Source organism: Gossypium hirsutum, chromosome D09, assembly GCF_007990345.1.
Source record: "Gossypium hirsutum isolate 1008001.06 chromosome D09, Gossypium_hirsutum_v2.1, whole genome shotgun sequence".
Lineage (NCBI taxonomy): Eukaryota > Viridiplantae > Streptophyta > Magnoliopsida > Malvales > Malvaceae > Gossypium > Gossypium hirsutum.
In genome coordinates, this window is record NC_053445.1 from 40,297,711 (window position 1) to 40,441,889 (window position 144,179).

A 144,179-nucleotide genomic window follows, 5' to 3' on the forward strand; every position below is an offset into this window, starting at 1 on the left:
TTTGCTCGAAACCTGTATTTAACCCATATTTGGACATGAGCATGGGTTCATACGTAGAAAAACTTGGAAAAAAGAAAGACATTTTTGTGTCAAATGCATGCTCGTATCCTATACTTACAGCCAAGTCTAAGTAATGTAGCTTTCCGAAACAAATTTTGCTAGGTTGCATGACTGGGTAGTTGTTATTGCTATAATTTACGACCAATTTCTATGTTTGGGCATCGTTCAAAAAAGTTTTTTTTTTGTTGCTACTAGCACTTTAGTGCATCACAATGTATATATATACACACTTTTTTTTGACAAAAACGACCGAAGGTCAACCTCATTTTATTGCATCTCGAAAAATAACATTGTGGATTTACAAAAGGATAATCCATATTAAACATCAAATCACATCTATTCTTAATAGCAATTTTACAAAGCATATCCACAACTTCATTACTATTTCTATCAATCCAGTTAAAATGGATCGTATCGAACTTTCTAATAGCCTCGCACTCCTGTTTCACACAGCAGCCCAAGATAGTGACATCCTTATCGCGGTTTTTGATTGTATTGATGAGAGTAGCATTGTCAGACTCCATAATAATTTTGGTCATATTTAATCTTGAGGCCAACTTCAACCCCAAAGTCAATGCTTTCAGTTCCGCCCACACAACATCGATGGCCTTATTTTCAAAAACATAGCATCCAACAATCAGAAACCCATCAGCGTCTCTCACAATAGCCCCGTAGCCGACATTCCTATTTAATACTGCTGCATCCACATTAACTTTAATAAAATATTTGGGAGGTTTTCTCCAACCTTTGCACACCGGGGTAGGTGAATTACAGGGGGTTCATTCAAGTTGAAAATTCTAAAATCATTACTAAGAGTGTGTCCTTTCCCATACCATCATAGCAGGATTATCCTTGCCCTGGAAAACCATCTTGTTCCTACTGTTCCAGCAGTTCCAAAGGAGCGTGAATAAGTCAGCAGCAGCCTTGGAATCGAGCTCGCGCAGGATATCTTCCAACCAGTCGATACAGCGAACATAGTTACCGTCCAAAAGCCTATTGTTTAAACCTCCGATAATAAGGGTTTCACGAACCTTCGGGCATTCTTTCAGGGCATGAATAAGAGACTCCTCATTGTTCTTACATCTCGGACAAGTTGTAGAGAAATTATGGCGGATGCGAGCAATATTGACGTACGTGGGTAAGATATCATGACCGATTCTCCAGCTGAACACTTTAATCTTGGAAAGCATTTTGTGCTTCCAAATACCTCTCCAAAAAAGTCGGTGATGGCCATAGCCAATCCTCTTCAGAGAAAGCCAGTAATATGCGGATTTCGACGTGTAGACACCATGGGGGTTGTGTAACCACGTTCTGCTATCATTAACATCAATAGGAGGAATGGGTAAATTGCAAATGCACTCCCCCATCTCAATACCATAAAGCTCAATGATCCTATCCCTTTTCCACCGCTTTTGGCCTTGATCCCACAAATTATTAATTCTTCTTTCATTATTAGTCAAAAGAGACTGACAAACGGAGTCCCCATTTAGCCCCTCCATACCCCAATGGTCCCACCGACCGAATATCTATCAGGTTGCCGTTCCCAACTTGCCAAATAAACACTTCCTTCAACGCAATCGCGGCTTTTGCAATACTAGACCAGGTAAATGACGGTTTATCGCAACGTTTTGGCCGGAACACGTCCCCATCAGGAAAATATTTAGCGCTCAGCACCTTGAAACATAAGGTATCCTTGAAGTTTATAAGCCTCCACACTTGTCTTCCTAATAGAGCCAAGTTGAATAAGTGCGAATCCCGAAAGCCCATGCCGCCCATTTCTTTTGGATGACATAGACGATCAAATGACATCATGTTCCAACTTCCAACCACGGTTTTTCCCATTATTTGCCCACCACGTCCAGCACATTTTTGACTGAAGATCCTTAATAGTTCCTTTTGAGGCAAGAAAAACAGAGAAGGCATAAGTAGGAATGGACTGGAGAATGGCTTTAAGAAACACCTCTTTCCCACCTTAGGATAACAAACGCTTTGACCAGCTATTAACCCTACAAGAGCATCGATTAATAATATTAGTGAAAGCTGTTGACTGTTTTTTTTTGTAACAGGTAATGGTAATCCTAGGTAGCTATCAAGAGTGTCAACCATGCGCATACCAAGCATAGATCAAAAAATTTGTCTTTGGGCCAAAGGGGTTTTCGGGTTAAACATAATCATAGACTTATCGTAATTAATCTTTTGACCCGAGACCCTTGAAAACATATTTAAAAATATTGACAATTTCCTCAGCATCCCTTTTTTTTATTATGAATGAAGAGGAGAGCGTTGTCAGCGAAAAAAAAGTGATTAATACGAGGCCCATTTATGCTTGCTCTAATGCCTTTTGGAATATTTTCATTTTGTGCACGAAATAACAATTTAGAGAATGCTTCCATGCAAAATAGAAAAAGATAGGGAGAGAGAGGTCCCCTTGTCTTAGACCCCTTTCCGGCAACAATAGTTTCTGAAAGGGTTGAATTGCATTTGACGACGTAGCGACCCAAACGAACGCAGCTCATGATCTTTTTCACCCACTCATTGGCATAGCCCATTTTGCACATAGTCTCTTCAATGAAATTCCACTCAACCCTATCATAAGCTTTGTATATATCAAGCTTGATCATAAATCTTTTGTTAGGGCCGTTCTTAGTACTTTAGAGGTAGTGGACAAGCTCATGAGCGATCAAGATGTTGTCGTGAATCATTCTCCCGGGAACAAATGCACTTTGGTTTTGACTAATGCATTTCGGGAGAGTATCTTTTAAACTGTTTGCAAGCACCTTGGCCACGATTTTATATATCACCCTGTAAAGACTAATCAAACGAAAATTAATCATATCCATAGGCTCTTTAACTTTAGGAATTAAGACAATAATCGTCTCGTTAAGGCTGTCCACATTTCTCTGACCCCTAAGAATCTCATGACACAAATTAATAATATCCTTTTCCACAACGTCCCAATTTTCTTTGTAAAAATTCCCCGATAGGTCGTCAATTCCCTGTGCTTTTCTGAGATCCATTTGATTGAAAGCTTCCACTATCTCATTATTTGTGAATTCCTTCAGCAATCTTCCATTTATCTCCCCTGAACTGCAATTTTCAATGTAGTCAAGGTTTAACACTTCATTATTATGTAAATTTGACTCAAATAAATTTTGGAAATACTCCCTGGCCGCCTTGCTAATATCTTTAGTTGTATCCTTCCAATTGCCCTGCATGTCTTTCAGTCTTTCAATTTCAATGCTATTTTTTTTCCTATTCGTGGCTCTAACATGGAAAAACCGGGTATTTCTATCACCCTCCTCTAACCAATTGATTCTCGAACGTTGGGCCCAGTACTTCTCTTCGTTGTCAAGCAACTTCCCAAGCTTTAATCTCATAGCTTTCAGCCTGTTCCCATTGTACATTCTACACTGTTCGCCAATGATGCTATTTATTTTCATCTGAAGAGTTCCAATTTGCTTGCGCATTCTTTTGTATTTTTGATACTGCCAATCGCCAAGGTCGTGGCCCACCTTCATAATTTTTCCGATGATATCAACAACACCATTTTGCCATGCATTCTTTAATATTCTTAGCTTCATTATCTTTGGCCCAGCAAACATCATATCTAAATTTGAGCCTAGGATCTTTTATCAGCTCTCTCGGCTTGCGGCCCTCTGTATCCAAAAAGATAGCATCATGGTCAGAAGCAGACTGGCGAATTACCTTGGTCACAATAAACGGAAAATACGCCACATCGCTAGAAGAGATAAGAAAGCGGTCGAGTCTCTTCTTCACAAAAGCATCGCCCTCCCTGTTGTTAAACCATCCTTTGTCAGTTTTCAGGTCAACCAAAGACAACTCGTCCACAACTGCTCGGAAGTCATCAATTAAAGCTTTAGGTTTCCTCCTTCCCCCCTCTTTTTCCGCATTGTCCAGAATTGCATTGAAGTCTCCCCCAATGATCCATTTTTCTCTAACCGTATCTCCCACCTTCCTTAACATATCCCAAGAGCTTCGTCTTTTATTAGGGTCAGCATTCCCATAGAAGCCCGTGAAGCGAAAGGAGTTATCGTTATCCAACTGAACCCGAGAATCTATATGGTTGCTTGAATAGTTTTTTTATTTCAACCTTAATGCCTTCTTTCCACATCATAGCAAGGCCACCACTTTTACCAATAGCATTAACAGCCAAGCACCCCTCCATCCTGCATTTGCTGCGTATAAAAGCCAACTTGTTAGTATAAGTTTTTGTTTCACAGAGAAAGATAATGTCAGGATCATTGGCAACAAGAAGTTGCTTAAGCTCACGAACTGTCGCAGGGTTCCCAATCCCACGACAGTTCCAGCATAATATTTTCATTGCTCTTGGCGAGGCTGTTCGCCAGCCACCGCCTTGCCTGGTGAAACATTTTCCAGTAATCTCTTTCTCGCAATCTTTAAAGGGCTCTAGTCAGTGGTATCTCCATTTGATCCCCTAAGTCTCTCTTTTTTTTTTTTTCTGAACCTTATCAGCCCATCATGCATTGGTTTGTTGCATCAATTTTCCAATGGGGAGCTAGAGACCGACTCTTCTTCGCATCCCTTTTCGTTTCTTTTCTGTTCCATTTGTCCACTGTCTTCCCGAGTGTCAGTTTTACTCCCTTCTTTGTCCTCATTTGGGGGTGTCTTTTTGACCATTATCTCAATTCCGTTTCGCCCTATACCTCTTTCCTGGTTCGAAGCCACAAAATTAACTCTGAGCCAGCTTCCATATTGGAGGTTTAAAACATTAAAGCCAGAGTCTCTGTCCTTGCTTTTACACTTTTTTACTGTATGTCCAATCAGACCACAGTAGTAGCAAAAGGTTGGTAGTCTCTCGTACTTTAGGGCGCATATGATTTCGATTCCGTCTCTTCCCACGAATTTCACAACCCTTCGCACTGGGTTTGAGATATTTATTTTAATTTTCAACCTTAAGAATTCAGTCCAACCCCCATTTCTATCCTTCCAATCAATCGCCACTAGCTCCCCTATAGCATTTCCAACATCTAACGCGGTTTGACGATCCATGTATTCCAGAGGGATATTGTAAACACGTAGCCAGAATGGGGACAGACTGAAGTCGTAGGTATCTATGTCTTTGCCCTTAACAAAAGGTACCATAGCAAATAAGCAATTATCGAACAGCCATGGCATGAGGTTAAGGATTCTGCTTCTGTCTTCCATACTTCCAAATTTTACAATAATAGCATCTTCTTTCAGGGCTACAAAGTTTACCTCCTCTTTTGTAAACCATAATGTCCTGAAAACCCTATACATCGCCTCCCTATTCGGTTTCTCCTCCGCCATTATTTTACCTACCGCCCATGTCTCAAAACCTTGAAAATTGTTTTCAGCATTGGTACTAATGACCTGGACAGACTCTTCTTCCGAAAACTTCAGATTTTCAAGCATCGCGTTGATATCTTCAGCCATGGTAAAACTAGGCCACTACCCAGGACAACTACTCCTCCGGACACTACCAGGATTGTAACCAGGACTCAAGTCCAAGACCAACCTATCAACGTGATAGAGAACAGAATACAACGACAAAGAATATAGAAAAGCAAACCAAGACGCAAGAATGCTACAAGTTACTAAGCAACGACAAATAACGAAAATGAAAAAGAAACTTAAACAGAAAAAGTAAAAGCTAGTAAAATAAAAACAAGAAAGCGTCAGAAAAATTAAACCAAACGCATCAAAACAAGTAAAAGGAAAAAAAAAGAGAGCATTTCACTCAGGAAGAAAGAAAAGTCATTATCATTAGAGGAAGACAGATTAAACTAACAAATATTTACCCTAAAGAGAGAATTTAAAAAGTATTATGCAAAAAGCCACTGTGCATGCACAACTACGAACAAAAAGCTAATTAAAGAAACTCATTTTCATGCAAAGGACGTGGAAAAATCAAACAGAGGATTACAAAAACTACCATGGGCCCCATAGAAGGTAAAAAGTCAGACAAACTGAAACCAAGCACGATGGAATTCAATCAAGAAACATCCACAATTTTCAATGGAACACCATAAAAGAAGAAAGAGAAAACAGAAAAACGTCACCGTCATTCAAGATGTCAACCCTCTCTTAGACCAACCGTTTTCCAACAATCGGAAAGAAACTTCGAAATCCACCAAAGGAACACACAAAATCCAAGGGAAAGAACCGCAAATCACGGATACATTCAAACCCCCACCGCTGCGATAATATTCAAACGAATAAAGGCAGACACACAACTTCTAGGAATGAACATAGCACTTCTTGAAGCTTTTCTTGAAAAAAATAAAATTTTCCCAATTCTTCTTTTTCTTATATGTTCACATGTAAGGTCTTTTTTGTTGTTGTTGGTGGTATGTGTTCGTATATATATACACACATACATATAGGGGATTTTAAATAACTGAAATTTCCTCATTTTTAATTAATTAAGGTTTTTTTCTTCTTTGCTATATATATTCAGCTTTGGCATGTAATCTCAAAAACAATGGCTGAGGATGCTGCTTGGAAATTTTCAAAAGAAAAGGGCGTTGACATGGTTGCCATAAACCCTGGAATGGTGATCGGTCCTCTTTTACAACCAACACTTAATACCGGTGCTGCAGCCGTTTTAAGCTTGATTAAAGGTACTTTTTTTTTGCCAGCCTACTACTTGCTTTACATGAAAGCGTTCTTCTGAAAAAAAAAATGCACTATTGTTTTATGTAGGAGTGCAGACATTTCCGAATGCAACATTTGGTTGGGTGAATGTTAAAGATGTAGCAAATGCACATATCCAGGCATTTGAGATCCCATCAGCTAGTGGAAGATATTGTTTAGTTGAAAGAGTTGCGCATTACTCGGAAGTTGTCAAGTTCTTACACCAACTATATCCTTCATTCCAACTCCCAAAGAAGAAAGTTTTTTACTTGCAAATTTTAAAGCATTACTGTATCTAAATGGGGGCAATTGTTGGCACATAATTAAATTAACCTTGCACAAATAAATTATGAAAAGTTAGAAGAGTGAAGAGACTTGAATATGAAAAGTGAAAAAATTTGAATATGAATAGTGAAGAGACTTGAAGATGAAAAGTTAAGAGGCTTGAATATGAAAAGATACACACATGCATGAATAGTCACAACTCCTAGCATATAGTGATATAGATGAATAGTCACTTACAACTCCTATATAAAGAGTTGTATGTGACGAAGAATCATTAACTTTGTGTGCTTGAAATAAAAGATTATTTGAAAGAATTTTTCCATACAAAATTTATTTCTCTTCTCCATTATATTCTTTATCATTTTTTTTGTTTTATTTCTCCAAATATTAATCATTCAACTACAAATTGGTATCAGAGCCTTGTTCGATCGAAATGAACAATTCTATTCCTCTTTCTTCCGTTCCCTAATTAACCAAAGAAAATTATGGCAAATGGAGTATCCAAATGAAGGCTCTTCTTGGATCTCTAGAAGTTTGGGAGATTGTTGAAAAAGGTTATAATGAAGTTGAGGCTAAAGAGGAGGAAAGATTAACACAAGTTCAAAAAGAGAGTCTAAGAAAATCAAGGAAGAAAAATCAGCAAGCCTTATTTTGGATATATCAAGGAGTTCAATCATATGAAGCGGCTTAGGAAAAAATAGCTTGTGCCACCACGGCAAAACAAGCATGGGAATTTTTACAAAATTCATTCAAAGGAGATGAAAAGGTGAAAAGAGTTCGGTTGCAAACTCTTCGAGGAGAGTTTGAAAGATTGCAAAAAACAGAGTTAGAATCAGTTTCTGATTACTGTTCACGGGTTTTGTCCATAGTCAATCAATTTAAAAGAAATGGTGAAACTATGGATGATATTCGTGGTGTTGAGAAAATCCTCCGTTCTTTAGATTCTAGATTTGACTACATTGTGGTTGCCATTGAAGAATCAAAGGACTCGAGTACCATGACTATTGATGAACTCACAGGTTCGTTGCAAGTCCATGAAGAAAGATTAAACAAGAAGAAAAAGGAAGTTGATCTAGATCAAGCACTCCAGTCAAAGTTGTCTCTAAATGAGAAGAAGGGAGATTTTAAAAATCAAAGAGGGAGAGATCGTGGTCGTGGAAGAGGAAGAAATTTTAGAGAAAGAGGCTCAAATGCTCGTGAAAGAGGTGAAGATGCAAGCACGGAGAATGGATGGAAAGAAGCCAACCAAAGTCAAAATTTTAGAGGATCACAAAGAGGACGTGGACGTGGAAATCAAAGAGGAAGAGATCGTGGCTATTTTGAATGTTATAATTGTCGCAAACCTGGTCATTTGGCAAATGAATGCTGGTACAAAAAAGAAGAGAAAAATGAAGCTAATATAGTACAAAATAATCAAGAGCAAAAGCAAGAAACTTTGTTGCTCGTATCTCATGGTGGAGAGATTGATGATGTCTGGTACATAGACAGTAGTGCTAGCAAGCATATGACAGGTAACAAAAATTTATTTTCGAAGTTCTTTGAATCTGATTGTGGAGAAGTAAAAGTAGGAGATGGCAAAGCTTACAAAGTTAGCGGTGTTGGTGAGTTGGAGTTCAAAACAAAGCAAGGAAGGGTAGAGAAAATGTCTGAAGTTTATTTTGTTCCTGGTCTTAAAAATAATCTGCTTAGCGTTGGGCATCTTTTGAAGAAGGGGTATGATATTCATTTCCGTGACATGGCTTGCTATTTATCAAAGAAAAATCAGGTTGTTGCTAGAGTTGGAGTGGCATCAAATAATCTTTTCTCTCTTACCCTTCAAAGTCAGAATATGTCTTGTTTTATTGGTGCTCATAAAGGAATTTCAAAGTTATGGCATGATAGATATGGACATTTAAACTATGGAAATTTGAAGATGCTTTCAAGGAAGATGATGGTTAGAGGTTTACCAAAAATCGATCGGCTTGATGATGTTTGTGAAGCATGTCAACTTGGAAAGCAACACAAAATTGCTTTTCCTTCTCAATCCTCGTGGAAAGCAAGAAGACCATTGCAACTTATTCACTCAGATCTTTGTGGTCCAATGACAGTTTCATCTTTGGGAGGTAATCGTTACTTTATCTCTTTCATTGATGATTACTCAAGAAAGATATGGGTGTATTGTGTCCAAGAAAAATCAGAGGCTTTTCAGAGATTCCAAGATTTCAAGGCAGAAGTGGAGAACTTTACTGGGCTAAAAATTAACACCTTGCGTACAGATCGTGGAGGTGAATATTTTTCAAAAGAATTTGAGAAATATTGTCGAGATAGTGGCATCCGGCATGAAATGACAGTTCGCCATACACCTCAGCAAAATGGTGTGTGTGAAAGAAAGAACAGAACAATTATGGAAATGGCTAGATGTCTTCTTAAGAAGAAGAGGTTATCAAGAAGATTTTGGGCTGAAATTGTTTCTTGTGCAGTTTATCTTATAAATAGATCACCAACAAGAAGCTTGGAGAATTGCACACCACATGAGGCGTTGTATGGTATAAAGCCTAGTGTTAGTCATCTTAGAGTATTTGGGAGTGTTGCCTACTCTCATATTCCAGATGCAATGAGAAGCAAGTTGGATGACAAGTCAGAGAAATGCATTTTCATTGGCTATAGTGAAAGAAGTAAGGCATACAAGTTGTACAATCCGGTGAAAAAGAAGATTGTGATAAGCCGAGATGTTCGGTTTGATGAAAATTCCATGTTTGAAGATATGGAAGTTAAAAAGGAAAATTTGCCAATTTTTCCTTTTGAACTTGAAGAAGAAGAAGAGGCAGTAATTGAGAATGCTGAAGATGGTGCTCAAGTAGGAAATCCTCCTGCTTCCCCAAGTTATTCATCAAATTCTTCTTCATCCAGCCCGATCCGAAAAACGAGAAGCATTCAAGAGTTATATGATGTAACGGATGAAGTTGTGCAAAATGATGTTGTATTCTTTGCCTTCTTTGCAGGAAAAGATCCAATTTCTTTTGATGATGCATATCAAGAAGAAATATGGAGGAAAGCCATGAAAGAAGAGATTTGCTCTATTGAAAACAATGATACATGGGAACTCACAGATTTACCACCGCACAAGAATTCAATTGGAGTCAAATGGGTGTACAAGACAAAGATGAATCCGAATGGCTCTATCAACAAGTACAAGGCAAGAGTGGTTGCAAAAGGATACAAGCAAAAGGAAGGAGAAGATTTTACAGAGGTATTTGCTCCAGTTTCAAGACTTGAGACAGTTTGGTTACTTATTTCTCTTGCTGCCCAAAACAATTGGAAAATGTTCCAAATGGACGTAACATCTGCGTTTTTGAATGGTGTTCTCAAAGAAGAAGTCTATGTTGATCAACCACCAGGGTTTGTCAAAAAAGGAGAAGAAGAAAAAGTTTACAAGTTGAAGAAAGCTTTGTACGGGTTGAAGCAATCACCTAGAGCATGGTACAGCCGCATCGATTCTTATTTTCAGAAGTGTGGATTCCAGAAATCTCCATATGAGCATACTCTCTACATCAAAGGCAATTATCAAGGAAGATTCATGGTTGTAAGTCTCTACGTTGATGATCTTATTTTCACAGGAAATGATGTGAAGATGTTGAAAGAATTTCAGCACTCAATGATGGCAGAATTTAAGATGACAGATTTGGGAGAACTTCATCATTTTCTTGGCATTGAAGTTCATCAATCCGAGAAAGGTATTTTTATTTCACAAGAGAGCTACGCAAAGGAAGTTCTAAAAAATTCATGATGGAAAATGCAAATCCAGTCTCTACTCCATGCATTACAGGTCTGAAGTTATCTAAAGAGGGTGAAGGAAAGCTTGTCAATTCCACCATATTCAGAAGTTTGGTTGGGAAGTTGATGTATCTGACTTCGACAAGGCCTGATATCGTGTATGCTGTTAGCTTGGTAAGTAGATTCATGGAGAAACCTTACTCCAATCACTGGGAGGCTGCCAAGAGAATATTGAGATATGTGAAGGGAACCATTGATTATGGAATTTTCTATAAAGCTAATACATTAGTTGATCTCATTGGTTATACGGATAGTGATTTAGCAGGAAGCATTGATGATAGCAGAAGCACTTCTGGTTATGTTTTTCACCTTGGTAGTGGTGCAGTTTCATGGAGTTCAAAGAAACAATCAATTGTGGTGCTTTCGACGACAGAAGCTGAATATATTGCTGCATCTTATGCAGGATGTCAATTGATTTGGTTACGTGGAATTTTGGAAAGTCTTAAGCAGAAGCAAAGCAAGTCAACAATTTTGTTTTGTGACAATAGTTCTACTATTTCGGTCACAAAAGATCCAGTTCTTCATAGAAGGACAAAACACATTCGCATTCGATATCACTTCTTGAAGGAACTAGTGAATAATGGTGATGTTCAAGTTGAATATTGCAAGACGGAAGATCAGATGACTGATATCTTCACAAAGCCTCTAAGTGGACAAGTCTTCAAGAAAATGTTGAAAGGTTGGGAGTTCAAAGCAAGTTTAATTTAAGGGAGGCATTGTTGGCACATAATTAAATTAACCTTGCACAAATAAATTATGAAAAGTTAGAAGAGTGAAGAGACTTGAATATGAAAAGCGAAAAAACTTGAATATGAATAGTGAAGAGACTTGAAGATGAAAAGTTAAGAGGCATGAATATGAAAAGATACACACATGCATGAATAGTCACAACTCCTAGCATATAGTGATATAGATGAATAGTCACTTACAACTCCTATATAAAGAGTTGTATGTGATGAAGAATCATTAACTTTGTGTGCTTGAAATAAAAGATTATTTGAAAGAATTTTTCCATACAAAATTTATTTCTCTTCTCCATTATATTCTTTATCATTTTTTTTGTTTTATTTCTCCAAATATTAATCATTCAACTACAGCAAACTTGCCTTTGTCTTAACCCAAAAGCTTATCATGTTATCATTGTATGGTTTTTCCCCCCCTTTTTTGCAATTCTTTAAATAATCAAATCCAACCCTATAAAGAAACCATCTAAATATGTTTGAAACGGAGTTTTGTTTTGGTAAATATTGGCAGATGTGCAGATGACAGGCCTTATGTGCCAACATATCAGGTCTCCAAGGAAAAAGCAAGAAGTTTAGGTATAGAATTAATTCCTTTTGGATGTAAGTCTCAAGGAAACGGTTGAAAGCTTGAAGGAAAAGGGATTTGTTGATTTTTGAGGACTCTCTCTTCAGCTCTTAATTTTGCAGTCTCTGTAAGAAATAAATGGTTGGTATTTGCTACATTCTTTTATTTATTTATTTATTTTGGTGTTCATTTTTACTTGAGAATGGAGATTTTGGCCCTTTTGGCAGGTGGCTTGTAAGCATTAATCCTTTCAGATATTAAGTTCTCAGTTTATAGCCCTAGCAAGACTCAAACATAGATAGTCGCATTTATTTTCATATCATGGATATATATATATTAGACTTGTTAGAAAATATAGAGTTAATCTTATAAAGATTATGCAATTGTAATTAAATTTAGTCTTTACTGCATCCTTTTTATATATAATTGTGATTATGGAGGAATTTTGTAAAACACTAGGTTATTTTATTTTATCTTTTTGTTAGGTGTGACTGTTACAGCTTGTAGATAAGGATTTGTTTAAGTTGTTCGTAATCAACTAGAATTGATTCAATTCTTGAAATATTTTAGAAGTCCATGTTGGGAAGAAACCGAACAACCGAAACAAAGCGAAAGCGCAACCGGTGTTCTTTCTCTCCTTATAACTCCTGTAAAAATTATGGCAAGCACAATAGCACAAGATATGTTCTCTAGCAACCTTAATCAACCACAAATCAACTAATGCAACCACAACAAAAATAAATAGAGACACCGATATTTTTACGTGGAAAACCCCTCTAAATTAAGGGTAAAAACCACGGGACTTTAGAGTCCGATAAAGAGCTCCACTATCATCAAATGTTCAACTACAAGATCACAATATCAAGCCTACAACAAGCATTCAACTCCGACAAGGCTAACAACATGTAATCTTTAGCAAAAGAGAGAAAAATGAGAGAACATCACCAAAAAACGTAGCTGCTGAAAAATGGGTATTTCCGACGCTACAAGACTCGGATGAAAAATCCGACCGTACAAAGTCAAGAACACCTTATCACCTAGCTGCTGTCCAAAAATCAGCTCAATCGAACCACGGATGGACCTTCGATCGAAGAGTTGATCACTGCTGCACCAAGCTTGAAAATCTGATTTTTTTCTATTCTCTTTCTCTCTATTTTTTCTTTAGCTCTCTGCAGAAAAATTTCTGCCCACTCCCGTTAATAAGCCAAAAAATTGGCTTTTGACAAAACCAAAAGAAAAAGGAAGGCAAAACATTTGTGCCAGAAAATATGGGTTTCCCACATAGTGGGACCCATACCCAACAAATCTCCCCCTCCAACTATGTGGGGAATGCCTCCATGCCGGAGGTCAAACAACATGCTTCAAACTTTCCTCTTGGTAAGGCCTTCGTCAACATATCAGCACCATTATCATTAGTGTGTATCTTCTCAAGCTCTAACAGCTTAGCTTCAAGAACATCTCGTATCCAATGGTACCTCACATCAATATGCTTAGATCTAGCATGAAAAGTTGAGTTCTTACCAAGATGAATAGCACTCTGGCTATCACAGTACAGGACATACTTCTCCTGAGTAAAACCAAGCTCATGCACAAACTTCTTCATCCAAAGCATCTCCTTACACGCTTCGGTTGCTGCAATGAACTTTGATTCGGTGGTGGACAATGCAACACACTTTTGCAGTCTCGATTGCCATGCCACAGCTCCCCTGCATAAGTGATTAAGTAACCTGAAGTAGATCTCCTCGAGTCAATGTCTCCGGCCATGTCTGAATCTGTATACCCAACAAGAACAGGTTTCTCATTGCCGAAACAAAGTTTCATGTTGGAAGTGCCACGAAGATACCTCATAATCCACTTCACTGCATTCCAATGCTCTCTGCCTGGATTAGAAAGAAACCGACTAACTGTACCAACGGCATAAGCCAAGTCTGGTATCGTGCAAACCATTGCGTACATCAAACTACCCACGGCTGAAGAGTAAGGAATTTTCTGCATCTCTTCCTTCTCCTTTTCTGTGGAAGGACTATGCTTAACACTCAATCTAAAGTGCATAGCAAAGGGAGTATTCACCGCTTTAGCTTTGTCCATACTAAACCTTTGAAGTACTTTCTCAATGTACCTCTCTTGTGATAACCATAATTTCTTGGCCTTTCTATCACGTGTCAGTCTTATGCCAAGAATTTGCTTTGCTGGCCCCAAATCCTTCATTGCAAAGGATTTACTCAACTCTTGTTTCAACTTCTCAATTCTAGAAGCATTCTGACCAACAATAAGCATATCATCAACATAGAGCAAAAGAATAATAAAATCATCACCAGAGAATCTTTTAACAAACACACAATGATCAGAAGTAGTCTTCTTGTAGCCTTGCTCCCCCATAACAGACTCAAACTTCTTGTACCATTGCTTTGGAGCTTGCTTCAAACCATACAAGCTCTTCTTCAATCTGCACACATAGTCCTCTTTCCCTTGTGCAACAAAACCCTCTGGCTGCTCCATGTAAAGCTCTTCTTCCAAGTCACCATGAAGAAAAGCAGTTTTCACATCCATTTGTTCAACCTCTAGGTCATAACAAGCTGCCAAACTCAGTATAGTTCTGATAGAGGACATCTTCACAACCGGAGAAAATATTTCTTCAAAATCAACCCCCTTTTTCTGAGTATAACCCTTGACGACCAATCTAGCTTTGTATCGTGGAGATGAAGACTTCTCTTCTTGCTTCAACCTGTAAACCCACCGATTCTTCAAAGCTCTTTTGCCCTTAGGCAGTTTCACCAATTCAAAAGTATGGTTCTCATGCAATGATTGAAGTTCGCCTTTCATCGCTTCAACCCACTGATCTTTGCATTCACTCTCCATAGCCTCTTCATAACATTCAGGTTCTCCCCCGTCAGTCAAAAGAACATATTCATCAGGAGAATACCTGACAGAAGATCGTCGATCTCTAGAAGACCTTCGAAGTGGAACTGCTGGTGGAGCTATAGGTGCTTGTTGTTGATCATTCACAACATCATCCATGGGAGTATCAAAGTCACCTATAGTCTGATGGTCACCACTAACATCACCATGCACATCATCCTGGATAGGATCTGGTGAAGAGTCTAGGGGAACCGGATTCACATCGATCAAGTCACCACTACCTTGTGAATCCACTTTCTCCGTCTTATCAATGTCATCAATGGTCTGATCCTCAATGAAGACAACATCTCTGCTTCTCACGAGTTTCTTCTGAACTGGATCATAGAGTCTATAACCAAACTCACCATCTAGACCATAACCAATAAAAATGCATTGTCGAGCCTTGGCATCCAACTTGGATCTTTCATCCTTTGGAACATGAACAAATGCTTTACAACCGAACACACGTAGGTGATCATATGACACGTCTTTACCAAACCAAACTCTATCTGACACATCACCTTTCAAAGGAACACTAGGAGACAGATTTATCACATGTGTCACTGTATTCAAAGCTTCAGCCCAAAACGATCTTGGTAACTTTGCATCTGACAACAAACATCTGACTCTCTCAATCAATGTTCGGTTCATTCTTTCAGCTAACCCATTTAACTGTGGAGTCTTTGGTGGTGTTCTCTGATGTCTGATTCCCTGTCGCAGACAATACTCATGAAACGACCCTGTGTACTCGCCACCATTATCAGTACGAATGCACTTCAACTTCTTCCCAGTTTCCCTTTCAACTGATGCTTGAAACTGTTTAAACACCTCAAAGACTTGATTTTTAGACTTCAAAGTGTAAACCCATAGCTTTCTTGAACAATCATCAATGAAAGTCACAAAGTAAAGTGCACCACCATGTGATCTTACTTTTATCGGACCACAAACATCTGAATGGACCAACTCTAGCAACTCTGATTTCCTATGAGGAGGATGGCTTCTAAATGAAACTCTTTTCTGCTTTCCTGCTAGACAATGAGTACAATTCTTCAGTATAGCATTCTTTAAACCTGAAAGTTGATTCTTCTTCGCTAAACAGTTAAGCCCCTTCTCACTCATGTGACTGAGTCGTTTATGCCACAACTCAGTTGAGTTGTCATTCAGTGTCACATTCACCGTCTCTCGAGAAGTCAAAGCTTGCATCAAGTACAAATTTGAGCTCTTCTTTCCTCGAGCCACAACCAAGGAGCCTTTAGTCAGCTTCCACTGCCCTTCACTGAAGGTGTTACAGAATCCCTCATCATCAAGCTTTCCTGCAGAAATCAAATTCAAACGGACATCCGGTGCATGTCTGACATCCTTGAGAGTTAACTTTGTTCCATTGTTACTTACCAAGCTAACATCTCCCATACTAATAACCGAAACCAAACCATCATTACCCATCTTCAATACCCCAAAATCACCAGGAGTATAAGATGTGAAGAATTCCTTCCTCGACGTGACATGAAGTGATGCACCAGTATCAATCACCCAACTAGTCTCGTCGCATGCTAGGTTGACCAAATTCTGATCACAAATAACTAACAAATCTTCACGAGTAACAGTAGCAACACGCTCGGATTTTTCATCGTCATTCCGGTCGTGTTTATCACCACCACTTTTGTTCTCTTTCTTCCACTTGAAGCAATATTTCTTGATATGGCCTTTCTTACCACAATGATGACACTCAAGATTCTTGTATCTCGATCTTGACTTGCTTCGGCTTTTATCTCTACCCTTTCCATCTTTGTCTCTGTTTCTCCCCCTGTTCTCGATAACCAACACCTCGGACTGTGATGTAGAACCCTGAGATCTTCTTCTAACCTCTTCATTCAACACACCACTCTTAGCCAAATCCAAAGTAATAATACCCTGTGGGGCAGAATTAATGAGTGAGACTCGAAAGGTCTCCCAAGAGTCTGGTAGAGTAGCAAGCAACCAAAGTCCTAAAATCTCGTCATCAAATTTGACACCCATACCAAGCAACTGATTCATCATACTCTGAAATTCACTAACATGGTCAGCTATAGACATTCCTTCTTTATATTTCAGCGCCATCATTTTCTTCAGCAAAAATAACTTGTTATTGCCCGACCTCGAAGCATACAAGCTTTCAAGCTTCTCCCACAATGTTCGAGCATGTGTCTCCTGATCAATGTGATTGTAAACATTTTCTTCAACAAATTGCCGAATAAAGCCACACACTTGTTGATGCTCAAATTCCCATTCTTCATCACTTTTCGAATCGGGTTTTTGAGTAGTAAAGACCGGAAGATGCAAAGCCTTCACAAACAACAAGTCCTTCATTTTATTCCGCCAAAGTTGATAATTTGTGCCATTCAACATAATCATCTTGCTCGTATTAATTTCCATAATTATCTGACACAATAACCAAGCTCTGATACCAGTTTGTTGGGAAGAAACCGAACAACCGAAACAAAGCGAAAGCACAACCGGTGTTCTTTCTCTCCTTATAACTCCTGTAAAAATTATGGCAAGCACAATAGCACAAGATATGTTCTCTAGCAACCTTAATCAACCACAAATCAACTAATGCAACCACAACAAAAATAAATAGAGACACCGATATTTTTACGTGGAAAACCCCTCTAAATTAAGGGTAAAAACCACGGGACTTTAGAGTCCGATAAAGAGCTCCACTATCATCAAATGTTCAACTACAAGATCACAATATCAAGCCTACAACAAGCATTCAACTCCGACAAGGCTAACAACATGTAATCTTTAGCAAAAGAGAGAAAAATGAGAGAACATCACCAAAAAACGTAGCTGCTGAAAAATGGGTATTTCCGACGCTACAAGACTCGGATGAAAAATCCGACCGTACAAAGTCAAGAACACCTTATCACCTAGCTGCTGTCCAACAATCAGCTCAATCGAACCACGGATGGACCTTCGATCGAAGAGTTGATCACTGCTGCACCAAGCTTGAAAATCTAATTTTTTTCTATTCTCTTTCTCTCTATTTTTTCTTTAGCTCTCTGCAGAAAAATTTCTGCCCACTCCCGTTAATAAGCCAAAAAATTGGCTTTTGACAAAACCAAAAGAAAAAGGAAGGCAAAACATTTGTGCCAGAAAATATGGGTTTCCCACATAGTGGGACCCATACCCAACAGTCCAATCTACTTAAAGTTTGGTGACCTATAAACCATTCAATAATTTTTTAGTTTATCTTAGAAATCTAAGAGATCAAGGTTTTTCTTTCTCAATCATTAAAATATATTAAGACTAGAGAAATAAACATACAGTTCAATACAGGAGTTACACCAGAAGCACAGATTATCGGTCAATACCAGATTTTGCTAGTGAATCTTCCCAGCTATTGACCTCTCTATATGCAAAAACTAGTCTAACATTTCCGATCAGTGACTTAAATCTATCAGTATCTTTAAAAAGTCTCACTATACCTAGCTCTTTGCTCCCAACCCATTCAGAATTAGCAAAAATCTCCACGGCTTGTTTTATGGCCAAAAGCTCAGCCTCAACGTTTCCTAAATGACACGAAAAAATATCCAGTAGCTTACCAAGGTCGGACTCCTTCGCAACCAGCTTGCCTTGGACTTACCTTGAGGCTTCGTCGATATTAAATTTCAGAGACCCTTGTGCCGAAGGACACCAACAAGCATAGTAGCGAACACCTTTATGGCCAACTGGTGAAGAAATATTTAAAGGGTCATCCCACCATCGAGCATCAATAATATCCTCCGAATAGCTTGCCTTAACCTAGAATAAGGATCGAAGCTTTGTTAAAAAACAAAATTTCATTGATCCGAGTCGCTTTTCCCTTCAACTTGCTCATATCCATTTCCGAAGCGAATTTAGAGGGGTTGGGAGCCGTCCAACCCTAAATGTTGTAATATTTCTTTAAAAGTCTCTTAAAATTTTGATATTATAATTAGTGTTTTAAAAAAAGGACAAATTTCTGCTTGGCCCCCAAAGTTTTTCAAAGATTTTTTAAATTGGATTCTTTTATAGACTTTGTAATTTTTTATTATAAATTTAGTAACATTTTTAATTTAATTTGGTAAACTAATACAAAGTAGTATCTATATATTAATTTGGTAAACATAAAGTTTAGTGATTGAAATATCTAAGTATAAATGGTATCTAAATATTAGTTAGGTAAAAAATAAAGTTAAATAATTATAATATCTAATACAAATCGAGTATTTAATTTATTTGTTTTTCAAAATACTTTTCATGGGTCGATGGGTTGAGCCAAGCCTGTTTTGGGGTCAAGTTAGGCTGTTCAGAAAAACCTGTTTTAAAATAATTTTTGTTATTTAAATTGAACCCTTGCCCATATCTAACCTCACGCATAAAAAATACACAGTAGCAATAAAGGAAGAAGCCAGAATCAACAAGGTAAACAATTGGAAATGCCCCACTAAACCTTTAGAATTTTATATTGCAGAGCCATTAATGTAATTTAATGTGTAGCGTTGACTTAAAGGGATTCAATTACAAATGGTATAAATCATAATTGAGTAATCAAAGCACTAAGTTTAGTTGATCGTGTGTTTGTTTTGTTTTTAATCTGAAACTAATTTTATTTGAGGAGAGGTAAAAATGTTGATCATAATAAGCCTTTTTTAGGTTGGATTTACTTTGTTTCTTGTTGTCATAGCATTTTAGATATTTTGCATTTCATGTGCTTAAATATTGTTAGTTTTTATTTTTGCGCAAGTGATTACATGGTTTTTATGTAGATTAAGATGAATTTGAATGAAAATGAGTGGAAGGATAAGGCATCAGCAAAAACTCGTGGAGTTGATGTCAACTTTCTATATTCCCTCTAAACCATGTGTTAACCCTAAAAGCCCAGCCCTTGTCAAACATAGAATAATCATAGAGTTAAAGGGGAGAGAGATGTAAAGTTTAGTTTTTAGTTTTTCTTTTTTTTTTTTTTTTGATTTGAGAGTGATTACTTCAATTCTTTTTTTTAATTTTTAGGTAACACTCAATTTAGGATTATTGAAAAGATTTGCTCTTTTCTTTAGTTTTAAAATGTTATTATTAGTTTAGTAATGTTGATTTGAATTTTCAATGATTCAAATCGAATTTATCATTGATTTGAGATGTTAATAGGGTGAATATTTCGTCTATTCAATGCTAAGCATAATGAATATAAGGATATAAAAAATGCTCCTTTCCTCCTATAAAATTTAAGGTGTATGAAAATTCATGTTTAATTACAAGTGATTAGGAAATCTAAAGTTAATGGCGAGTAGTTTAACTAAACTAATAATTGGTTTAGATATTAACTAGTTTGTATTGTGTGATGCACAGACTAGTTGTGTATGTTAACTTTATAAAATTTTTGTTTACCATGAATTTCTTCAAAAATAATTAAAGAATTACAAAATATTTACCCACATTTTTTTAGTCTTTATAAAAATAAATTTTTGTTTACACTAAGATAGTTACAACTTAATAAATAAATGCATCTAAAATAGTACTAAAATTAACAATAAAATAAGAGTTATACAATATTTAAATAATAACAACAAAATAGTAGCAATATAATAACAAATAGCAGCAAAACACTAACAAACAACAACAAAAAAGAAAGTTTAAGCTAATTCGGGTTGGATCGAGCTCGAGCTAAAAAATCTTACTAGAGACCCAACCCGTTAAAAAATGAGCCTTATTTTTTTGTCAAAACACATTTTTTTGGCATATGTTTTTGCCCAGGCCCTCTTATTTTTCAAGCTAACCTTTAAATTTAGACGAGTGATCCGACCCATGATCAGGTCTAATTTATTCTTTAACGAGTTAAAATTTTTTATCATAACCCAACATTTTCCCCTTTTTTTCGGTGTAGATATATATGGGAAGCCAGAAAATGATATTTTTACCTGGCTTTGTATTAATATGTTGTACAAATAGTCTATTAAGGTGAATAGTGTTTTTGCAGTATGATTTGGTTGTAAATAAAACCATTTCTACCGAATCTTTCATATATGTTGTGTTTTTTAAAGCAAACATTTTTAGTGTGCAATTAATTATTGATGGGATAAATTATGAAATTATGTAAATTGTAATACAAAATTATTGAATAATACCTTTATACATAGAATGTATTAGGAATGAATTTAATAACATAAATTATAGGTATAATAAAATATTTATGTAAGGGAAGATGCACATAATAGATAAACACAATATAATGATCATAGTACATAATATCAATTTAATTAGCTTGGATTTTCATTTATTATGGTAACCATTTATTTAATATTATAATTTAATAATGAATTTTTGTTAGTATATGTCTTAAATTGGTAAGAAATAAATATAGAAAGTAATTAAAATTTTAAAAATAAAATATTGCATATTAACTTTGACTATGCAAGGCAATATCAATGCCTTTTATAACAGGAAATATTGGAAAATTTTGTATCAATTTTCTTTTTTATTTTAGGAAAATATCAAAACCTTAATTATGTAAGTAATGTAATTTTGTGTAATAAAGGTAATTAATTAAATGTAATAATACTTGTATATATATTTTTAATTCAAGATACACAGTTCCTTAAAAATTTTAACATACACAGTCAAGGTTTTTTTTTTTCGTTAGAGAATTAACTATTATTTAAGTGTATTTTTAGTTAATAGTGTTGATAATGTAAAAGAAAAGGCAATCCCACATTGGTAGGCATAGAGGCCTAACACGCATGTGTCGCCGTCGCCGCTCAGCCTGTGTTTACGACATGTACCACGCGTGTTTATTTTTAGATAAAATTTCTGTATTATTTCTCTAGAAAATAAATTTGTTTTAGAAAAATTTGGTCAACAAATAATATTTTTATTTGACTGTTGCAGATGTTTAGGAAATTATTTCTGTCAATTTTACATTTTTGCCCCTATGTATTTTACCACTTTGCCCTTCAGGAAACTATATAAATAGGAGGTTATTCTCTTCATTTTAGACAAAACACAACAAGAGAAAAATAAAGAGAAAAACAACTTTTCTCATCCTTCTGTTCTTTAAATTCTAGTGTTCTGCGAAATTAAACGAGAGAAAAATTATGTCTAGGAGATTGAGTTTTAAGCGGGACCATCTGTGACCCCTCTAATCTTTCCTGAGAATTGAACCTAGTGTGGTTTCGCTAATTTCTTCCAGTTTATTTTTTATCAACTACTTTTGTTTTTTGGTTTCCATTTCTTTCAAGAAGAGTAATGCCAATTGTGTTCCATCTTCTTTATTCGGGTGTACGAATGTTGAATTACTATGTTAACATTGAAGGGCAACTTCCACTACACGATTACACTGATTAGGGTGAATTTGCTTTTAAGGCAATGGTTCTTCCACAGCACAAGAATTGCTATTTTATTTACACTCAATTTGGTTTCCTATCAATACTAACAGTTTTGTTTTGTAGTAGTATATTTTAAAGAATTTAGAAGCAAATTATACTACTATTTAAACAAGAGAATTGTTTCTGTTTCCCATTACTGGAGCCAATGAAGGCTCTTACAGACAACTAGCTAAAGTACACTTAAGGATCATTGGAGCAAGTGAGTGTCTTATTGAGGCAATCGATTTGAGGGTACCTAAGTAGTGAAGAGTGTGCCTAAATAGCTTTGGAGTGGTTGTAAGCTCCATCTGTGTTGACCAGTGGGCCATTGCGATCAAACTGGGCTTGGAAAGCCTAGCGAAATTGGGTTGATTGAGTCTTAGCTCCGTTGGCATGGGTATTATTGCCAATGTAGGAGGATGCAAGTTCGAGTGCGCTGATGCGCATTCTCCTCCTATTTGAGTTGGTCAGAGGTCTATTAAGTTTAAGTGGGTCTAAGGACCCTTGAGTTTGAGTTGGTTGAAGGACCTTTGAGTTTGAGTTGGCCGGAGAACCATAAGCAGTTCGTTGGATCTTTGTGTCTGGGATAGGGCTTACGATGCCCTAATGCATGATAAGCTACTAATACATGAGATTTGTAGAGCTAGTCGAAGCATCACCGAATTTCTAACTATAGTAAACTGGAGGATTATCAAGTCCGGGAGCTTAAACAAGAGAACTAACAGGGGATGTCTTGTTCAAGTAACCTATGAGACTGTACGGAGGAAGGAGCGGGGTGTCAGACTTTGTTTAAATGAGCATTAAAGCCAGAAATTAAGATTGAGATCGACTTAGTTCGGTGGTGCCGTATGTGTTGTGGCTGGCCAAGATGACCATACCCAATGGGGTGACCATCGAGGGGTCGAGAGCCATACCCATGGGGTGACCATTGAGGGGTCGAGAAGGACTAAGTTGAGGATGATCAATGTGTTTGAATTTCCCATGTTGAGAACTTTTGGTGTCGCAAGGGGCAGTTGGCATAAAACACGTCCAGAGACACGCATCCAATGGGATGCCACAAGAGTGTGGTTGGTGCCACATCCAGAGGGATGCCTTTTGAGTATCAAAGACATGGTAATATTCGGTCGACAAAGGGTTATACCATTAAGGGTTCCTCAAGATTGTAACTTGATGATTATGTGTTATGGCATTGAGTTCGAGTGTTTGGTGGAGGAATAGGTATAGAGAAGACTACACCAAAAATTGAATGTCTGATGTGCGTTGAATGGATCATAACTTTAGGTCTTGAAGACCCAAGATGGACTTGAGATAAAAATGCCAACTCGGTGCAATAAAGTTACTAAAAGTGTGGCTTCATGTCGTTGAGGGCATTGGCATAGTAAGTGGAGGAGTGTCATGGTTTGTAATTTAGTTATCAAGGTTGAGCTTTCCCAAATGGTCTTGAATGAAATTAAAGTACAATAACTTGGAAGCTGGAATTTGTCGAATGCCCTACAGTTCTAGAGGGATGTTGTGATGCAAACTAGGTAACTGGTAAAGTTAGCTTTACAAGTGGGTATGCCTTTATTTTGGTGGAGCAGTTATTTCTTGGAAGTTTGTTAAATAGACGTGTATTGCTCGCTCCATGATGGAATCTAAGTTTATAACTCTTGACTGAGCTGGGCAAGAGGCTAAGTTGCTTAGGAATCTACTCATAGAGATTTCTTCATTGAAGAATGGAGTACTCGCTTTGAAGTGCTTGAGGTTTGAAAGGAACCTAACTGATCCACTAACCAAAGGGTTAAGTAGAAAAATGGTTCTTGATTCGTCGAGGGGGATGAGTTTTAAGCCCAATGATTGAGGAATTCATGGTGGATACCCAACTTAATTCTCTAAATTTAATGTAGTCAAACGATGAAACCATGAAAAAACTCATAATATACATTTTACCTATCTATTAGGAATTATCCATATTTATGGAAAATCAAATATATGGGTATCAAATATTGGAAAGTCAAAGATATGGGTATCGAGATATTAGCATAATAAAATCTGAGATATTTGCAATATATGGTCCCTAATTGTAAAGTGACTTTGCAAGTTGATCCCTGAACCTCAACTATAAATAAGCATGACCATCTCTCATTCTGTATCTCAAACTTGCCATTCTCTACTTAAGGCATTATTTTCTCTCTCTCTCTTTGTAAATTCTCACTTGTATTTTGGAGTGAAATATATTTGGTAGTGCCCGAGGACGTAGGCAAAATTTGTTAAACTTCGTTAAATTCTTGTGTTCTTTATTGTATTATTCTGCATGAATTGTGAGTGTGATTGTAGTGATTTATTGTTCTATTAAATTACGATTGAGGGATATTCTGGCTAGGAAAGACTTGGTACTTAAGCGATCCTTGTGATCCACCTCTCTTTCCTGGGAATTGAACTTAGTGTGATTTTTTAGTACAATAATTTTACTCTTTTACACGCTTCCGCACAACAATTGGTATCAGAGCTTGATTCGTACTTAGGGAATACGATCGTTCACGGCACTGTTCACTTACTGTAGTTGGGATTGAGGAGAAAAAATGGAAAAGTCATCGTCATCAACAAAGACTACTGTGACCAATGCGAAATTTGAAGTAGAAAAATTTGATGGTACCAATAATTTTGGTATGTGGCAATGTGAGATCCTGGATGTCTTATGTCAGCAAGAGCTGGATATAGCCCTTGAAGAAAAACCTGACAAGATGGATGACAAGAAGTGGGCCAAGATCAATAGACAGGCATGTGGAACAATTCGCCTATGTTTGGCCAAAGAGCAGAAGTACTCTGTCATGAGGGAGACATCAGCGAAGAAGTTGTGGGATACACTGGAAGAAAAGTTTCTAACAAAAAGTCTTGAAAATAGGCTTTATATGAAAAAGAAACTTTATCGATTCACGTATGCACCCGGTATGTCGATGAATGATCATGTGAACTCATTCAATAAAATTTTAGCAGACTTGCTAAATTTGGATGAGAAATTTGAAGATGAAGACAAGGCATTACTGTTGTTGAATTCTCTGCCTGATGAATATGATCATCTTACCACCACATTGCTTCATGGGAATGATACAATCACATTTGATGCAGTCTGTAGTGCGTTGTATAGATCTGAGACTCGAAAGAAAGATAAAAAAGATCACAGAGATACATCTACAGAAGTCTTAACAGTAAGAGGTCGTTCGCGCAGCAACAAATCTGGTAGAAGGAGTAAGTCCAAAGGGAGACCTGCCAAAGATGAATGTGCTTTTTGTCGTGAGAATGGGCATTGGAAAAAGAATTGTCCTAAGTTACAAAAGGGTAAAGCTATTTTTGATGCATGTGTAGCGGAGCATGATGAGGAGTCAGACTTTAGCTTGGTTGGCATGGCAATGGCATGTCATACAGATGAGTGGATTTTGGATTCGGGATGTACTTACCATATGTGTCCTAATAAGGACTGGTTTTCTAGTCTTAAAGAACTAGAAGGTGGAGTTGTTTTTATGGGCAATGATAGCGCTTGTAAGACAATGGGAGTAAGTACAATCCAATTGAAGAATCACGACGGCTCAATTCAAGTTTTGACAGATGTTCGCTACATACCTAGCTTGAAGAAAAATCTTATCTCATTAAGGGTCCTAGAATCTAAAGGGCTCACAATCACTTTGAGAGATGGATTACTAAAGGTAGTAGCTGGGGTATTGACGGTGATGAAAGGCACAAGAAGGAATAATCTGTACTATTTAAATAGAAGTACAGTTATTGGATCAACATCAACAGCTTCTACGAAAGATGCAGATTCAGAGGCTACCAGGTTATGGCATATGCGATTGGGACATGCTGGTGAAAAAGCTTTGCAGAGTTTGGCAAAGCATGGCTTGTTGAAAGGTGCAAATTCTTGCAAATTGGAATTCTGTGAACATTGTGTTCTGGGCAAGCAGACGAGGATAAAATTTGGTTCAGCAATTCACAATACAAAAGGAATTCTGGACTACGTTCACAGTGATGTGTGGGGACCTACTAAAGTGGCTTCTTTGGGAGGTATGCACTATTTTGTTACTTTTGTTGATGATATTCAAGAAAAGTATGGGTGTATCTAATGAAAAGGAAAAATGAAATTTTGGATGTATTTTTGAAATGGAAGAAGATGGTGGAGACCCAGACTGGTCGAAAAGTCAAACGATTTCGATCAGACAATGGTACTGAGTACAATAATGATCCATTTCTACAAGTATGTCACGATGAAGGTATTGTACGACACTTCACTGTTCGAGATACACCACAACAGAATGGGGTGGTAGAACGTATGAATCGGACTATACTGGAGAAAGTTCGATGTATGTGGTCCAATGCTGGACTGGGTAAAGAATTTTGGGCTGAGGCAGTTACATATGCGTGCCATCTAATTAATCGGTTGCCATCAGCTGCAATAAATGGAAAAACTCCTATGAAGAGGTGGACTGGTAAACCTGCTACTGATTATGATTCTTTACATGTTTTTGGTTCCACTGCATATTATCATGTAAAAGAATCTAAGTTAGACCCAAGAGCAAAGAAAGCATTATTCATGGGTATAACTGGTGGAGTAAAAGGATACCGTCTCTAGTGTCCTGATACAAGGAAAATAATTTTCAGTAGAGATGTGACTTTTGATGAATCAACCATGATGAAGAATAATGTTTCACAAAAGGATAACACAACCAGTGGCACTTTGCAGCAGGTGGAGCTTGAAAAGGTTAATGATGATCCAGCTAATATTGAAGGAACAAATGATGAAGAAGTTTTGACCCAAGAACTTCTACAGCAACATGATTCAATTGCATATAGAAGGCCAAGAAGAGAGATTCGTATGCCTGCTCGCTTTGATGATATGGTGGCCTATGCACTTCCAATTGCAGATGATGATGTTCCTTCTACTTACACAGAAGCAAGAAGTAACTCTGATGGTGTAAAGTGGAAGCAAGCTATGAATGAAGAAATTCAGTCTCTTCATAAAAATAGGACTTGGGAGTTGGTGACACTACTTAAAGGAAAGAAGGCAATTGGATGCAAATGGGTATATGCAAAGAAGGAATGATTTCCTGATAAAAATGAAGTTCGATACAAGGCTAGATTGGTAGCAAAGGGTTACGCTCAGAAAGAAGGAATTGACTACAATAAAGTATTTTCTCCAGTTGTGAAGCATTCGTCTATTCGAATTTTGCTAGCCTTGGTTGCGCAATATGATCTTGAACTAGTTCAGCTCGATGTGAAGACCGTATTTTTACACGGTGATTTGGAAGAGGAAATCTATATGACTCAGTCAGATGGATTCAAGGTTGCTGATAAAGAAAATTGAGTTTGCAAACTGACAGAGTCGCTTTATGGATTGAAACAATCTCCGAGGCAGTGGTACAAGCGATTTGATCAATTCATGAAAGGGCAAAGGTATACAAGAAGTAAATTTGATCATTGCGTGTATTTTCAGAAGCTACAAGAAGGATTTTTCGTATACTTGCTCTTATATGTTGATGATATGTTGATAGCATCTAAGAGTAAAGTTGAAATTGAGAGATTGAAGACTCAACTCAACCTTGAGTTTGAGATGAAAGATCTAGGTGAAGTTAAGAAGATCCTTGGCATGGAAATATGTAGGGATAGAGCTCATGGCAGAGTTAGTTTGTCTCAGAAGCAATATTTAAAGAAGATACTACAGAAGTTTGGCATGAACGAGCAGACTAAAGCTGTAAGTACCCCGTTGGCTTCTCATTTCAAGCTTTCTGCACAACTATCTCCTTTGACAAATACGAAAAAAGAATACATGTTACAAGTTCCGTATTCTAATGCAGTAGGTAGCTTGATGTATGCAATGGTGTGTACAAGACCCGACATTTCACAGGCAGTTAGCATAGTGAGCAGGTATATGCATAATCCTGGAAAAGGACATTGGCAAGCTGTGAAATGGATTCTACGGTATATTCATAAGACCATAGATATTGGATTACTGTTCAAGCAGGATACTACACTTGGTAAAGGTGTTGTTGGGTACGTTGATTCTGATTATGCCGGTGATTTGGACAAACGAAGATCAACCACTGGTTATGTGTTTACTCTTGCTGGAGGACCAATAAGTTGGAAGTCTACACTGCAGCCTACAGTTGCGTTGTCAACCACAGAAGCTGAATACATGGCTGTAACAGAGGCTGTAAAGGAAGCTATTTGGTTACAAGGTATGGTTAAAACCTTGGGATTGGTTCAGGAGAATATTAATGTGTATTGTGATAGTCAAAGTGCTATTCATTTAGCAAAGAATCAAGTCTATCATGCACGTACAAAGCATATCGACGTACGTTTCCATTTTGTGCGGGAAATTATTGATAAGGGGAAAATTCACCTTCAGAAGATTAAGACTGTAGATAATCCCGCAGATATGATAACCAAGGTGGTAACAACAATTAAGTTCGAACATTGTTTGAACTTGATCAATATTCTACATGTTTAACAGTTGAAGAAGGCACTATCAAGTGTTGTTGACAAAGGCAGAGAGAATTGTGTGAAGATAAGATTACTCGAATCAAATCTTCAAGGTGGAGATTATTGGGAATTATCCATATTTATGGAAAATCAAAGATATGGGTATCAAATAATAGAAAGTCAAATATATGGGTATCAAATATTGGAAAGTCAAAGATATGGGTATCGAGATATTGGCATAATAAAATCTGAGATATTTACAATATATGGTCCCTAATTGTAAAGTGACTTTGCAAGTTGATCCCTGAACCTCAACTATAAATAAGCATGACCATCTCTCATTCTGTATCTCAAACTTGCCATTCTCTACTTAAGGCATTGTTTTCTCTCTCTCTTTGTAAATTCTCACTTGTATTTTGGAGTGAAATATATTTGGTAGTGCCCGAGGACGTAGGCAAAATTTGCTGAACCTCATTAAATTCTTGTGTTCTTTATTGTATTATTCTGCATGAATTGTGAGTGTGATTGTAGTGATTTATTGTGCTATTAAATTACGATTGAGGGATATTCTGGCTAGGAAGGACCTGGTACTTAAGCGATCCTTGTGATCCACCTCTCTTTCCTGGGAATTGAACTTAGTGTGATTTTTTAGTACAATAATTTTACTCTTTTACACGCTTCCGCACAACACTATCCCTAGGGCGAACGATGTACATGCATAAGGTTAAGTTCTCACTCTTAATGAATTCATATTCCAAAATTTGGGTGGTCGTATTGAGATGGACTTAAATAATAGTCTACCCCATCACCTAAGACCAAACTAGACAAAACTACACCATAGTTCCAAAAATACTGCCTCAAACCCATGAATAACAAATACAACTTTGCTCTAGCCAGAACTAGCATAAAAACAAGATCAGTTAGGAGCATCAAATAAACACCCAAAAGTGTTGGACGTGACATTCAACTTATCAACATCCGACTGGGAAACCTAAGACATACCCTGATATACCCACTAAGTAGCCACAGTAAATCTGATTCGACTATAACTTCGGATGCTGCTTCCGTCAAGGAGCCTGCCAAACATCTCAAGACCAACTTTTATAGCTTCCAATTTTACGAAGTCAGCTTCAAATATTACTCCTAAATGTCCAAAAATACAGCAAGTAATTTGCCTGAAGTAGACTCTCGAGCATTTTTCAACATTTCTTTTCAACAAAAAATAATTTCGCTAATAAACCCATACAATCATGCTTTCTTAGATGATGCACGTTCCAACTCCACAAGTTTTATTATTTTTATTATTATTATAATATCATTATTGTAAAAAGCTTTTATACCTAATAACTTGCCAACAACCTATGTATCCTCTGCTTCTTTGCATAAGGCCTTGTATCGATTTTGGAACTCGCCACCTCACAAGGATTCTGATACAATTTCAGGAGCAGCTTCGGATTGCTTAACAAGTTGCAAATATGGGAGACGTCATGTTAGTAAACTTCTGGGAAGATACAAGAGTTGACTCCAACCATCTAACTAAATCATTATTAACCTAGCAGTTTGCTTGTATTTTCAATGGTTTTTTATATAACAAAATAATCTAAAAATTCTCATAATAAATTGTCCTATAACGTGTTATATAAACTCAAAAACATGTTTCTAAACCTTTTTAAGAACTTTCCAGGCCAAGTCTTGCAAGTATTGATACCTTCAAGCAATATTTAAAACAACTTTTTAAAGGGGGTAGGGTATTGAGACTTACCCAGCATGTATAAGTTCTATATATATATATATATATATATATATTTAAGTTTACATGTTAAAATACAATATAAGTATAATTTTAGTTTAATTATGATGTAAACTGAAATTATACAAAATACAATTGAATTAAGAAGCAAAATACTCTAAACTAAAATCCACAAACCGAAAACTTATATTAAGAGCTCAAATCATTATTATTTTTAATTTATTAATCAATAAAGAAATCAATTTCTTTTTAAGTTCAAAAATTGCAGTTATTATATATATTCATATGTTTTGGTACATATCAAATTAATAATAAATCAATAGGTTATTTTTTATATAATATTTACCCATAATTCTTTGAATCTCACCTCCTCCTCATTGTAATAACAATTGTACAATCAACCAAATGAACATACGAAACACTTTAAACTATATATTGAAATTGATTCAACACATATGATCTTAGGCATTGGAAAATTGTAAATGAAACATTACCTAACCAATTCAAATAAGGGTGGACTGAAAATAGAAAATTTTCAATTTATGTCGGTCTACATTTCTGTTTAATTAAAAATAAAAATGCATTCATATGAAGTCAGCAGGTATGGCTTATTCCCTCTAGAAGGTAAGACTACAAAAATATCTCAAACTTATATAATATTGTGATTGAGGATTTAAAAAAGATTTAAAATCTTGTTGATACGATAATGATATGGCTTTGATATACATTCAAAATCTTTCAAAACAAACAGAGATTTTTTAAAAGATAAAGTGAAACAAACCAATCAGATTATATTTATTAATGGTTTAAATGTTGGATTACATTTAGAATTCTTCTTCGTCCCATTGATTTTCCTATCTTGGCTACCTGAGCATGGAAGTTGAACCTAAACGTGAGCTTTGTGATACCAACCAAACACCTGAAAAGATCCCACCACTGTCTCTTCACCATGCATCCTCCAGCGACGCCCTCGGCATTGTTGAGGCACCCGAGAACGAGGAACCCATTGTAAACGGTACCAACAACAAAGACAAGGTTGATGATGATGGCTATCTTGATTCATTCCCTCCGGGATATCGGTTTTGTCCGCTCGATGAAGAGCTTGTGCTTTATTATTTGAAGAAAAAGGTCTTGAATTTACCTTTGCCTCAGAATAGGATCGTGGAAGTTAATTTGTATCAATATAATCCTGAAAGACTTGCAGGTATTATCATCAAATGAACATCTTCGTCTATTTGAATCAAGATTGAATGCATTGTTTTTTTTATGATTATTTTTTATTGTTTTATTGTTTCTTAATTAGAACTATATAAACAATATGGAGAAAAAGAGTGGTATTTCTTTACCCCTAGAGATAAGAAGTACCGAAATGGAACCCGACCTAATCGGGCAGCCGTGGGTGGGTACTGGAAGGCTACCGGTGCTGATCGAGAAGTTCGATTTAAAGATCGTATTGTGGGATATAGGAAGGCATTGGTTTTTTACAAAGGAAGACCTCCTAAAGGTGATAAAACTAGTTGGATTATGCATGAATATAGAGTGAACGATCCTCCTCCCTTGTGCAGCAAGAAAGAGGGTTACACTGACATGAGGGTATAAATTCTTAAATTTAAATAGCTTTTTGGACATGTTTGACCATTATTGGTGTTGATTGATTATTATTGGTTGCAGCTAGATGATTATGTTCTATGTAGGATTTACAAAAAAGTTGATAAATCTGGGAGAACGCAAACCAAAACTGAAGATGGATTGGCATTGACTCAAAAACAAGAAAGAGATGAGATGATGGGTTCGGAGGACACGATGAATTATTTAAGCACAATGGGAATGGGAATGGGGATGGGTGGTAATTTTATGAATCAAGCATTTCCTGAATTTCAATACATTTTTAATGATCAATTTCCATCGTCTTTTCCTACCAAATATCTAAACGATAGATTGGAACAAGAAGACGTTTGGAGTTTCGATTTTCCCCCACAACTAGACGTTAGTGTTGAAGCTTTGATCAATGTGGATAATGTTTTCTCACCCGATACTGCAACCAAAAATTCTACCAACTCAGAAATGAATACAAGAGATTGATTTTTGGTCTTATTTTTGTATTTTCTTGGAATTAGTAAACAAAAAGTGAAGAGGTTGACTTTGGTATTATTTTTGTATTTTCTCGGAATTACTTCATGTTTCTGTATTTCTCCACTTTTTGTCACTTCCTTTATGTTTATATATTTTGGTTATTTGATTTGCTAACATTCAAGTTAATCATCTAATTTTATCTGTATTTTTGAAACTGATATCAGCACATAGAAATAATCAAATGAGAAAGAAGTTGACATAATAATTACATAAAAGCTTGCAAAGTAAAGAAAATAGAAGAGATTTTCCATTTACCTTTATTTAAGAATGTAAGCTCAATGTTAACTGTTACATCATTTAGCAAGTGAATTTAATTAGTATGGAAATGAAATCTAATTCAAATAGAATGAGACTAAAGTAATTGGTGGGTCTTGTCCCAATATTTCATTGCACAAACAAATAGACAGTTGTGCTAATGAGTGTGATTGTACAATGAAAGACAATTGTGTGCCATGAGATGGACTACCCTGTTTTTTTAAGGGCTAACTTTCATATTTATGAAATTATGTGATAAATATGATAGTAAGTCTATGTACAAATGATTACAAGAAATATGATTAATGAAAGTAAGATGTGAATTACAAATATGCAAGTTGAACAATATGTGTAAATGAAAGTTACACATCAACAATATGTTTATCATGTGAGTAAATATGATTATAGGATATATACCTATGAAAACATGTAAGAAATGTAAGAATGAATGAATGTGCAAGTTATTTCAAGTTTCAAGAATTTCATCAACTGTGTCACATTCCGAATTTTTATTCATGACGTGGCTAAATGGTTAAGAGATGATTAAGAGTTAGTGAAATTTTCTTTGAGACTTGAGTTTGATTCTCCTTTTTTGTATAATTTAAGCTTATCCCTTTTGCTTACTCCTTACAGATAACCCTTAAGGTTAGGATCGGACTCTCCATTCGGATGTCTTGTCTCAAATCTATAGTTAATAAAGTATTTTAATTAATTTATTTATTTTGGTTTTTATTTCGAGACTATAAGTTTTGTTAATATGGACAGTGGAATGGGTTTCTTTTATTTGGTTTTTGCATGCATGGAATTTTGGATAAAAATCGAACAAATTTAATAATCGGCTTAATATAGCTTAAAACACAGTTTTTCAAGTAAAAATTAAAGGTGTCACATTTTTCACTGCATAATAATGAAACGAAGTTTTTAAAGGCATAATGATGGAATCAATAGAGTTTTTCAAATGACAGTACTTTTTAATAAACTAGACTTAAATCATAGACAACCTAATAATTTGATATTTTTAGGCAACCAAGCTAAGTTTCTAAAAATTGATCAAAATAGGGGTTTTCAAATTAAACGGATTTATTTGACCATTTCGATGGTTAATGTAGCATTCAAAATTCTGTCTAATGTCTAGGCACTACTTGACTTTCCAAAACCTTTCCAAAACTACTTGACTTTCAATACACACCACTTGTATCTTGACTAATTGACCAATTAATAAAAATTATTAAATCACGATTCAATATTATACTGTATTTAACTCATAATTATTAATTAAATATATTTATGGACTCTTTTGTCGGAATTGTTGTAATACACCTAAAATTACTATAGTAAGATAATATCTCTGATATAGAAAAATAAGGAAATAAAGTGATAAAAAGGGTAATTTTGAGTTATGTCAACATTGGAAAGTATATTATGACATATTAATTCAAGAAAGGATTAAATCGCAAAAGTGAGAAAAATTTTGTTGCCCAAGATTAAATACCCAAATTTTGAGGGGTTAAAGTGTAAATATAAAAAAGTTGAAAGACCAATAGTGTAAATACTTTAAGGGTGGAATAATCTAGAAACTAAGGAAAATTGATGAATTAGGACCAAATTGAAAAGGCAAAGAATTTTGAGGGACTAAATTACAATTTTACCAAATTAAGTGATGACTCAAGGATGAAATTTCAAAAGATTATAAAGGGCAAAATGGTCAATTAGAGAGAGACTTTTAGAAGGTAATAATGATGTTGGTGATATTTTTAATTAATTAATTAGATAAATGTTATTTAATTAATATTTTATTAAGATTTTTAATATTATTTTATTATTAAATGATTAATATAAAAGGGAAGAAAGATGAAGAGAAACCATCATCTTCTCCCATGCATTCCAACGTATGAAGAGAAAAGAAAGAAAGAAACTTTCTTTTCTTTACAATTTGGTCCTCTCACCAAAAATTCACCATTTTCACTTAGAATTCAAAGAAATTTCCATAGTCACCAAGAGAGAAAATTGATAAGGAGACTATGGGAAACTAGAATATCAAGTTAGATTCAAGAAATAGAGGCTGGAGGAGAGAGAAAATCAAGTTAAATATTGAAATCAATAGAGCAAGGTAAGAACATCAAGATTTCAATATATTTTTGAGTCTGATATTATTGAAAAAGTATGAAATTTATGTTAATGTAGGGTTTTATTCTATAAGGTTCTATGTTCTTGATATGTTAGAGAAGGGAAACAAGAGGAATTGATAGAAAATATTGTAGAGAAAGGAAAGGAGGATGTTATAAATTTGATTATCAACATCTTGCACTAAATAGTTTTGGACAACAGCAATAGGTTAACTTTGAAAAATCACCATAAATCGTGAAAATTGAATTAGAGGATTAAAAAAATATGGAATTAAGGATTATTGAGTCTAGTTTCTCATAGAAGAAACTTTGTAAGCAATGGCATTGTAAATTATGAGATATAATAAATTTTGCGAGACAAGGTCAGAATGATTTTGGGTTCCCTGTTTTGACTTTGAAAAATCATAAAAAATTGAATAAAAATAATTAGGGGATTAAAATTATATATTTAAAATTATTAATTAATCTATTTTCAATATAAAAAAACGGTAACATCATTTGAATCCCGCACGAGAAGATATTTAAGTTTTAGTGAAGAAGGGTTGGAACTGTTAGACAGCAGAACAGATGTGACTTTAAAGAATAAACTGTACTTATTGGCTTAACCAAAAATTCTAAAAATTTTATGGTAAGAAGATATGTGAGTATAGTTTCAGGGAAAATTATTGTATCTTAATTTGGAGTTCTGTAGCTCAAGATAAAAATAATTTAGTAACTATGACTCAAAAGGATAGCTTTGAATAAATTTACAAGTAAATAGTGAAATCATAGATAGTGTTACATTTAGCATGTTATATAAATTAAGGATGTGGAATGGATAGGAGGAGGAGGAATATATATATATATATGAATATTCACCTAGCATGGATAATTTGCAAGTTTTAGGCTCAAGGACTAAATTGAATAAAAGTAAAACTTTATGGATAATTTTGTAAAAATGTCAAAAATGACCAAATTGCATGAAATTGATTTTTTATTTATTTAAATTACAAAATTTAATGAAATTAGAACAAGATCGGGTGAAAACATGTTTTAGGGATTAAATTGAAAAGTGTTGAAATTATGGAAAATTTTGATATTTTATAGAATTCATGGGCTGTTATCAATATGTATGGGAATAATTAGGCTTAAAACAAGGATTAAAAAAATTACAAGAATTTATTTTTCTAAGCCAAGGATTAAAATCGTCATTAATTAAAAGCTTAGAGGCAAAATGGTAATCTTGCCTAGAGCATTAATTGAATGTATTAGAATATGAAATGAATGAAAATGATGATCAAATTTATTTATAAAGATCCGAATTACTCAAATACGAGCCTTGAACGTGGAAAAGAAAAAAATCGGATTAGTGAAATTGTAAACACGAACAAGCAACGAGGTAAGTTAGTGTAACTTGAATTATATCTTAAATGCTTGAAATGTATGTTATTGATGTGAATATGATTGAAAGTTTATTGTATGAAAATTGATGAAACTTTGATATACTTGATAAAAATGGAAAGAAATCCCAGTTGAATGGAAGGAAAATTCGATGGATCTCTGAAAATGAATTGACGGTAAAAAAGATCTAGCCCAGACGGGTGATCCTATCCTGATATAGCCCTCCTAAAGAATATGTGTGAAAAAGATCTAGCCCGGACGGGTGATCTTGATATAGCCCTCCCGAAGAATATGTGGAAAATGGATTTAGCCCAGACGGGTAATCCGAATTAAGGTCTAAATTTAGCCTGGATTGGTAATTCAGATCCAAGCTCATTAGAGTAATTGTCGTTGCAGGGGATCTAGCCTGGACTGGTAATCCCGACAATACTCTATAAGTTTATATTACAAGGGATTTAGCCTGGACTGGTAATCCCGTTGTAAGAAATGAGGTTCGCGGGAGTGTGCTCTCTTACAGGGGATTTAGCCTGGACTGGTAATCCCACTGTAAGAAATAAGGTTCGCGGAAGCGTGCTCTCTGAAATGGAAATGTGCGCACATGAATATGAATTGATGGACCCGAATTTGTACACTAAAGTGTACCCCTAAAAATCCATCTAAATTTCGAGAAATTCAACGGGATAAAAATAGAAATGATAAATATTTGATATACTGAAATATGACATGGAAAATACATGTATGTGAAACTAGCCTGATAATTATGCATATTCAAGATTATGAACTGCTACTAGAATAAATATACATTGAACTTATAAAGATTATGGTACATGAAATATTGTCATAATGAATTGAATGATTTATATTTAAGAAGAAACAATAAGAAAATGATATGTATTATGACATGTAAATATGATACTATCTTTGATATGTTGATACAAGGAAAATTATGTGTATTAAAATGAGTAATAAATTTAAGTGAGACATGGCGAGAAAATAAGTTTGTCAATATTTAAGTATGCTAACCAATGTTGTTGCTTGAAGTTTAGGCAAGTGCCAAATTACTGTTGAATGATAATATGTTTAATTATAAGATGCATTGGAATGGTAAATGTTTAGATGAAAATATAATTGAGCTTATGAAAGAGTAGAAAGGTTTCAGTTATGCAATTTCTTATAAAAAGATTTGTTATGTGATACACCCGTATGAATCCTGCACCTAATTCGAAAATATATATATTTAGGATCCTGTGAAAAATTCCCTATGATCCCGATTTAATTCCAGTAGGTTCCTAATGAATGTTTTGGGCTTCAAGGGCCCAATAGAGGGACGTTGTGATTATTTTCAGAATATGAATAATAAATGACTCAGAATTATTGAAAATGTTCAGTAAACTCTGATAATGCCTCATGCCCTATTTCGAAAACGAATACTGGTAGGGGGTGTTACAATTGTGGTCCCAAAATCATTATTTCTGATGTTGGGAAATGTGTCTATATTATAGTAAACATATAATTATTTTTTATGTATCTAAACGATGAATAAATAAATTTTACATTTTACTGTTATGTCTTTTGTATTTTTATCTTTCATATTTTGCATATATAGCGAAATTGTGACAAATAAATATTAGTTTATTGATTGTCTAAGTTTAAATTGATGATAAGTGACATTGAAAAAACATTTATATTGCGTGAAAGACAACTTACTTCAGTAGATAATCTAAACGATTTCGTAATCCTGTAAAAAAATTAAAGTGAACATTTGATTCAGATATTGAGAATGATTATTATGTCGTCTACAATTCCAATTGAGGAGATGATTAATCTTGGCTATCGGAGCAGTTAACTCCACAGGTAGAGATATAGATGTATTCATTGGCAGAATGATACATTGAATTAGACCCAATATGAATTAATTCTGAATCTGTTTGTAAATTAATTCATTTGCGACATTCATGGTGTGATTTACCTAAATCCTGAGTTAGTCACTGAACATGCGTATGTAATTCATGTGCTTTGATATAAGTGAAGGCTTGTGCTCTAAAGATGATCGAGCCGATAGCCGATATGTTGGGTACATGACTTGTCTATGGCATGACTTTACTAGTACCAGTGAAATTCATAGCTCAATTAAAGAGTTAACAATATTCTCTCATTGGCATTGTGTGAATTGATAAATATGGAACGTGGCCACAGGTTGTTTGTTCTCGAACGAGCAATTTATCACTGTCATTTGTTGACAATGATCATAGTAATCATTAAGAAGACACAAGGGTGACAATGAGATAAAATAGGATTGTATTAAGTGAATAGATTTAACTCAAAGGAATCAAAGATATCATATGAGGGTAACACACACATGACGATGTCATTTGACAAAGCAGCCAGATGAATTATTTTTGTAAAGAGTATACAATAAGGAGTTTTCAGTCATGGTACTTCTTGTAGACTGACTCCATGATTAAGTAATTGCAAATTATCGGAATGATGCTTCTGGACATAATTGCAATTACTAGAGCCTAATTGTATATGTCTGAGTGGTCCCTCCACTAGCTCAATAAAAGCTTGATCGGACTACATTTGAATTAGAAGTAAATTCTACGGACTTTAGAAACAATTTAATTGATTTGATTTATTCGATGTGAAATTAAATTGGGTGGTCATAAGAATTGTTCAACTAAAAAATTTGATTAAAGAATTTTTTTGAAAAATTAATTTTGATAAAGTAAAATTAAATTAATTAAAATTAATATGATATTTTCGGAAATCAATTTTCAAGTAAGACAATTGGCGCAATGGGTAATTAAATTTGAAAATTACACCTAATATCATAAATTGGGCTCGAGAGCCCAAAACAGAGATTAATACCCAAAAATTAGTTGAACCGGGCCGGGTATGTGAAACTAGACTGACAATCCAACCAGTGGCTGGACTGGACCGATCAAGTCGTCAATGGTCCGGACTGAACCAATAGAAACTGAACCAGCTTGGGGTGTCAACAGCTGCGACGGTGGCATTCTGATGGTCAAAAAATGGTCGGCGGAGGTGGGTATTCAGTGATTGAGCAGTGGAAGAATTACACTATTACTAGGGCTCTACCAGAGAATTTTATTTCTGATTAACTATTTCAAAATAATATTATTTTAATAGATTTAATATTAAATTTAATTTAATACTTATCTTAATAGTATTTTATTAAATTTAATATTAAAGGGATTAAGTTTAATAATAGTTGAACTCTCTAAACTCTTCTTATATAAATAGAGTCTTGGGTCATTATTTTTCATACTTGGGTTCAAGAGAAAGTTGTAGAGAGAAATTTTTCTAAAGAAATTATTTTTTTATTTATAACTTGACCCAAAAGTTTAGAGAAATTAAAAAATTATCTCACTGGTAATTTTTGTGAAAAAATTTCTAATTCAAAACGAGCTCACTCTGTAGATGTGAGCTTGAGGATTGTGGAGAAGACTACTCGGTCGAAGCGTTCGTTCTAAATAAATCGAAAAGGTACAATTTTGATTAAATTTTTATTATTTTAGATATCACAACCAAGTTCTTGTTTTGGAAAAAAAATTAAAACTCTAGTTTTTTCCTAAATTTGCTTTCCGCTACGTTTTTCAAACTTGATTTTCCAACATCCGACGCAACTGAAAAAGGGCTGTTACACCATTACGACTCACAAAACATAATGAAACATTATAGAGATTTAGTTGAGTTGAATTGTGAGATATGGGTCCTATTGACACACCTCGTTCAATTCGAAACCTAATTGTCACTAGACTTGTTGCTTGTTATCCGCCTTCACCTTTCTTTCAACCCTTGACATTCTAGTCTCATATTAGCCCTCGTTCAATTAACCGAGTATAAAAGCACTATTAATTTCTCATCTCCAAATATATAAAGTATTCAAATTAAACATATTAAACACATTTTTCAATTAGGTATTTTATAATTCTAATGTCCGAAATTCTTGTATTTTACAATTTACTCGATCGAATCTAAATTCAACTTCAGATGCACAATCTAAAAACCTCAAACTATTAACATACAAAGTTTTCATTCTCTCTCCTCACAAACCTAAAGCATTCAGTAATGGTTTTTAACCAGAATTTTAACCATACAAATATTCAATGGTTAAGCTATGCTTATCTAATATCTTAGACTAATAATTTAACAAAAAAAAAACAAAATAAAAAGTCTCAAATACATAAACCATGCCATGCAATACCATACCAAAATCAACAAACTTAATTACTCCGTATCACTCTATGCTACCCTTATTTGTTTACCTCAAGTTTATTCAAGGGGATGGGATGTTACCTTTTCAATAACAAGGATTGTAGCTCATTAAACAAGAAGCATCTTTTCCATGAAATGGACTATGTTCGATCTTCGAAATATCTTTAATATCATTAAAATGTGTTGCAATCTCATGTTACATTCCTACTTCATTTGACTCAACTAGCTTTTTGGTCTAACTTACTTCCTCCTCCAATCAGCTCCTTAACTCCTTTGTTCACTTTACCTCTTAAGTCGTTACTCGTGATCATGACACCCTTTCATTCCCCTCTTTCTTTCTTCCTTCCATCCATCTCATCAATTTTGCACTTTTTACTTTTATCTCAATTCTTTTTTATTTTAAAATTTTAATTGATAGAGTCTTGACTCGATTGGCATGGACATTGTTGTCAATACATGAGAATGTGAGCTCAAATTATGGATTACGGAGGGGCTATTGGTAGTTCTAGGTATTATGTCAGAAAAAGCAATATAATCAAAACCTAATGAGATTGTTAAAAAAAAATTAAAAAACTTTTAAAGTAAAATAAAATTTTTATACATGTAATATTTTTATTTGAGTTATTAAACATATAGTTTTTTCTAAATATTTAATTGGCTCTTGAAAAATTTATTGGATAAAATCACAAATAAATTAAGCATTGAAATTTATTTATTTATTATGAGAAAGAGTTGTTTAAATTTGAATCCGAAACCTGGTGTCAACAAAGATTTAAGTAATACAAGCCATCTACCATTAGATCTAAGGATGGAAGTCGGAAATTTCTTGAATAGGGCCATAATTAAATTAAAAAATTTTGAAGGGGGATAAACTTCAATTTTATTATTGTATTACATTATAATTTTGAAATTTTGAAAGGATTTAAGTACAATTTTACTATTCTAGGCGCCAAGTTCTTGGCTTTCACGAGTTTTCTTTCATATCTAATGCCTTTAGATTAGCATTATAAGAAATTAATGCATTATATACGTTTGATTTTTCATTAAATGTGTTGTATGAAACTCCTTATTAATCTTTAATGTATTTCTTGTAAATTATAAATAAATACCGATCAACTTTTTATTTAATTTGTCATTTAAAACCATAACTCATCTTTTAGAAGCGAAGAAGAGAAAGCAGGGACTTTTCGCCTCCTTACGCATTAATATATTATTTAATACTTGAATTTAATTTTAATAATAATTAAATATTTGAGGTTTTTTTGTCTTTAAGTTTGATTTTAATAATCAATTTGGTACTCTGATCAAATGACATAATGTGACTTAATGAATATTTGAAGCGTATACTCTAATAAAAATATATATGTACTTAATTTGGACAAAAAAATCTAGTACCGAATTGGACATTGAAATCAAACTCAAATACTTAAATGTAACAAAAAATTTACTCAGGTACCAACTAAAACATTGAAGCCAAATTCTAGTACCAAAAGATATTTTTAATATTTTTTTTGCTAGAAATGGTAAAAATCTATCTTACTCCCACCAAAGATTTTTAATAGAAATTTTTTATAACCACACTTTGAACATAAAATATTTTACTCTGGTTGCCACAAACTCAAAAATCAAAATACAGGTCCGGACCAAATTTATGCATTTGAGTAAAACTAGAAGAAGCATTCGTTTCATTTCCTTGAGTGCCAAAATTACTAATTCCTACACCATTTGGCTTCAAAAATGGCCAGCCATTGCTGCACTCAACCGCAGCCTGCATCAGGTTGGCTTGTTTCCCCACATTCCTCTTCAGCTCCTCCAGCGCATTTCTCAACTGTTGAAGCTCACTCAACCCGAGTTCATGGATGGGGGCTTGCCACCAGCATTGCCTTCGACCAGCTTCCCTTACTTCATCAAGTGCTTGGCCCTTCCTTTTCTCACCTTCCAACATCTCAAGAAGATTAGTTATTTGTGCATTAAGCTCACGGATGTTAGCATTTGGATGAGCTTCGACAATGTCATAGTGCACGCTGGAAGTGTTTCGAGTGAGAAACCGATGGACGGCGGAGTCGACATTAGGGTGGCCAAAAGAGAAGACCTTGCCTGCAGGGGAGAACACTATGATTGCGATATCAACTCCACAAAGGGTGCAGAGTTCACTAGCCTTTTTAAAAAGCCCCGCACGGCGTTTAGAGAAGGTTACTTGAAGATTATTTTTCTTTGCTATCTTTTTCATGGTGATCTTTTGGCGACCCTGGATTGCATTCTTCTGCACCATTTCGGAAAAGAGTATTAAACAAAAATCAAAGAAAAATATATGTAAAAAATGAAAACACTGAATTGAAGTTGTTTAGGTTTGCGAGAAATGTATGGGATATTTATAGAGTTGTTCCATTTATTTCTTGAATTAAATCCAAGATTTGCAAGTTATCTGAAATTCGATTTTAGCTAGTCTTGAAGTAGAATTACAATGAAAAGCAATTATGTATTTGGTTGGCAAATGCTTTTGCAGCAAAATCTTAAGCATTTTTCATTATCATTTACTTGTTAACTGTTCCCCCAACAATGACATGATCACAATCAAGACTTTAATTATCCGAAACCCCCTTTTTAAATGAATCCATTAATTGAGAAAAGGATGATATTTATAGATTTATTACCATCAAAGTAAACTCTTGATTTGCTTTTAATCCCAGATCTTGGGAGTTAATCAAAATCCTGGCTTTCATTTGGACCTAATAACCTGTATATTGGTTGGCAGTGTGAGAGAGCTGAGGAAGTTAACAGTTGAGAGGCAGAGCTCCTTTTTTATTTATTGATCATAATTAGCCTTTAACAATATCATTAAGAAACCCTTTAATATAATAGATGGGAGATCTATTACATCAGTTTTCATCCAAATAGTAATAATACAAATCTTAGTAATCTAATACACTTTTTTCATTAAAACCTTTTTTTTTGGCAATTCAACATTGGTTTATCTTTCACATTTTCAACTACCAAGAGGCGCCACCCTAATCCAAATCCCTTCCTAGCAATTATTTGGAGTAGTGTTGTGTTTAGGAACCAAGGTGCATATGGTTTTGTAGATCATTTACTTTTGTTAAAATGAAATTATTAAAATATCCGTGAAAAGTATAACTTACTCTAATTACAAAAGAGCATTTATGTAATTTTCTAATCGAATTAGTGACCAATTAAGGGCGACACTAACTAAACAAAACTCTTAAATAATAGCATAGATATTCCTCTTTTCTTATAAAATTATTATTATCATTATTATACCAAATGTTTGAATTTGCTTTCAATAATAAGGCTGAAACCAGCATCTTTTGAAGAAGTGAGCATATATTACATAAAACTACTGCATTTGGGTAGGGGTACAGTACATTTCTCTTACCAATTACATATCCTAATGGCTAATACTTTGTAAGTCGGGCAAAGCCAAAAAAAAGGTAGGCTGGACTTTCACCCTTTTAATTAATAATTTAATTTAACGCAAAAGATTTAATTTCAGTTCTTCAAAATATTATAGTTTCTTTTTCCAGATAAAATGTTATCCTTTTACAATAGGTATAAAGTAATATCTCGTCTTTAATTTTGACAACATTTTTTAAATTAGTTCTCTAAAGTTCGTGTAGCACAATCTCAAAGTGTCGAGATTAAAATTGAGAAAACTTCCAAATTTCAAAATTAATATGGATAAAAAAAATTCATGAGCCAAAATTAAAAAAAATCTGAGAACTAAAATCTTGCGTTATCAATAATCAATTTAACCTTTAAAATTTTGTTCTAGATTAATTAAACAAATAACTAAAATTTCTTGACCAACAATATTTAATCAAACATTTTAAGAAACATAATTGGATAGAGTAATACTATAAACATTCGGGAAATAAAATTTTAACCTCTTGACTTAGTGACAAGAATATTTGTGTTGTGGCATGGAAGTTTGGGTTCAATTCTTAGCATTTCCACTTTTATCCTTAATTATAAAACAAATATTGAAGTAAAAGATAAAAGTATCGTGGAGCCCTTGTACTAGAAGTTTTTTTTTAATGTTCATTTTACTCTTTAATCTAATGTATAATGACTAATTTATTCAAAATAAAGGAGTCAAAATGCAATCTGACTCTTAATATAAAACTTCATCATACTTTTATCAAGTAGGAATAAAATTATTGAATTTTGAAAAGAAAAAGTAGAAGGGCTTTTTAATATATATATATATTGGCTCATATTTATTTGATCAAAGATTGGGCTCACAGTAACAAGCAGAGGCAAAATTTTAACATTAACAAGATAGATGAGATATAATAATTTTGGGGAACCTCTTTACCATCTGCATACATCAAACTCAGTAGCCAGCTCAAGATTGTGCTGTTGCTAAAGTTTGTTAAGTTAGATCAGATTTACACCTTTTTGCATGCCCCCTTTTATCTCCGTCCCCATCATCAATGTCCTGCCCTTGATTCGTGTTTTGTCACAAGATCATGTAGCATTGAAACAGTGAACCTGGTGTTTTATATTCATGCTTCAGTTGGTCTATAATGAACGTTTCATTTCCTCTTTATGAAGGCTAAACAATGGCAAGGTTGCTTCACCAGACTGCTGCTGCTTCTTCAGGGTTGATATATTACCAATATCTGTCAGGGGCGAGCGTCTGCATGTCTGGGGCTTTCGTCTTCCATCCTTGGGATTAGGATCGTCTTCCTTCAACCGACACACAAGTACTCTCTTCTCTGTTTCATTTTGTGCTTCTAATTGATTGATTGGTGATGCAATTTGGGGCCTCACTGATTTTCTATCTCTGCCTTGCCTCAATCTCTCCATTTCCTGACGAAGCACATATATTTGTGCCTCTAACTCCTTAGCTTTGGCTTCCGATGACACAGCTCTCTGTCTCCATTCTTTCACCTAATCAAACCAACCATTAAATTATTAAGTACATATATATATATATAGTTCCAGGGATTAAGTAGCTAATTATGAAATAAGTCTTACAGCAGATTGCAGGGATTGAATCTGATAGTCAGAATCAAGTGCCCGATCTTCCCAAAAATCACGAGATGCATGAAGTTCTTCCATCTCATCCCTTACCAGCCCCAACATGTCTTGCATCTGGGACCATTGTTCTGTCTCACCACGAATTTGCTCTACCACCCTCCCCACTATAGCCTTGCAATGTCCTGAACACACTCTTGTCTCATGCCCCATTTTCTCCTCCTGTATAACCCATTACAACTCTTTTCTTTCATTAAAATACAAAAACAAAAACTATTTTGCTTGTGTTGTTAAACACAGTGATGATCCAAGGAATTTACTTTGTTTGATTGCTGTAAAGATGATGAAGATGACAAATCAGAAGTGGAGAGCAGGGAACCATATTCCTCCTCCATGCTCTGTAGTAATCCATCCATCTTTCTTCTCAAACTCTCCACCTGCAAATTTGGTTTTTTAAGTGAAAAATTCCCCATCCAATAAATTAACAGATAAGAGTTTGATTATTGTCTTACATTGCGGTTATGATGATTTGAAGTAGAAGCAAAGCTGCCACTCCCTTCATTGCTGATTTTGATTGACAAGCTTGCTTCAGCCATCTGTCGGATCTCTTTCACACATATTTCTTCATCAGATAATCCTCCAAACCCAAATTTCTGTAGCTGCCTTTGGAGTAAACATACATGCTTATCAAAGTTACTGCATTTTTTAACCTCTAACTCTTTCACACCTGTTCTCTTTTGCAGTTTCTCTATTTTCTCCACCAAATCATTGATCTGCTCCTCCAACAACACCAAGTTCACATCCTTCCCTTCACAAATGTTCTTTCTTCCCTGTAAACCAATTCCCAAACGCAATGTCATTGAATTGCTTGCTGAACAGTAAAAACAAAGGAAACATTATTATTCAATGCCTCATCTTACTTTAAACAAGTCAAAAAGCCAAATTTAACACTGTACATTTAGTCACCAAGCAAATGAAGACAAGCAACAACAAAAAGAGCACACAGTATCAAACAAAAACAATAAATAAATATGTGATCTGGATAAGAAATCAACAGTGACACGCCTACATCTGACATTCTGAGGTTCAGGTTAATTAAACGCAAATGTCTGTTTTCAATAAGCATCTTTCGTCTTCCCCCACATTCTATCAACAGCACCAACCTAACAAAAAATCCCCCCTGAAATCCCAGAACTTGTACTAGACAAGTTTTTTGTCTCTTGAACTTAATTACAGTCAACTTTCCCTAGTTCGTTCCACGTGATTAGAAATCTAAAGATCTAGCTTTATTTCTTCTCCTAAACTGATAAATATTTTCTCGAGAGCCAAACAGACAATGATGATGATGATGATGATGATGATAATAACGAAACACAGAGAAAAAAGAAGAGAGAAAAGAAACCAACAGAAAGTAAAATTTCAAGGGCAGATTTCAGGGTCCGCTCCATATGAACTCTCCTTCTCTCCATTTTCTTAATGGCAATCTTTCTTTCCATCCTCAACAAGTTACATTCCGCTCTCAACATCTCAGCTTGGAACCTCCATTTCTCTTCTTCAACAAAGACGACACTGTTATGAGTATTTGCTCTCTTCTCTTCCTCCTCCACTCTCCCTCTTCTCCTCTCCTCCTCACTCTCCCTTGGAGTCAGAAGCATCACTGGAACAGCCCCACTCGCAAAAGACCTCTCTTGATCAAACAATCTCTCCAGCACCCCTTTTCTGTCTTTCTGCCAAGTGGGTTGCTTCGAAGGACTGGGCTTTGGTGCTTTCTTTCTAGGGCGGCGTGGCAAATGAAGGATTCTTGGTGTTGGCTGCGCTGGAGGGTATTGCCATTTTGCTCTCCTTGTTATACTTGTTCCCATTGATGTCCTCTCCATGCAACAAAAACTCTTACTGCTTCTTCTTGCTTGGTTTTGAAACAGCTGAGCTCTCCTTTTACTATAAGTGGTGGCTTCAATGCCTTTACTGCCTACTCATATAATAACTCTTAAATTTTTTTTTTCTCGAGAGGTGATTTTGAAAATTTAAGAGCTTTTCTGTAATTGGGTACTCGGTTTTAGTTAGAGCCAGAGTTCTGTTAATGTGACTGTCTTCTTTATTTTGTCTGAAAACACAAATAAAAAAAAAAAACAGAAGCTGTTTTGTCCTTTTAAGAGGGTATTGGTTTTACATTAGGGAAAATGACAGTGTGGTATAGTAGACATAAATTTTTGGACTTTTTTAACAGAAATTTGTGTACCTTTTTTACTAAATTTTTTCAAAGTTGCATATTTAGCTAAAGTCATTTTAAGTAAATAATATCGAAAATATGTAAAACTAAATTCAAGTAATAATAGAAAGTAGATGGAAGAAATAAAATATAGGTGGGGTAGGAGAAAGAATTGATTATAACTTAGGTGGGGGGGGTTAGCAAAACAACCAAAAATAAAATATAATTAATGAGATTTAAAAATTGAAATTGCAACGGTAAGTTTAGATTAGAGGAGAGATCAGAGATAGGAAAACAAAACTGGTGTATGTTATAAGTTTGATTAGGTCTAGGTAATAATGACATGGAATATAAGATACAGACAAAAAAATGAAAAACCCAAACCCGAGACAAAGTAAAATGAAAACAAAACCATTTAAAAATCCCTTCTTCTTCTTCTTTTTAATTTTTATTAAATTCAAAAACGTATGCATGGTAGTGATATTGATGAAGGTGATCAACCTTAGGTTCAATAATTATGATCAAATTATTGGAGACATGTTAAATGGTGTATAGAATAGATGATATTAAGTTTTAATAAAAGAAAAAAAAAGAGAGAGAGAGACAGAGAGCAGGCGTGCAACCTCGTTAAGAGGAAGGAACAGGAATTTTTCAAATGAAAGCTGTATGTTGTTTGTGTTTGTTGCTTCCTCTTTTGGTCCGGTGTTTGTGTTGATGTTTTTTTTTTTTTGGGTATTTATTTCCTTGGACCTTGTTCTTTTCTTTTTATGGGAATCTGAGTCTCTCACTCCCTCACCCATTGGTACTTTCTTAATTTCTTTTCATTTTCTTAAACCAAACAAATCTAACCCTAATTATTATGTGGTGCGTAAAACCAATCCAGCCATTTTATTGCCAAGGCTACATGTGCTTTCAATTTTCAAATTCTTGCTTTCCAATATGATACTTTTTTTTTTTTTTTGCTTATTTAACTAAACTCCAACTATCTTTTATCATTCAAATTCGAATTTTATTATGTGTATTTATACATGTGACGATTCAAATTTTATTTTAGTTTTAAATCTCATCCCATATATGCTCTATTCGAATATATTTTAATTATTACTCAATTTATTTATACGCTATATTTAAGTTTAGTTGTAGTTATACAAATGCATTAATTGTGTTATTATAATAGTTATATATAATGAGGAATTTTTTTATTTTCTTTTTGCTTATTTAAATTTCAAAAATAAATGTTTAACTTGCACGCTAATTAAGCAAATTAATAGTAGCGTACCATGAATTCATGCATCAAAGTGAGTTTTCTATTTTAATATTTTGAACCAAATTGCATTTATTTTTTAGATGATTTTAAAAATTGAGTACCATTTTTGTTTTAGTGACAATGGGGTAGATCTAACATTAATCTTCTTTTGATAGCTTATTTATTTTATTGGTTTCTGTTTCTTTTAATATCACAACTACCTTCATTTTCTAAAACTTGTTTAACTTTAGAGATGTCTATAAAATATATATATGTATAAACTCTATTTTCAATTTTATGTCGGTTGTTAGGGAAGAATCGTAATCATTATGTTTTCTCTGAAGGTAACATTAGTATGCAAGATGTGTTGGATGCAGGTTTGGCATGGGCAAGGGATTATGATACATCCAGGTCATTGGTGTTACAGTTGAGTCCTATGGTGACAATGTCTCGTTGGTCCCCACTAGAGAGTAGATGGTTTAAACTTAACACTGATGGGGCAATATCATTAACTAATCAACAGGCAGCAATTGGGGTTGTTTTTAGAGATGCAGATGCGAACTGGATATGTGACTTTTCTATGAGAATGGGTAAGGATAATATTTTCAAAGTGGAAGGGAGAGCTGTGCTAGAGGGTTCGCATGTTGCATGGGGGAGAGGATTGCGGCAAGTTGAGGTCGAATGTGATAATGCACTTCTAGTTGAATCATTGTTGGTTGGTGGATATGTCAATAGCAAAATGGTGAAGCTACGTTTGATTCGTGGTATCCTTAATCGTGAATGGAAGGTGCGCATTCGCCATGTTCCTAGATCCCATGGTTGCTGATCATATGACAAGACTTGTGGTTTCTAGTCTTCCAAGTCTAGTCGTTTTTTAAGAACCTCCAATTTCGGTTTTAGGACTTCTATTAGCTGATAAAAGGAGCTTTCATAGGTCCTAAGATGTCTTCTTCTTTTTTTGTAATTGCTTTATGTTGTTATTTTGTACCCAAAAAAAATACATATTTTCATAAAAGTATAATGTCAAATTTAACCCTTAATGTTTATATATTTTGTCAATTTGACCTACATTATTTTTTTAGCAAAATTTGATCATCAACTTTTTAAAAAAAAATCAAATTTGATCATCAACCTCTCAAAAAGAGTTGAATTATTTTTTTTAACAAAATATGAACTAAAACATCAAATTTTTAAACATGATAGCTCGCATGGCCATCCAAATGTACATCATGCTAATTTTTTTCTAATTTTTAAATTTTTTATTGGCATAACATATAAAATAAACAATATTATGTTAGTATGAAGTACGTATGGGCTACCACACAGATTACCACGTCAATATCGTTAAAAGTTAATGTTTTAGTCAACATCTTCGTTAAAAAAAATTATTTGACTCTTTTTGAATGATTAATGGTCAAATTTAACTAAAAAATAATATTTAAATTCACAAAAAATATAAACGTTAAGAACTAAATTTGACATTATACCTTCCAAAAATATATTTAAAATGTCAAAAGAAATAAAAAAAATTCCATAAAAGTGATGACAATAAAATTTTAAAATGAAAACTTGTAATTAAATACAAGTTGAAAAATTCAAAATATATTAAGGTGAGAATAGTACAGTATGAAGTCTCAAAATTTTGAATAGAAAAAAGATTTTTGTTTTTCCAAGTCACAAACTTGATCAAGAGAGGTCCAAGTGGATACAGTGGGACTTGTTCTAGTATTTAATAAAAAAGAATGGAAAAATCCAAGACGGAACCCGTCGTCTACTGCAAACAGAATCACAAATGAATTCAAAAAGATACTAGAGTTAGAGTAGAATAGTAAATGGTACAATAATGTAAAACGGAAGTCAGCTCACACAAAACAAGGCAGTGAGTGAGAACTGAACTCAGCTGACTCATACTGTCCTTTCCCACACTCAATATTATACATGATTTAACCCCCCCCCCCCTAATAAGGTGGTCCGTCCCGTTCATTCCATACTCTTTTTTATATAATACAATCACGTACAAACTACACTATCATTGATAGATGAACTTTGAGTTCAACTACAATTATTCCAAACGTACTACAATATCATGGAGATGAATTTTGAATTCTTATGGTATAATCTATAACTTATATTTGCTTTAAAATTAAATTGCTTTTTTTTGTATTATATATAAAATTAGATTTTGAAACCACCAATTCTTGATTCAATGTGACATGGTTATGCTTTATGAAGTCAATGGTAGAGCCTCGGGGACCTATAGAATGTGACATGAGAAGATTTTGACTAGATCCTAATGTAATCTAGTGGCGACCCACATGAAATCACATGAGAATCTTCAATTGGGCTAGCCCTTCTTTAGTTAGAGTGGCTAAATTGGCAAGGTCCTTATCCAAGGTGTTAGCAGGTGCAACACATTGTTGTTGGCAAGCCTGAAAAGACAAACTAAAAGCCTGAAAAAGTGAGCTTGTAAAGATGAAGCTTAAACATGCAAATGGCTTAAAAAGGAAAAAAACATGATTTTGGAAAAAGAGAAATAATGTTTGCATAGTTTCTTACACTTAAAAAATTTTCAATATTACTTATTCTAAGACTGCTTACTAAAGAGTCGCTTGAGACACATGTGCAATATGTGCAATGTACCTAGTTCATTGCATCTCGCATTCATACAACTTTGCACTAATGAAGGTGCAACATGTCATAATCTTATAAGGGATTGGAACAATGAGTTAATGATGGTTTTTTTCATTTTTCATGTATTGATTGGCTTTGGTTCTCGTGTTCATTCAAACTTTTTAAGAACAATTCATAAACGAGGGTTTCAACTTCCATCTACTTGGTAAAATATTTAATCACCACCACAATAAACTCATTCTACACTTTCACCATTAAAAAAGGATATAGAATACCTAGTCTCTAAATTACAAAAGGCCAAGGATTCATAATCAATTAAAGAGGCTCAACTAACATGTGATGCATATTGGCTTTTTTTTTTCAGAGATTACACGTGTAAACAAGTTCTACTATATCATTGGTTATGGTTGGCTATCAATACCCTACCTTAAGACCTTCTGGTCCATAGCTCTTGCTCTCATAAGATGACCGCAAATGCCCTCATAGACTTTACGAAAGAAGTAATTATTGCCATCTAACCCAAGGAGACTCAGTAGAAATATCTTTCAGACAATTGAAGTCTACTCTATTAAGATCAAGAGGACCTGTAGCCACTTGGGCGTGTAGAATCAGATTAGACCTCCACTCTGGCAAAGCATCATTGAGATTCTTCTTGGTATCCTCCTGAAATTTTCTGAAAGTTTCGTAATGGGATTGGCGAAGACTTTTTAACTCTGCTTTGTGACTTTCCTCTTGAGTCTTGAGCTTCTCCTCTAAGATAGACTTTTCATCATTCAAATGATTAACCTCCTCATTATACTGCTCACACTCAACTTGTGCATCCTTATATTTACCCTTCAAAGTTATGACTCGAGTATTAAGCCTCCCAATAAAATCAATAGACTCTTGATATTTTTGGCGTAATTGGGCTAAAAAGTCCTCGCCAATTTTTATAGTTTTTTCCAACTCTGCAATGCTATCATTTTGACGCTTACTAGCATCTTCGAGAGCACCACCCCAAAGACTGTGTTCCACTGATAAAGCCTTGTGAACTCTTGTTATGAGTGAAAGAGGAGACCCTGCAGAATTTGTGGAAAGGTAAGAGGAAAAAGCCTCTATTATTTGTTGAGGCATTGAACTCTGTTGTTGTTGAAAAATGGTATCGAAGGAGATAAATGTTGGTACCGACTCCAAAAGGTCATGCCAACAAAAGTTCCTTCTTGTTCCAATGGAGGGAGCATCTCGTGGTTGAGTGAGAAGGATAGTTGATTGAATTAAAGGAATTGCCTCAGTAGGATTCTCTGACAGTAAGGGATCAGAAATATGTATGGGAGAACTTATTTGTTGGACGGTCTTTTTAGGAAATAATAAACCTCAAGCAGAGCAAGAATTGGAGATGAGTAGGTAACTGTAGTGACAGGCTCTTTACCTGTTTTACGCCTTTTTAATAAAGGGCACTCACAGCTTTCGGACTCTTTAGTACTTTCTTCTAATCTGACCCTTTTCTTCGTTTTCTTTCCTGCTGTCATACTTGATAGAGTAATATTAGTCATTCAACCATATAGTCAAGCTAAATTACTATTTGAACTATATGGTCAAGCTTCAAAAGTAGAAGGCGCGGTGAAGTCATTCAACCACTTCATAGAATCATTAGACCGATAACCATTAGGCTTAAGTCTTGTAAGCAATATTGGAAAACATTTCTAACTGTAACAAGTTCCACCAAATCAAGCATGTGCCCTTTTCTTAACCATTTATATTGACTCTCAGCCAACTAAGAATCTATTGATTGAACTTGTGCACAAATATTTTCCTTGTGAATGGACCATCTTGTGGGAAAGTCAAACCTAGATTTGAATTTACAAATAACTCTTATAAACTTATCTTTCCTCTAATGAAGATTAGAGATGCTATTCTAAATTATGGGTTCATGGCCTGTATGAACACTGAAGTGAGCACTACCAGCAAAAGTCTCGTCTTTTCATCTTCAATTGATAAAATTTTTGGAAAACCCCCCAACAGGGGTGGCTCATTTTGTTTACAACAGTCAATGAAGAAAGCTACCAATGTTCACCAAGAAAGGGCTGATAGTTGCCCTGGTGCAATGTCGTATTCTGTCAGCACGACACAAAAGAATGATTTGAATGGCCAATGGAAATCGGCTTCCAACTGAATAAGAGGTATGATGAAAAGTAGGGGTCATTGAAAAGTGTAAGCAAAGTTCAGGTTTTGGGTGCCCCAAAACTCCCAAATATCGGTTCATTTCAGCTTTGGTAGTGCCATAATTGAGCATTTCTGACTCTACCCGCAGTGGTGTATCTCTGAGTTCTTGGGGTCCAAATGGAATGGGATTTCTAGGTGTAGTGTGTCTAACTTGGCCTCGACCCCTTCCTTTAGTTGTATTTTGAATCATTTTATGCAATGATAATGCAATAAAAAAAGGAAATGAAAGAAAGAAGAAAAAATTACCTTTCGGAAAATCTAAAACTGAGGTGGAGAATGCAAAAAGGTTAAGTAGAAAAAAGGTTAGGGTTTTAATTAATTTTGCAAAAGTGACTGAAGAAGTGTTTGTGCATCTGTTTTATAGAAACAAACTTGTGCAAGAAGTTTATTTCGTGGAAACGGTTCAGGTTCTCCAATATATCGTTGACATATCGTTGACTTGTGTAAGAATTTTCGCGGGTAACTACCAAATCCTAAATTCGCCCAGCTCATGGTATGCGCCTGGCATGATCAGTTAGTTATTAGATATACTTGGAAATTTTCTCAAAGTTAGAAATTTCGAGGATAAAATTTTGTTAAGGGGAGAAGAGTTGTAACACCCCAGATCTGGTGGATCCAAAGTTTCGACGTATAACCGCAAATAATTTGTCTGGCGTAGTGTTATCCGTCCAAAAGATTATTTTGGCGTATATGTGTGGGCGTATAGTAACCGCCACAAGAGTGAGTAAGAATTTGATTTTTTGATATTCTGTCATGTATTAAAGAGAAGTTCGTGTTAAGAAATTAAGGATAAGTATAGGAGGAGTATTCGTCAAAAGTATAGTGCGCATGTTTTGTATTGAATATATATGAAATTTGCATTGAAATTAATAAGCATAATAAACCTAATACGAACTTACCTAAACAAAGCAGCTACCAACAGCATAATGAGAACTACTCGACAACTTTTTCTTTCCTGCTGTTATCGACCGGTTGATCTGTTTCTTGATCTATATATAATAATTTAGCTTAATTAATCAATTCAATACCTTAAAATATCTAAATTCGTGTATTTGACCCTTTAATGACATTTTACATTATTACCCTGATCTTTTACCTCTTATTCAAATTAGTCTTTTAAACCGAACCTTACACATTTATCATAATTAAACCAAAACTTAGCTAGTTGAATTCTCTCCTATACATTTACAGCCCATAATTATTGAAATTTCACAAAAATTTCATGCTAAATTTATTATTTATTATTTTATCATTTTAGTCCCTAAACTTAAAACTAACCAAAATTCCTTTACAAAATAATCCTAACTAACAACCAAACTTATAAATCTTTCATTTAACTTCAAGAATATCAAAAATCATCAATTGCTAACATTAAAAGCTTTAACAGATTTACAAAATAGTCTTCGGATTAGTTAGATTAAGTTATATCGATCTAAAAAATATCAAAGTTACTAAAAATAGGCTTGAATTACATACCATGCAATTGAACTGAATCTTGGCCTAACTTGAGCTTTAGCTATGGTGTTTCTTTCTTTAATTTTCGGTGGGAATGAACTAAGGAAGATGATAATATGTTTATCTTTCTTTTGTTTATGTTTTATTTATTAATTTACTATTTTCCTTTAAAACTTAACTAAAATTTCATGAATAATTACACCTTAACCGTCCACTACAATGTTATAAGGTTTAATTTCCTTTTTAAAACCCTCACTTCATGTTTTTATAACTATTAGGCACATATCAACTAATAGTGATTAACTTTTGCAGCTTTTATGATTTAGTCATTTTTACTTAATTATCTAAACGTTAAAATTACCTAATTGAATTTTAATACGACACTATAATAAATTTGTAAATATTAAATAAATAATATTTACTAACTCACTGGTCAGAATTGTGGTCCCAAAACTACTGTTTCTGACACCACTGAAAATGAGTTATTACAATTTTAATACGACACTCTAATAACGTTGTAAATATTAAATAAATAATATTTACTAACTCATTGGTCTAAATTGTGGTCTCAAAATTACGGTTTCCGACTCTACTGAAATGGTTTGTTACAAATTTTTATACGACACTCTAATAACCTTGTAAATATTAAATAAATAATATTTACTAACTCACTGATCGAAATTGTAGTCCCAAAATAATTGTTTCTGACACCATTGAAAATGAACTGTTACAAATTAACAACACTTGAATCATCATTCCTATATAACTATCAACATTAGACTTCAAACATGGGTTTGCCATAACCAAAGGGCTTGATTTTGTATTCGATGCTAAAGCTGGGACATCCACAATCACGAGCTTGATAGTTTCCTTCCTAGAAGAGCTTGATATATCAAAATTTTAATATTATACAAATGCTTTAATTTTAATAATGATTAGGGATGTATTTTTGTTAATATAATATGTAAATTATCATAATAATTAATGTAATTTAAGGGCAAATAACCAATAAAAGCTCTTTTATTTTTAAAATTACCGAAATGGGCCAAGTTTTGAATTAATACCGAAATGGACCATTTCCCCTTAAAACGCATCCACGTCAGCGCGTTGTCAAGGGATAAAACAGGAAAACGCTTCATTGAGGAAGCGATTTGTCCACGTGGACAAAAAACGCTTCTCAAGGAAGCGCTTTGTCCACGTGGACAGAAAACGCTTCCTTGAGGGAGCACTTTGTGTCCACGTGGACAAAGTGCTCCTCGTTTTTTAGGATTTAGGGTTTTTTGCAATTAGAGTTAGGGTTTTAAGGTTTTTGAGTTGTTAGATTTTGGGGTTTTAAGGAAAAAAATTAAATAAATAAATGGTTTAAGGTTTAGGGTTTAGGGTTTCTTAATTAAATTAATTATAAATTTTAAAAAATTAGAAATTAATTAGAAATTAATTATTAAGTCTAACTTTATTTAAATATAGTTAAATATTAATTACAATTATTATATTTTTTCTCGAATTTTGAATTTAAACTTCTACAATTTAAAATATATATTAAATATTAAAATATTAAAATTTATGTTAAATTCCATTAAATAAAGTTATTAATACTTATTTATAAATCATTTACTAACAATCAATAAAATATTTACTCATGATCTTAAGACCTTAATTAAGGAATTATTATCCCTAAAATATTCTATTATTAATATGATTGTATTATATTAAATTTCATGTTTTTTTTGAATATTATATTATATTAATATTTTTAATTTATTATAAATTTAAAATTACAACAAAGATAAATTTAATATATAAAAACTTTTAACTCTTTTTCTGTTTTTCATAAAAAAAAACTCTTTTTCTATTTTAAAATTTGAAAATACAAAAATTCATTATATATTTTATTTTTAATTTATTATTAAAAATTCTTTTAATAAATTTAATTTTTACTAAAAACATTTAGTTTTATTAGTTTATTTTTTGGGCAAATAACCAATAAAAGCCCCTTTATTTTTAAAATTACCGAAATGGGCCAGGTTCCGAAATGGGTCAGAGTTTAAAATATATAACGAATAACAACTAGTTTTATTTGATTTTTCCTTAAAAACCCTAAATATTAAACCCCAGTCTAATTTTTTTTAAAATTTATAAAGTAACCCTATACCCTAATTTATTTAATTTTTCCCTTAAAACCCTAAACACTAAACCCTAATCTATTTTTTTAAAATTTTATAATAATTTACTCAAGTAACCCTAAACCCTAATTTATTTAATTTTTTTCTTAAAAGCATAAACACTAAACTCTAATCTAATTTTTTAAAATTTATAATTAAGTTAATTAAGAAACCCTAAACTCTTATTGATTTAATTTTTTCCTTAAAACCCTAAAATCTAAAAACTCAAAAACCCCAAAACTCTAACTCTAATTACAAAAAACCCTAAATCCTAAAAAACGGAAAAAGAAAGCACTTTGTCCAAGTGGACAAAGCACTTCCTTCAGGAAGCGTTTTCCTGCTTTATCCCTTAACAACGCGCTAACGTGGACGCGTTTTAGGGGGAAATGGTCCATTTCGGTAATTAATTCAGAACCTGGCCCATTTCAGTAATTTTAAAAATAAAAAGGCTTTTATTGGTTATATACCCGTAATTTAATTATGTTTATTATTTATTATTTTAAATAATATTACTTTACATTACTTATATTAAATAAAAGTATATTGTTTAATAAATTACAAATTTTAAATACATAAAATCACACTCGTTATGTGATGTTAGGAACTAATCTATTTTATATAAAAGGCATTGATCTCAGATGTATAATTGAATTAAAATATATTGTAAAAAAATTGAATAAAATATAAGTTTAAGATATTTAAGTTTTATTCAAACTAAAATATAATTTACTTTTATAGCCTCGAAGAATTAAATTTTTTATTGATAAAAATTCAAAAATTTCAAACAGAATATAAAAAGGTAAATTAGAGGTTAATGAAATTTACCTTTCGATTTAATTGAATATGATAAAGTTGATTACTTACCCTTTTCCTATCTTAATTTAATACTTTAGCCTTTCTCTTTATGGGAATAAAAAACGTGAGAGAAAGATTTGAAAATAATATTATTATTAATAATTTCATTATAGATTCTAGTCACATATGTTCTTTTTTATACAATGTTTAGAATTACCTATAGCCCCTCCTCAGCTCATAACTAGGAGGATAATATGCTTCAGCGACTCGAACCCATGTCCTCCTATACCGGTACCAATACTTATGTCAATCAAGCTAAAATTCAATTAGTATTACTCAAGTTTTTAATGTTTTTCAACATCCAAAACTGGAGTAACTCGTGGCTAAATTGGGTTAGGTTAGGTTGGGATGTATTTTGAAAAAAAAAGTTTTGACCTAAATTTTGCTTGAGTGGACCTATAAAATTTTAAAATAATAAAATAATATTTTATACTAATTTAATTTGGAATTGAATTTATAAAAAGAAATTTCCAACCATCAACCTACATGAGCCAAACAAATGGTTTCACTTTAACCTATGTTTTTTTTCCCGTGGTTTTATGTATTTATTTTTCAATTTATTAAATAATATGATTTTATTTAATATAATTAATATCAAATAATATTATTCAATATTAGAATACATCATGTATTTTGAAATTACAATAATAATAAAAAGTGCAAACAATAATTTAACTCTTAACTAAAAAAACTATCGGCTGTTTAAAAAATTATTAAATTTAATTATTTTCTTGTTCGTATAAAAAAATTTTAACGAGAAAAGTGATAACTAAATCATAGTTTAGATACTATTTCCAACCACAAAAAATTTAGATACCAAAATGAGAAAAACATTATATTTTAGGAATCAAATTTCCATTAAACCCCAAAATAAGATTTATATTTTTCAATAAAATTAAATATAATTCTAATACCAATGAAATAGTATAATGAATAATAACTTTATTTTGGTTTAATACATAATTTTGTACACGAGTTTGATAATTTTTTAAATATGATATTTGTGTACACAAAAATTTAATTCGAGTTTTTGAGTTAATTTGATGAAAATTAATCATGATTAGCTAATAATAGTAGCAATTGACTTTTATCAAATCAACCCTAAAGCTTGAATTAAATCGCATCCGTCACACAGTATTTGACAAATTAAATAAATTCAGAAGTAACAATAAATTTATTCTATTAACAAGATCATAAAATTTTCAAACATAATAATATTAACAATTAACTTTCATTAAATCAACCTTAAAACTTAGATTAAACACTAAAAAAGTTAACACCATTATCTTTTAGTACCAAAAAATAAATATAGGAATGAAAGGAAGAGTGGAAGTTGAAATGAAGTGTTTAAAAAAAGGATAGACAGAGTAGAAGGACAAATTTGGCGTTTAATGTAGAAGGACCCTTCTCCCTCCATTTCAAATTTTTTTCTTTTTAATTAGAAAATTGTTGTTGGTTAGTACAATAATGGTGAAAAGGGAGGGGCCAGCCAGGTCAGATCACACAAAACAAGGCAATTTGTGAATTTCATTTGTTTCCCAACTGACTCACTGACCATTTCTCACTTTTGACAGTGACAAAGTCCTTTACTTCAGTCGGAACACAGATATGGTATGAATATGATTAACAATTAAAGAAAGTATGTTCATTATTCTACCATTATTTTTAAATTTTATGTTACTCATTTTCTAATTACACCTATATCAATTAAATCCCTTAATTTAATCCTTACCTCACACCTCAATTCTTATATTCTTTAACTTTAAAATGAAAATCTTAAATAATTAGAATATTGCCATATAAATTTTAAAAGTAAAAACTAAAAATAAAATTAATCTGAAAAGAAATAAAAGACTGTACAATAAAATTTTTATAACCTCAAAAATAAAGTTTTTAAAACATCTATTTTTACAATATTTATTTAAAATTACGTGACATAAACTATGATATATTATTTAACAATTTTAATAATGTAAGGACCTAATTGATATAACTGATGTAATTAGAACGATTTAAAGTTTAGGAACCAATCTAGAATAAATGTCATAGTTTAGGATGTTTTAAAACATGTTAATCAATTGTAAGCACGTATGTAACTTAACTTGCAATTGTTAGTTCCACTTACATGGGTCATATGCAACTCCAATTGCAACTTAACTTGAAATTGGCAAACCAATGAAACTTATCATATTTGGTTGACATCTTTTGATTTAAACTACTGGAGCTTTTATTATCACATCTTTGAGGATTTTTAATAGCAATTTGTTGAAGGTAAAACATGGAAAATCAAGTTAAATAAAGACATTATGAAAATTTCAATGTGACCTAAGTTTTCATATTGGATGGATGAGACTTGATCTCCAAGGAAGTTTATATCGAAAAGATCTATGTCACTTTGTACAAGCCCAAATTTACCCGGGGCCCAAAACCCACACAAAAAAGCCCAATAACCCAAGGCCCAACTAACTAAACACTAGCCCAGTGCACCTAAACAAACACGTATAGCCCAATAACCTAACCCAAGCCCAACTACCCTAAACCCTAACATTTTTTGAAACTAAAAACAATAACCCTAACCCTAGGTGCGCCGCACCTAGGGTCGGCCACTTACCCTAACTGCCGCCTCACATGCCTCTGTCAGACACCAACTCTGTCACCGGTCACCAACCACCTGCAAAATAGAAGAGAGGCCTTTTTACCTTTTCGCTGTCGCCAGAGTGTTCGGGGTTAGAGGGCTGCATCGAAGAAAAAAAAGGGAACTTTTCGACTCCCCGTCGCCGTGAACGGTGGCGCCGACGTCGGTGACCGGTGGCTGGTACAGTGGCTCTCAACCAGACCCTTAGCCGGATTTTCAGGGAGGGAGAGAGGATTTGAGAGAGTTTTTGAGACTTTTTTTTAAGGAAGGAAGAAAATGAAGATTCTATAAAAAAGTTGGTTTAAACAGGGAAGCAAAATGGCGCCGTTTTGCTCAGCCCTTCAAAACGCCAAAACGGCGTCGTTTTGGTGAGGCCGACCCGACTTCGACCCAACCCGCCTGACAGATCCGCGTGTTTTTACGGAAGGGCTAATTGCATCTTCAGCCCTTCCGCTTTTAAATAGTGTTGCAATCAAGTTTCTTTGTTTTTTTAAATTTTACCCCGTTATTTTCCTTGCAATTTCGGTTTAGTCCTTATTTGAACAACGCCGTTTTGGAGGGAAAGGGAAAATTACCCTTTCAGTCCCTCCATGTTATTCGCACGTTTATAATAGTCCTCCCCTTTTTATTTATTTATAGATTTGGCCTCGAATTTTGTTTTAAAATCCAATTTAGCCTTTTTTTTATTTTAGTTATATTATTATTTATTATTATTAGTTTTCATTTTCCTTTTATTTATTCATTATTATTATATTATTATATAAATTAGTTTTGTATTCCTTTTTATATTTTATTATTTATTATTTACTTCTAGCTTTTTATACTTTCAAATTATTATTATTATTATTGCTATTATTATTTACTCATTTATATCTTTTTATTTCAAACATTGTTATATATATATACATACTTACCTATATTTTTTATACTTCTATATATACGCATATATTCTTCTTATTTTTATAATTGTATGTATACATATATATATTTATTTCCTTTATGGTTTCGTTATTTTGCGCGGTGTTTACTTTTTATTTATTTATGCCTATTATTATTCAAATAGTTTATCTGCTTATTCTCTTGCATGATTAATTCGTCTTTTATCTTTTATTTACTGATTTTCGCACTATTTACGCTTGTATCATCGTATTTATTATTGTTTGTTATGCATATTAACACCATACATCAAAAGGAAAATTTTTCTAAATAAGGCAATATTTTGCGTTTGGAAATTCGAGAAAACGTGCCCTAATTTGCTGGGTTTCGATTTTTTTCGTTCAACCAAATAGCCAAATATCATTTTAAAATTTCAAAGTAAGGCAATGTTTTGCGTTTGGAAATTCGAGAAAACGTGCCCTAATGTGCTGGGTTTCGATTTTTTCGTTCAACTAAATAGCCAAATATCCTTTTAAAATTTCAAAGTAAGGCAATGTTTTGCGTTTGGAAAATTCGAGAAAACGTGCCCTAATGTGTTAGGTTTCGATTTCTCATTTGACCAAATAGCCAAATATCCTCTTAAATCTCAAACCATGTCATTCGAGTTTTTTTAAGGATCGTACTTTAAATCTCTTTAAAGTTTTCAATCTTCTGCATTAAGACATTAATTAATCAACTAGGTACCAATTTTGGGTGTTACGAGGGTGCTAATCCTTCCTCGTACGTAACCGACTCCCGAACCTGTTTTTCTGAATTTCGTGGACCAAAATCGTTGTTTTAATAAAATCAAATCGTTTATTAAAAACAACCACTTTTCGAGGTGATCCAATCACACCTTATTAAAAAGGATTGGTGGCGACTCCCTTTTTTTGTTTTCGTTTTTAAAATCCAAGTCTACCCCGTTTTAACAAAAAAATAGTGTCAACACACTTTATTTCATATTAAAGACTTAGTTGAAGGCTACTTTTTGGGGAATTAGAGATTCACACCGATTGTATTTGTGTAAGCCATTAAACTCCTATTTAATAGAAGGCTAGTTTGAACTTTTGTATGAGATTAAGTGAACACTTATCTTATTCGTATGAGGAACCTATTTTACTGAAAAACTATTGTAAATAAAATGTTCTTGCTGTTCTATTTACAACTAAGCTGTTAAGAGGAAAGTCTTTGTAGGAACATTATCTAGACTGAGCACAAGAGTAAGGTTGCAACTAGGTGAATGAATTGGACTTAAATCACGTCTTATACTTGTTGATTTATAGTGGTTTAGTCTTTAGGCAATTGTATAACCAAAATTTGGTGCTCATATCTTATTTTATAATTCTTAATAAGTTAGTTCAGTTGTAATTGAATGAAAATTGGAAGGCAAAATCAGTAAACTCTCAATTGGTCTCAATGCTAGACACTTGACACACTAAGTGAATACCCTATCATTTATTTGTTGTTGAGATGGAGGGGGAATCAATCTTAAAGACCCCTTATGTTGGATGGCATGAATTATGCTTATCGAAAAACAAGGATGAGGATTTTCATCAAATCCGTAAATGAAAAGCTTGGCACTCAATTTCGACTGGTTGGAACCACCACCAACTAATGTATTTGGTGTGATAACTCTTGAACATGAAGTGACATGAACCAATGGTGAAGAAAATTTGGCAAATATAAATTCCGAGGCTCTTGATGTAATTTTCTATGGAGTAGGCCCCCATGAATTTAGGCGCTTCTTTAAGTGCTCAATTGTTAAAGAGGCTTAGACTATTATAGAAATTGCTCATGAAAGAACCAATATTATGAAGTAGTCCAAACTTCAAATGTTGATTACAAGGTTTGAGACCCAACAAATAGAGGCAAAGTTAGAAATTTTTTTAAGGAGGGGCTAGAATGAAATTGTATTTTGCATGAGAGCTAAAATGTAAATTTACTATTTTAATAGCTTATATCTTTCTAATTTTTAAAGGATTAAATTAAAATTATATCATTCTTGAGGGCCAAAATACAATTTTACCATTTACTAACTTAAAATTAAATAAAATTGAAAGGGATAAAAATTAAATTTTACATTTTAAAGGGGGTCGGGGCTTATGCCAGCCCTTTCCCTCCACCCCTACCTAAAGATGCAAGACATTTGCACCTGGTGAAGAATACCTAAATTTGAAGCTGGTCAGAAAAGTTTTTTGATCTTTGCTTGAAAATTTGCAATTAATGTGATAGTTACTAAGGATAAAAAGGATAATAACTATGGGGATTGACGAGCTATTTGGTTCATTGCAAACTTTTAAAACAAACCTTGATGTAACAAGGAAAAAGAAAGGCAAGGTTGAGAAGATTATTGCATTGCAAGTTGCAGCTCTAGTTTCAATCGATGGTGAAACTACCATGAATGACCTATAGTAGCAATTGGCACTACTCACTTAAAATATTAGTAGGGTGCTTAAAAAGTTTACTAGAAAGAACAAAGATTTGATGCAAATAAAAATTTTGGCAAGATAAAGTGGAAACGAGTTATGATCAATTACGATACACCCAAGGTGAAAAAGAAGAGGATAAAGTGTCATAACTGCCAAGGCTTTGGTGATATTCAAGATGGATGCCTCAATACATCAAAGAAAAAAAAAGAAGTTATTGTGTGTTACCTGGAGTGATGAAAACTCTTCAAGTGATTTAGAAGAGGATGACAAGCATTTTAGCAACTATGTTGCCTTTACCTCCCAAGTTGTTCTTGTGTTGTAACTGACTCAGATAACTAAAAAATGATATTGATACCAAGTCTACTGGCTCAAAGACTTACAATATTATGATAGATAAATAAGATTGGGTGTGCAAGGTAAATTGAATACTTGATGATGAAAGCTCCTTACTAAAAGTGAAGCAGATCAAGGAAAAAGAATATCTATTGAATGACAAGTCAACTAAATTGGAAAAAACATCGAAGGAAGTGCAATTTGTGTTGAAAAAGCTATAATCTAGTAGTGATTAGCTAGATGAGATACTTGCAGTTGGTAGAAGAAACCCTAGTGTGTTACCTGGAGTGATGAAAACTCTTCAAGTGATTTAGAAGAGGATGGCGAGCATCTTAGCAACTATGTTGCCTTTACCTCCCAAGTTGTTCTTGTGTTGTAACTGACTCAGATAACTCAAAAATGATATTGATACCAAGTCTACTGACATCAAAGACTTACAATATTATGATAGATAAATAAGATTGGGTGTGCAAGGTAAATTGAATACTTGATGATGAAAGCTCCTTACTAAAAGTGAAGCAGATCAAGGAAAAAGAATATCTATTGAATGACAAGTCAACTAAATTGGAAACAGCATCGAAAGAATTATCTACTGCGCAATTTGTGTTGAAAAAGCTATAATCTAGTAATGATTAGCTAGATGAGATACTTGCAGTTGGTAGAAGAAACCCTAGTAAAGGTGAACTTGATTATGAGGATAAAGAAGACAGAACAACAAATTGTCTTTGTCAAAGTTTAAAGAACAGTTGATCTACCTAAGTGTTTCTAGAAGGTTGATATTATTAGTATAAATGATCATAGCAAGCACATTCAAATAATTGCATGTCATTATTATGGTTTCCTATGTTATATTAAAGCAAGGTAATTCAAAATTTTAAAGGATCTAATAAGAAACCATCCAATTATTGCTATGAGCTAATGAGCTCAGGTTTAGTTAAATAAAAACATTTTTGTACCATAATCTTGATACATGTACATTCATGTTCTTTGGTTCTTCTTTAATTTTAAAACAAAAATGTTAGGGTATTTTAATAAAACAAAAAAAACATTTTTTTAGATATTAAAAATCTATTTTTGTCATTTATTGTTGTAAGTTAACAAAGTATAAAAAGAAATATTTTTTTGATTGGAAGCTCATAGGTTTTTTGGCGAAATTTAGATTTTGTGGAATTCTTTTACCACAATTGAGGTTTTAGAAGTAGATTCAGAGTTTATTCATCTACAATGCTTTTCTCAAGATTTTAATAGAAGTTTTCTATGCACAATTATTTATGCTTACCTTCACATTATGATGAGGAAAATGGTCTTTATATAGTCTTTCCAACCAATACAGGCTCTCTTGGTTTCTTAGAGGGAACTTTAATTGCATTAAATAGAGGAGAGAAAAGGAGAACCCCTGGGTAAAAGTGGGTTTAGTAAAGTTTTCTAGGACTTTATGTTTGATGGTGGATTAATTTATTTGGGTTTTCAAGAACCTAAGTTTACTTGGTCTTAGGGAACACTCTTTTAATGGCTTGATCAATTTTTTTTTGTAATTTAGAATGGATGGTGTAGTTTTCGTCTTCAACGGTTCTCCATCTACAAAAAAAAAAAGGTTTGGATCATTGACTTATTATTTTGAACACTATGGTAAATTCGAAAAAACAAATGACAAATTGTTTCACTTTTTCGCTACTTGGCAGGATCATCCCCAATTCCTAGATTTTTTAAAAGAAACTTGGAAGCTAAATGCAAATATTCAAGAAAATATTGGTTCGTTTGTGAATGTTAAAGAATGGAATAAGCATGTATTTGGGAATATTAGGAGACAATCAAACATTTCAGACCGATAAATCTTTGTATGGTTTTGTACAAAATACTTACAAAGACTATTGTTAATAAACTTAAGCATTTTTTACCTAGATGGGCCCACCCTAACCAAGTAAGTTTCGTGCTTAGAAGTTGCATAAGAAATAACATTTTTATTGCTTAGGAAATTATACATTCGATGAAAAAGAAATCCAGAAAAAGAGGTTGGATAGCTATCAAAATAGATCTAGAAAAAGCTTACGATAGATTAGACTGAGCATTTGTCAAGGACTCTCTTTCTGACACAAGTACATTATTATTGATAAGGGATTTTATTATGCAATATATCTATATAGTGAATATGCAGGTAAACTGGAATGAGAGCCTTTCTGATGATTTTAAGCCTACAAGAAGGATACACTAGGGGGATCCTTTATCCTCATATATATTTGTTGTATGTATGGAATGATTTGTACATGCAATTAATAAAGAAGTTAGCAATGAAAGATGATGTTCGATTGAATTTAGCAGGGGGCCCATTTATCTCACATTTATTTTTTGCTTACGACTTAATTTTAGTAGAAGCATCGATTGAAAAAATGCATACTTCTTAACATAAAATGAATAAGAAAAAAAATAAAAATCTATTTTTCTAATAATGTTCCCGATGTGCTTAAAGTTGACATTAGTTGCGATTTTGGGTATGCTCAGGTTGATGATTTGGGTAGATATCTCGAGGTGCCTTTGTTACATCATAGGGCCACTAAATAGACTTATGGATATTTAGTCTCTTAGATTAAAAGGGAACTAGTTATATAGAAGGCTTGCTCTTTATTAATGACTGGAAAGGTCACACTCACTAAGTTAGTTAGCTATACCTATTTATATGCAAACCCAAGTTATTCTTAAAAGCATCTACTTAGAGATCTACAGTATTATTTGAAACTTTTTTGGGGTAGATCAGAGGTGGCTCGAGGTGTTAATTTAGTCAAATTGCGTGAAGTGTGTAAACCATTGCCGGAGGGTGGACTTGACTTTCGAACGATAGATAACAATAATAAATTATTTCTCATGAAGGTTGGCTTTCACTTAACTCAAAAGAACGTTCAATTATGGTTTAGAGTACTAAAGTCGAAGTATAGATGGGAGGGTGAGATATTGAGTTGTCTGAGGTCAAATGGAGCTTCTAGACTGTGGCGAGGAGTGTATAGTATTTGGGATCTTATTAGAGATTGGATTGTGTGGAATTTGGGAAATGAAAATAATGTTAAATTTTGGCGAGATAAATAGGCTCCTAGAGAGTTTCTGTTACGAGGTAAAAAGCTAAGTAGGAAAATAGAGACTAAAAAGGTCTTAAAACGATGAGTTTTACTTAAGTAAAATGGTGCATTTAATACTAAGAATAATTTTACAAAATGCTGCGTAAGGACTTTAATTAAACGGTGAGTATTGTTACAATTGAATTTGCCACGTTTATCCTTTCTTTATTTTCCTTTTTAAGCATTAGTTGTAAGGGAAAAATGGTTATGAAATCACACAAGGAAATTACAGAAATCTCTCTTTTCTCTTTGTTCTTTTTCTTTTCTCTACTTTCTTCTTATCTAAGATTTGAGGTTACATCAAAGGTATCAGAGCTATTACGATCTCTGTGCTGGTCGGTGATGGTGTCTCAACGCGATTGCAAAAGGAGGTTGGGGGCATGCAGTAGGAAATCTCTAAAATACAAGAGAAGATGGTTCAATTAGAGGCTTGGATGGATACCAAGTTTCAGGAGTTCAAGGATGAGCTTCTTGGGGACTTACAAGCTTTGTTAGGGCAGTATTTTGGACCTCCAGCAAATGGGACCACGAAAAAAAAGAAGAGAGTCTTAAGGGCTCTACATTGATTCCCTCTAAAAGATTCGGGGGCACCCAAAGCCCTAATTGGACCAAGCATGATACCTTCAGTTGATGTGAGGAGTGTGCATCTGCAGAATCACTCATTTGTAGTAAAAGCATCTAAGAAGCCAAGTAAGCTTGAGTGTCCCAAGTTTGATGATAGTAATTTTCGGGGATGGTGGACCAAGCTTGAACAATACTTTGAGGCTAAGGGAACTCTAGAATCAAGCAAAATTCGTATAGTAATGTTGAATCTGGAGGGTTGAGCTTTGGAATTGCACCATTTCTACTTTCAACGAAATGATGGTTTTCAGATGTTATCCTAGCTAGCTTACATGAAGAGTTTACAAGATCATTTTGGATTTGGACAGTTTGGAAATCCTATGAAAGAGTTGGTTAATCTGAAGCAACAAGGTACAGTGGAACAATATCAAGATATGTTTCTTGGTTTATTAAATCAATTTCACCTTCCTAAAACATATGCACTTAGCATTTTTCTAAGTAATTTGAAGGCATAAACCGATTATTATCTTGACTTGTTTGAACCATCTACGCCGATGGAAGCTTTTCAGTTGGCTAGAAAGATTGAGGTGCTGTTGTCTTGCTTAGCAAAGAACACTTCAGTTTCTTTGAATAGTTCCCCTAGATAATTACTCAATCCATCTGTGATATCAGATTATTATTTAACTCCACGAGGCCTGTTTCTGCTTTATAGTCTGTGATTAGTGCTTTAGTAACCAATCTACTTCTCGGTCTATTTCACCAGCAGTAATGGTTGAACGAGAGTAGAAGGGCCTATGCTTCTGGTGTGAAGCCAAGTACCATGCTGGACACAAGTGTGTCAAGTCCCAGCTATATCAGTTTCTGCTGGAACCTTTATCTAACAGTGAAGCAGAGGAATTCCAGGAATGCTCTGATAGGCTTGAGGAGAGTAGTCCTGAAGAGAAACCATCCAAATCCCCTGTGATTTTGTTACATGCCCTCATTGGTTTACAGGGTCACAATACCATATGAGTGGCTGCTCGATTGAGGTCTATTTGGGAACTGATTTTGGTCGACTCAGGTAGCACACATAACTTCATCGATGCTAGGCTAGTGGGTAGGTTATTGCTGCCAATAGTGCACCAAGAGCAGTTGAAGGTTAATGTCGCAAATGAGAGCTATTTTTTTACCAGGGGAATGTGCAAAGGAGTTCGATGAGAAGTTCAAAAATGCCAGTTTGAAACAGATTTCATGGTATTACCACTGAAGGGTTGTGTTCAGTGGTTGTTGGCCTTGGAGGATATTATTTGGAACTTTGGTTCCTTAACCATGCAATTTATGGTTAAGGTGAACCATGTATTATTCATGGTATTGTTTCGAGCTCATTAGCAGTAGAAACCAGTAGCTCAAAGTAACAGCCCGGTTTAGACCTTAGTTGGAACAGTAGTTTTGGGACCACAAATTCGAGTCAAAAAAATAATTTAATATTATTTTCGGTGTTTAAAGTATGTGAATTAAGATGTGTGAATGTTTCGTGTGAAAATTTTTTCCGTTTGTGTGTTTAATTTGATAAAAATGACTAAATTGCATAAAGCGTAAAAGTTGAGTTTTAATAGCTAAAGGTATTAAATAGCTATAGGGCTTTAAAGTGGAAGTTCTTATATGGTAATTAGCCCATTAGATTTGATTGTGGATTTTAATGGCTTGACATTTCAGTAATTTTTTAAAGTTTTTAAAGGTTAATTAAGTAAATTGGTAATTAATGATTATTATAATAAAATAAAGAAAAAGAAGGCTAACGGGGGAGAGGGGTGTTTTTCTTATTTCTTGTTGCTGCCGAAAACCATGGCAAGCTTTGGAGAATGCTTTGCTGTCTGTTACTAACTTTGAATGCATGTAACTGTTTTGAGCTTTCATTTTTGGTAAATTTTGTATTTTTGGAACCATTGATGTTAGGCCCAACTAATAAAGAGATTATATTGCTAAGTTTATAATAAATTTTGGGACTGGTTTTTTTTTTGAAGTATTACGTTGGGTTGGAAAAATGTAGATGAATGGCTAAATATTTTTTTGAGCAATTTAGCTACTTTAGGTAGTAATTATTGTTTGTATTAATCCCTAGTGACTTAGATATTTTAAATCTATAATAACATGGTGTTAATCAATAAATTGACAAGGTTTGGGGGGACTAATTGAGAGTTGTATATGTACGATTAGCTGGGAATTTGGTTAAGGAGGTGGATAAAAATAGTTTTTGTGTAATGATTTTTGCTAGCATTTATCTTTAAGGAGTTGGGTGTTATAAAAATTAAAATAGCATGGTAAAAACTGTAAATTCAGTTAGCTGATATTTAATTCAAAAAATAAAATAAAATACCAAGAAGGGTTAGTTGCTGGTGTTTAAATATTTTCGGTGGTTGGATTAATTAATTAAACTAAATTATTACTAAATTAGCATTGATGTTTTGGTTTCGATTTAATGGTTGAAAATGTTTACTGTCTAACATTAGTTAGATTCTTTTATTGTAAGTTTAAATGCTGCTCGGAAATAGTGTAAAAATTAATGCTGCCCAATTTTGTGCTCTTTTTATGCTGTCTAAAATTTGAACAAATTAATGGTTCTATTTTCATGCCGATTGGGGGCTGTAAAAACAGTCCCATTTGTTGCATTATGCTGCCCAGTTTTAGGATGAATTAATTGAGTTATTACAGGATTAAAAAGCATGGATTTTTGCTGTGATAAGCTAGTAAATTTTAATACTATTATGTGTGTTCTTGCGGATACAAATGCCCTACATGTTTGCTATCTTGTTCTGTCCAAAATAGGACAATTTGAATATGTTTGTGAATGAGTTTTTCAAAGTAAACTTTGTAAATTCTCATGTTTAAATTCTGATGTTTGCATGCAGGTAAGTTATGGTTATAGGGATAGATAAATCGAGTTTAGTAGCTAAAATATTATGTTATTCTTACTAAGTCTTGGTTGTTAGTAGTGAAGAAAAAATAAATAATTAAATAAATAAATTTACAATTAAATGTCAAATAGGTGATTAAATGAGTTAAATTTGAATTCATATAGATTAAGAAAGAAAGAAATCGGATTTAGATCGGGGGAAATTGAAAGTTGATGAGTAGTTGATCCAATCCGTTCGTTTCTGTATGAGGTAAGTTTATAAGCAAATAGATGTTATAATCTTTAAATAAATATAAAATATATATATGCTGAAGTGAAACTATGCAAATATATATTTATATGTGTGTAGCCGAATGTGTTTAAGCTCGGGAAGTGGAAATAGACGTGGATGTGATTTATCAATATTTAGTACTGAGTGTGCGAGTATAGAATAGCTACGGCTATATGATTGACACTAAGTGTGCGAAATTAAATAATGATGTTGAATAACGAGCACTAATTGTGCGAAACTAAGTAATGATGTTGAATAACGAGCACTAAGCGTGCGAAACCAAATAATTATGTTAATAACTGGCACTAAGTGTGCAAAACCGAGATCAATTTGGTTAAATGAGAGAGAGCACTAATTGTGCAACTTTATTACGGCCTCGATAAATTATTTAGCACAAATTGTACTGATTCAATGAATGATAAATGTGACATATATGTATATGTTAGTATAAGTACGTAATAGTTAATTAATATATGCTATAAAAGTTAGTTGGTTATGTCAATTTTGATACAAATTATTTGATGCAAATGGAAGTATGTGTGTGTGAAAAGCTTATATTCGGCCAAAGGGGTAAGTATATGTGAAGTCATAATTATGTTTTATATGCATTTGTATATGAATGAGTACATTCGGTAAAGAGTGGGTATATGATTTGAAGATGAAAAATAACTATGTTATTATTTAAAGGTATATTCGGCCAAGCTGAAATTGGTTCATAGTTACATATTTGATATTTAAGTTTTGCAAGCTCAAATGTGTATATATATGAATATGATTGCATTATTCGATTTTGCTATTGAATTATTAACGTCATTGAATTGTTTAATTGCTTATGACTTACTAAGCTGTGATAGCTTATTGTGTATGTGTGTTTCCTTCGGTTTTATAGATTTTAGAAGCTAGTTACGGGCTCGGGGATCGTCAGCGTAGTCAATCACACTATCGTCCGTCCATCGGTACCTATAAAAGTTAAATTTAAAATATATGGCATGTATAGGCTATACTCCCCTTTTGAATATATTTTGAATAAAGTGTATATATATAATAGGCCATGTGAAAATGGCTTGTTTATTTTGACATGAATGGTTTCATGCTTTGATTAAATATTATCGTTGATGATTTGGCTATGTTTTGTAAATGGTTGAGACTAATATAAGTGATGTTATGCTTTGGAAGATTTTGAATTTTGATAATTATACAAATGCTTATAGCATATTCGACCCAATGTTTATAATTGCTTGTATTTATAAGGGTTGATATAGGTACATATGTTAAAATATAATGATTACATGTAAAATAGGTAAAATATGTGAGTTTTACATACACATTAGTGTCATTGTTGTTTGTAATTGAGTTGTTAGTCGAGTAGGCGAAATGAGGTATGACCAAAAGTGGTGTTTGAAATATTCTACATAATTTTTCATTATGAGTTATGTGTTTATGAATATGTTCGATGCATGATATGAAATGACTCGTAATAAGTTGATATTACCTTTTTGATTTAAAACAGGGTTGGTTTAGTAGGTTGAACATGTGTACATCTATGATTATTCGAATTTGAATTTGGTTCAGTAATACCTTGTAACCCTATTCTGGCGACGGTTACGGGTTAGGGGTGTTACACTCAAATTCTAAATGCTTTATGGCTATGTGGCAAGCTTTAGGCCCTTATACCTTATAATGAGCTCACTTAATCAAGTGACACTTTCCACTAAGGTAGTCAATAATAGTGAGAAACAACTCCAAGGGTTATTGGAAGACTTTGGTGATGGTTTTCAAGTGCCAAAAGGTTTACCACTACCTTGGTTACAAGACCATAGAATTCATTTGAAAGATGAAGGAGTTGTAGTTAAAATTTGACCCTACAAATATCCTACCATTCAAAAGGGAGAGATGGAGAAATTGATTCAAGAGATGTTTCAAGCTAGGATAATTAGGGATAACAATAGCTTTTATGCTTCCTTTAGAGTGATGATAAAAAAGAAGAAGATGGAAGCTGGAGGTTGTATGTTGATTACATACAACTAAATCAATATACAATCAAGGATAAGTTTCCCATTCCCATAGTTGAGGAGTTGCTGGATGAATTGAGGGAAACTCGAGTGTTTTCCAAACTGGATTTGAGGTCTGGATATCCTGAAATCTGAATATGAAAACCTGATGTACATAAAATAACATTCAGGACACATGAGAGACATTATGAGTTCCTAGTGATGCCCTTTGTCCTCACTAATGCTCCTTCCAGTTTTCAAGCTCTTATGAATTCAGTGTTCAAACCATTGTTGAGGAAGTTTGTGCTTGTATTCTTTGATGACATAATGGTCTATTCAAAGTCATGGTTCAAACATTTACAACATTTGAGAACATTTCTTCTCATCTTAAGGGATCAACAACTATTTGCAAAAAAGAATAAATATTGTTTTAGTACTTCTCAAATTGAGTACCTTGAACATGTGCTACATGAGGGGACAGTATTCATGGATAGATCAAAGATTGAATGTATTTCTTCATGGCCCATTCCTCAATCAGTAAAAGAATTAATAAGCTTTTTTGGACTATCTGGCTACTATAGGAGATCCATTAGAAACTATGGGTTGTTAGCCAAGCCCCTTAAAGATGGGTAGCTATCACACCATTTCAGCAACAATGGGTAGTTAAAATGTTAGGTTATGACTTTGAGGTCTCTTATAGGAAATGAATCAACAAGAGGGTGGTTGATGCTCTCTCTAGACAACCTCAGTTAGAGCAAGGTCAATTCTTTCAATTATCAGCTAGTTTTGTTATTTCCAGTCTCTTGGAGCAGGTGCAACAATCATATGAATTAGATGATAAGTTGAAAGGGATCATACAAGGTGTCAAAAAGCATAGTCATCAAAACCAAAAGTATTCTTGAGATGGAAGATTTTTGCAAAATGAAGGAAAAATTGTGGTGGGAAAGAACATGAATTTGCGAAGGGAACTGTTTCACCATTTTCATACTAGTGTAGTGGGGGGTCACTCAGGTATTCATGCCACTAGGAAACATTTAGTTAGTTTGTTATATTAGAAGGGTCTAACAACTGATGTCAAACACTAGATTAGAGAGTGCTTGGTCTGTCAGAGATGTAAGAGTGAGACATTAGCATCTCCAGGACTTTTGCAGCCTTTACCTCTGCCTGATCGAGGCTGGTCTATTATTAGTTTAGATTTCATTGAAGGATTGCCGAACTCAAGAAGGAAGAATTCCATTCTGGTTGTGGTGGACCATTTAACTAAATATGGTATTTTTTTGGCACTATCCCACCCAATACAGCTAAAGATGTAGCACAGAAGTACTTGAATCATATTTATAAACTGGCATGCCTAATTCAATTATATTAGACAGAGACAAAATTTTTGTCAGTGGATTTTGGCAAGAACTATTTCGAAGAGTTGGTACCAGACTCCTATTGTCCACAGCATACCATCCTCAAACAGATGGTCAAATGGAGGTACTAAATCAGTGTCTTGAGAATTATATGAGATGCATGACCGGAGAGACACCTGCAAATTGGTTCAATTGGATACCCCTTGCAGAGTGGTGGTATAACTCCTTTTTTCATTCCTCCATTCAGCTCACCCCATATAAAGCTTTGTATGGGCAACCACCACCTCAACACATGCCTTACTTAGCATCCACAGATGATAGGAGCCTACAGGCTCGAGAGGCAGCTAGGAAGCTGTTTCAATTTCATCTCAAAAGAGCTAAGTCTCGTATGAAGCAGTTAGCTAACAAACATCGATCTGAGAGGAGTTTCCATGTTGGTGATTTGGTATACTTGCAACTACAACCTTATAGGGAACAGACAATTAAGAAGGTTCTTCATAAAAACTTATCTCTTAAGTACTATGGACCCTTCTCTATGATTAAGAAAGTGCGGGAAGTGGCGTATACTCTTCAATTACCCCCAAGCTCCCATATTCATCCAACATTTCACGTCTCTCAGTCAACTCCTACTCAAGCTCAACTACCCTTGGTTGATGCTCATGGAGCATTGCAGAAAGAACTAGTTAGAATTGTGGATAGAAAAATAGTTAAGAAGGGAAACTAAGTTGTTACTGAAGTTTTGGTGGAATCGATTGACTCTTTTCCTAAAGACGCAACATGGAAATCTTTACTTCTGCTTCAAGCAAAATTTCCACACTTTCATCCTTGAGGTCAAGGATCCTTTTCTTGGGAGGTAGTACTTGTTATGGGGTAAAAAGCTAAGTAGGAAAATAAAGAGTAAAAGGGTCTTAAAACGGTGAGTTTCACTTAAGTAAAATGGTGCGTTTAATACTGAGAATAATTTAGCAAAATGGTGCGTAGGGACTTTAATTAAACGGTGAGTATTGTTACAACTGAATTTGCCACATTTATCCTTTCTTTATTTTCCCTTTTAAGCACTGGTTGTAAGGGAGAAACTGTTATGAAATCACACAAGGAAATCTCTTTGCTCTTTGTTCTTCTTCTTTTATCTACTTTCTTCTTATCTCAGATTTGAGGTTACATCAGTTTCTTTTGAATTATTATTACAGTCGATCACTCCCTGATAATTTCACTACCGTCTCCTCAATGGTCGCAACAAATGAAGAGTGGAATTGGACTACATTTCAAGCTTTGTTTCCACAAGAAATTTTGTTAAAGATAACAACGATTTTACCTCCCAATGCTAGTGATGGGGCTGATTCTCCAGGTTGGATATGGGATGGAAAAAAGGAAATTTACAGTCAAATCCGCCTACAAAGCTCTAGCTTCATCAAGAGTGGGGGACCTAAGTAAACGGATTTGGAAGCTCATTGAGAAATATCTAGGACCTCAAAGGGTACGTAACTTCTTATGGCTTGTGTGTAAAGGGGAAATACTTACGAATTTGGAAAGAATGCGAAGGAAATTAACCAATGACGCGAACTGTGTTTTTTGTGGTGACGTGATAGAAGACATTGATAGTGTGTTACATTTCTGTCCATATATGTTGGGGCTATGGTCGAGCCATCTGAAGTCAGAAAAGGTTGATGATTTTTTGTGCTAAATACTATGAGATAGGTCATGATCAATGTACGTAATCCAGGTTATTTCACAAACATAAATAACTGGGAAACTCTGTTTGGTTTCATTTGCTGGGGGTTATGGAAGAGGAGGTGTACACGTATTTTTTAACCAACCTTCATTGAGACACAGGGAGTGTTTGAATTGAGTAAATGAGCATGCAAGTATTTTAAATGAGCCTCGATGGACTGTTGTTAAACAAGGTTCGGAACAGGTGTGATGGGTGAAGTGGACTTTCCCACCATCCGGATGGTATAAGATCAATGTTGATGGTGCTTTTCGACAGTCGATGGATGTGCTGTTGCTGGACGCATAATTCGAGATGACAAAGGAATGTGGTGTTTGGGTTTTGCTCGACATATTGGGTCTGTTCAGCATTTGAAGCCGAGCTTTGAGGTATAGCTTGGAAGGTCTACGTTATGCATGGGACCTTGGTATAAGGAAGGCCATTTTGGAAACAAATAATGTGGAGGTGATAAGACTGTTTGATAGCAGCAGGTGTAGGATGACACATACTATTGTGAGAAGAATACGATCCTGGTTAAAGAGAGATTAGGATGTGCATGTTAAGCATTCTTACAGGGAGTGTAATGCTGTTTTGGACGCCGCCAAACAAGCTCTGTCTACACCTATAAAGGCATTGTTATGCTCAAGCTTTTATACAATGATATTAATCAAGTAGCTAAACAAAGGCTTTGTTATGATTAATCTTTTTGACGTTTTATCCTTACATAATAAAAAAAAAAAACAAAGCAGAAAATTACTTTGATTTTATTATTTAATTGAAAACAATAAATGCTTAAGTTTTGTTTAATGAATACTAAAGCTTTAAGTCCTTACTATAAATAAGATGGAATTCACTTCTAAATTTACCATTTCACTTTAAAAAGATTTTAATAAGATTTTGAAGAATTCTAGTTATTCGTATAAGACTATGATATTGTTGAGAGAAAATTGAATCAAAATTCATAAGTTTGTGAATCTTTAAATGGTGTATAACTTTTGAGATGGTGGTGTTGAAGTCTGAAGCGGTAATTGCATCCAAATCATGTACTAAACAATGATGATATATATTTACAAGTTTATCACTGTTAATTTATTCTGATTTTTTAAAAAATAAAAATATACCAATTTTAATATATTCAATTACTATTTACACTCTTAAAATGGTTATTTAATTTGATAATTAAAGAAGAAAGAATTTTGAATTTGAAAATAAATAAAAAATTAAAAATCTCGCTGAGACCTAACCGACTTTAATACGATATTTTGAGTATTTAATGAGGGCCCAACCTTTTAGAGATTGCTCATATAAATGTCAAACCTTTTAAAATGGTCATATAAAGGCCAACCTTTACAAAAGGCTTTCCGGGCACATCAGCTCAATTTCTAGTAAATATTAAGTGGATGTTGATAGGTTTAGAATATATTACTTGAAATGAAAATAAAGAAATAAAAAACATAATTTGAAAAGCTATTATTTGAGCAATTTTGAAAAATAAATTGACCTTTGACTATTTTAAAATGTTTGACTTTCTTTTGTAAAAATATTTGGTTCTAAAAAGTTGGGCTTCTATGTTCTATAGTATAGCTTAATCCAAGAGTAATTGGGCCGTAAACTGTTGTTTTGGGTTGGATCATAACAGCAATCCATTTTTGCTTAGCCCAAAACCAACAAAATCAAAATAAAGCCATATCTTAAAACCCTAGATTCAGAATCTTGTTAAATATAAGTCTTCCTATCATCGCCGCTCTTAATTGGACAGCATACCCTCCCTCTTGGTAACACATACAAACCAATAACAAAATGGCAGAAAGAGGCGGAGGAGAGCGTGGAGCTTTCAGGCGTGGCTTTGGTGGAAGATCCGACCGTGGCCCAAGAGGAAGGCGTCGTGGCCGCAGAGAGGAAGAAGAGAAATGGGTGCCCGTAACTAAGCTTGGGCGTTTGGTCAAAACCGGAAAAATCACGTCCCTTGAGCAAATCTACCTCCACTCCCTCCCCATCAAAGAGTACCAAATCATCGACCAACTCGTTGGCCCTTCATTGAAAGATGAGGTCATGAAGATCACTCCAGTCCAGAAACAAACCCGTGCCGGGCAGCGTACCCGTTTCAAGGCCTTCGTCGTCGTTGGCGACGGAAATGGGCACGTCGGCTTGGGAGTTAAGTGTAGCAAAGAAGTTGCAACGGCTATAAGAGGGGCCATAATATTGGCGAAATTATCGGTTATACCGGTGAGGAGAGGGTATTGGGGGAATAAGATCGGAAAACCTCACACAGTGCCCTGCAAAGTTACTGGGAAATGTGGGTCTGTCACTGTTAGGATGGTGCCCGCACCGAGAGGTGCCGGTATTGTGGCTGCTAGGGTGCCCAAGAAGGTGCTCCAGTTCGCTGGAATTGACGATGTTTTTACTTCTTCTAGGGGTTCTACTAAGACGCTTGGTAACTTCGTTAAGGTATTGCCTTTCTTAATAGTATTTTTTTTTAAAAAAATTGTTGGTTTCTTTTGTTATTTACTATTGATTTTGGATTTGTTTGTATCTATTTGGAAATGGGTTTTTATTGTTTGAGCAATTTTTTTATTTTTCTAATTCTTCCATGCTTATCAGTGATTTGTTGACTTTTTATTTAAGTACCGAGATTCTTTACTTGTTATTTGATCAAATGTGTCTGATTTGGGATGTAGGTTATTAATTCGATAGAAGTTGTTGACTATTCCACTGATAGTGGTTACTGTTACATTGTCTGTCTCTAAATTTGGGATATTGATTATTTACGAGTGATCAAATATTTTTGGTTTTTACTTGTTCCCATGGTTCTTAAATGCTGATTTAATAGAAACATATTTCATCTTTTTATGCTATAATTTTTTATGCTATAAAAATGATGTTATCTTGAATTTACGTCCTTGTATGGCATAATATAATAAATTGGTAATTGATGCATGGTTTAGAATTTTGCAGATATCTTAAGAGTTGAGTAATTTAATTCTCTAATGCTATAACTTACACTGGCTGTATTGTATCATAGTCAACGGTTTGATAATATCTGTATTTGGGTGTGGACATGCGTACATGACTATTTGTAAGACTGACCAATCTTATTGAATGTTCCTATCAGTGAATTGAGTCCTTTTCTCATGATTTGCAATTGTTTAGTATTGCACAGTAGTTAGGTTGGAGGTTGTATGGTTTTCTTACAATACATTCTTTGATGTCTTGAAATCCCCTACATTGTTGTGGTTGTAAATTCTATACCAATTGTCGATGCTTTATAATTGATGTTGAATGTATGGTTTTCCATACTATTTGAAATGAAATATTTTGTTGGTGGAAGTGTGTGTGGGAGGGGTGTTTTGGCTATATGCTTGGTTATATGTTTGTAAATTGTTAACTATTCTTGAAGTTATTTGTATTTGATTATTGTGAAATCAGCCTGTTTTCGGTTCTAGATAGCTGTTTAAGATATGTTTTAAAGATGGATGGTTGAGTTATTGGTGATATCTGATTATGCGTTGATTTTGGAATGTAAAATGCAGGCCACCTTTGAGTGTCTATTGAAAACGTACGGCTTCTTGACTCCTGATTTCTGGAAGGAGACTCGTTTCACAAGGTCTCCTTTCCAGGAGTATACTGATCTGTTGGGAAAGCCAGCGAAGACTCTTGTTCTTGAAGATGCAGAGAGGGTGGATGTGTGATGGTGATTAAGAGGGCTTTAGTGCCTAGGGTAGTAATATCAACTTCTTTTTTGCCTATCAAGACAATGCCTATGTTCACTTCTTTGCTTCTTTGCTTCTTTGGTTGTCATAAGAAATTTAATCTCAAGTTTTGTTTTAATCAATCCGGATTTGATTCAAAGCTTATGGTTCATATATGAGTTATGTCTTGCCTTCTTAGTGTATTATGCATATTATGAGATGAATTAAACCCATAAATAACATTTGCTTATAATAAAAGAAAAAGAAGCCCAGTTGATTATGGTGCTTGTAATTCATTGATAGCATCTCCTTCGGGAGGATCAACATGCTCAGTTAACAAGTTTTGAGATCTAGTGATATAGCTAGTTTGAGCTCGGGTCAAAGGTTTTTGAAATGCCGAATTTATAGCTTATGTTGTTGAGATATGTCAAGGCACCTTTTAATTTTTCTATCTAAAATTGCCATGAAACTTCCAGAGACAATTGGGCCAAACTCATGAGCTTCACAAATTAGGCATCCATAAAGCACGACTACGCAAAAGAGATTGCATATAAAGCAACACGTGGCTATGACCCATTTGTCGCAGCATTTCTTTGGATAAGGAAATGGATGAAGGGGTTACCGACAATGCCTATTCCACGACTAACTAATAATATAATCAACAACTACTCCAGCTTTCTCATCGATCACGAGCAAACCTAAAAAGAGTCTGCGCCCCTTGCTTAGAGTTACCACAGACGGACATGGCTTCAATGAGCATGACAGCCTCTCTCCTTCCGAGCTCAAGCTCCAGTTTGACTAGACTTCCTTCGAGAGCTGCTCGCAGAGGTGCGATTGTGGCCAAGGCGACCAGCGCCGACCAAGGAGACAAGGCCAGCTTGGAAATAATGAAGCAAGAGGGCAGCAATGGGAGGAGGGAATTGATCTTTGCCGCTGCTGCCGCTGCCGCTTGCTCTGTTGCAAATGTTGCGATGGGCGAAGAAGAGCCTAAACGTGGGACGGCTGAAGCTAAGAAAAAATATGCTCCTGTTTGTGTCACAATGCCTACTGCTAGAATCTGTCGGAACTGAACCTTAGTTTCTCTGTATCTAATGTGGATTTGTATGTGAGATTCATGTACTGAGTTGTATGAAAACTTGCATCTCTTTTTTATTGGAGAATCCTTATTTTATATATATAAATATTTTCCTTTTCCTTTTCAACTTCTACTACCTCAGGTTCTAATTATTTTGTGACAATTACTAAAATCTTGGCATTTTGGAGCAGCCATTTGTTTGTGTTGGGACATGTTTGTTAACTTAATTTGGATAACCTCTTAAACTTGTATTAATTGTTGTGGAGGCTGGCTGAGAGTATTAAAAGTATGGTTTGATTGTTATGGTGGAATTTTTTTTGTTTGACAACTTCGGAGGCAATTAGATGACAATTTGGATCTTCAAAGTAATTGATAGAGCAAAAATGTTCTCAAATTGAAGTCTAGGAAAGACCATTAAAGTAAGATTTTAGGTTTAGTTTGGGTTCAATAAACTTTTTTTATCAAACATTGTTCAATTGGCATAGTTATTATTATAGTAATTAAAAAACGTGAATTTAAATATACTTAACACGCTTCTCATCTAATTTAAAAGTTAAGAAGCAATTATAAATAGAAATATATATTGTATAAAAAAATACTTTTATTATCATATTGTTGATTAAACTTTTAAATTAGTTACTTTGAGTCCCCTTTCCTTATGTCCCTCCTATTATGTCTCTATGTTCACCTTTCTTGGTTAGATGTCGCAATGTGCTTGAAACATTAAAGGTTGTACTACGCATCTTACAATGTAATACATAAAATATAAAAGAAATTTATATCAATTTGACATAAAAGTTTAAACCGTCAAACATGTTACTTCAATAGCAAGCATGAGTTGTTATTTTCATCCAATGAAATGCTAACACATGGCAACAAAACATTCATGCGATCTACATGTCAACCTAACTATGTGTCTGAGGTCAGGTGCTCAACAAGCACTACCGTTGCAAGTTCATTATTGTTATTATATGCATTGCATAGTCCTACTTGTGTCATAGGCTGTCTTGTTTAACACTGCTATCCTTAAAGTGTCAGGTGTCAGACGATCCCACTTGTCCTTGGACAAGGGGTTCTCTCAAAGGGTGCCTAGTAAGGGGTTGTCTTGGTGGGTTGTGAAGGGTGGCATAACAATTGGACGAGGGGTACTCTCGAAAAGTGCCCAGTAAGGGATTATTTTGGTGGGTAGCAAAAGGTTGCATAACAATTGCCTCCTTTAGAATCGAAGGGAAAGTTATAAAGTAACTAGCTCTGAGACCCTTCAAAAACTTAGAACCTAAATAGGCTTAGGCGAGGAGTTTTTTGTATTTTCGTTTTTGCTTGTATTTTGTAATTTTTAGATTTCATTGAATGAGGACATATTATTCTTAATATATATATATATATATTTTGTTTCATTGATGTTTATGCACACAAGTAACACATTTTAACCTTATTCATTGATTTTGCTAGGGCTTGAATTTGCTAAACTTTTTAATGAATGGCAACTTTAATTGCTCACTTTGACAACTTCATTGAATAAGAAACGTTTACAATTACGCTTGCTTTTAAAGGATAATAATTACTAGTAAATGTGTAGCTATGCCTTATATAGGTTTTGTGATAGTAGGGGCAACCATTCAAGATTATGCAAATGTGATACTAGGTGCAACCATTTGATATAGTTGTTCGAGATTACACAAGGTGTAACTGTTTAGGATTATGCAAATATGATAGTAGGTGCAATGGTTTGGTATTGTTCGAGATTACATAAATTTTAAGGAGAGGTGCTACCATTCGTGGCAAAGATGTTCAAAATCACGGAAAGTGATAAAGGTGTCATTATTCACAGTGAAACTGTTAAGATTACACAAAATCGAAGAAAGATGCCACCATTCACGATGAACCATTCGAAATTACATGAAGTGATGAAAGGGGCCACCGTTCACAATGGAGCAGTTTGAGATTACATAAATTACAAGAGATGTAACAGCCCGTTTTCAGTAAAATCAGAATAGTGGTTTCGGGACCACAAATTCGAGTCCGAAAGAAAATTTATTTTAATGTTATTTTATGGCCTGAATTATGATAGGAATATCGTATACAAATTTCGTTAAGAAAATTTACCGATTACATGATTAATTGATAAAATGACCAAATTGCGTAAAATGCAAAAGTTGAATTCTAGTAGCTAAAAGGATCAAATAGCTATGGAATTCAAAATTAGAGGTCCAAATATAGAATTAGACCATTAAGTGGAGCTAGTAGATAAGTATGATGATTCATCCATGAAAATTTAATTAAAGAAACTAACTAAATTGGAAAGTAAAATTAATAAAAGATGATAAGTAATTAAATAAAGAAAATATCATATTTTTCATCATCTTTCCCAAATTTTTTTATGGAAACCCTAGCTAAGAGAAGATAACTCAAGCAAGCTTATTTGGCTTAATTGGGTAAGCATTCTTGTTTCGTTTTTAATGATATTTATTTTCCAAGATCGTAATAGCTTAATCTAGCTATCTCGGGGATTAATTTGTAAAGTTATCAAAGTACTAGGGTTTTTCCATGGATGAATATGTATTAATTATGAAATTTATGGTAGAAAATGAAAGGTTGTTGATAGATAAACAACTTTTGTAAAGTGAATTTTCATGAAATTGTGATTTAGGGACTAAATTGTAAAGATGTAAAATTCATGGAAAAATTCTAAATTTTATGAATTAATTGGGCTGTAAATGTTAAATGTAAAAATTAGCTAGGCTTGGAATAAGGATTAAATTGCATGAATTTCATTTTCCGAGCCTAGGGACAAAATAGTCATTAATTAAAAGTATAAGGGTAAAATGGTAATTTTGCGTAGGACATGAATTGAATTGAATTGAATAGGAATCGTATTAAGTTGAGTTAAATTTACTCGTATATATCCGGATAGACCTAGTACGGAATTGGATCGAGGAAAATAAAAAGTATCAGATTAGTACCCTACAAACACAAACATTGTCGAGGTAAGTTTGTGTAACTAAATTGTATATTTATGTGTTATGCTTAATTTATATATATGTGATCTTAATAATTGTTAAGTATGAAAATAAATCACATATCCGACAATGTCCAACAAGAAATAAATCTAGTTTGAACAAATGAAATTAGATGGATACAGGGTTTCCAGAGTGGTTGTGGTTCTGCATATGTTGCGAACACACCATAGCTCGCAAGAGCGTCCTGTCATAGCTCAAATGAGCATCCCAATATAAGCTCTCCTAAGCTTTCTGATACATGGCTCTTCCAAGCTTTCTGTATATATGCTCTTATGAGCATTCTGATCGATAGTGATCCTGCATGTGTTGCGGACACACTGCAGCTCTTATGAGCGTCTTGATATATGGTTATCTGGAGTTTCTTGATTAAAAGCTCTTTCATGAGCTTCCTGATAATAGTTCTTCGGAGTTACTTGTTAAGCTCGCATGAGCTTTCCGATTTAAGCTCTTATGGGCTTCCTGTTATTAAGCTCGGATAAGCTTCCCGTTACAAGCTCACATAAGCTTCCTGTTATTTGGCTTGGAAGAGTTTCCCGTTTAAATGCTCAATGAGCATTCTTGAATATGAATTCACAGAATATAGTATGTACACTTTGTGTGTTCTAACCATGTATCCATCGATATTATAAGTGGTTCAATGGGTAAAGTTATGATAAATGACAATATGAGTTTGTGATGAAAGATTATGGACATATATTTGACTACGTGAGCATGACTTTTATATGAAGTTTGAATACATGATATGGAAAGTACATGAATAAGGAAACTTGATTAATGATAAGTTCATACTTGTTTATTGATATTCAAGTGAAATAAATGACTAACATTTTTATGGGGATATGTGTATAGGCTATATGCCAACTTGCTTTGAATATATTATGTATATTTACCATAAATGCAATTAAATGGTAAGTTAATTTCCGTTATACGAGCTTACTAAGCATTAAATGCTTACTTTATTATTTTTCCTCTGTTTTATATAATTCGTAAGCTCGTTGGGTTGGAGGCTTGGTGGAGATATCATCACACTATCCATCAGTTTATTTTGGTATATGTAACACCCCTTACCCGTATTCCTTGATGGAATAGAGCACGAGGTATTGCTATTTTTTTTTTGTAAAATTTCGGTAGCATTTCTGCTTATTTTTACATAAAACCTCCTGCAAATTTTTAAAGAACAATTTCAAACGATCTTAATATTTCAACCAATTACAGTATTATATGTGCATACACAATTTATTCAATAAGAAACACCAACATTTTTAACCAAACATTATTTTACAAACATATTTATATCATATTACATTAAGTCATCTATACATGCCATGTTTCAAAAGTATTGATTACGAAATACCCCGAGAGATGACGATAGTGTGGATGATATTTTGACTTCGTCCAACTTCCGGCAGATTGTTATCACTATAATCAAGAGAAAAATAAAGAAGAGTAAGCATCTAGCTTAGTAAGTAACCACATGACAAATTAATAAATTTCTCATAATATTACAAAGTGATATAATTTTAATCATTCATAAATTTCATAGTTTGCTCAATTTCCAGCAAGTTGTTTTTCTGCTTCACAGTCACTAATTTATTTTTATCTAGAGCTACAGAGCTCAAAATTGAGTTCCATAAATTTTCTCCAAAACTAGACTCATATACCTTTCTACCATAAAATTTTTAGAATTTTTGGTTTTTCCAATTAGTATAGTTTATTCTTCAAACCTTTCCCTGTTTCACTACTCGATAGCTCTAACCACCCTTTACTAAAATCTATATAACTCTCTGTACAAAATTCATATAAGGTTCTTGTTTATTTCTACAGAAAATAAACTTAATGAGGAATTTAAGCATATAAATTTCAATCCACAATTATTTTTTTACAATTTTTGGTGATTTTTGGAACAGGGGATCTCGAAATCAATTCAGCCATGTCTCACTAAAATTTAAATATCTCAAAATATATAACTCTTTTTCTTGCTATGCTTCTTTCATATGAAAATAGACTCATTCAGATTCAATTTAATATATTACCCAACCTCTAATTCAAATTCCACCATTTATGGTGAATTTTACAAGTTACCCAACTACTGTTGTTTTAAGCTGTTTGTAACCAACTTGCTCTTTTGTAGTTTTGATACTTCCATTCATCTTACACATGGGTTGATTAAATATCAAACCCAATATTCCCCACACAATCATATTTAATTTACATGTTCAATCACCATTCCAATTTTCCTGTTGAACACTTAGAATATTAATCGTTATTTGGTGGATTCAGCACTTAGCAACCACCAGTGAGTCGGGGAATCAACACTTAGCAACCCTTTGGGGGAATCAGCACTTAGCAACCCCCTTTTGCACATTCAAAAATATGGTGGAATCAACACTTAGGAACCACCAATGATTCGGGGAATCAGCACTTAGCAACCCCTTATACAATCCGTTACGGTGGAATCAGCACTTAGCAACCACCGATGATTTGGGGAATCAGCACTTAGCAACCCCTTTCATATCTGAAGACACGGTGGAATCAGCACTTAGCAACCGCCGATGATTTGGGGAATCAGCACTTAGCAACCCTTTGGGGGAATCAGCACTTAGCAACCCCCTTTTTATGTTCAATGTATCCTGGCTTATTCCGAGTGTTCAACTGGAAACTTTGATTTTCAACGTTTTACTACCTTCCAATTTAACAATATTTTAGAGTCTGTATCGAGCATTCGTTCCATTTTCAATCAAATCCCAGCAATATATATAAAATAACATTAAAATAATACATTAAATCACATGCATACTTACCTCGGAACAAAATATTGTGATTTTGCGGTTTACTCCTCGACCTTTTCTTTTCCCCGTTTAAGGTGGTCTTCACGTCTTTCTTGATCTATAATAGCAAATTTAGCTTATTTAACATTCACATTTAATAAAACAATCCTCGACTCAACTTTTGCAAAAATTATGATTTTGTCCCTAAACTTTTGCATATTTCCAATTTCATCCCTAAGCTCGAAAATTAAATTTCACACCTTATTCTTATGTTTTACAACATGATGAACACTTTTTCCTTCTATGGCAACATCAAATTCTCACTCTAACATACACTTATGAACAATAAATATTTTTACTGATTATATCGATTTACCCGTTTTTACTTAAAACTGCTTAGCAAAAATTGTTTAACATAATTTCTAGCTTCATATTCTACCATTAAACAGAAAAATAAACACATTTCACCTATGAGTATTTTTCCAAATATAAACTCTAACACGAATTAATGGTAGAATAAGCTAAACCAAGTTACCGGGACTCTAAAAACGTAAAGAACAATAAAAACGGGGCTTGGAATCACTTACTATGGAACTTGGAAGCTTAAAACCCCTAAATATGGCTTCCCCCCTTGCTGATTTCGTTCACCATGAAGAAAATGAGCATATTTTGCCATCTTTTTCCCATTTAATTCTATTTAATTACCAAATGACTAAAATACCCTTACTTAAAAAAATCTATTTCACTAATTCTATACCCATTTTTGTCCATAAACTAACTAATGGTCTAATTACCACATAAAGACCTCCAATTTAAAATTTCATAACAATTAGACACCTCTAAGATGTAGAACTGAACTTTTGCACTTTTTACAATTTAGTCCTTTTGACTAAATTGAGTGCCCAAACGTCGAAATTTTCAAACGAAATTTTTACGAAAATTTTCCGCAAAATTTTAGACCATAAAAATATAATAATAATAATATTTTCTCTCGTCGGATTTGTGGTCTCGAAACCACTGTTCCGACTAGGCCCAGAATCGGACCGTTACAGTATATATAGTAAATACATTTTGGTTATAATGGCATGTATAGGCTAAAGTGGTCATGGATGGTATGTATGTGTTTGGTTGAAATCAGCCATTTGATGTGTCTTGTAATTTGATATGTTTTGATGTATATATATATGACCTTAATGTGTTTGATATGTTCTTGAAATGGTTGAATGATGGAAATCATGTAAGCATATTGAAAATTGATTTGAGATAGCATATTTAGTTAAACAAATATGCATATATAAGTATTTGGTAAGTATGAATACTTGAGCACATGTATTAATATGTATTGCATAAAACTTGGTTTTGGTTTGGTTTAAGTGTCTTGGATTGGTTTGTGAATGTGTTAAAGTGATAATGTAGGTGCAAGGCAAGTTTGGGTGAGAAATATGGCTTGAAAATGACCTTATTTTGTCCACACGGGTAGAGACACGGGCGTGTTTCTCAGCTGTGTGTGACACACGACCTAGTACATGGGCATGTGTTTTGGCCGTGTGTCCCCTGTATTTTTTAAAAATTCAAAGCAAAATGTTCAGAATTGATCACACGGCCTGGCACACGGGCGTGTGGCTTGGCCGTGTTATCCCTGCACTTACACACTGCCTAGCTCCTAGGAGTGTAACTTGGCCGTGTGCCCTATTTCGAATGTCCACACGGCCTAAGACATGGGCATGTCTCTTGGTCGTATGAGCCACACGGGCGTGTGTACCCTGCACCTAAGAAAAATATTGAAATTTTTCGAAAACTTTTTTGAGTACTCGGATTAGTCCCGACTTATTTCAATTGCATATTTTAGGCCTCGAATGCTCATATAAGGGACAATATGATTGTTTATGATTAATTTCTGATATGAATGAGAAATGATATAAAATGTCTGAATTTGATATGTTTATTCCAGTAATGCTCCGTAACCTTGTTCTAGAGACAGATACGAGTTAGGGGTGTTACAGGAGAGGTGCAACTGTCCACGGCGAAGCTGTTCAAAATTACACAAAGTGATGAAAGGTTCCATCGTTCACAGCGAAGCTATTCAGAGTTATGCAAATTTGAGGAGAGGTGCCATTATTCATGGTGAAGCCATTTAGAATTACGCAAAGTGATGAATGGTGCCATCGTAACTAATATATACATATATAGTTTGCATAAAAGAAACAAATATACAAGGGTGAGGCCAGAATTGTTGATGAGGGGGCAGGGATATTTATATAAAATATACATGTTCCACATGCGAGGCCTACTTTTCAAAAAATATTTTTAATTTTGAGATAATCTTAATCACCAAAATTTAGGAAAAATAAAATAAGTTAAATACACAATTTGTATTAGATATTATAATTATTAAATTTTATTTTTACTAAATTAATATTTAGATACTACTTTGTATTAGTTTACGGAATTAAACTAAAAATATTACTAAATTTATCATTAAAAAATTATAAATCCTATAAAAAATTAAAAAGAAAATTTGAAAAACTTTAGGTGCCAAACATAAATTTATTCTTTTTTAACATTAATTATAACATTGAAATATATAAAATTTCAAAATTCAAAGTACCTAAAAGAAATTTGGCAAAGCACCAAGTCAGGGATGTGAGTTCTCAAATATTGTTGATACACAACATGTATATTGTGGCGAGGGGTCATATATATTGCTCCTTAAACAGTGCCACATATGAAGCCAAAATAATACTTGCTTTGATGTAGGAGTTCTGTTCCATCACTAGCCACACGTTTTTCCCCACTTAGGTCATACAACATGCTTTAATTATTATTTAATCAAATGCTTTGATAAAATTTGGTTTCAAATTATAGTGCTTTTTACACTTAGCTATTTTAATTTTTTCCATACTTAAATTTTCATTCATTTTCTAATTATGACATTTTAATTAAATAAAAGAATTATATTAAATATTAAATACAAATAAAATAAATATCATTTTATAATATTTATAATTGTACGTCTTTCTTCTTCTTCTTCATCCTCTTCCCCTCCCTCTCCCATCCCTTAGCTATAGGAACCCTCCACAACTTCATCACCTTTCTCATTCCCAATTTTCAGTTCCTGATAGCAGGTTGCAATGATATTACATTGCTTAAAAAAAATTTATGAGAAAATTTTAACTGCTAAGAACATTGGGTTAAGCCTATTTATTAGGTATTTATATATAATGTTGAAAAGATTGACATTTGGGCTATAATTATCCCACACATTGTTAATAGAGTAAAAAAATTTCACAAGCGGGTTTGGATTGATACCATTTATTTTTAGAGTTAGTATTTGATGCACTAATAGCGTATTTTTTTTTATTCTACAAATAACTTTAAAAAATTATCATATCTTTTTTTTTAAATATTTATATTTTTAATATTTTACTATACATTTATAGGTTATTTTTCAACCACTACCCTTATTTATATTTTATCAAAATAAAATAATTAAAAAAGATACTTGACATTATCTTAAATTCACTTGTAGAGACTCTTAAACTAAGGATTTGAGTGATAGGATTAGTTAAAATCGAAAATTTGCCGACTCGACATTGCCTTCTCTTGCTAGTTGAAGTGTTGAGGCGTAATAATATTTGGTATGGTAAGATTGGAGGGTGCTTTTACAATTCAAGGAACGTTGTTGGTTATGCTGGATGTGCTGAGGTTGATATTTTGTTTGCTTGTGACGTTTTTTTTTTTAAATTCTTAAATTTATTTTGGTGCATATTTTAATTGTTTCGAGTTTTTTTATAATTGTTTATAGAACGCTTGTATCTTATTAATTTAGATTTTTTCCCCATCAGACGATGTAGTGAGGGATGTAACCACATTCAAAATAGGTTCCTGCCAATATTCTACCTTTCCATGCGTACGATTAGTGGAATCAAATTGAGAGGTGTTCCTTTCTCTCTTTGTTCCCCTTAGGGCAGGATTTTAATTAAAGTTTTTGCTTTCTTTTTTGTTAGTCAATTTTTCATGGTAAGATTTGAGTTAATTGTGCTGCCCATTATTTCAGATATTCTATAAACTGATTGTGTCGAGGAAGATTCTTGTGTAGATTACAGGTTAAAGGCAACTGCTTAAGTCTTATACTAACAGAAGGTAGTGTTTAAGCGTATAAGTCCGTCTGTTGTTTTTTGGTTATCTTAACAGCAGAAATCTGTAGTTGACGCGGTGTTACAAGCGAACAAAATATGAATTAGAAGCAATCTCGATCCCCATAACTATCGCGTTGTGTCTCCTCACCATAATCACAACTCATCACCCTTCAATAGGCACAACAAAAACTCGTTTTCAATGGCATAATATCGATACAAATATTATATAATAATGCGCACGACAATACTAAGGCAGTCACAATGGCCATTTTCTCTTTGCCTCGTATCAATGAATCATTTGCTTTTAACTTGTTATTGATTATTTTAAACATGAACAATCTACTAATAGGCAATTAAATGGTTCAAACACTAACTCTCTTTCTGAGTAAGTCTAAAAGACAAATTAGAACTATCCACAGTCTACTTTTCAATTTCATCAGACCATTCCAAATATCTCCTTCACTCGTCTAACTTCAATAGGACAATAAAAACAACTTTGTGATCAGGAGGTTCTTCATTTGCTTCCATTTACTTTGAACCAGACGAATTATAAAGGCAACAACCACAAATAAATAAAACACTAACGTCCCATAGGAATGGAAATTAAGCTTCACTGATATCAACATTGCAAGAAGTTGGGATAGAATTGTATTCAATACTACAATAAGCAAAAACCAATTAAACATAAAAATAAGATAAAATAACTTACATGTTTTGCTCTTTTTGTTACTTTCCTCAATGCTACTTGTTTTTCTTAATGAAGTAGGATGCCCTTTGGTGACAGCATGTACAGGATCTCGCAAAATTATATCGTCTTCAATAATTATGGAATCATCAATAGAAATTGACTTCTTAGCTTCATCAATTTCATCAATGACTAAATCATCCAGTTCATCGAACAAGCTTTTGATACCACGGATTGCAAGATCGTATGCTTTTTTAAAAAGTCCTATAGAGTGTATTAACACTATTAAATCACAAATTAGATGGCTCACTCACTTTATCAACAATCACATTCTATGTGATATTCGAACTACCATTTTTCTTGGCATCTTTTGTCTACCGACGTAAAACGTATTGAGAAGGAAGTGGAATTCCCATGAATTCAAACTTGTGACAATTACAAACACCATTATTTAGTGATACGTCAAAAGTTATTATGTACATTGACTTTTCCTTGTTAAACCCATGCACTTTGTATACTTTTGAACCATCAGTAACACCAACTCGATCAGCAACATACTCTTGAGCATGAACCAACTCATTCTGATCCTAAATAACTTTCGAGTGTATACTTGAGAGGCCTCCGCTTCCATAGGATATAATGTTTTCAAAATTGGCTGAGTTCATAGTCTTGAAAATTTTCTCTCGCTCTTTATTATACCAATCATCAAGTGCTTCTTCAAATTTTAGAACAAATTTACTCACTGAAGTACTAACATTGACCTAATCCTTGAAGAACTTATTCAAGCTTTCAGTTCTTTGAGTTGTTGGCATCCCAGCACAAAATGTGTTACGTAAAAAAGCTGGTACCCACTTCTCATGAAATATTATGTAAATTATATGTTGGAATAATACTGATCCAAGCATATTGAAATTCATCCGGTGTAAGTGTATTATGAATGCAACTATTGAACTCCTTAAAACCAACATTCTAATGATAAACATGACTCAAAATTTGAGGAAATTTCTTCTCAATATGCCACATGCAAAAATGGCATGGGCAGTATGAGACAACTTTTGCAACTGCATTTGTAATTGCAGCATCATGACCTGTGATGATTGTTGATGGTGGGCATCCATGCATAGCTTCGAGCCAAGTCTTTAATAACCAAATGAATGTTTTTTCAATTTCATCTCATAATAAAGCACACCCAAATAAAATAGGTTGGTAAAGATGATTTACCTAGCAAAGGGAACAAACAACATCCTATATTTATTCGTTAAATAAGTAGGATCAAATGCTACCACATCACCAAAATCATTATAAGCCATTCTAGATCTTGCATCTGCCCAAAAACAATTTGCAAGGCAACCATCAACATCGGTTTGAATAGCATAGAAAAGACCCGGATTTTTTTATTGACAGTTATCAAAATAATCTAACATGATTTGAGCATCTCCTTTCTCCAATTGCATTTTTCTTTTACGACTTAAATAATTAAAAACATCACGGTCAGTCATATTAATCCCACCGGATTCATGAGATAGAACAGAAACTATCTTACTTGGATGTTTACCAAACTCATCAAGAATATGCATGAGATCTTTTTGATTTTTTGTTTGTGTTTATTGATTACCAAACTCATCAAGAATATGCATGAGATCTTTTTGATTTTTTGTTTGTGTTTATTGAATGTTTTAGTGTGTCTATCTTCTAAAGGGGTTAAATTCTCTATTTATATGATACGGTTTCTGTTCCTGAATATGACATCTTAAGTAGGCCCCCATGCATGTCAATACGTTTATTTTAAAATTAACACGTGTTCTCAAGGTAGGGGTTCACCTACATGATGGTGCGAACCCACCCCGTGCGAGTTCATGAGAGGATGCGAACTCATCACGTACGAACCCCCATATGCGAACTATGTAGGCTATGAGTCGATCCTAGTCGGATAATCAGGTAACGGATCGGTAATATCAAACACCATAACAGTGTTCTATATAAATGAATAATTTTTTTTGCTATTTGGCGAAACTAGTACATGGTTATGTTCTGCATGAAATAGAGAAATAACCCATTTTCCTTCTTTCTTGGATATTAGAATCATTGCCTTCCAACCTTCTCTTGTTTCTTCCGATGTTGCATGAACTCTATCTTCTCTCTCAAAAGTTTTTTTTTTGCCCTCACACCTTTTGAACAAACAAATTCTCGAGCAATCATTTCTTTATTTGTTCTTATCTAAAAATCCGATTTTTACATGTGCCAAAACCTTTGACTCTCACATAGCTATTATAACATTGTTGGGTATCATCTAATTACTCAAATTTCATACTAACATATGCGGTTGGTGCATGAGGATAAAAATAAACTTATAAGAAATTCAAGAAAGTTTCAAGGCGTGTATTAATATCACTTTTTTAAGGTTTTATTTACCTCCACCTATGTTATGGTGTGCAAAAGAGTTATTGACAAATAAACTTCAAGAATACAATGAAGCCCAATGACTGTTGACATTTAGCACTGACGGAAACAATCCACAAGAATCTTAATTTCTATAATGAATTTTTGTAGTAATTCTTTATAGAACAATCTAGGAATGTAGAAGATGGTGGAAGAATATAAAGAAACTTTTGATATATTTTCTAGTGCATCTTGCAAATAAAATTTTACTCTTATTTATAGAAGGTCCCATGTCTCTTTATAAGGATATAATTACCCAAATGAATAGACATAATTATTCTTTTTGGTTACTTTTAACTTTTCATTTTGCAATTATTCAAAATATTCCAACATATAATTCTGGTATAACTTCAACTATTAATTATTGAATAGCATACTCGATTGATATCATGATCTCTGAAGCCTTCATCTCCTTCAATTTTATTTGTTTAAATCACATGGCAAGAGGCACTTCCTTAAAGTGAAAAGAAACAATGTTACCTTATCACACAATATGAAATATTCAAATTAAAAGCATGTAGTCTGTAACTCCTATTTAGCTCTACCTAGTAGTTATTATAAACCTAAAATAAATCCCTCATTTAACTTGATAATCATGGCTGTAACAAATACAGTAAAACTAACAATATGCTACAAACTCTTACAAGGAAGATGACTCAACATGCTACCAGCATCCATGTGAACAAGGTAATGGGAATTTAGTCTGATAACATAATATATATATAAGAACCTCCTTAATTCTAATTATGACAAATATTTAAACCCTAAATCGTGTATATAAATAAAAACATATATATATATAGAGAGAGAGAGAGAGAGAGAAAATCAGAATATTTGTATTACCTGCTATTGCAACCTTGTGGAGTAAACTTGGGTTATTAACCCTGTGAAGAGAAGAAACTTTGATGGTATGAAATCAAGTTTGATTATATATATATATTGAGGATTGAAAGAACGAAAAAAGAAGTTGATTGAAAGAATAAGAATCAAAAGGTTTTTGGTCTGACTTTTGAGTGAAAACTCTATTCGTGAGTTGGTAATGTTTTAGGGTAGAAAACTTTTAATTTACTTTGACTTTCTCATTAACCTTTTTTTCAACCGTCGATATTAGTGTTTCACTCAATTTTAATACGCCAAATGACACTCGAAGAGACATGTTAACCACTCCATTACTTGTGTATGGAATAATAACCCTTTATTAATTAATTGGATCTTGATCGAATAACAGTCATATACCCAGTTTTTTTAATTTTTTTAATTTTATATTAATCAAATCCATTGAACCAACAAATTGGTAATATGACAGATTCGATCATTGATTCAATTAAAAAAAAAAAACGTTGCTTCCCAACAGACTAAGTCTGTCCTTTTGGAACTTGGCAAGGAAAAAAATCATTTTCATAACTAGTCATGTATTCTCATCCTCAAAAAAAATGGAAACATTAAACCGAAAATAAATATTCTGTTGGATTTATTGGGTTGAGACCATGGTGTTCATACAGTTGAATCACTCCAGGCTTCCATTTGAAGGGCGTGGAATTTAGTGAAACAGATTTTACTCGACTAACGTTGTATTAAAATGTTGGAAGCAGTGGTTAAAATGAGTTTGGTCAACTGCTCTAGGATGCATTAGTAAGCAAGTTTCCTCAATTAGTCGATGCATAATTTATTGAATCCACTCATGAACAAGCATGATAAAAGAATGCGAAAAATTCACCAAAATCATGCACATAACATCATTAGGCAACTACCTTTAGATTCAAGTAAGATTGGACATTCCATGATGACTTGGATAATAAAATAAATCTGGGAATTACCTAAAAAGCTCAAAGTAGTTGTATCTTTTAACAGACAGCACAATGAAAGCAATTGAAACAGACAAATTGAATACCAGACATACAGAGACTTCTTTTCTTAACGATTAAGACATGTTGACAGACTGTCGACTAAAGCCTAAGTCACATTCATATTTACAGCCACAACCAAAATTGTGGATCATATTTAACCATCACTTCAGATTTCCATCTATGTTCTTCAACTACTAATTCATCACAATGATTCCGAATTCATCATACTATAACACATGACAGCAACCTAACACTATCCACCTCAAAGGTTCCACTTGACAACAAATTGGAAAATTAAAAAGAAATTGACCGATATTCAACCAAACAAAAATCAAGGATAATCTTTGTTTTTCCCTCTTTTTCCCCCCTTCCACAGCAAGGGTACTTACTGTTCTTTGATTCATTCATTTCCATTAGACTTGTACTCAATTGCCTAATTGCAATGAACCATCTCTCATCAACTTCAAGCTTAGACTGTTGAATCTTTCTCGTGAATATTGTCTGGATGCTTTTCTCCAATCAGTACCAGCTTTCATCATTGCAACAAACTCCTCGTAACTTATGCGCCCATCCTACAACATAAAAGAATAAGCTTTAACTTCCAATTAAATGGGATTAACAATTTGGAAATGTTTTGGATCAAGTGGTTTTGAGATGATAACAAGAAAGAAATTGTCACCTTGTCAGTATCAACATCAAGCATAATGGCATTGATAACTTCCTCACTGGTATCAACTTCATCGTTTAAGGAATCTCGCAGATCTTCTATCTCTAAGAAACCACTTTGATTTAGATCAAAGAAGGCAAAAGCTTTGTGCAAGTGCTCATCGTTCGCCATTTTCCTGAGGTGAACTGAAACTGCTACAAACTCTCCATAATTCAGAGTTCCATCACCATCAACATCAGCCTGTTAAAAGCAGATTGCAGTTATTACATTGATGAAACTAGAAGTTTTAAATATGAAACGTTATAGGACATGATATGGTCTGTGTAAACAGACTTTATGCAAGAGAATGAACGAGCGGAATATAGAGTTCATGCAAGAACTGTCCCCCAAAAGGAGAAGAATCCAACGGAACCGTAGAGCATGTAGGAGCCTACTTTCAATCATCCTCCAATCCCACAACCACACATACCGGTTGCATTAGTCATAAGTTCTTAGAAAGGCAGGGATCAGAAATAAAATACAAGGGTCATATAATCTTACAGCTTCCACTAGGATCTGCAAATCTGCATCAGGAATCTGTTGGCCAAGCTTTTGCAACCCCATCCGAAGCTCCTCAAGGTTTATTTTACCTCGTTTTCCAGTGTCCATAACGTCAAAAGCCTCTTTTATGCCAGCTACTTCCTCAACTGACAAATGCTCAGCAATCACCTGGAAATGCAATTAATTACAGTACAGTCATTAAATGTAGAAACTATAGGTCCATGCAACTTAAAAGAAGATAAACTACAACAGTTATTTGGATTATTACCCTTAGTGCTCTCTTCTTCAGCTTGTTCATTACAGAAAATTGTTTGAGCCTAGCTTTCACAGTCTCACCCAATGGAACATTGGGTGCTTTCTTGGCATTTTGTAGCCATGGATGTTCTGCATACAATAGTTGGGATGATTTTTCATGCATAGAAAATATATATCAACATAAATAAAGCATGTATCATTTACAGAAGGTTACCAAGCACTTCCTGTGCTGTAAGACGCTGCTTTGGATCAGGATTAAGCATTTTCTTTACAAGGTCCTTTGCATTGTCTGAAACCTTAGGCCATGGATCCCTCTTAAAGTCAATAACAGAGCGAATAATTGCTTGTGCCACCCCCTGCTCAGTCTCTGTATGCAAACACGAGAAATTTAGTTTATATCTATTTTTCTAAAAGTAAAAGAGTAGATAGTGAACCGTATGCAAAAGAATAAATCAAACTCCTGATACATAATATTAAAGATAATTTAAAAGTTTTTTCTTTATATCTCTCTTTTCTTTATCCAAACTCTGGATGCACACATTGTCTCTATATCTATCTCAAGATATAACCTTCATGATGTCATAGAAAGACAAACCTGCCCAGAATGGTGGCACACCACAAAGTAAAATATAGAGGATAACCCCAGCACTCCAGACATCAACCTCTGGGCCATAATTACGTTTAAGAACCTCTGGAGCCATGTAATATGGGCTTCCCACAATCTCATTGAATCGTTCACCTGTTAAAAGAGAGCATTCTTGAGCTGTTTGAGCATAAATATAAAAAGGAGATAACTGAAGCAGTCCTAAATTAATTTCCACCAAAGATTGGAAAAGTACGAAAACACTTATAAAGTTGAGATAGCCAATAGTTAATATGCAATACCAGGTTTAAAGAAGACTGACAACCCAAAATCAATTGCCTTCAATGGCGCATTTTCCTTCTTATTTCCAAACAGAAAATTCTCTGGTTTGAGATCACGATGCATTACTCCATGTTTATGACACATCTGCAACATAAATGTAATACAACCAGTTATTTATCTTCACCTGAAATAAAAGTACCATTATCCAGATAGAGAAAAGAGTGAGCAATTGCATACCGATAAAGGGAAACCAGAAAAGAAGTTGAAGTACATATAAGAGTTCATTTCTCACAAATAAACTATATTTTTCTACCTTGAACTATTAAAAATTATATTTTTCTCACAAATAACTGTTAAGCAATCAGAAGGAATGCGTGGACTTGTACACAGATGTGGCTTTTATATGAAATGACAAGATTCAATCTACCAAATGGGTTATCAAGTGCAAAACATAACATCAAAAAGATGGATTATACACCAAACCACCTAAAATGAACCAAGTAAATGGATTGAGTATATCATTTCACTTCAAAGAGGCCCATTTATCATTGAAAACATATTTAGAAACTAAATTGAAAAACTAGACCTGGGGCTCCTGTAATGTTAAAAGTCTTAAACTAGTTTTACAGCAAACATATGACAAATCAATGTTACCTAGAAAGCAGATCATTTCCATATGAGGAACAGAAACTAGAACACAATTCGCTAACTCTATAATACCTCATTCAATAGGGGTAGTTTTCTCCAGGTCGCTTAGTAGAAACGATATACAATGTATTGGAATGTGTGAACTTTTTTTTGTAAACCTATATATGTTTACATAAATATATAATCCTAAAAATAAGTTTTGAAGTTTGTAAATTGTTTGTTTTACACAATAACTTTATAATGAACTATATGCTAATGGTATATTAGTTTTACTGAATTGGATCACTAGTATTTCCTAATTGACCTCACGTAAGACCATACATAGAATGCAAGACTATGCCAATTCAACAACATATATATAGTTCAGAATTCGACCTGAACAACTTCGACAATCGTCCTCATAACCACTGCTGCAGCTCGTTCAGTGTAGTGTCCCCTTGCAACAATCCTGTCAAACAACTCTCCTCCCTCACACAGTTCCATTACAATATGAACAGCATCATCATCCTCATAAGTATCCTTCAATGTCACGATATTAGTATGCTTGGGCAAATGCTTCATAATTTCTACCTCCCTCCTCACATCCTCAATATCCACAGCAGTCCTGAGTTTCTTCTTGGATATCGATTTACAAGCATATTTCTCACCTGTGTTCACATCGGTGCACAGATATGTTACCCCGAATTCGCCACGCCCCAGCTCACGACCCAGATCATATTGAGATGAAATATCTTGACCAGTGAGTTCCTTCAAAACCCTTAGTTTGAAGGTAGTAGCAGATCCATTGGAGACAGCATATTCATCTCCATAAAATGGGTTCGCTTTGTTCTTTTTTTGCCCTTTCTTGTTCTTCTCAACAGGAGAACCAGGGGTCGCACAGCAATTTCCCATGAATCAAAATCAAGGCGACGGCTCTCAACTATTTTCGAAATTTCCTGAAATTTCATGAAAAATCCCGTAAGCTAAACGGACTAAATAAGGAACCAAATTCAGATTCTTAAAGAGGTAACCATGGATAGCCAAAGTCAAAAGCTTAGATCCACAGCATAAGGTAATTTCGAATTGAATTTTTTTTTCTGCAAAAGTAAAAATTAAAGAAACTCCAAAAGTTGGAAGATTGGAACTATGAAAGGTATTTCACATACAGAAACCAACCCAGAAAAATAAAATTATCAACTAAGTCCAAACAACCCTCTCCAACAAGAAAAAAGCAGTCCCAGAAAATCTGTCAAAAAAAGGGATCAACTAAAACAAAAACAGTAAATAATAAAAGCAAAACTTTTTTAACTAAACACCTTTTTCTCTGACAAATTTGAGCACTGAGAAATCTGAAGTAACCCAGAAGGGTTTTGAAAATGGAACCCCTTCCAGTGCCCAGCAAAATGATAAGGTTTTCTATTTTTTAGGGGTGAAATGTGAAAGGAAGGAGATTCAATCAATGCCGCTAAAAGAAAGAGATTAAAGAGTCAAAGCTCTCTTCTTGCAAAGACTTTCTCTCTCTCCTTTTTTTTTCTCTCTCTCTTCGAATCAAATAAGAGAGAGACAGAAGAAGAAGTCGCTTCTGTTTTCTTTTTTTTACTCTACATATGGTATTTTTTTATTACTTTGTTGCAAATTACCCAAACTTCAAAATAAATAAATAAATAATGGTGAAAATTCTCTTTATTTATTGTTAATTCCAAATGGAAGTTTTCTGCTTAGAGAAAAAAAGATAAAAGTACTTTTCATCAATATATATATTAGTTCTAAATGAAAGGGAAAAAAAATGAAGGATAGGTGAAGGAGATGGACTTACCAAATTGAAGTGGAAATTTGGAGGCTGATAAGAGTTTAAAAGTTTAAAGCCACTGATATTTTATGAATGATTATTAAGACTTTTATAATGCAACCTTTTAGATTAATCCAAACTTAAGAACATTGTTTAGGTCAAATTTTGGCATCTTTTGTTGGACTTTTCTGTGCTTATGTTTAAGTTAGGGTACCTTTGTGAGATACGGATGTTTGAAACTAAGGGTGTGCATCTTTCGGGCCGGGCTCAACTAAAAATTTGGCATGTTTGTTAGGTTCTAGCTCGGCCTGAAAAATGAGACTAAATTTTTTTTTAAACTCGACCTATATAAAAGTATTAAAACTCAGGCTCGACCTAGTCTGCCCATATTTAGTAAAAGGGTAGCAAAATAGAGAGAAAACAATAAGAAAATAATATTTAAAAAAATAAAAAAAATTTCTTTAGTGAATTTAGGCCGGCCCCGGGCCAAAAATGCCTTACCCGAGACCTGACTCATTTTTTAAACTGGTCTTATTTTTTTATCCAAGCCTATTTTTTGGGCTTATATTTTTGTCTAAACCCTCCTACATTCGATTCGAACTGAGTAGCCCAACCCATGAATAGACAAGTCTATTTGAAACTATGGAGAATTATTATTTCTCTAGAAAGAAATATGCCAAGTGTTATTTAGTGGGAGTTGACCCATGATAAGTACCTTTGAAATTATTTTTCAATTTTGTGATAAAAAAAATTGTAAAATATTTACCATCCCTCTAAATAGGTTGCAAAGGGAGAATATTTTCCCATAATAAAAATAAATGAGTTTGCATATTGTGTGTTCAAATTTCGATTAAAATTGATTTAATTCAGTTAATTAATTTAATTCGGTCGAAAATTAATTAATAATTTTTAAAAAATTCAATTATTTATTAATTCGATTTGAAATCGAATAGTTAATAGAAATAAATAATATATATATATTAACAGCCACTACCCACAGCTCACCTAAGCTCCAACCACTATCCAGCATAGCCCCCCACTAACCAAATCCAAATAAACATTTAAAATCCAACTCAATCCAAATAATTAATTTAATTATAAAATTAATTTATATTAAATAAATAATTTAATAAAAAAAACTACAATTCCTAAAAAAAATTGAAAATAACTTAATAACTCACACCCTTTGCTAAAGAAGAGGTTCGCTTTTTTTGAAAGACATTCTCTATATATTTACCTCTCTTTTTTTCTATTTCCTTTGCTTCACTTTTTGACTAGAAATGAGTGTTTGAATGTGTTTTTAGTTGAGATTGGTTTCCGAGGAAGTGAAGGAAAAGTGTGAGGGATTTTGGTTGATAGAGTTTGATATAGCTGGGCATTTGACTTCAAAGTGGAGATAAGTTCCGAGAAATGTGAAGGATTTTTTATTTTTCAAATTTCTAGGGTTTAATAGAACTCTAAACTTTTTTTTATGATTTTCTGAATTATGTGTGAAGGTGATTTAAAATGTGGGGGATGGTAGAGCTTTCAGTGAATGAACCTTGCATTTGGGAAGTGCCATATGATTGAAGAAGTAAAAATTGGCATCCAAGTAGGCCATTTTGAATTATATATGTAAATTTAAATTAGAATTAAGAAAACTTGCTAGAATTCTTTTCAACTATTGGAAAAATGAAGGTTGAAGGTTTTTAGCTGATATGATTTTTGTTTCAGGATCTGGTAAGCTTTTGGTCTTATTTTGGGTTTTAGTCCTTCTGTTTCATATGTTTTATAATTGTTTTAACCAAAAAAACAAAAACATACCAATTTTGGTTAATCGACAAAATTAACTGAATATTTCGTTTCGGTTGATTTTTTTTTTTAGAAAAATTTTAGTTCGGTAATGGTTAAAGAATTAAAAAGTTTGATTAATTTGGTTAATGCTAATTCGGTTCTATTATTAACCGAACTGACCGTTTGAGCACCCTTAGCATATATGTTGTTTTAGGTGAGGCACTCCCATTATACATGTTTAGATGTAGACTTTTACATTTTAGTCATTGAGCCTTACTTAATTATAAATTCGGCAAAAATTATGGACCAATTTTTAATATATTTTTCTTTTATCTCCGTAAATATTCATATTTAATATTTACGGACTCAATTTACGAAAACGAAATTCTAAAATCGCATTTTTCGGTACCACTAAAAATCGGACCGTTACATGGGGATTTTATTAATAGAAGGTGTTGAACTTTTTCGGTTTTGTATTCCTTGTTATGCTGCTTTTGTAATCTCCTATTATTAGTAAAATTTTAGCTTAGAAAAAAATTAAAACAAAAACTTGAAAAATGTTTGCTTAAAGCAAGACAACAACACTAATAATTTGCCAAACCAATAAGGAGCAATATGCATCATAAGAGAAAAAGAGTAGTCGTCATGCATTTCCTATTCTTCAAGGAGTATCACATCAACTAACACTTTGGTGATGTAATGTTTGTAAGATATCTCTGGCTTTGTAAATCCATCATCATCCTTGTACAACACATTTCTTATTCGTGCGAGGTTAAAAGCTTGCATGAGGATTTGCCTTGATATGGACATTGGCCTCACCATCAAACCAACATTTAGGTCTTTCAATACAGTCTTAATTATTTCTTGAAGACCTTTGTTGATACATAATACAACAAGTGAGGAGGACAATGAGGAGATTAGGGCGGATGATGGAGGTTGATTCACCTGTAGAAGTTGAGAGTCGATACAAGGACAAGAGGACAAGCTGATTGAGAAAACAGGTGCTTAGAGTAACTTTAGGGTCATAGTTTTTGGAGGAATTTATAAGAGAGGTCCCCAGGGACTTATTTAGGGGGTTGGCAAGGGCTCTAACCCCCCTAAAATGGGAAATTTTCTATTTAGGCCCTTTAAAATTTTTAAAATTTTAAATTAGTAAAGATAAAATTGCACTTTGGCCCCCTAAAAATAATAAAAAATTCATTTAATCCATTAAAAATTATAAAAAAATAGGCTATTCAAATGGTGAAATTATAATTTAATTTCACCCCCTAAAAATAAAAAAATTTTGATTTAATCCATTGAAAATTATAAAAAATAGAGGCTATTCAAATGGTGAAATTACAATTTAATTTCACCCCCTAAAAATAATAAAAATTTGATTTAATCCATTTAAAATTATAAAAATATAGGCTATTCAAATGGTGAAATTACATTTTTACTATCGTAAAAATTACAATTTAATTTCGCCCCCTAAAAAAATTTCTAACTTTACCTCTGGAGGTCCCCTTATCCACTAGTATGACATAGTTAAATAAGCATTTAATCCTGTTAAATGGGTAATGGATAATCATAGGCACGTATCATAGGATTTTGTCAATATGAGGTAATCAAGCTTAAATAGACTCTTTATTTTCTTAGAAGCATGTTCACATTAGGATAACATTCACCTTTAAGCCCGAGTGATTGGTTTCGTTTGAGGTGGGAAGAGAGGTCATGCTCAAGAAGTCAATGCGGATTCAACAATGCTTATTTGGCTAACACATGTCCTATTGGCAGAGAGATATAACAATAGCCCCTCCCGGTCAAGTAAGAGGCTATAAAGTGACCTTTTGTAAAACATAATTTGTAGGTCCCTTAAAGGCTTTTCCAATTGGAGAATGAGAAGCATCATCAAATAGTTGTCATACATTCTTTTAGGGAGTAGTGGCCATGATAAGGAGCATCCAACATTGTTCAGGTGGCCAGATGCTGAGGGTCATGACTAAGTCCTCAAAATGACACATTTATGAAGAATAACTAAAAGATGCTAGGCCATGTGCAAAAACTTGGGCATTCTGTTTCGAAATTTCAAGGTGCAAGAGACACACGGCCAGACCACACGCCCATGTGCCAGGCCATGTGTCACACACGACTGAGACATACGCCCGTGTCTCTACCCGTGTGGATGAAAATAGGCCATTTTAGGGCCACTTTTCTCACCCAATCTTGGTATCAACCTATGCACAACAAATTTTACACTCAGAAATCATACAAGACCCTCAATTCAAGCCAATACCAAGTTCTTATAACTAACATATCATCACATATAATCAAATATCTTAACTTACCAAATTAACAACTTACACCTAGGTGTATATGCAACCATGCTTCAATAGACCTATTATTTGTCCATCATCTAAACATTTCAAACATGTTTCATATATGATTTATCCTTAATCATATAAGTTGGGTTGAAATGTAAACAAAATATAACTCTTAATATTTACACGAACCATTATCACCCTATACATGCCATATAAACCAAAATATACATTGCAAAAACTGCCAGAACAAGTTGGATAGTGTGGCTCGATGTGTTGATCCAATTCCCCGACCTCACGTTAATCTATAAAGACATTAAACAAACACAAGTAAGCTTAATGAAGCTTAGTAAGTTCATTGGTTTTAAACATAAATCTTACTGAACATTGAACACACTATAACAAAATTAAGTAAATAAATCATTCAAATTACATTTTCTGCCAACCACAACTTCAATTTAGGAATTCACTTAATTCATATCAAAACCATCAATAACTTTAAGTTCTCATATACTAATTTCATATGTCACTTACCGACCTTACCAGATCTAAGAACGACTTACGGATATGAGTATATCGTATATAGAAGCCTGAAGGATGCATAGAAGCACACAAATGCTAAACGGAAACCCATAAGGGTTGAACGGAAGCTCATAAGAGCTGAACTGAAACCCATTAGGGTTAAACGAAAACTATATGAGTTAACTGAAGCTCATGAGAGCTAAACGAAAAGTAAACATGAAAGTTCGCAACAAATGCTGAACCTCGGTTTACTTGGGTAATTTACCGTCAATTCCTCCTTTGCACAGAACGGTCGTACTCAATCCTGTGTCTCACTTTAGCAGGATACTCATTTCAAATCATAATATTTCAATATTTTATTTTTTTATTCAATAATATACTAAATACATAATAAATTTAACTACATTCCATTTTTCAACAACATATTAAATACATATCATCATTCATCAATTTAATATAATTATTACACTTTAACCATACAAACTTACCTGGGGTAAATTTGTAAATTTTGTAGTAGTTTAGGGACTATTCTGCTAATTTTCCTTTGTCTCGTTGGTCTACGGGCTCTCGATCTAAAATATAAAATTATTTATTTATTAGCATACTCACTACACAAAAATAGACTTTTAGCGGCGCTTTTTTAGGCCTTTAGCGGCACTTTCAAAAGCACCGTAAAAAATGCCGCTAATGACAGCATCGCTAACTTTAGTAGCGTTTTTTTGAAATAAACGCCGTTATAGATCATGACCTTTAGCGGCGCTTTCCCACAAACACCGCTATGGATCAGGACCTTTAGCGACGCTATTTCACAAACGCTACTATAGATTAAGACCTTTAGCGGCGCAATCACACAAAACGCCGCTATAGATTAAGACTTTTAACGACGCTTTTTCACAAAACGCTGCTATAGATAAAAACCTTTAGCGGCGCTTTTTCCCACAAACGTCGCTATAGAACAAACCTTTAGCGGCGCTTTTCACACAAACGCCGCTAAAAACATATCTTTTAAAAAAATAATTTTTTAAATAATATTTATTTCTATGATAAATATTATATTATGTTTTAAGGATAAATAAAAAATATTATTTAAATTAAATTTTCTACGAAAATTTTAACTTTAAAACTAAATATAAAAATTAATGAATTTAAATTTAGAATTTAAAATAATAAATTAATAACACAATTAAAATCCAAAAGTTAGAACTCTTAAGTAAAAATAAAAATTTAGAATCAAAACTAAAATAAATAATACATATGCAAGGTAATAAAACATACAAAGCATTTTCTTAATCAAATAAATAATACATTTACTTAATCAAGGAAATCTTGTACATCATTAAAGTCACACCATCAAATCTGTACCCATCAAACTTATACTCCTTCAGCCACCATCTTGCATTTGAAAGAAGATACCTCAGTACCTAAAGAAACAATTAAGAAATAATATTTACAAATGGAAGGGAGGAAGCCAAAATCTTTAAACAAGCTATTCATTAAGAAATGTTTAGGTAGAAGTACATACTTCCCAGCTTCCATAATTAAAAAGGCGAGAATCTCACACTGAGTGGTGACCCCTTGACCCCGTGTGGAAGTAATGACCATCAGTTCCATCAAACATGTTCAGCCCATCTAACACATTATTGGAAGCATGGTTGTTTTCATAAAACATCATTCAGATACAGGTAGATAAGAAAATAAAATTATGTTTATTAACTCTTACAAATTAAATCTTGTAATTGGATAAAGATTGGGATTGATACCCGCTCCACTACAACAAATATGAAAATTATATGGAAAGAACATAGGAAAATATGTAGAAATAGAACAACGATGAAACTGTGAAGATAAATAGAAAGAAATAAAACAACAAATCACAGTTAATTGGTCTCTTATATTAGCAAAATAGAAGCTAGATTATTTAATCCAACACAGCTCCAGTTTAAGCAACTCAGTAAATGCATTGGACCTAAACGTGTTACTTGAGCATAAAACATACAGGCATAGTAAACTGAAATCCTCCTCTTCTACATGCCTCTATTAGGAAAAAGGTAATTTAGATTTATACCTGCCTATAATTTAGATTTATACCGTAGGGAACAGTGATTTAGATTTATACATGCCTATAATTTGCTTCTTTTGAAGTAACATGTAGCAAACAATTAGTCTATATGAATAAAAGAAATAAGAGTATATAGTAATATCCCTCTGCTGAAATACGCATATTCAGTCATATTCCAGTTCATATAACTACTGCTAGGATTTAGATTCATAACTGTTGATAATTTCTTTGAATCAATCTATAGGAAACAATCATCATCACATAAAACCAAAATCAGAGAGCAAATAGCAATTTCACTCTGCTAGAATATAAGAAGATATTAAATCATACTATACCATCAATGCATGATCCATCATATTCCAGTTTATATAATTATTAGATATAATATGATTAACCCAAATGAAGACCAACCAACATATTTAAGATAAGGGTATGGGCAAATAAATTACCTTGATTAGCTTTGGATTATTTTCAACGACACGCTTAAGACCTTCATCAGTAATCCTTTGGCAATCAACCAGGCTCAAGCATTGCAAGCTACCTTGGCCTCTACCAGTTATTTGTAAAAGAACATCATCTGTAATCTTCTCATTCAGTGGCAGATTTATGTGAATATCCCTCCATAAAAGAGGATCATTCTGAACTACAGATCGCAGAGATGTGCAAACATTCTCAATAAGAAAAAGATCCTGCATACCCAAATAGCCAAGCGCCAAAATAAGAGCTTAATGAGGGGTTCCTTCATGTCCCTCAGCACGAACCTCACAGTCCTGAAATTCTTCATTTTCCTGATCAACCGAAACCATATCTTCATCCCCAAAAGACAAAACATCCTCTACATTACAATGGAAAACCACTGTCAAACTACCCAATACAAATAAAAACAAACACCAGACTAAACTAAGTTACAGGGAATAAAACAATTGAAAATAAAGGCACGACCTTCATTTTCAATGCAGCTAGCAATGGCATTATCTGACAACTCATGCTGAAGTAAAAAGCTAGCAATAAGAATATTTTCCATACACACTTCTCTTTGCTTCAGTACTGAGCAAAAAACAGTTAGCAAAAAAGTTAGCAAAAGTAGCAACTAACTGCTACCTGATGAACTAATCTCAGCTTAACGAAGCTCAACAGTTTCAAATTCTTAGCTAATTAATCTTCGAAGCTAAAAATAACATGAAAAAAATGATAAAAGAAGGCAAATAAAGGAAGCTTAAATAATAATTCGATTGCTAACGTGATAAAATCTCTGTATTTGATCTTGTGCATTAGGAGGTATCTCTCTTCCAGGGACGAATGGATTTTTCTGTTACAGCAGAATATCAGATACTGCTTAAAATACAAATAAAATGAAATAAGTAAATCCAAGAACAAGTATTAGCATAAAATGAAATAAGTAAATCAAAAGCAACTATAGAACTCCAGAGAATAAAATTTTAATCCTGTATGTAGCTAAGATCTTTAACCAATCAAATATTCCACAATGAACCAAAATAAGAACACAACCTCATCTTGAGATGGTAGCGTGGAATTTTTGGACTCCTGTACAATTTGCTCTTTGGCATCCTCTATGTCTGACGTAGCTCCTTGTAAACCCCAGCCAATAGCACCTATGATAGCACACAAGTAATTTGAATAAAAACTTCACTAATGCTAGAAGTTCGACAAATTAGGCAGCACGAAAAAAAAAAACTAGGTAGAAAACAAAATACAAAATCTTTGTAAACACAAGGCAAACATCATAAAAAAGCCTATGATGCAAAAAAAAAAATTCTCAGAGAATATCCATATCTACTCAATACCAATTCGTAACATAACAAGCCCCAAATAATTACTAAAGGAGTTCACCAAAATTCAAGAAAAAACTGAACAAAAATTATAAGCAGTATTTACTCAACCTATTAATGACTTTTCAGGCTTAAAATACAAGTATCCCATCCCTAAATATTTACTTGCTGAAACATATATGTTCTGCATCAAAACCAATTATATAATTGCAGTAACAATGATTTCTATTTGGTCTAATGATTTTTTTGGCCCTCCAATTTTATAACAAAGTTATTTTAGCTCTCCATTTAATTTTTTTTGTTTTTTTAGCCCTTAAACTTACCAAATGAAATGCCATATGTCTTCAATATAAGCTCTAAAATCATCTCTAAAGCAATTAGACACACATAATATGCATCCAAAAATCGACCAACATTTCAAGATTTACAAATCAAACATGAAAGACAATAAAAAAGAAGAAAACACTATGTTTCATAACATTATTAGGAAAGGCAACTAAGGCTTATATTAAATTGGTAAATGACTAAATTTTGGACAAACCAAAGCAGGAATTGAGTTGAAAACATAACATGGAACACAGATAAAAAGATGTTATGTAATTGCAGATCCAAATAGCAAATAAAAGATAGGAAACTACATTAAAGAAAACAGCTTTTTAAAGTGACCAAAAGAGCAAACAAAATGCAAAATTCCAAAATCAAAGTCAAGATCTAAACATCCATACATCAAGAGGTAAATTTTTTAAGAAATATAATCAAGGCATAAAAGATTTTGCAACAAAAGTTGTACATAAAAAGCTTCACTACGCTAACATATCATTTACCATAAACTTTCCACAATCATCTGTAAATTAATATTCAAATACATTACCTAAAGTTGAAGAACAGGAAACCACCAATAACAACAATGAGCAGCATGCTATAAGGAGAACCACAAGAAACCTACAAACATTAGAAACAAGAGAATAACTCAATTCTTAACAGACAAATTCTGAACTATAAAGTCCATACAGACTCAAGAAGGGAACGGAAGTTATATATATCGAAGAAAACAGAGGCAACATAAACAACTTTTAACTTACGGCATTTTTATTCAGCAAAAGTAAGTTGATTGCGATCATACATAATTTACATCTTTTGGGATCTACCAAGAATTTAAACTAATTAGCAATATATTAAACAAGTGTCATATACAAGGTCTCCTGTGAAGCTCTACACGAGACTTAAAACCAAAAGTAAAACTGTATTAAAAAAGTTGGATCAAACCCAGATCTTTAAAATGAAGACTGTTTTCAGAGAAACCCACCAAAACCCAAAATTCAAAAACAAAAAATAGAAGAGGGAAGAGACGAGGGTTGAGCTTACAAAGCAGTCATCATCAATGGTATAGATGTATTTCTTCTTGGAAACCATGTACCCAAAGCACCAACAAGCAGAATCCTTGAAAGAGATAGAAGAATCCTTAGGACCCAAAATCCTGTTGATGTCGTTCCTATTGTAAAGCTCATAATCGAAGCCTTCAGGGACCTTGATAGTCTTGGTTACAAATTAAAAAGACATAACGTGCGTGGATATACTGGCATTGGGTATAAACAAAATGGTGTTTTTTGTTAAACGTTTGCGGCGGGGATAGCCATTGGAGAGCAGAAGAAAAAGGGGAAGTAGAGAAAACAGTGAAGAAGGAGTTCAAAACATCGTCGTCCGGTAGCGAGATGGAAAGCTGAGTTCCTTTGATAGGGTTAGGTGAAGAGGAAAGAGAGAAAGGGAGAGGGGAAAGGGTAATAGGAGAAATGACTTGGTGAATAGAAAGGGAACGGGTATGGCCATGTGAAGATTAGGGATTTCACCGGGGGGAATTTGAGGTAAAATGGCGCCATTTTAAAATGATTTTTGCGGCGTTTTTTTCTATTAAAAAATTATTTTATTTTAAACAAAACGAGTTACTTTGCTCTACTAAAAATATTTTACTGTATTGTTAAAAATTATTAGTTAAGTCATTTTATAAAATATTTCTTATTTTTTTAAATTAAATTTTTATAAAAAAAAACTAAATACTCTCAAAATAAATATCATAATTTTTAATAAGAAAAAAATATTAAATTGCTATAATTAATTATTAAGTTAGAATTATCCAATGTAAGCAATAATCTCTCACATATCAAATTTCTATTAAAGATTAAGACGTTAATCATGATTTTATATTATTAATTTTCGATCTAATCTCCATTTTATTAGAGATATTTCTTCCTAAATAAAATATAACTATTTTGCTAGATTTCGATGTGGAATGATTTTAGTTTTTGTATTTCATTTTTATTTGTTATAATTTGGTCCTATCAAAAATAGATAGTTACCTATCCATAACCCCTAACCCTTAATCCTTAACCTCTAACCCCTAACCCCTCTTTTACAATTATATAAGAACTTAATTAATATATAAGTTAAAAATACTAATTAATCTAAACCTTAAACCCTAACTCGACCCCAAGTCTCTAAACCCTAAATCACAACTCTTAACCTCTAACCCCTAACTACTAACCCCTAAACCTTATTTAATATATAAATTTAAAAATACTAATTTATCTAAACCCTAAACCCTAACCCAAATCCTAACCCCTAACCCTTAAATCTTATTTAATATAAATTAAAACACTCTAATTAATCTAAACCCTAAAGCCTAACCTGACACTGAATCCATAAAACCTAAATCCCTAACTCTTAATCTCCAACCCCTAACCCCTAAATCACAACCCTTAAACCAGAATTCCTAATCTATAATCCCTAATTTCATAATCTATAAACGTTAAAATTGTAACTCCTAAACCGGCCTTAAATTCTAAATTAACCATATACCCTAAACCATATATATTAAACCCTAAACTATAATGATAATTAATTAAATATTTTAAAATTAATACTATAGTATCTTTTACAATTATATATGAAAATATTTAATATATAAATTAAAAATCAATCAATCATGTACCTAAAAATTTTTAAAATTATTTTAAATAATAGTATTTTAATTTTTTCATTTTTAACAAATATTTTTCTAAGTTTTTTATTTCAAATTATTTCTACATGTCATTATTTCAAATTTATCCATTTTTAACAAATATTCAATTAAAAATAAATTGAATTTTAATTAATTTATAAACAAATTAAATAGTAAATAATCAGATAAAATGTTTTAGCGGCGCTTTTTCAAAAACGCCGCTAAAGAACTGAGCATTAGCGGTGCTTCTCAAAAAACGCCGCTAAAGCTCTGAGCATTAGCGGCGATTTTTCAAAAATGCCGCTAAATCTCTGAGCATTTGCAGCGCTTCTCCAAAAACGCCGCTAAAGACCAGGGCATTAGCGACGCTTTTTAAAAAACACCGCTAAAATCCCGATCTTTAGCGGTGATTTTTAAAAAACGCCGTTAAAGCCCCGAAAGGTCAGAAAACGATGCCGTTGGGCTTAGGTTTTTTGCGGCGTTTTTTGGAAAGCGCCGCTAATGCTCGATTTTTAGCGGCGTTTTTTGTACAAACGCCACTAAAAACGCCGCTAAAAGCTTGTTTTGGTGTAGTGACTTTTACTTCCAATTCACTTTATAATTAGTACCCTTCAATTTCTGAAATTACACAATTACCCCAACTTTTATAGCCTTTCATTTAGTCCCTCTCCAATTAATCTATCAAATGAGCTAATTTTTCTTAATTAACAATTTATCTAAATATTCTAGGCTATTATGCAGCCCTTGATAAGTAGAATTTAATTCCAAACCCTAATATTTAATATTTTCACAATTTAGTCCTAAAATTAATTTATATGAAAATCACTTGATAAAATCATCATATAATAAAATTAAAGCTCTAAATCCATATTAATTTATCACAAATATCCAATACTCATCAATGGTAACTTTCAAAATTACCCATAAAATAAAAAACTAATGACATAGATAGTTGGACATAATTGTAAAAGTCTTGAAAACACAAAAAATTTAAGAAAAGAGCCAGAATTGAACTCACATGATGTCAAAATATGAAAAACCAGCTTTTTGAGACTCTCCTATGGTGTTTTTGACTGAGAATTATGAAGAAATTGCTAGAAACTCTTTTAATTACTTGTTTATTTGTTTAATTTTTACAAAATTTCCAATTTTACCCTTGTTTCACCTAATTTCCTGATTTTTCCCTGCTAATGCCGCCTCAGCCATCATCTTTGGGTCATTTTTCCCATTTAGTCCTCCATTAATTATCTCTTGAGCTATTTAATCATTATTTCTTTAATTAACAAGTTTTGCATCTTTTTTAATTTAGTCCTTTTTAATTAATTAACTATTAAAACGTTAAAATTTTCTAACAAAACTTTAATACTAACTTAATGATACTCTGCAAATATTTATAAAAATATTTATGACTCAGTTTATGAAATTGAGGTATCGATACCTCGTTTTCGAAACCATTTAACTTAATAAATTCTTCTAAAACACAATTCACTAATTCAAATGTCTTTCTAAAATCTCATTTGGCTCATAAACACTAAATAATAAAATATACGAGCTCACTTGTCGGATTTGGTGGTCTCAAACCACTATTTCCAACATCACTTGTCGGATTTGATTATCGATACCTCGTTTTCGAAACCACTTAACTTAATAAATTCTTCTAAAACACAATTCACTAATTCAAATGTCTTTCTAAAATCTCATTTGGCTCATAAACACTAAACAATAAAATATACGAGCTCACTTGTCAGATTTGGTGGTCTCGAACCACTATTTCTAACATCAATGAAAATCAGGCTATTACAAGGAGACCTCTAATAGTCAAGAACCAAAAAGGGCAAATCCCAAAACATATGAGGGTTTACGATGAATCGGCGGCGGTTGTCGAGTGTAAGTGTATGACGACAGAACAAGAGATGCGAAAGGTGCTAAGATGCATGGGTCTTCTTACAAGACATCTTAAGTACAAGTCTATGTTTAGGCCACTTTTCAGTGGAGGGAGGCCTAAATTTTACCTCCAGCTAGTTTTTATGGAGGTGAGGTTTCACTTGCCACCGCACCATTTTGTTATGGATTTGTTTGGTGGTTAATAATTGGATTCATGATCAAATGTGGGCAGAGAAGGATATGGCCTTTCGTGTCATTATTTCAATATATATACCTTTGAGGAGAAAAAAGACTTTGAGGGGGTATACCTTGTGGTTTGAAGGGAGGGGACTAAGCAACTTATTTATTGAGGGATGAGAAGGTTGGAACCAGATCCTAAGAAGCATATTCTGATGAAATTAAAGCTAGAGGTGTTCTTCGGATTCCCTATTGAATGGAAAAAGCTTATATCTTCTCATTATTTTTATTGTCCCCCAACTAGAAGATATTTCTGATGGAGAAAATGCCTACAACCTTTTGAACTGTAATGTTAATTATCATCATATGTGACAAATCCTTCAAGAATTTAAAAAGGAAACATCTCTTACCTCTAAATTTTGGTTCCGCAATGAGAAAATATGGCAAAACTTCTTTCTTTCTTTTTTTTAACGTGAAAGAGAGAAGACGAAGATGAGAATCCTTCTTTTTTCTTAGCTTTTGTTTCTCTTTCTTTCCATCAAATATTTAAATTTTAACCATGATTTATTAAATTAATTTCTTTAAAATCAATCACCATTAATCATTTATAATTTACTTAGTGGAATTTAAAGGATATTCTATCCACCGTCCATATGTTCACAATGGTTAATTTGCTTTTTAAATTTTTGGTTAATTACTACTTAAATACCTCAATTACTATTTACTTATTTCTAAATTTCTATAATTTAATCCCTGTACTATTTTTATAACAACTTAATCACTTTAATTTCTAGCTAATTCCCATATTTGACTCGTAATTTTCTTGGTTTAACTTTTCAAACGATTCGACTTAACAAATTAAGTCTTGGAACTGAAATTTCAGGCACTGATGGAAATCGGTTTGTTACAGCTGACCCCTCGTGAAGTCCCACAACCAAGAACTTAGGACTCGACGAGACAATCCAAAATCCAAAATAAGAACTATAACAGAAGGCATACTTACTTTGTTGGAAGACTTGAAGAGAAAGTCTCAAAGTATGTTAGGTCCAAATGAAGTATTCCACCAATCCAGCCTAGACAATATTTGTGAATTAGCAAAATATTGATTTCGCAAGAGAGGGAGTGATTGAGGAAGTTACTTGTCTCCTCCTCGCCAGACACCGATAGCTTCACATTGCACTTTTGGTTCTTAAAGTTGTAGAAGGCGCTAAAGCCCCATTCGAGACGCGAAGATTTCCTAATGGAGATGAGTGCAACCTTGTCCATCCAATCAAAATCTTTCAAACCCACGAACACACTCGCAAATTCGGGTTGAAGATAATACCAACAATTAGATTTAAGCTTACAGGAAAATAGATGGGGAACAACACGAGAAATTCGCAGCATTGGATGAAGTAAGTTACTAGGATGGCCCATCCTTTGGTTAGGGTTTAGACCATACTAATTCAAAACCTCAAAAGAGAAAGGATTCAGTGGGAAATGAAAACACAAAAGATTTTTGTCTCTCTTCAACATTATCTGCCCTCAACTGTGAAGTCCCTAGGAACCTCGAGATATTCCTAAATCTTTTAGATGCATTCTAAGTGACTCTATGTCGACAGACTAAGAAATAACATCTATATGCCGCAAAAGGAGAATAACCTCTAGTAATACCCCTTTGTGTCATACTCGACATTGCAAAAATCCGAAGAATACATGGATTCAATGTCTTGCATATTCGCAGCCTCATTATGGCTCTATTTATTCATGATATCAGAGGCATTGGAAAGGCAACAACCTTTCCCAAATCCTCACACAGCAGCTGTAACCAGTCTTTCACAAGAAACTTTGAAGCCCGCTGCAGACCATCTTTCATCGGGAATATTGTTAATACCTAATATGCTTAGTTAAGCTACAATAGTTCGGTAAAGACAAAAACAACCCGCCAAGGGCAAACAAATCCATAACGAGTTGGCCTCTGAGGCCTAGGCCATCCAAGCCTTAAAGGGATTCTCCCTCATAGGAGCATCAATGCTCCCTCCTGTACAAGAGCTCTCTTGCATCTTCATCTATCAGTTTCAAGAAGATTCTACAACTTCATTGGAAATATGAAGTAACTTAGCAGCTTAGCGTCAGATCCGAGCAACAACTGCAGGCAAGAATCAAAGGCCTATAAATAAGGCAATATGTCTACAAAACCAGGTATACGACCTTGTCCACTAATTTACATTGTCTTCAGCTTAAAACCCTTGTTCACAAACGCATCAGAGGATGCTCCAGAGTTTGACTCCGGTGCCCTTTGAGTTTTTCTCTTCTCTCTTACAGATTCTCTATACCATCCACTGACTAGCCAACCTCCTTACTAAAATAAATACATCAATAAACAGTTATTTAATTTTATGAAGTACTTCATAATAAAAACTAAAAAATAATAATAATAATTTTTTAATGAAAATATATTAATTAATTAAATTCAGATGGAGAACAAAATATGCTTACCCCAAGCTAGCTTGGGCTTGGCCAGGCCAATCAAGCCTGGTGGGCCAAACTTTTATTAAACAATTTGCCCAACCAAGAGAATAAAGGGCAGCAACAATTGCTGATTCATTTCATTCACTCTTTCTCAGATTAATTGCAAGATTTTCAACTAAATAATATACTTTGATGCGTTTGTATAGAAATGAAAGTAAAAGAAAAGAAAGCCATCTCTTTCCCTTCCTCAAGTCATGTTTGGGGAAGTAAGAATATACAATAACCAATCCTTTCTTTCTCATCTCACAATATTAATTCCTCCCATGCTTGTGTTATTTTGTTTGTGTAATTCCTGAGGTAGAAATGGGAATCATGTGTTAAAGCACCCTCTACTTCAGTTTCTCCCACATTTTTCCAATATTATTAATATTTTAACAAATTAATGAGCATTTGTATGATCGCAATTAGGGGCGAAGCCAAAAAATTTGTTGGGGCCATAATTAAATTGTTTTTTTTGTAATAGTAAAAAGGCAATTCTACCATTTTAATACCTTATATTTTTATAATTTTTAAAGAATTAAATTAAATCTTTATCATTTTGAGAGAGACAAACTAATTTAAAATTTTATAAAGTATAATTATAATTAGGGGCACTGATGGCAATGATAATAAAATGTAGAATACTATGCATTACTATTATCTACATCCCAAACACTAACAAAATCCAGTCAAATAAAAAATGATATTGTTGAAGATTTGACTGAGGTTAATTAAATTTATGGAGTTGAACAACGATTAAGCATTTAACTTTTCAAATGTATTAAACATGTTGCTTCAAAGTTCTTTAAATTGGGAAGATATTTAGACTTTATCTTGAATTACTAAAGAAATGTTGAATAAAGGGCATTTGTGGACCAAAGTTAACATATAAATTTTCATCTTAAAGGCTAAAGCCACCCTTAACATTATTCCTCAGTGAAGATATGTTCATAAGAAGGAAAGGTAATAGATCAGTGCTTTTGATCTTTGAATGTGTTTTAAAGGAAAGAAGAGAAAAAATGAAAATGGAAGAGCAATAGGAGAGTAAGGAAAATAAGGGAAAGTAGTTTCTTCCCCTTATTCAGCAATGGAGAATATACAGCACTAAAGTTTAAAGATAAGAACATAAGCTTTTATTTAATATACACACACGGATTCTGGTATACATAAATTAATGGAGATTCCAAGTCTTTGCTCATTGTCAAAGATTATATTCTACTACTTTATCCCTTTAATAAATAAAGATGGAGTAATGGGGAAGTAGTACGTAAGTACACTATTACTGTCTGCAGATTTATAACATTCTCTTTGTATTCCTTATATACCTGCATGTGCAGACGCTGTGCTAGGATCAGTTAACGTGCAAAAATGAGGCTCTTGGAAATCAAAATGTTACACAGTATATTATACCATATTTTTATATAAATTCAAAATCTAATGTTGTAAGATGAGTTACTCGTAAATGTTTTGTAAGTATAGCTTTCATACATAAACATTTATCCTCCAATCCATGCAAGTTCCTCCAATGAATAGGATGTTTGATTTCCAGACAAATTCATACTTTATTCCCTCACAAGAATCTATTCAACAAAGAGCATTTGTGGTCCAAAGTTATGGAAAAAAAATGGTGTGATCCTTGAAAGTTCACCCCTCATTTTCTCCTTTCTCTGAAAGATTAGTGTAGAAGATACCCTAAATAGGAGATGCCAATAAGAGTTAATGCTTTTTATCCAGGAAAGAAAAGAAAAAGAAAAAAAATGAAGGAATATACATTAAAGGAACCATGTTAAAACTTTGCTTTCTTACATGTCTTATGTGTTGAGTGTTATTAATGATACCTATTTTTGAATATCCAATTTCAATTTCTTTTTTCTGCCAGTATGGTATATACGACATGGAAAGATGATTTATCTGAATGCCCCTTTTTCTTTTTTCCCCATAGTATAAAAGTAGTATTGATGATTACTACAAATTATATGGTATAGTGAAGAAAACATTAGCATCACATTTTGATTCGAGTTATAACAGCAGTGTGGGTGTGTTTGGTTAAGCCAAATGAGCCATTTTATCGTCCATTACAAGCAATAAGATTGCATCCATTGAGTTGAACATGGAATTATGTTATTTAATATGATGTAGTGCATTATTAAATTAATGAGCAATGAATTAAAGTGGTAGTAGTGGAATCCCTGGAGCAGTCTAAAGAGCCCCCAGCGATTGGTTTGGATACAATGGCCTAAGCAAAGTTCGACAAAAGCTGGCACATGTTTTTTCCAGAAGAATCTGTTTGGATGGTCTGAAAAAAGAAAGGAATTCCAACTTTTCCTTTTTCGGTGCAACCAAATTTATTTTATTAAAAATTTAAAAGTAGAAAACAATAGAAGTGGCAGCATTGATCAAGACATGCCATATCAGACCGAAAAGAATCTGCTCCGCTTCACAGAGCTTTTCCATTGTTGATCCTTAAGAAACTTTAGCAGTACTACTAAAACACATTGAGAAAAAGAAGATGCTGTAGCAGTCTTGGCTTTAATGTCTTGAGATACGTATATACTGCCTTTATGCCTTTTAAAAGTAGCCGGTCCACAGAAAAAATTAAATGCATGATGGAAGATATGAAAAGAGGGAGAAGGGAAATCAATGATCTCAACTTCTGAGTAATTAACATTACCACCACAACTAGGAGATGGAACTAAAAATCAGCAATGGGTTGATGTTAATTAAGGTGAAGATTATATGATGTTGATGATAAATCAAGTCTATGTTGATTACAGAAAAGCAAAAGGAAAAAGATACCATGACATTGTAGCTTTTGATCTTTCTTTTAGAGAAATTGACAGACAGTTGCAATTGCATGGCAAACATGGATTCATACAGTAGAAAAAAGTATTTGAGAGACTGTATTTTCTCATCTTTTTTTTCTCTCACTTCTCCATCCATCATAACCATGCAAAAAAATAAAGGCACTTATCCATGTTCTGCAGCATTCACTAAATCACACAGTTACTTAAACATATAGCCTTCTAAATAAATGGGAATTAGGGATCCTTTAACCTCCCAATGCATTTCAAAACCCCACCCATCCACCACTCCCTTCACATTGTTTACAAGTTAATTCTATGGCAAGTGCTCGATCGAATAGAATGAAAAATTTTAAGTTAATCGACTTGACGAGTCCTATTTTATCATTCTAACTTGATTTATGGATCTTTCAAAAGCACTTTATTTTATGGACCTTTCAAACCACATTATTCATGGTCTCTTTTCAATTATTTAATCACATTTCAATAATTTTTTCCATGCCATTGACACATAATTTTAATAATTTTTTTACCCCGAACTCTAAATATAGAATCTCAAACCCTAAACCCAAAACCTAGAACTGTAAACCCAAACATGTAACCCCAAATCTTTAAACCATGAGCCCCAAACTCATAACCCGTAAACTTGAACCATTGAATCCAAACTCATAACATTAAACCCTAAATATTGAACACTAAACTTCAAACTCGAACCTTGAACCCTAAACCTCGGGGTTCAAGGTTTAAGGTTTAGAGTTCGAGTTTAAGATTTGAGGTTCTAGGTTCATGGTTCAAAGAAAAATAATTACCAAAATTATGTGTTAATGACATAGAAAAATTACACAAAAATTACTAATTTTTTTTTAAAATTAGTTGCACAAAAATAAAAATATATATTAACTTTTGAAAAATAAAAACAAAATGATTAAAATTTGTAAAAGAAGAAAAAATATTTTTTTATAAATTAAAAAATTAATTATTTTAAGTAATTTAATTAAAGTTAAATTAAATTGGAGAAGATATTAGATATAGATGAGTTTAAAATAATACTTTGTTATCTTTAAAATTTAATGACGTAACACTATTTTATTGGAACCTAAAGACTATGCTTTTTAGGATATCCTAATATAATTTATTCCCAATAAAAAATACATAAATTTGAATTATTAATTAACTTATTTAGGTCCAAAATTTAATTTTTTTAACTTTATTTATATATTTTTAGAAATTTTTTAATTTTTTTTATAATTTTTTAAAAATATAAATTTTGGAATTTTTATAAATATTTTGAATCTTTGAAAATTATTTTTTTTTTGTAATTTTTGTTGAGAGTAAAACCAATTTGCTTATTTTCAAACTTGACAGAGACCAAAAGAGTATTTACATAAATTTGTTATTTGAATTATTCTAATTATTTGAATTATTCGAATTATAAAATTAAACTTATTCGAGTTGACTCAAATAATTCGATTCAATTAACTCGAAATTTTTTTTATTTTTTCAAATCAGATCAAGTTTTGCTTACCCCTAGTTAACTCTATGCCTTCATTTCTACCCTTTTAATTATCTTAGATTAAATAATCCTTAAAAAGTCACATTTTAAACATCCAATAATAATATGACACATCATATTTTTTTAAATGCATTAATAATATAATATATTAAGAAATATCAAATTAACTCTTATTACTATTTTTAACTCTTAATTTAAAATATTAAATTAGGGTGTTTTTGATAAGCCATTGAAAATTTTCATTTCATTAATAATACAATATTTTAAACGTGTTTGATAATCATTTTAATTTTTTAATTAATATAAAATTTTCAACAAAAAAGAAGTGTTGGATAAGATAAGTAGGTAGGTAATTACTTATCACTCAATATAGATATTAAGTTGGTTTTATTTTATTAAAAATTGAAATAAATTATCATTTTTGTTAAAAAATGAGATATTCAAATTACCATATTTAGTTTTCATCCAAAACTATCCAAAATAATATAAAATATTATATTAATAAAATTATAAATAAAATAAATAATCTCATAAAAACCAATTTTTACTTTTATCAAACAAGATAATTATATTCAATACTTAATTTTTTTAGTTGATCAAACACACCCTTAAAAAAAATAATTCAAGATTTAATGTAAAGTTTAATTCGATATTTAAATTGTTAGTATTATAATAATTTCTTATGTTCATATAAAAATAATTTAAAATAATAATAAAATGTTTATCCATAAATTTGAATAGCTTAAATTACAATTAAAGTATTATTTAATAATTCAATTTTTATACAAAATTTTTATTTATTGTTAATATAATAATAGAAATAGGTTTAAATAACAATGATAGTGTAATTCAATATGAATATTAGGTGTAAATAAGTATAAATTGTGGATTTAGTTTTTATACTCTAATTTAGTCAATCTTAGTCTTTGTAGTTTTTGGATTAGTCACTTTTAGTTCCTATACTTTTTCAAATTTTGAAATTTCACTCATCACCTAAATAGTAGCAACTAAATTTGGTTAGTTAAATTCTACTATTAAGGCTTGTTTAGTAGTGTTTAAAAAAAGCACTTTTGGAAGAAATTTTGTGTTAAACAAGTTTCAAAAGTATTTTTGGAAAGGAGAAGCTAAAGTTTTTATATTTTCCTTTCTCGAAAGCACTTTTAGTGCTTAATTACTTTTTCACCCCTCCAACAACATAGTACTCTCTTGGTGCTTAATTACAAATTTGTTAAAATCATTAATTAAAAATAAAAAAAATTATTTTTTAAAATAATACAAATGTGTTAATATTTTTGAAAAGGAAAAGCTAAATTTTTTAGATTTTCATTTCTAGAAGCACTTTTGGTGCTTAATTACTTTTTCACCCCTCCAATAACATAGTACTTTCTTGGTGCTTAATTACAAATTTTTTAAAATCATTAATTAAAAATAAAAAATATATTTTTTAAAATAATACAAATGTGTTAATATCTAATTACAAATATTTAATGGTTATGTTTAAATATTTAAAATATAGTTTATATATTCTAATTAAAATTTATAAATAATTAATATTTATTGCTTAAAAATATTTAAAATTTATATTTCATATATTAAGATATTAACAACAAGTTATAATAATTTATTTTTTATATTCCTACTAAAATATAATAATATTAACTAATTTGAACATTATTTAAATGTATACTTGTTACTTGATAATATCATGTCTAAAATGTATATTTTATTTTTTCAAAAGCACTTATTGACAGCAATGATAAACACTTAAATCTTAAACTAAATTTTTCAAAAGTATTTCTCAAAAGCATTTTTTCATAGCATTTTTTAAAAGTATTGCTAAATCATGTACTATGCGCAAGTAGTGGATTTAATGCATATTCTTCAATTTGATCCTTTTTAGTCCGTATACCTTTTGAAAATTGAAATTAAAGCCTTGTCTTAAACAACTTTTAAACCCATTAGTTATCTTTTCAACGAGTATTATGTGAAAACAACAAACTGACATGACATTACATATGTGATAATTTAACTGTTACCATTTTTGTAAGGGTTAGAATTTTAAAATTTGAAAAGTACAAGAACTAAAAATTATCAAAATAAAGTACAATGACTAAATTCCACACTCACACATAGTACAGAGACTAATAATGGAATTTAACCTAAATCTTTATCCATTCAAATTTTTAGTTTTAATGTTTAAGTAAGAAATTATTTAAAATAATATGATGTTATTTATTTATAGACTTGAATTAGAATGAAAATAAGCCTATAAATAACATTTTACATTAATCTTGAATTATACTTTTTCATTAATTTACTTTTTTTTTATTTTACTCTACTATTATTTTAGTGTTTTGGTGAATATTTAATATATAATACGTATATCAAATCTAATCTAATTTAATTTTATTTATTTATATTAATTATATATTATTTGTGAATCATTATAAATTTATTAAGAAAAAGTTTATAATTTATATAAAAAATATTATTATAGTAAACAAATAATTATAGAAGAGTTAACCGTGATTGTGGTGCAATGATGCAATTAAATCTTGAATAATATTGAAGAAGTTAAAAGAAAGTTAAGTGCTACTAACTAATAATAATATACCATCTCCAAGTGCCCAACCTCCGATTCTGCATAACTGAGTTGTCATAGTTGAAAGGTTTTACTTCAAGTTCAATTCGAATAGAAGTGATTATACATTTAATATAATATTTGTTTTATTTGTTTTACAGTTTGAGCTAATTAGTCCTGTTCAAGTTAGTTTCGAGGGTATGGCTAATATACACATATATAGATGCATGTATTATAGCAAACATTTTACCAGCCATTACTCATGAATCCATGTATATATATGCTTGTTTAGGGAGAGAGGTTGATTGGGCAGACATGGTGGCATATATCAGTCATAACCAACAAGAAATGGAGCATAGCAGGGTGATAAAGGTGGGTTCTCCAAGGGAAAGGGGACCTCATCATTGAAATTAAGCAGAGGGACATGCATGAATATTGAATGCAAACCATCCCATTTCCAAAAGTTCAAATTAACAAAGGGGGAGACATTGAAAGGTAAAGCATCGGTTGGTCACCAATTCTCCTTTTTCAAAGTCATCTCATCATACGTCAAGGCGCTGATATGTGCACTCCTAACTACATTTATATATATATATATAGCCCTGTGGTGAACCATCTCAAGTTGTCCATAAAGGTTAATTTTGGCTGTGACTTTGATAATGACTGCTGCTGCAACTTAAACCTACAACAATAGTATAGGACAGCGGATAGAATATGAGTATTATTTGTTTAATTAATATGAAAATAGTTTAATAAATAAGATATCATATAACATAATTAAGGCCGCATGTTTATATTCATATTTAATAATTGATAAGGTTGATTGAATTTTAATTTAATTTATAACAATCATGAGATGATGTACATATTTTTGATTTAGTGATTTGAGAAGTTCATGAATAGAAGTAAAAATTGTATAAAAATAAACTATAAGATGTATGCAAGACACCATCATAATTATGATTAAACATAATTAACACCGAGTATTCAATATATGTGTTATAATATTTCATTGATGCTTAATTTGAAGTATTTGTTTTGTTAATGAAACTTGCATTTTACCGTCTATGATGAGTATTATATGATATTATTCATGAATTGAATTAATCAATTTCTTAAAAAAAAACAAAAAACTGATATATAAATAGTAAAAAATCATAATGATCAAACAAATTAATCACAATCACCCATGAAAATTTTAAACAACGAACTAGGCTCCCGTTACTTTTTACTGGATTCCATCATATCATGTCCATTATACTCTCCATAAAAAAATAAAAAAACTTTAATGCTTGACATTTTATGGAAAATAATAAATGGAGAGTGATCTCTCAAGTTAAATGAAGTTATAAGATATATTATATTTTTAAAGGAGAATATAAGTTTAAATATTGAAGATAACATTTTGAAAGAGAGAACCACAAATCTTTGAAATAATTAATCGTCGTGAATCATAAAACGAACTTCAATTATACCAAAAAGATGGAGAAAATTATGAAGTACATGAAACAAAATTACCTTTCCTTTCTTTGCCCTGCAATTACATCTTAATTAGAGTAATATGTTTAGCCTGAAAAGTAAGTGATTAAAAAAGCACAAAACACAGGGTAAAAAAAATCTGAGTAATTGAAGTAAGCCAAGTAAATTGACTAAAATCAATTATGGTTTTTTTTTCAAACCCAGTAAATGAATAGGAAGAAACTAAATTAATGCTTGAATCATATCTTCAACTTTGGGCTTGCACCAAATAATTATAAGTAGTTATGATTCAATAAAAGTGAATCCCAAATAATATTGTAATAAGAAAAAACACATTATAAGCATGCAATAGAAGAAAAATGATGGAAATAAATAATTGAAAGGGGAAGTTGATGATAAATAATGGAGAGTGACCAATTGATAGAATTTAACAACTTTATATTTATCATTATAAAAGACAAATATAGAGAGAAATGAAGTGAAAATATCTTGAGATTCTCCACAGTAACAATGATCAAAACCCGCACGAGTCTGTTCATTGGATTCTATTAGCAATGCTGGGGTTAGCTCAGACAGGCAGACACCCACAATCTGACACTATGATCTCTATCCTCTATTTATTTGCTTTATATAAGCCAACACTTGCTTTCCTTTTCTCACTCAGCAACAAACTGAAAAAAGAAAATAAGGGTGAATCCCCCCTTGAGCTTCACATTTTATCCTACAATGGCATGAACAAAAATTGTGGTCTTGTAGTCATGATCCCAAGGGAATTTTGGGGTGCAGTTAGCAAATAAAAAAAATGGGAAAACTTGGAACTTGATCAAAAGAATTTGAGGGTGATCAGCTATTCAGCTTCCCCCATCCACACCCAGTCTTGGCACCTGTTAAAAAGTAGAATACGTGGGGGAGACCCTTCTGTGGAAGTCTTTTCTATTTATTCATATCTCAATCAAAGGGGTCCATATATATGTATATCAAGTGCTTGGAGGTGGAGGTGGGGGGACCCTCCATGTCACCATTTTAGCCACTAATTAAGTCTTTAATCTATACTAATGTTTCCATGTAATTGTGTGATTGTAAAAAGAATACATACGACGCAAAAAAATATGTTCATTGATATTCACTATGAATTTATAAGATAGCCACAAAAATCTAATCAACCAAATAGTAAGATAATGAAGGATTTGCACACTGGTGCAATCAGCATCTATCTCTTCTTTCACTTTCTAAAGTTGACTTAACAAACAATATCACACTTAACAAACTTCAAATTACACCCACATATTACAATATTGCATTCTGCCAAAAGTCAGCAATACATTTGAAAATGAAAAAGAATTAAAGCTAAATTGAGTCGGAGAGCCCCAGCTAAACTTGGTGATTAGCATACCCTACAAATTTGAAAACCCAACAAAATTTGCCCCTAAAAAAAGTAAGCAAGCTACCTACTTTTGCTGCTTCTTCCTCTTCCTAAACCACTCATAAAAGGTCTGATGTTCTTAAACTATACTCAATGATATCAAACTAAACAAAGAAGAAGATGAAATGGAAGAACACCTAATCTTAAACTATCGAATGGTCTTTATATATATATATTTATGCAAAAGCTAGCACTTATCATGATCACACTGAGATATCCCTAAGTGCAAAGAAGAAAAAGAGATCTAAATCTGGAGGAGAAAAGAAAGCAACAGGTGTTCTTTGCAATGAGCAATTGGAGAGAACCCTTTGCTTCTTTGGTGCTGGAGGGCATGTATCCATCTCCGGTATTCGAAACCTTTGAGCTTTGGGTGTAGAGCATGGGCTTGCAGTAGTAGTAGAGCCCTCCATCTTGGAAAGATTATCTGAAGTTATGGTGGAAGAGTTGGAAGGCAATTCCTCCAACACTGATGCCTTTTGAATAGTGGGCTTTACCAGCTTCCTCTTGTAATGACTTCTTCTTGGCTTGCTCGCTTTTCTTGTTGTTTTGCCTCTTCTGCTGGTGGGTGCCATTGAAATTGAAATCTATAAAACCAAACAATACTTGTGGTGGACGAATAGTTAAAGAGCAGTAGTAGCTCAAGTAGGAAACCGAAGGAATGTTGAAACTGGCAGAAAGAAAGATAAGTGCGAGCCCTTTACCAAGTTTTTTTCAGGGTGACTTAATGAGAGAAGAAACTGTCATCCGGTACTTGTTATACCTAGTTACTACTTTAAAGCTAAGCTACTAAATTTTGACTGAAAAAGTAGTAAGAAAAAGCCAAGTGAATATAATCCCTTTAGAAGCTCAAACTTTTCAAAGATAACAAATATACTAAATCAAAACACCCCCCAAAATGGATCATTTGAAGGAGATGATGATGCAGAGAAGAAAAAAACCCAAGTATCAGATCATAACCAAGTAGTGAAGAAAAACATATTGTTACTCCTAAAAAGATGAACTAATGTAGTAAGAAACAGCAAGAGGTAACTAAAAACACAAGACAGATCCCTTACAAACTTACAATTCTTGGGTTTTTAATATTTGAGTGGGAAAACTTTTGGGCAGCTGTGACCGCTGCCCTAAACAGTAGCTAGAAAGAAAAGGAAACGAGACAGAAATAGAGGCTTTTTCCTAATAATAATAATAATAATAATAATAATAATTTGGCTTTGTCAAATTATTTAATTTTAGGCCTTTCATCTCATTTATATGTAAATTCCTCTTATCTAACATTTTTTTTTAGAATTTTCTGTTTCTTTCTAATTTTTCAATTCCACTAATTAATCAAATTTTATAGCTAAACTTAGGATTAATTCCGAATTTAGCTCGAAATTCTCACTTTTAACTCTTTTACTATTTTTTCAATTACGTTATTCCCTCTACTTTTATTTTCTCACTCAAGTTCCTTCCTTTTAACAGTTTCTGTTAAAAGAAAATAAGCCAACCAATGAGACGCTACCACATGTAATTTTTTTTAAAAAATTTACTTAAAATTTTTTAAAAAAATCATTAAAAATCTTTAAAAAATCACAAAAAATTTTAGAAAAATTCCAAAAATGATAAAATGTAGAAAATTATAAATTTTTTTTAAAAAGATCATATTATATTTTTGAAAATTAAAAAAATTAATTTTTCAGAAAAATTTATAAGTATGTGAAACTTCCAAAAAAATTAAAATTTTTCATAAATTTTAATAAATGCGTTTTTTTGGATTTTAGGGGTTTTAGAAAAATTAGAATTTTAAGATTTTTAAGGTTTTTTTTTGGGAAATTTTAGGGATTTTTATGATTTTTTAAGATTTTTTTTAAAATTGAGTTTTTCAAAATAAAAAATACCATAAAATGTTCATAAGTATTCATAAAATTCTAAAATTTTCTAAAAACCCTAAAATTTCAAAAATACTTTTTTTAAAAAAAAAATTAACTTTTGCATACTTATAAGAAACTCTAAAATTTGCATATTATAAGATTTAATTTTAAAATTTTCTTAAAACCCTAAATTTCCAAAAAAATAATTTTTTAAAATTTTTTAAATTTTCTAGAATTTTTTGACATGTGGCTTGATTTCAAATTCACTTAAAACTTTTAAAAATATAAAAAAAAATAAAAATATTAAAATTCCCAAAAATCATAATTTTTTTAAGAAAAGACCTAAAAATTCTTAAAACCCAGAAAATCATAAAAAAATATGAATCTATTTTTGAAAATTATAAAAAAAAATTTAAAGTTATAAGTATGCAAAACTTAAAAAATTAAAACAAAACTCATACTTTTTTTAAAAAAAGATGTTCGGAATTTTAGGGTTTTCAGGAAATTTTGGAATTTTATGAAAAATTCTAAGAATTTTATAGTATTTTTTTACTTAAAAAATTAAATTTCTTTAAAAAATATAAAAAATCACAAAAATGAAAAAAAAAAACCATTAAATTCTTCAAAATTCTGATAAAATTCTAAAAAAAAACACGCCTTTTTTAAAACTTATGAATTTTTTAAAATTTTTTTGGAAAATTTGCATACTTATCATTTTTTAAATATTTTTTATAATTTTCAAAAAAAGATTATGATTTCTTTTAGTTTTTAAAATTTTCTAATTTTTCTTTTTTTTTTGGATTTTTTTTGGATTTTTAACTATTTTTAATTTTAAAGTAAATTTTTTTACACGTGGCAGTGTCTCATTGGTTAGTTTTTTTTAAACAAAAACTGTTAAATGAACTAACTTAAGTGACGGAATCAAAAATCGAGAAGACAAAATGACCGAAAAAATAGTAAAAGAGTCAAAGTGAGAATTTCACTACAGTATATGAGCCAAAATGATATTAAGCCTAATTTTAACTATGCAATTTTATTAACCAATTTATTTGAAAAATTAGATGATGAGAAATAATTACACTAATGTATTGGATTAGAGGTGTATTGGATTAGAGGTGTAATGGAATAGATGTGTAATAGCAAATCAACTGTTTGGTTGAATGTAATGGAATAGAGGCGTAATAGTAAAACTGTGTTTGGTTGAATGTAATAGAGGTGTAATAGCATAATGGAGAAAACTAAAATGACCAGAATACCCTTAGCATAAATTTGTTTTGGTAAATGATTATTGTTATTGTTATTTAAATTTTAATAAGATTATTTATTATCAAAAATAAATAATTTAATCATATTTAAACATAATTATTATTTAATATATTTTAATTAAAATATATTTTTTAATAAAATTCTTAATAATTGATTATCTTATATGAATTTACTCAAATCATAATATATGATATTATAAAAGATAATTTGAAATAATTAATATTAAATATATTTTAATTAAAATATATGATTTAATAAAATTTAAAATAATTATAACTAATAAATTATCTTATATGAATTTGTATAATTTAAAATAATTATTATTACATATAATTTAATAATAATATATAATTTCATAAAATTCTTAATAATAAATTTTCTTATATGAATTTATACAATTTAAAATAATTCGGATCAATCACACCTTCATTACTAAAAAGTTACATTTGCTGCATTATAATTTGCAATCTGCTGAAATAGTTTATATACAAGATCCACCGCTTAAAAATATAGACTCTTCCTCAGAGCATAACTAAGCTTGAATTTCATTAAATTACTTTCAAAATTTCATTAAATTACTTTCAAAGTTAAGGATCAACATTTAACTACAAATTTTGAGTTTGCTAGTTTACAAAATTGAATTATTTTGGGAATTTGTTTCGACTTGAACATCCTCGTCGAGTAACAATCTGAACTTGAGAATCTTCTGAAGTCGAGCGACCGGTTTTACTTGCTTTCTCGGAGCTTGATTTGGATCTAGTATATATTTGCCTGAGAAGAGATTTGCCTCTGATGGACCTGTCTCTTCATGTACTACAGGTGAAGCTTCTGTAAATCATAATTTCACACACAAGTTATTAATTCATGCAATGCAAAATGTTTGAGAAACAGAATAAACCAAGAGGCAGCCTATGTTACGGACTGAAGTTCAACTACTGGAACACAACATGTATGCACGAACATGCCAAAATCTATCATGGATTTATCGTGTTACAAACTATATAACACCTTAAATGCAATACGACATAGAAAAATAATAATAACACGACAAGGGAAAACAAATGATTACCCCAAATAACAACTTAAGATTTACTTGTAAATATATTTTACAACTATAGAAGGAAGAACAAAAGGATAATCAGTAACCAAACCCACCTCCATGTCATTGACAAAACCTTCAACTGAACGATAGGGTGCATAAACAATGAGATCAAATTCCAGACTCTGCAAATCCAGTTATGTACTTTTGAGAAGCACAAGCAAAAGAAAAAAGCAAGACTAAAAGAAAAAGGAAGGAGAACAGTAGCCATACCTGAGACACTATCATCTCGTAATTGAGAATCATTTGATGATCCTGTGAAATCCCCTTACCAAGCTCCTCTGCTGACACATGATTTTCTTCTATCTTACAGGCCGCATACACACAGGTTAACCTAGAGTTATAAAGAAACTTTTCCAATTTAACAATTACATTATTCTCTAAAGAAAGTTTAGTATTCAATGGTGATTATCAGTCAAAGTAACATTTCTTCCACCACCACATACGAAATGACAAAGTCAGGGACAATATACAAATTCCAAACAGTATGTTGCTTACCTGATATTTTCATACATTTTTAAAATAGCACATGATGCATTTTTCTAACATACTCTTAAGCGCAAATCAGAATGACTCATCCAGCATATTACATGCAGAGATAAAGGGCATTGGAGCTTGTATCTGAAAGAGATGTAGAAGACTCGTACATTATATGTTTTGGATGATGTTCCATGACCGACCATTGCAGGTAAAACCTTTTGAAATAAATTAGAGCAGTTGCCTGCAAAACATGAACCACAAACAGAATCACATTGATCATGGCCTCATATTTATTTATAGTATGACCATTATCCAAAAAAAAAAAAAAGGTAGTAAGTACCTGAATTTTATTAGGAAAGTAGAATGCACTACAAACTTCTCGAAGTTTGTTCTCATAAAACACTCGCATGAACTGTTCTTCTTCAATGTTAAGAGGTTTTGGATGAGAATGCTTGTCAGCTGACATGAACAATCAAAATATTACATGGTACGCTCGATGACCTAGCACCTCACAATAGAACTAAAAAGTAAAAGAAAATTTCATTTACCATTATCTCTTGCAATAGGTTCAGGGTATGATAGTGAACCATCAGCGTCTACTTCCATTTGTGTTGTCCCATACTTCAGAATAAATCAGCAAGTCAGCTTCAATAAAATGAACACCAGAAAGAAAATTTCCACTAGGAATGGTTTCAATAATGGTGGTTTGCAACTGACAACATTTAAATGCTTCTAATGGGAAGTAAAGAAGGGAGTTCAACACCAATTTCATCTAATCTACTAAAACGATAATCCGAAGGTACACTATGCAAACACACACTCAAGCTCGCGCATATAGACATACATACAAAACTGAAAAGAAAGGACTCTGTCATACCTTCTCCAGTGCTTGTATTGCTCTTTGATTTGCAGCCTTGTATTTCTCAACCTATATCAGCAAAAAAAAATTAAAAACAAAACACAAAAGAACCTAATTTAAACTTGAGAAAGTTCTCAATTAATTGCAATTCCTACTTTCTATCTTTTCAATCTCTTCTTACATCAATAAAGCATCCATGAAGAAAATTAAGCAAAAAACATTAACACCAGCAGCTTGTAATCAATATAAACAGTGGAAACGGAAAAACATTGCAAAGAAAAACAATTGGTTTTTTCCTCACATTTAAGAAACAATGAAATTTCTCTTTTTTTCTTTCATATTATTTACCAGTTCTTGAGGCGAGAAGATCCAGTTAGCTCTATGAGTCGATGTATGAAAATCAGCCATGAAGAACTCAGTAACTCGGTAGCCCCTGACTCAGCAATTCGATCGCAGCTACGCAAAATAATTTCTCCAGCCACTCAACACACTCACATCTCCCCAAATTTTAAATTCACAGTGTTTATCATCACCTGATAATCATATATGGAAAATTAAGGAATTAACAAAAGACTGAATGAAACAGAGGGTTAAAAAAACCCAAAAACAGTAGGAAAATAATTTGAGAATTACTTGATTGAGAGGATCAAAGAAGGGAAATTAGTGGTAGATCTTTCGTAGCTGTTCAATCCAGATGAAGAGAAAGGACGGCGACTCTACTTTGTGGGGGGCTCTAAAATATAAAAGGAATTTAACGGTGAGGGAAGAGGTTCATGCACGGAAGAGGAGAGGGTCGGGTAGGGAGGGAGGGTAAAACAGGGAGATGGGGAGGGAGGCCGGAAATAATAGCTAATACAGCGAAAAGGGAAGGGATTGGAAAACACGGGAATTTGGGGATTAGGGGCGTAACCGATTACGCGCGTAATACCTATTACAGCGAACCAAACGCCGGAATAGGGGCGTAATGTAATACACACGTAATCGGGGCGTAATGGATTGGATAATACGGCGAACCAAACACAGTGTAAGGGTGTAAAATCTCCACAAGGATATTAGATAAAATGAATCTACTTAAATATGCTTTGAACATAGATAAAAGGCCGAGACATAAAGCCAGGTAATTTGCCAAAGCACCACGTATGAGAAGATGTGATCTTGTTCGACCATATCAACAAGCAGATATAAAAGGATTCAAAGGATGAAGAAGATGAATATCTTAACATTCTCAACATAGGGTGAGGATACCACAATGCTCTACATAATGGTGGAGTGATGATTTTGTAAAATCTCTATGATAAATTTTTAAGTTTTAAAAGGTTGATGGTCGAAATGTAAATATAAAATCATATTTTTGCATGGCCGAAGACCGAATAAATTTATTAATTATGGCACGGTATTTGTGGAAGTTAATTTAAATTTAAATCTAAAAAACAAGTGAAAGGAAATAAAATTAAAATGTCCGACCAGGTGATGTCTTAAGACACAAAATCAACTCATCAAACATTGTTATTTTTCCTCCCGAACCGACCCGACATGTGTTCTAAGTTATCTTGTGCACTATTAGACAATACCATATCTATTTGAATAATAATAATAAAAGTCATCAGAAAATAACCTTGGGAGTAATATGAAGAAATATTGAAATGAGATTAAGCATAAATCTGGGCCCTTTGAAAAGTCTGGTAAACATTGATATGCTTTTCTTTTTCACAAGGGCTCCCTGGGCAGAATGCAGAGTTTGGGTAATCATGGTTCAACTGAACATATCCTTGACCCTTGAGTTTCTCAATATACTTGATGACATGCAAATTCAATCAAGTATTTCCACTGCCATCAAAGTTAATACAAATATATATTTGATGGGATATGCAGCTTCACCACATTTTGCAATGTCTTGAGATTTGTAGATAATGTAACCAAAGCTTGTAATCCCATGAAATTGAGTAACATCGTATGCTTAAAACTTGAGAAAACAAAACAGAAACTAAATACTATGACCTAATTTAGTTCTTCAACTCCCCCACAACAAATATCCCAGACTAAAAGGAAAAATGATATACCTTGCTTTATTTTTAGTATAAAGGTGACTTTTTTTTTTCTTTTTTTATCATTTGGGGACATTTCCTCTTGAAAGGAACATAAAATATCAGGCCTCTTTTTTAACAAAATATTGATGCCATAAAAAAAAAAACCAAATCTTCCTAACAATGAGATAGGAAAGAACTTATTCATACATTATTTTTACCCAGTAAATATCAAAAGAATCCCAACAAGAGTACAACATCTCACGAGTTATTCCTAACAGAATGAAGATAATGCTACAACTAGCATAGAGCAAACTATCATCTAATTGGCTGTCCAAAGGAAAATTCGACTTGTAACCAAAGGCCACAATCAAAGACTAGACATATCAGGTGAATGCCCAATAAAAGATTGTAGCTTCCAGTATTTAACCCGTAACATAGAACCAGTTCCCAGAGGGTAACACATATTATCTTCCTATTGCTAGTAAATAAAATTCCAGCCGGAAAGAGAAACATCATGGTAAGAAATCTTAACTGGTATAGAATAGAAAATAAAAACAAAGACAATGTCTGAAGAATCACCGTCCTCTTGAAATTGCTTCCTCCATCTCTTCAGAAAACGAAGGGAACAACTCAATATAACGACTCCCAAGTGTCATCCTATCCTTGGACATTGCAGCTTTAGAATCTTCTGCATTTGTAAACTCCACAAATGCTTCTCCACTTGGCCTCCCCTCTGAATTCAATACTATATGAACTGCATCTTCGGATAACACAAAATCTTTAAAGAACTCCATTACATCATCTTTTCCAGCAGAAAATGGCAATCCCCTCAATCTCAATATCCCTGTATGTTCAGCAGATTCCTTTGCTTCATCACTAGATTTGGCCCTTGGGGCATTTCTGCGAGGTGAACCGCCACGAGCATCAGCCACTTCATTCGCTATTGCCTTATAATATTCCTGTCTCTTGCTTCTGAAAACCTCTACATATCTCCTGCCCATGTTTTGCCTATTCTTCTGAAGGGCAAAATCAACCTGAAGAGGATAACCCAAAACACAAAAAGCTTCACCAGTGAACTTGCTGTTTTTATGGACAAAAAGGAGATCAACTATGTCCAGACCATGGAAGAATTCAGCCACATCAGTCTCTGTGCAATCGAAGGGAAGACCACGAAGTCGAACAACAGGGAAAGGTGGAGGTTGGCTAACATATGAGTAAGGAGGAGGAGGGGCAGTATACATGAAGCTTGAACCTGGAGAATTTCCATAGAATGAAGGGCCTTGATCAATTATCCGCTGACGCTTTGCACCCATTTCACGCCCATCAGCACCATCAGTATATTTACTTCAGTTTCCAAAGATAATGAAAGTAACGGATGAGACCAGTCAATACTTTAACACATATTGATTATATTCTTTAACATTGGTAATTGATAATGAAAGCAATGCAAGGATCAAGGGACACTTGTGTTTTCAGTACTTCAAAAAAAGAAAAAACCAAGTATATGACATGTTAATTTTAAATAAATTCATAAACCACATATAAAATCTTACTTAGTGAAAAGCAAATGATTCATCAATTTGATTCTATTGTCTTATCTTTTCATATGACTGTGATTACTTGTTATATATTTTAAAATTTAACAACCAAAGTCACTCACGAAGGAGGTAATTGCTAAATGTGTCTATAAGAGCCCCACATACTCTGTACTATATAGACTGTCCCTCCAGCTGAGTTTTGCTTTAACTAATATCTAACAGACTGAAGTTAACACATAATGAATGATGAATTATAAATATTATGAAACCCTCAACCAGTATCCCAATTGTTAAGACACCCAAAGGAAACCACACACATGAATGACTTGAAAGAAAGACTTCTTCAGAAAACTCACAAGAAAAGTGAATTCCAAAACTTTAATATTTCCAAGACATTTATTAAGCTGTACGCCTCCTTGATAATAAAATGGTCTCTCCTATATTAAATTTCAATAAATACAGAAGCTTCCAATTGGTGAAAAGCTACATCATTCCTTAAGGGCTTCTACCTCTCGTGCTATCACACATTCATTATGTTTCTCTCAGAACTAGAACCTCATTCATTTTTTTTTTGGTAAGATTCCAACATTCTACATGCATTGTTGCACACTTCATGACCTACCTAGTCTCAATCTTGCTCTTTCACAGTGACCAACCTTTTCCCTACTCGCCTGACACATACTTGGTGGCTCAATGCACCTCATCTCCCAAGCCCTCTAAAAGATTATTTCATCATGCTTAATATAAATGTAAAATACTTACTGCAACTCCACAAACCAACCAATGGCTACCTACTTAACAAAATGCGCAAAGGTATTACAGGATCAAAACCAATTAAACTTTGCCACATTCACTCATGCATGCGCAATTAAACTACTGGTTTTCAGCAATGACTGAGTCATTATTTTTTCTTTAGGTGTCTGAATTTTTTTCCTTTTCACTAAACATCAATCTGTTACTTGCAACGTCTAATTTGAATGGGTGCTTCAATCATTGTCCATGTCAGATATGATGCATGCATTGTGATGGTCATGGGATCATGGAGATAACTGCTACATATGCATGCTAGATGCAAAATAAATAAGTAAAAAAAAAACCCCAATGTTCAAGTAGTTGTTTTTAAAATTGTATTCATGGCCTAGCTGCCTGAAACTAGTGATTATGTTCAATCCTTTCCCATTAATGCAATATTACTAATGCACCTCCCTGCATGGTGCAAAACACACCCACAAACAACACAGACCTCTATCTTGAGATCCTCATGTATCTTCTACAAGTTCATTATATGGTAAAAATCTCATTTGACAAGCTTAATCACTAGTCAGATTCATTGACAAAAGGTCGCTCTGCATATTATGCCAGAAGCACCTAAAGAAGTTCAGGGGCAAGACTATCATAGAAAGAAGCTTGAATTCTATACATGAAATTATACCTGGAAAGTTGGGATCGACTCATGCATAACACACAATATAAGGTGCTGCACTAGGAATATAGGAGCCTAGGGAAACTGGGAAACTAACGGTTTAGAGTTGGGGAATAGACATGGTCAGTTAAGAAATAGGAAAATGCAGTGCACGGAAATAAACTAGATATGGCAAGATATTTTCAGTGTGGGCATAGGGTACATATGTACATTAGTAACTTAGAGAATTAACACAGTTACTTGGACGGGTGAGTTGATCACAACTAGGAGATTTGTTGAGATTCACATGTGAGTGTGATATCTTAGATCGGTTTAAATAGGATGTAAAGGTGGCATACATTTAAAGTCGAGGTTGGCTTACCCTCCAAACATTACGAGTGTCCACAAAATATCATGATACTCAAAACTCTCAGAGTACCATGCAAACATAAAACAAAAGAAGCAAATGGAAGTGCAAAATAGATACCTATATTAATAGTAAGCTAGAAAAGGAAAAGAAAGGAGAAACTGATTTCAAGCTGATGGTGCTACATAGAAATAAGCAGAAAAAGTAGACAATAAATTGTTCTCTAACGTCTCCGAAATAAGTGTTTAAACTTCAATGAGTGCAAATAAAAGAATAAACGGAAAACTGTTTATCTTAAACCATATAAGCTCCTTTCCTTTTCATTCTTTCTTCGCAACTAAAATTGAGCTATAAGCCCTAAATAACAATCACAGAGAAAACCAAGAAAATGAAAATAAAAACGCAACTGCAAAATTCATCAATCCCGAATAATAAAAAAATCTTGGAGAACAGACGTAAAGAACGAAACCCAGAAAATAAAATCAAATACATGGATTAAAAGAGAGAGAAGTGAAGTTACCCTCTGTAGAACATGTTGCAAAATTCCGTTAATTAAGGAAACGTGAAAGGGGGAAGGAAGAAGAGTGTGACAATGCTTTGTCCAATTATAAGAAAAAAGAATGATGGGAAGGAAAATGGGGAAAGAAGAGGCGCTTGAAACAAGTCCGAGATTTCAATATTTCATTTTTGTGCGAAATTTGTATGTGTATTTTAGGGAAGGGAAGGGAAAGGTGACGATTGAGGAGGTAATCCTTGTGGACTTCTTCTCAGGGTTTGGGCTACTGGTTAAATTAACGGCCCACTTCAATTTGCTCTTCTTCTTCTTGATTGACGATTTCTTTTTTCCTTATTCTTTTTTTAAGTTCTTTTACAACTTATTTATGTGGAACGTAGTGAGGCTTGTAGTCTAGTTCCAACCGATTACCGTAAAATGTACCTAATCTATATTTCTCCAATTATATTCTATTTTTAAGCGATGTCTCCAATATCTTCAAATCACTTTTTTAGGGATATTAACATTAGAAAGCTGAAGAAGCATTAGATTTATCTATGAGTTCAAATTCTGCTCGAGTCAAATTTGAATAAATAATTTTTCTTTTTGTGTTGACTTGATTTGACCAATATTTAATTTAGATAATAATTTTTTAAATTTAAATTTAATTACAAAAATACATGATTTTTCATTTTCTTCCCTTCTCTCTCATTTTCATGTAAGCCATTCTTGAAGTGAGGAATTGGGTTGTTTAAGCTTTCTTGATTAAAAAAAAAAAAAACCTTTGATTTTAACAATGTAAAGATGATTTCCAAACTTTATATATTGATTTTTAGAAAAAAATTTATTTTCTTCCATTTTTGAGAGAGGGGGCGCTTTTTTTTTTTATGATTTTGAGTTAATTTCTTAATGATTTTAAGTTTAGAATCAAGGAAATAGTAAATTTCAAGTTTAATTTGACTTCGAAGATTTTTTATGTTAGATGCTATTGTCGGAGTTAGAGAAAATAAGTTTTAACTAGTTTCCTAGAGTTTTTGGAGTAAGAGAAGATAATGTTAGAGATAGAAATCAATATAGGAAGCATTAGATTGTACGTTTCAAGAGTTCAGAGTTAAAATCGAGTAAGTATTCTCAAGGTGGTTTTAGGAAGTGGAGTTTTTACCTTATCAAATTGCATATCATTGCTAGTTTTAAGTGTTTACAGTATCAATTATTGATATACTAACTTAATTTCTTTGTTTGGTTATGAATTTGAAGCCAAGGACATGGCTAGGTCATTTAAGGCTAAGGGGAAGGAGAATATTATAGAGGTGTAGCTATTTCGGTTTGTGCTATCTAAATTGATTTTTATGACGTGTTCATTAAACTTGTCCATGGGCCGAGCCATGTCAGGTTCAAGCCGGGCCCTAATAAAACTCTAGGCTTGGCCTAGCCCATAAAATAAGCCTAAATTTTTGTCCAAATCCGGCTTGAATTATATATGCTAAACCTGGGCCCAGCCCATATAATTTTATTTTTTATATAAAAATAAAAAACACTAAAAACATTAAAATAAATGTTTTCCAACAAACTGAAAATAAATTATAAAAAGTCTTTATACTTAAATAACACTAAGATAGATGCAACTTAACAAGAAAATGCCTCTAAAATAGTAGCAAAATTAACAATAAAACAAGAGTATATCCAAACAATAATAACAAAATAGTAGCAATATAATAATGAAAAGACAACAAAATAGTGGGAAAACTACTCATCTAACACCACGTTGGTTGGAGTGAATGGAATGGGGCTTTAATGGAATAGAGATGTAATAGAATAGAGTTGTAATCAGTAATTCAATTGTTTGGTTCAATGGAATTAAATAGAGCTGTAATAGTATTCTTGTGTTTGGTTGAATGAAATAAATGTTGTAATAGCATAAGGAAAAAAACTTAAATGACCAGAGTACCCTTAGCAGAATTTTGTTAGATAGATGATTATTTTTATTTTTATTAAATTTTAATAAGATTATTATTAAATCTAATTTAATAAAAATATTAATAAATAAATAATCATATTTTAACATAATTATTATTAAATACAATTTTATAAAAATAATATATAATTTAATAACATTCTTAATATAATAATTATTAAAATATAAATTAATAAAAATCATAATATATATTTAAAAAATATAATATATAAAACATTTATATAAGGTATAAAATAATCGTTCAATGGGTAAATCCATACCCATTTCTTCTCTTCAATTTACTTTGTCTCTCAACCCCACTCCCCTCTCTCATAGCAATATCAAAAATTTTCAAAAACCCAAATCAAACTTATCAAAGATTTAAACATGTTTTCCAATCTTTAAGAGATTTGCTTTTTGTCTATCAAGATTTGAAGCTCCAACTTTCTACAACCAAAAAGCAACCTTGATGTCTGCAATTGTTTTCCCCTTCAATTTGGTTCAACGAAATAAGTTGAAGTAGAAAGATGTAGAGTGAAACTAAAACTTCTCCAAAAATGGTGAAAGAAAAGTGATTCAGCTTGTAAATTCATTATTTCTTGAAAGGTGCGTTGGGAATAATTTTTTTAATCTATTCATGGTTTCACCGAATAGCAATTCAACATCTCTTCCTCTGAATGGCCATTCAGCAATTTTTCAAAATGATTCATTCAACGTTTTAAGCATTCGTTGAACCAAAATATGTTCTACTGTTTAATATTGAACCATCCCATAATAGCATTGCTATTACATTGAACCAAACACAATGTAAGTAATTTAGTTTAGGAATGGTTTTCTCATCTTATATGTTATGATCGATGCTTAGTTTCTTATCTTTTCAACTTGTCCTCAATGAATCGCCCATTGATATGTTTTGTGTAGATGCATGAACTTCATTGTCTCGAGACATGTTACTATTGAAGTAAAATTATCAATTTAAAAATGAGGTTTATCTCGAGACATGGAGTTCCCTATGTCAAGACATCATGTTAAAATTTGACTAAAAGAGTTTGGATTCGAATTTTAATATTATAGAAGAGCTCATTTAAACCTTAAATAATTAGATCATGTTAATATGTTTTTATGTGATTTAATCACATGATGTATTGAGTATGCTTGATATGAGTTGCTTTGGCAACGTAATGTGATGTCACACGTTTGAGCCTAGCGACCGGGTCGGGTGTGGGTGTCACAGATTTAGAATATTAGTGAGTGATTTTGTAATTAGGCGTGAGTATTCGATCGAATCAAATCAAAAATTTTCGAGTTAATCGAGTTTTCGAATCTCATTTTATCATCCTAACTTTATTTGAAGTTTTCTCGAATCGAATAAAGTGAGATAAAATTCGAATCGAATCGAATATATTTGTTCGAGTTAAATTTTAAAAATAATTTTGGGTCCTTGTAACCATTGTCACCCATCGTAATAAAATTTGTCCACCTTAATCAAATTTTTTATTAACTTTCATCACCTCATAATTTATTTATTAATTTTCTATATATTGGTTAGCTTCTTTGCTTGCTTAGTTGTTTCAATTATTTTCATATTCTTGTCACTATGTATTTTAGAATTAAAAAATATATTAAATGTAAAAATATGATTTTTTAATAAAAGTTATTTTAAAAATAAAATGTGAAATTGATACCAATATAAAACTTTAACACGAATATTTTATGGCATAATTAATAATTCAATTTTAATAGAAATATTCAATATGACTAAAAAATTCAATAATATAAATAATATAAAATGTGAAACTTAATTTAATAATATAAATAACAGATATAAATAAATTTATTACTATTTATGTTTAGTGATTTTTTTTTGGATAATTTTGATTTTTTATTTGAGAGTAAAGGGTGAGAAGTAAAAGTTTTGGGAGAAAATAAAAAGTTTTGGGGAATAGAAGTTTGAGGGAAAGTAAATAGGGGGAGTAAAATTTTGGAGGGAAAATATTAAAAAAAAAATTGGATGGGGGAGGGTTTGGGGTAGATGGGAGGTGGGATGGGAAGGGAATAAAAGTTTTAGGGGAAAAGTGGGAGGGAGTAAAAATTTTGGGGGAAAATAAAAGGTTGTGAGTGCTTTTGGGAGTAAAATTTTGAGAAAAAGTAAATGGGAGAGTAAAATTTTGGTGAGAAATGGATTTTGGGTAGATTGGGGGTTTGGGATGAGAGGGGAGTAAAAGTTTTTGGGGGAAAGTGGGAAGGAGTAAAAGTTTTGAGGGAAAGTAAAAAGGTTTGGGAGTTTGGGGTAAAAATGTAAAATATTATAGTTTGATATTCGAATTATTCGAGTTATTCGAATTCGAAAACTCAACTCGATTCGAACTCAAAATTTGAAAAAAAATTTGAGTTGATTCGAATAAATCGATTCATTTAACTCGAAATTTGAATTTTTTTTCGATTTTTTCGAGTCGAATCGAGTTTTGCTCACTCCTATTTGTAATGCATTCAAATCGTTCTATTAGTGGGTAACTAAGCTTTCATTCGGAAAGTCTTAGAGGTGGAATAATCTAGTTCTAAGTATACGAGTGAGGTAATGTATTCAAATCATTCTATTAGTGGGTAACTAAGCTTTCATTCGGAAAGTCTTAGAGGTGGAGTGATCTAGTTCTAAGTATACGAGTGAGGTTACAATTTAATGAGTGAGTTGAACTTAAATCACACCTTGTTCTTGTTGATTATAGTGGATTAACTCTTTGGGTAAGGCCTCTGTAGATCTAGGAAGTTTTCGAATAGCGCGAAAAAACTTTTGATATGTTCATCTCTATTTTTCCTACAGAATTCACTTGGTCTAATTACAACTTAACATATATTTAAACTAACATCTAACAAGAAAAAATTAACGATCCTTTAAAGTCTTGTCCAATTGTCATCGTTATTGTTGCAACAACTTGGAAGATATAAATTCAAATGCATTTAAGCATGTAACATCCTTCTATTTAGAAATTGAGAGGGTTTACGGGTAATCTAGGCATTATATAAAAATGAATGGTTTTGAATTCTACTATACCTCTACCCCTCGGATATGCCCTTCGAGCATCCACTCCCTGAAACTACTATTCAAAAAACTCCTAGAGAACAACCCATCGCAACCACTCTTCGACTACACAAGTATGTGGGTCCCACATATTAACCATCAGTTTTGACGCCAACTACCACGTCTCATCTAAAGTGATTGACAACATGTTCAATTGTCATCCTACCTAGATCCATGGTGATAGACCATTTGGCCAACTTGCTTTGAGACCACCAATAGAAAGATGACACGTGGCTCCTTGAGATCATGGCTTAGGGTATATAAGCCCTTAGCCTCATCCGTGAAAGGGGATCACACACACACACACAGCCTCTTCTCTCCCATCTCTGATCAATCCATAACCATCGTTCTTTGACCATCATACACAGTGGCTCTCTGCCTTACCTTAAGCAAGGTGAACTACGTATATCACTGTCATCTTTGCCTTGTCTAATCCAAGTATCAACTAATTCAACTTAGCCTTTGTTTGTAGATTGAGTATTAATTCAATTGACATTAATATTATTATTGATTTTAAGAGATTATGAATTGAAGTAGTCTTTGTTATACCCTTACCTCGACTTAGACACGTGGTGACATGAGAAGTGATTGGAGAGACGCCTATTGATGGCCCTCGCCTTATCCCACCCAAATGGTTACTTGAGAACCAACCACCTATATGCTTTATATCACCCACGAGAAGATCATCCAATCCTTAGCCACCCGTTGACAACGGGCCTTCCCGTTAGGCCATCCACTATTATTGGGTGCGCCTTCTTCAAAAAGGTACCACCTAGAGATCACTAAGGCCAAACAATCTCATACCATCTTAGCAAAGGGAGTGCTAAAGCCATACACAACAAAAAACCTAATCCCAAGATTGTCGATGGCGTGGCATAATTGGACAAGAAACTTCCCACCTATAAATACCCCAAGGCATAACA

At 33.0% G+C, this 144,179-nt stretch overlaps 12 protein-coding genes across 27 annotated transcripts; 5 read left to right on the forward strand and 7 right to left on the reverse strand.

Annotated features, from left to right (window-relative positions):
• Nucleotides 1-6,544: 6,544 nt before the first annotated feature.
• On the forward strand, nt 6,545-6,995 carry LOC107891413 (phenylacetaldehyde reductase-like). The gene is made up of 2 exons (XM_041100219.1): nt 6,545-6,683; nt 6,766-6,995. Exons 1-2 carry the CDS (start codon nt 6,545-6,547, stop codon nt 6,993-6,995), a joined length of 369 nt encoding a protein of 122 aa, XP_040956153.1.
• A 24,360-nt stretch (nt 6,996-31,355) lies between these two features.
• On the forward strand, nt 31,356-32,707 carry LOC107892898 (NAC transcription factor ONAC010-like). The gene is given in 3 exon segments (NM_001326801.1): nt 31,356-31,765; nt 31,865-32,154; nt 32,233-32,707. Coding segments are annotated over 3 exon segments (1,032 nt in total). The 5' UTR covers nt 31,356-31,434; the 3' UTR covers nt 32,644-32,707.
• Nucleotides 32,708-42,312: 9,605 nt separating this feature from the next.
• LOC107892550 (agamous-like MADS-box protein AGL61) lies at nt 42,313-42,966 on the reverse strand. Its single transcript, XM_016817620.1, has one exon. It carries the CDS (start codon nt 42,964-42,966, stop codon nt 42,313-42,315), a length of 654 nt encoding a protein of 217 aa, XP_016673109.1.
• A 1,944-nt stretch (nt 42,967-44,910) lies between these two features.
• On the reverse strand, nt 44,911-47,777 carry LOC107891412 (trichohyalin). The gene is made up of 5 exons (XM_016816216.2): nt 47,099-47,777; nt 46,205-46,522; nt 46,013-46,129; nt 45,693-45,914; nt 44,911-45,605 (listed from the first exon to the last, which is right to left on the reverse strand). Exons 1-5 carry the CDS (start codon nt 47,567-47,569, stop codon nt 45,234-45,236), a joined length of 1,500 nt encoding a protein of 499 aa, XP_016671705.1. The 5' UTR covers nt 47,570-47,777; the 3' UTR covers nt 44,911-45,233.
• Nucleotides 47,778-49,502: 1,725 nt separating this feature from the next.
• On the forward strand, nt 49,503-49,973 carry LOC107892549 (uncharacterized). The gene has a single exon (XM_016817618.1). It carries the CDS (start codon nt 49,503-49,505, stop codon nt 49,971-49,973), a length of 471 nt encoding a protein of 156 aa, XP_016673107.1.
• Nucleotides 49,974-78,356: 28,383 nt separating this feature from the next.
• LOC107891409 (40S ribosomal protein S2-4) lies at nt 78,357-81,541 on the forward strand. The gene is made up of 2 exons (XM_016816214.2): nt 78,357-79,098; nt 80,181-81,541. The coding sequence occupies exons 1-2, from the start codon at nt 78,451-78,453 to the stop codon at nt 80,337-80,339; spliced, it is 807 nt and encodes a 268-aa protein (XP_016671703.1). The 5' UTR covers nt 78,357-78,450; the 3' UTR covers nt 80,340-81,541.
• LOC107891410 (photosystem II 5 kDa protein, chloroplastic-like) lies at nt 81,083-81,541 on the forward strand. The gene has a single exon (XM_016816215.2). It carries the CDS (start codon nt 81,083-81,085, stop codon nt 81,407-81,409), a length of 327 nt encoding a protein of 108 aa, XP_016671704.1. The 3' UTR covers nt 81,410-81,541.
• A 14,717-nt stretch (nt 81,542-96,258) lies between these two features.
• On the reverse strand, nt 96,259-100,879 carry LOC107891408 (calcium-dependent protein kinase 7). Its single transcript, XM_016816213.2, has 9 exons — nt 100,583-100,879; nt 99,663-100,222; nt 98,660-98,783; nt 98,370-98,513; nt 97,989-98,141; nt 97,788-97,903; nt 97,520-97,687; nt 96,992-97,219; nt 96,259-96,884 (listed from the first exon to the last, which is right to left on the reverse strand). The coding sequence occupies exons 2-9, from the start codon at nt 100,176-100,178 to the stop codon at nt 96,738-96,740; spliced, it is 1,596 nt and encodes a 531-aa protein (XP_016671702.2). The 5' UTR covers nt 100,179-100,222; nt 100,583-100,879; the 3' UTR covers nt 96,259-96,737.
• Nucleotides 100,880-106,873: 5,994 nt separating this feature from the next.
• Nucleotides 106,874-111,352, reverse strand: LOC107944767 (uncharacterized). 16 transcript variants are annotated; one of them, XR_005918116.1, is made up of 9 exons: nt 110,865-110,952; nt 110,582-110,643; nt 110,371-110,441; nt 109,219-109,322; nt 108,950-109,018; nt 108,407-108,544; nt 108,159-108,293; nt 107,173-107,302; nt 106,874-107,071 (listed from the first exon to the last, which is right to left on the reverse strand). XR_005918116.1 is itself a non-coding variant. In XM_041100648.1 (7 exons), the coding sequence occupies exons 1-7, from the start codon at nt 111,005-111,007 to the stop codon at nt 107,271-107,273; spliced, it is 669 nt and encodes a 222-aa protein (XP_040956582.1). In that variant the 5' UTR covers nt 111,008-111,351; the 3' UTR covers nt 106,874-107,270. The 16 variants fall into 16 exon arrangements, 2 of the variants coding, with proteins under 2 accessions (XP_040956582.1, XP_040956581.1); XR_005918115.1 differs by lacking the exon at nt 110,582-110,643 and having other exon boundaries at nt 107,210-107,279; nt 108,159-108,286; nt 110,865-111,352; XR_005918114.1 differs by lacking the exon at nt 110,582-110,643 and having other exon boundaries at nt 107,173-107,279; nt 108,159-108,286; nt 110,865-111,352.
• A 15,693-nt stretch (nt 111,353-127,045) lies between these two features.
• On the reverse strand, nt 127,046-127,414 carry LOC107891405 (cyclin-dependent protein kinase inhibitor SMR13). The gene has a single exon (XM_041100220.1). The coding sequence runs from the start codon at nt 127,412-127,414 to the stop codon at nt 127,046-127,048; it is 369 nt and encodes a 122-aa protein (XP_040956154.1).
• A 3,087-nt stretch (nt 127,415-130,501) lies between these two features.
• LOC107891404 (cyclin-H1-1) lies at nt 130,502-133,464 on the reverse strand. The gene is made up of 9 exons (XM_041100649.1): nt 133,030-133,464; nt 132,745-132,929; nt 132,415-132,465; nt 132,086-132,158; nt 131,878-131,996; nt 131,705-131,778; nt 131,271-131,391; nt 131,114-131,182; nt 130,502-130,786 (listed from the first exon to the last, which is right to left on the reverse strand). The coding sequence occupies exons 2-9, from the start codon at nt 132,802-132,804 to the stop codon at nt 130,772-130,774; spliced, it is 582 nt and encodes a 193-aa protein (XP_040956583.1). The 5' UTR covers nt 132,805-132,929; nt 133,030-133,464; the 3' UTR covers nt 130,502-130,771.
• Nucleotides 133,465-134,611: 1,147 nt separating this feature from the next.
• LOC107891403 (heterogeneous nuclear ribonucleoprotein F) lies at nt 134,612-138,583 on the reverse strand. The gene is made up of 2 exons (XM_016816201.2): nt 138,251-138,583; nt 134,612-135,767 (listed from the first exon to the last, which is right to left on the reverse strand). The coding sequence occupies exons 1-2, from the start codon at nt 138,262-138,264 to the stop codon at nt 134,999-135,001; spliced, it is 783 nt and encodes a 260-aa protein (XP_016671690.2). The 5' UTR covers nt 138,265-138,583; the 3' UTR covers nt 134,612-134,998.
• Nucleotides 138,584-144,179: the final 5,596 nt, after the last annotated feature.

Bases quoted from the DNA above. Each gene is read 5' to 3' on its own strand.
- LOC107891413 (XM_041100219.1), top strand. From the start codon at position 6,545: ATGGCTGAGGATGCTGCTTGGAAATTTTCAAAAGAAAAGGGCGTTGAC. The intron at 6,684-6,765 runs GTACTTTTTTTT...TGTTTTATGTAG, and splicing joins CGTTTTAAGCTTGATTAAAG to GAGTGCAGACATTTCCGAAT.
- LOC107892550 (XM_016817620.1), bottom strand. From the start codon at position 42,966: ATGGTGCAGAAGAATGCAATCCAGGGTCGCCAAAAGATCACCATGAAA.
- LOC107891412 (XM_016816216.2), bottom strand. From the start codon at position 47,569: ATGGAGAGGACATCAATGGGAACAAGTATAACAAGGAGAGCAAAATGG. The intron at 46,523-47,098 runs GTTGGTTTCTTT...ATTGGTTTACAG, and splicing joins CCCTTGAAATTTTACTTTCT to GGAAGAAAGAACATTTGTGA. The intron at 46,130-46,204 runs GTAAGACAATAA...CCAAATTTGCAG, and splicing joins CAAATCATCATAACCGCAAT to GTGGAGAGTTTGAGAAGAAA.
- LOC107892549 (XM_016817618.1), top strand. From the start codon at position 49,503: ATGCAAGATGTGTTGGATGCAGGTTTGGCATGGGCAAGGGATTATGAT.
- LOC107891409 (XM_016816214.2), top strand. From the start codon at position 78,451: ATGGCAGAAAGAGGCGGAGGAGAGCGTGGAGCTTTCAGGCGTGGCTTT. The intron at 79,099-80,180 runs GTATTGCCTTTC...TGTAAAATGCAG, and splicing joins CGCTTGGTAACTTCGTTAAG to GCCACCTTTGAGTGTCTATT.
- LOC107891410 (XM_016816215.2), top strand. From the start codon at position 81,083: ATGGCTTCAATGAGCATGACAGCCTCTCTCCTTCCGAGCTCAAGCTCC.
- LOC107891408 (XM_016816213.2), bottom strand. From the start codon at position 100,178: ATGGGAAATTGCTGTGCGACCCCTGGTTCTCCTGTTGAGAAGAACAAG. The intron at 98,784-99,662 runs GTCGAATTCTGA...TTTATGTTGCAG, and splicing joins CGATTGTCGAAGTTGTTCAG to ATGTGTCATAAACATGGAGT. The intron at 96,885-96,991 runs GTGACAATTTCT...TTTATGTTGTAG, and splicing joins TTGATGTTGATACTGACAAG to GATGGGCGCATAAGTTACGA.
- LOC107944767 (XM_041100647.1), bottom strand. From the start codon at position 111,007: ATGAGCTTTACAATAGGAACGACATCAACAGGATTTTGGGTCCTAAGG. The intron at 110,442-110,864 runs GTAAGCTCAACC...TAATGTTTGTAG, and splicing joins CCATTGATGATGACTGCTTT to GTTTCTTGTGGTTCTCCTTA. The intron at 108,545-108,949 runs GTTAGCAATCGA...ATTGTAATGTAG, and splicing joins AAATACAGAGATTTTATCAC to AGGATGTTTTGTCTTTTGGG.
- LOC107891405 (XM_041100220.1), bottom strand. From the start codon at position 127,414: ATGGCACCCACCAGCAGAAGAGGCAAAACAACAAGAAAAGCGAGCAAG.
- LOC107891404 (XM_041100649.1), bottom strand. From the start codon at position 132,804: ATGGCTGATTTTCATACATCGACTCATAGAGCTAACTGGATCTTCTCG. The intron at 132,159-132,414 runs GTATGACAGAGT...TTTATTCTGAAG, and splicing joins CAATACAAGCACTGGAGAAG to TATGGGACAACACAAATGGA. The intron at 131,183-131,270 runs GTATGGCTACTG...CTGGATTTGCAG, and splicing joins ACGAGATGATAGTGTCTCAG to AGTCTGGAATTTGATCTCAT.